Source organism: Mus caroli, unplaced genomic scaffold (genome assembly GCF_978045245.1).
Source record: "Mus caroli unplaced genomic scaffold, Mus_caroli_1 scaffold_15, whole genome shotgun sequence".
Classification (NCBI taxonomy): Eukaryota; Metazoa; Chordata; class Mammalia; order Rodentia; family Muridae; genus Mus; species Mus caroli.
In genome coordinates, this window is record NW_028227270.1 from 57,570,139 (window position 1) to 57,712,077 (window position 141,939).

The 141,939-nt window shown below is 40.9% G+C and overlaps 2 protein-coding genes and 4 pseudogenes across 2 annotated transcripts; 4 read left to right on the plus strand and 2 right to left on the minus strand.

Moving 5' to 3' along the window:
- The first annotated feature begins 6,559 nt into the window (after positions 1-6,559).
- Positions 6,560-59,818, plus strand: LOC110288073 (uncharacterized). Its single transcript, XM_085830832.1, is given in 6 exon segments — positions 6,560-6,595; positions 11,073-11,199; positions 11,564-11,624; positions 16,576-17,708; positions 55,292-55,296; positions 57,639-59,818. Coding segments are annotated over 6 exon segments (2,352 nt in total). The 3' UTR covers positions 58,629-59,818.
- LOC110288074 (calcium-binding and coiled-coil domain-containing protein 2-like) lies at positions 59,339-61,732 on the plus strand (annotated as a pseudogene).
- A 3,602-nt stretch (positions 61,733-65,334) lies between these two features.
- Positions 65,335-66,375, plus strand: LOC110288071 (uncharacterized; annotated as a pseudogene).
- Positions 66,376-96,913: 30,538 nt separating this feature from the next.
- On the minus strand, positions 96,914-97,488 carry LOC110288498 (prothymosin alpha pseudogene; annotated as a pseudogene).
- Positions 97,489-97,510: 22 nt separating this feature from the next.
- LOC147000927 (uncharacterized) lies at positions 97,511-102,259 on the plus strand. Its single transcript, XM_085830834.1, has 5 exons — positions 97,511-97,519; positions 99,423-99,549; positions 99,735-99,795; positions 101,140-101,639; positions 101,874-102,259. The coding sequence occupies exons 1-5, from the start codon at positions 97,511-97,513 to the stop codon at positions 102,257-102,259; spliced, it is 1,083 nt and encodes a 360-aa protein (XP_085686960.1).
- A 25,267-nt stretch (positions 102,260-127,526) lies between these two features.
- On the minus strand, positions 127,527-139,564 carry LOC147000928 (ATP-dependent RNA helicase DDX18 pseudogene; annotated as a pseudogene).
- Positions 139,565-141,939: the final 2,375 nt, after the last annotated feature.

Genomic DNA, 141,939 nt, shown 5'->3' on the forward strand with positions numbered 1-141,939 from the left:
GCAATTCTGTTATGAAGACAATGCTTTACTTCTAACCAAACCAGTATCACATTCCTTCTAAGATCTCCCATACATAGGAGATTATCGTTCTAAGAATAGTGATCCAAATGCACAGAATAAATATTCACTGCTATTTATTACAGATTCAATATGTATCATACATTATAGGGTGCTTAGTGAATCAAGGTCAGCTAGGGTTCTAAATGAGACTATGTCCCCTACAAAGGAAAAAATTAAATTTATATTTGTGATAGGCTAGCAGACTCCACTTTTTCTTACTTTTACTAATTAATCATAATGTTAAAATTTGATTCCAAGTTAAAAGTCCACTTTTTTAACCTAATCTTCTATAATCTTATGATTTCCACATCATAAATGATTTCTGTTGTTTGTCCTATGTTCTGGGAACTGGTATATAGTTAACTAAATTATTACCTGAAAAAAAAAATCTGGTTTTGTAATCCCTTTCTATGTAACTAGGGTTGAGTTTGTCTATATAGGGCTCTCCTGCTTTTAGTCAGGGATGAATGATATTGGGATTGAAACATGGGTGCTCAGAAAGAACATTTTGTGTTCTGAGCTTCTGGGGGATTTTTTATCCCAGGTTTTCTATTCTTGATTATGTTTCTTGTCCAAAGTATTCTACAACTCGTGGGGGTCAGGCTTGTGTTGAAGGGTCCCTGCAATTATGGAAAGAAAGTATGCTAAGAAATGAGGATGAAAACCTCATGCAGATTGTCTTTTTCAACCTGGATCAGTCTTCAGAGAGTCTAATACCAGGTAAATCATTGACAGCATACTTAAAACACAGTGCAATTTGGGAGAAGGTTTCCAGACAACGGTCAGTCCAATCAAGACAACGGTCAATCCAATCAAGCTGACTCCAGGGACACACCAGGGACTCCAGGGACACAGAGAGCATCTAGACACAAACTCTTGCAAAATACATGAGGCCATGGGGGTCGATTCTAGAGCTTAAAGGCCTATAATCCAATGTGCTCTCTGACCAATACCAAAGAGGCCTGCAGGCCATAAATTACATGTCACATATTTTGATAAGGATCGGTAAGAGTTATGAGAGGAAAAAGTCTGGGATAATCATTCTTGGGAATATGGGTGACTTCTACCTCTATACCAAAGGTAGGGAGGTCAACCACCACAAATAGCAAAATGTTCACCAGGTCAATAAAAAAAATCACTTAAGCCCTTGTATTAAATGCAGGTACTTTATGTACTTCACAAGGGAGAGGCCCCTTCCTTATTTTCCTAGTGATCTGTGGGTGATTTGAGTTCCCCAAGCCCTATGGCTTATTAAAGAGTGGAACTCTCCTTCAGCTAGGAGACCGAACCTCAGGCAGTGAGTTGCTCTTTGGTTAATCAATGCAAATGGGTCAATCTTTGAACCATATACATACAACCAATAGAAATGCAGGCAGCAAGATGTATTTATATATTTGAGATTTCATTTTCACACCTACATAACAAGGAAGAAATTGGTGGGGAAGAATTTAGCATGGAGAGGGAATAAAGTAAGGGGGTAAATCACTGAAGGATGGCCAGGCACTGGTGGCGCACGCCTTTAATCCCAGCACTTGGGAGGTAGAGGCAGGCAGATTTCTGAGTGCGAGGACAGCCTGGTCCACAGAGTGAGTTCCAGGACAGCCAGAGCTATACAGAGAAACCCTGTCTGGAAAAACCAAAAGAAAAAATAAATCATTGAAGGATAGTTGATTAAGGTTCGTAGAAAACCTACTTGGTTGTAAAATATCCAAGCTTAGGTAGAAATTGCCTTTCAGGTGCAGCTAGGTGTGTCCTGGAAAGATGTTTTTTGGTGTTTCGAAACAGGGTTTCTCTGTGTAGCTCTGGCTGTGCTGGAAATCACTTTGTAGACCAGGCTGGCCTTGAACTCAGAAATCCACCTGCCTCAGCCTCCCGAGTGCTGGGATTAAAGGCGTGTGCCACCACGCCCAGCTTGGAAAGATGTTTTTACCAAACCTCCCACCTCACGTGTCATTATTGAAAATACATATTAGAAAAACATAGGGGCTGTTGAGATGACTCAGTAGGTAAGAGCACTGACTGCTCTTCTGAAAGTCCTGAGTTCAAATCCCAGTAACCATATGGTGGCTCACAACTACCACTAATGCTATATGAAGCCCTCTTCTGGCATGTCTGAAGTCAGCTACAATGTAATTATGTATAATAATAAATAAATCGTTGGGCTGCAGCAAACACAGAATGAGCGAGCAGAGTTGAACAGAATTGATCGAAGCAAGCGGGGCCGACCAGATCAAGCAGAGGTCCTAAAACTTTAATTTGCAACAACCACATGAAGGCTTACAACCTTCTGTACAGCTACAGTGTATTCACATACATAAAATAAATAAGTAAATCTTAAAAGAAAATGTAAAAAAAGTAAAGGTTACAGAAAGTGATCTATTATGTTTTATTTCAAATATATAAATTCATTTTTAAATTAAAATTTATTATTACTAATTATTTATTATTTAGATTATTATTTATAGTAAATACAGAGATGGCTTAATTATGAACATTTGATGTTGTTACAGATGACACCGGTTGCATTCCCAGAAACCACATGGCAGTAATCCAGCTGCTGTAAATGCAATCCCAAGGAATCTAATGCCCTCTTCTGACCACTGCAGGTACTGCACACAGACAGGTACCAGCAAAACATTCACACACATGAAATAAAAATTAAGTATAAATTATGGAGTGTTCTACCTGGATGTCACAGGCTTGAGACACACAGCATTCAGGACAAGGGAAAATGCACTTCTTTCTGGTCCTACAGAGAAGCACCTGTGGCTTTTCTTTGAACCAAGTTGCTGAGTAAGAACAGCAGCCTTATTCTGAGGTTAGACTAGCGCAGCAGACATGCTAATGTAAGAATGGTAACCACAGTACTGTTAGGTTTCTTGATATTTTCTGTGTTTGTGTTCTCTCTCCTTTGTATATGTGAGAGTAGTGGCATTGATAACTCTTTTAAGTCTATCTTTTAGGTCATATATTATGGACTAGAAGATAGGTTTGCTCTGTAAACTCGACCTCCCTCAGTGACGAATATTGCAAGGTCCTGCCCCCATTTAAATTGTTCAAAGTATAACCTGGGGCCCAAGCCTAAAGGAGGCTTATTGATGACACAATAAGCCAATACTTATTAAGCCAATGAGTATTCAATTTGCACGTAGGGCACTGTTCTACAGATACATGTGCAATCTTCCCTGACATCATTACGTCAGCTCAGGAACTGAAACCCAGGCCAGTGGGTGTAGTTGCCTGTGTCAAGTTACAGGTGTCAGCAGCTAAGAGTCCACATAGAGGCAAGTTCAATAGTGTTGATTAATGCTATTCCTGATGTGAGGGTATGGGCTGCTGTTTTTAAATGTCAGTATGGTTGACTGGCCATTACTCTGGTCTGCAGAAAAGGCAATCATGAATATGGATAAAGAACTGAACTTATTGACAACTGTAGTGCACAGTAGTTCAAGAACTTCAAATTCCTGTAGCTGAACATTGTTAAATTACCTAAAGCCAAAGCAGAGGGTCACTGTGAAAGCTTTCTATCATTTGCAATATTTATAATGGGAAAGCCCTTCTTTAAGCTGGAACTTTTGAATTGACAAGAAAAGTCTTTAATCTAGGACACACCTTCTGGTGGCAGCCTACATGTATAAAGCATATGGAAGATGGTAGCTCCTTCTCTTTTTCTGCTTGCCAAATTCTGGATAGCAATATCGGACTCCTGGTATATGCTGAAGACCAGCTGAGACATACAGGCAGTACTGTATTCGTCAACTTTTCATGGGTACACACTAATTGCTTTAATAACTGAACCACATTTTGTGAACCATTCATATATATCCCCTTTCTGCATACATAGAGAGATCCGTGCTATCAGTACTGTTCATCTGGAAGACCTTTGCTAATACAGATATGCTCACTAACCTTCCCCCTGAGGAAGACGTGCTGGCTAACAATAGTGCTCCATAGTGACTGGCATCCATCTCCTGCTTTTCTCCCAGGGTTGTCTCAAGAATCATTTTGAAAGGGCAAAATAAACCCCATTTGTCTCCATTTAAGGAGCTCTTTTGTTTCCATTTGAAGACCAGTCCTGATTTCAAAAAGGTGCCAGCTTCAGGAATAAACCGTAAATCCCAAAAGTAAGTCATGACACACCAGGTCTAGGAACAGACCATAAAATCCAGAAGAAGATGGTAGAACCCCCTTCCAGAGACCAGACTGGGGTTAACCACAGAAATGGGGAACTATCTCAGAATGGTCCATCTGGACTGGGCAGCCCTACTTCATCATATGGTGAAAAGTTCATGGCATAGGAATATAGATCACTGACAACCTGTGACCCCCTAGCCCCCACCAATAAAATTTAAGATTGCCCTATCCTTCTAGAGAGTTCCAATTTTTTTTTCCCTATAAGGAAGTGTTTGTGTCTTTGTCTGGGGTTGCCATTTCAAAGAATGCTGGTTGTTTCTGCAAAATAAGTGCTTATTGTTTTTGCATACTGTCTGAATCTGGGGTCTTTCTTCAGCGATTTTTGGACCCTTACAATATATAGCAGGTGAATATTAGCTGCAGTAATCCTGACATTAGTGTAAAATCAAGAAACCAAATATCATATTTTGTGTCTTAATTTGTCTCTTTAATTGTTAATAGGCACAGAACCATTCTGCCTATGGGCGATATAGTTTACTCTGCTCCAAGGTGAATAGAGGACTGTGCAAATTATATATTTTGAGTCTACGAGGACGAAGAGAGGCAGAGGAGGGGATAAGGAAGAAGAGAAGGGGAGGGAGGAGGAGGAGGAAAAGAGGAAAGAGAAGGTGAGGCGGAGGAAGAGTAGAAAGAGGAAAGTGGAGAAGGACTAAGCTGATGAGGAGGGGGAAGATATTCGTGCTGAGTACTGCAATACAGAAAGATAGGTTATTGGAGGACAGGGAAACGCGATACTGAAATAAAAATCTTAATGATCTGGAAAAGACCAGTCTGTACTTAATTCCTGGGCCAGGAAATCATTCCGCATGTGCCTTCAGTGCTTATGTCACTCAAGATTGCCAGACCAATCAGGGCCTCCAGGAAAACCATCCAATCAGGAGAAGAGGCGGGTTCTTCCGGTGCTTTGTTTAGTGCTGCAGATTCATCTCCATTGCTGAGCAGCCTTGAGTGGTTGGTGTGACTTGCCTTGACCTTTGCTGCTGGGTGCCTTGGTGGAGTGCTGTCGAGCTATTAAGTCTCATCATGGTGAGCATGGGACCACTGCCCCTAAACAGCTGTGGTCTGAGAAGCAGGAGTCTTGGTAATGGGTCCTCCCCTGGGTTAGGTGGGAACTAGCAGCCACCTGTGAGGTTCCATGAGGTCTTAGCCACTAGATGTACTCAGTGGTGGCATCTGAATAACTTTATCATGGGTGCTCCATCTACAGAAACCATTTGGAACAAGGGCTTGCATATAGCAACATCCTTAGCAGGAAGCCATATTTGGAAAGGCCCAGTATCTCTGGTTTCTTTTGGAACTTGTGTCCTGGCCGTTTAAGATCCATTTGGAGTTAATTTTGTGGCGGTTGTATACCCCATCTTACAGGCGGCATAGCACTCCAAATTGAAGCTGTGATAAGAAGAGTAGAATCGCCGGGCGTGGTGGTTCATGCCTTTAACCTAGCAGTTGGGAGGCAGAGGCAGGCGGATTTCTGAGTTTGAGGCCAGCCTGGTCTACAGAGTGAGTTCCAGGACAGCCAGGGCTATACAGAGAAACCTTGTCTCTAAAAACAAAACAAAACAAAACAAAAAAAGAGTAGAAACGATGATGTAAAGGATTTTCAAATGCTTAGGAAACAGTAAGTCACACCTAATAGAATTTAGCTGAGGGAAGGACTGCTTCTAAAACACATTACAGGTATATGCTAATCCAATCATCTGAGAGATTAGGATACTGGGATACACATGATTGTACATCAGGATTATTGTGAAATATGGCTCCAATCATAACAAAGGAGACAATGTTGATTTACAGCCACTAGGCCCATCCCCAGATCAAAGGCAGTACTTGAACAATCTGTTCACTGGAGCATTGCAGGGTCACATCCAACACTTAGACCTGGTGCCATAAAGGATCATTTTTCTTCTTGAGAAAAGCATAGTTCTGCCACATGGGCAAGACATCTGATGAAACCATTTGAAAAGGAAAAACACTGTTGTGGTACGGACTGGCCCGCCCAAGCAAGGCTTTCCATGAAGCCTTCATGGATGGAGAATTACATAGCTCCTTCCCAAATCCAGATACATGCTTGGCAGAGCCTGTAACAGCCTGTGGTCTAGGACTCAGGAACTTTCCCTGGAGGTAGTCTGGAGGTATTTATTTAAAAACAAAAAACCAGCACTGCTTCCCTATACTAGGCATATTCTTGAGAGAGCTGCTAATGGTTTGGGGCCTGGTCCTGTGGAGAGGGAATGTCTCTGATCTTAAATTACAAGAATTCCCTCCAGCGTGAGGATGATGATACCAGTTGTAAAACACTGTAGGCATGGTCAGTAATATTGATGAGAGTACCCTGTTCACAGTGAGCAGCATTGTTTGATTAGATCCCTCTTTAGTTTGTCCCATTGTGTGGTAGTTTCTGCTGACTTCATAGAAGCCTCCCATTTCTTTCCATTTTCCCCTGTAGGTAGTATACAAACTACCTTAGCACAAGCCTTGTCTCCTGGCCAACCACCCCATCTTTTATACTTTCTACCTCCTACTTTTTCTACCTCTTGCGTTCTCTGAGGCCTTGCACTTAGGACTATATCAGTGAAGAATGACCTGCTCTTGGAGGGTATTGGTGTACTTAAGAAATTATTAGTGAAATATATTGGCTGCGTAAATCTACCAACCGCCAAGTAGCTAAACCAAGTAGTGCCTGCTCCATCCTTAAAGTGTTCACAGTATAACCTAGGGTGTAAACCTAAAAGAGACATAAGGATGACAGAGTATATGGGATGCAAATCTCTTCTGGCCTGGCTCCTCTTTGACCATTAATCAGAGCTAGATGAGTGGTATTGTTACAGAGATTTATTTTTCTTAATGTTTTGTTGTCTGATTTCCTTCCTGGGAAGACATGTTAATTCTAGAACAGCTGTTATTTTCAGCCCTTTAGAAAAATGTTTCTGACACAAACATTTTTGTGCCCTCAGGGGCACTGGCACTGATCAAAGCGTGTTGCTCCCAAGAGCAATGACCTTGATTTCCTCTTGATTAAAGTTTCTAAATTATTAAGTTAAATGGTACTAGCACAACAGAGATTTAAAGTTACCCTTTTGAGTCATGGAATGGAATGTGCATTGCAGTAACAGGGAAAGGATTTTCATGTGGAGCATGGCTTCTGCCCTCAGACCAGAAAAGGAGGAACAGTGTCCTGTGTGTAGAGCAGAGTAAATGAGAGAAGGTGATAGCTAGATCACAGACTTACTCAAGTTTGAGCCAACCAGCTTCAGGTCTCACCATTATGAAGAAGGAGCTGATAGATGCAGGGTGGGTGATTTTAAAATTTCCTAGCATGGATCAATTCATGCATGTTAGTGAAAATACACATGATTGGTGGTTGTACAATTAGGAGAGATTGGGTTGATCGAATGAATATTGAATTTCCAGTTAGGGTACTGTCTGTCCTTTGTGGTTACCTCTGGTCCTCAATGACATGATTAAGTCAGCTCAGATTTTTGGGACACAGGCCATTCATTGACTGCAGCTGTGTGTGTCATGTTACAGGACTCAGCAACTACCAATAGACATAGGGGCAAGATGAAAAAGAATTTTATTAATGCCATTGCCTCTGCCAGGGGATGGCCTCCTTTTTTTCAAAACCAATATACCTATGTCTTTATATATATATATATATATATATAACTTCTCCAAAAGACTATTTTGGCATTACATGTTAAATTTCTCTCTGTTTATTCTGCTTTGCTTGAAACTCATCCTTCATTTTCCATCTCATGTTCTTCCTTCCTGTCATGCCTTCTCCGTAATAGACTCTGTCCTTGAATCACATAAGGTGCAGTAGAAGTAATAGCTAGCTGTTCAGTGCTAAGCTGTTTTGCTTACTTAATGTTTTCATAGTTTAAAATTATTTATTTTTATTGTCAGATGGGTCTGTAGTGTACGTGTTTTTATATGGCAAGCGTGTGCTTTTGTGCTGAGCTTCGACCACATCTTGATTTTTCAAATTCTGGATGCATTATCATTCTCTTTCCCTGGATGGCACTACTCATGATGATAATACTGCTGACCCTTCTCAGTCATTGGATGGCAGGTGCTGACCTTTTTTCTCCCTGATGTGTTTGTTGTGAGTTATGTTAGGAAGACTGTGAGTCTTTTGCCTGTATGCATGAATATAAACTTCATGTGTGCCCAGTCCTCACAGTCGTCAGAAATGGCCTGAAACCTCCTGAAAGTGCAATAATGGATAGCTCTGGGTCCATGTAAATATAGGCACTTGAGCTCACTTATTTGCTGAGCTAGCAAGAGCTTTTCATGCAGTGTGTAGCCTTTAAACTACTTCCTCCTCTTCCTCTTCCTCCTTTTCCTTTTCCTCCTCCTCCTCCTCCTCCTCCTCCTCCTCCTCCTCCTCCTCCTCCTCCTCCTCCTCCTCCTCCTCCTCCTCCTCCTCCTCCTCCTCCTCCTCTTCTTCTTCTTCTTCTTCTTCTTCTTCTTCTTCTTCTTCTTCTTCTTCTTTTTTGGTTGGTTCGTTGGTTGGTTGGTTGGTTGGTTTTTCAAGACAGGGTTTCTCTGTATAGACCTGGCTGTCCTGGAACTCACTTTGTAGACCAGGCTGGCCTCAAACTCAGAAATCCACCTGGCTTTGCCTCCCAAGTGCTGGGATTAAAGGTGTGTGCCACCACCCCCAGGCAACTACCTCTTCTTAAGCTCCAGACAGGCATACTACCAGCCCAAACTCTGGTTCCCTCACTCCATGGATTAAAATCACAGACACACACACACACACACACACACACACACAAACACACAAATGTGTGGGGTTTTTTTTGTTTTTGTTTTTTGGTTTTTGGTTTTTTTTTTTTTTTTTTTTTTTTTTTTTTTTTTTTTTTTTGGTTTTTCTAGACCAGGTTTCTCTGTATAGCCCTGGTTGTCCTGGAAGTCACTTTGTAGACCAGGGTGGCCTCGAACTCAGAAATCCATCTGCCTCTGCCTCCCGAGTGGTGGGATTAAAGGTGTGTGCCACCACGCCCAGCCACACTAATGTTTTTACATTGCCTTATGGCTCAGCGGCTGGGCTTTTCCATGCTTGTCACAGCTACTGTGTTCCTTTTTTTTTTTTTTTTTAATTTATTTATTATATGTAAGTACACTGTAGCTGTCTTCAGACACTCCAGAATAGGGCATCAGATTTCATTATGGATGGTTGTGAGCCACCATGTGGTTGCTGGGATTAGAACTCTGGACCTTTGGAAGAGCAGTCGGCGCTCTTAACCACTGAGCCATCTCACCAGCCCCCCTGTGTTCCTTTTTTAATCCTTGCTCAACAGTCTAAATCTTTCATTAGCGTATTTGCTGTTACCTCCTCCTTGCTCCACATATTAAATCTGCCCTCAGCCTATGTGCCCAGGTTCTTTGTTCTTGCACAACACCCTAAATCTGCTCACAGCTTAGTTGCATTTCTAAACTACCATCTGCAAAAGTGGCCAATGTCTACTCCACTGGGGATCTCACATGGCTGGTGACTCTCTCTCCCTCCCAAGCATAGGAAATCTCCCTTTCCTGTCTCCTGGCTCTTGTTTCCTCACCTTTTTGAACCTAGAAATCCTGCCTCTTCCATCCTTCCATTGGCTGCTGGCCACTTTATTGATGGATCTAGAACCAGATGGAGAAAAGGACCTTCAGAGTTTACAGGCCAAATCCCAGTCAGAGCATCAGAACCATGCCCTACACTGCACTTCTGAGCTATCTCTACTGCCCTATGTTATTTACCTCTAATCAACATTAACATTACTAGTATTTTCTTCTGTCCAATTATAACTGTTTAAGCATATATTCCTTTTTGATAGTATCTTATTAATGTTATCGTGTGAACTGGTGCACCTCAGATTTCTGGAAGATGAATTCAGAACTAGATTGTAGGTATCACTCCATTAAGAATTTAACTAAAAACCTATGAATTCTTTTAACGTTCTGATTTGGCTGATTAACTCTGGCAAGGGACACAGGTTCTTACTATGTACCTTTGTCTGTCCTAGAACTCTTAGGATGCATCGCACTGATGTCCAACTCAATGTGATACTTCTGCCTCTGTCCCCTGACTGCAGTGTTAGCGACATAAGCTAATAGACCCAGCTTGATTTTTTTTTTAAAGATTTATTTATTTATTATATATAAGTACACTGTAGCTGTCTTCAGACACTCCAGAAGAGGGCGCCAGATCTCGTTGTGGATGGTTGTGAGCCACCATGTGGTTGCTGGGATTTGAACTCTGGACCTTCGGAAGAGCAGTCGGGTGCTCTTACCCACTGAGCCATCTCACCAGCCCCAGCTTGATTTTTATAGTTAGTAATTGTTAATGTTACTTCAATTTCTTTGATGTGTGGTAAGCACTATAGATCTTGTAGAGCTTGTCTCCTCTTTATGTCTGTAATTAACATTTCTCTAGAAAGGCTACATCCTACTTAAAGGGCTGAGAAATGACAAGGGTGAACTTCATTATTAAGTTAACTTCTAATATGACTTGGTAGTTAAAGTAGAACTAGCTGGGCAGTCGTGGCGCACACCTTTGATCCCAGCACTTGGGAGGCAGAGGCAGGCGGATTTCTGAGTTCGAGGCCAGCCTGGTCTACAGAATGAGTTCCAGGACAGCCAAGGCTACACAGAGAAACGCTATCTCGAAGGAAAAAAACAAAAAAACAAGGTAGACCTTCAGTGTCAGTAAATAAGTGGAATAAGTGGAGTAGGCCCCAGAATTGTATGAACACATTGCCTATGAAGAATAGATGCCCGATGTTGTTTCTATTGTGCTTTCTTTTGTACACGTTTATGGGATGCTCTAGAATGCAGTTACTTATGAGGACGTGCATGTGAACTTCACTCAAGAGGAGTGGGCTCTGCTGGATCCTTCTCAGAAGAAGCTCTACAAAGATGTCATGTTGGAGACCTACAGGAACCTCAGTGCTATAGGTAAGACTATGAATTCCTTTTCCTGTTTTTTGTTTGTTTGTTTTTTGTTGTTTTTGTTTTTTCGAGACAGGGTTTCTCTGTGTATCCCTGGCTGTCCAGGAACTCATTTTATAGACCAGGCTGGCCTCGAACTCAAAAATCTGCCTGCCTCTGCCTGGGATCAAAGGGGTGCGCCACCACGCCCAGTTCCCTTTCGTGTTTTAAAATTGGAAAAAACAGTTTCTTTTGATGCACTTCTGTAATTTCAATTGAGATGGACAAAGAGTTTGGTGAATAAATCATGTGTAATTCTAAGGTTCATTGAAGATACTAACTTATATTTTGCCTAATTTCCACACATACATTTCCTGTTACTCTATTTTAGGATTTAATTGGGACGACAAAACTACTGAAGAACATTGTCAAAGTTCCAGGAGACAGAGAAGGTAATTTTCTTTTTATTTATTTATTTATTTCTATTATTATTTTTGTAATAGGTATTTTCTTCATTTACATTTCAAATATTATCCCCTTTCCTAGTTTCCCCTCTGAAAATCCCTTATCCCCTCTCCCCCTCCCGTCCCCCTCCTCCCTATCCCACCCACTCCAGCTCCCTGGCCCTGGCATCCCCTACACTGGAGCATAGAGCCTTCACAGGACCAAGGGCCTCTCCTCCCATTGATGACTGACTAGGCCACCCTCTGCTACATATGCAGCTAGAGCCATGAGTCCCACCATGTGTTTTCCTTGATTGATGGTTTAGTCTCACGGAGCTCTGTGGGTACTGGTTAGTTCATATTGTTGTTCCTCCTATGGGCCTAAAAACGCCTTCAGCTCCTTGGGTACTTCCTCTAACTCTTTCATTGAGGACCCTGTGCTCTGTTCAGTGGATGGCTGTGAGCATCCACATCTGTATTTGTCAGGCACTGGAAGAGCCTCTCAGGAGTCAGCTATATCATCAGGCTCCTGTCAGCAAGCTCTTGTTGGCAACCACAATAGTGTCTGGGTTTGGTAGTTGTTTCTGGGATGGATCCCTGGGTGGAGTAGTCTCTGGATGGTCAATTCTTCAGTCCCTGATCCGTAACTCCTTCCATGAGTATTTTTTCCTCCTTCTAAGAAGGATTGAAGTATCTACACTTTGGTCTTTCTTTTTATATCCACTTATCAGTGAGTGCATTTCATGTGTGTTCTTTTGTGATTGGATTACCTCACTTAGGATGATATCCTCCAGATCTGTCCATTTGTCTAAGAATTTCATAATTTCATTGTTTTTAATAGCTGTGTATTCCATTCTGTAAATGTACCACATTTTCTCTATCCATTCCTCTGTTGGGGACATCTGGGTTCTTTTCAGCTTCTGGCTATTATAAATAAGGCCTCTATGAACACAGTGGAGTGTGTGTCCTTATTACAGGTTGGAACATCTTCTGGATATATGCCCAGGAGAGGTATTCCTGGATCTTCAGGTAGGACTATGTCCAATTTTCTGAGGAACTGCCAAATTGATTTACAGAATAGTTATACCAGTTTTCAATTCCACTAGCAATGGAGGAGTGTTCCTCTTTCTTCTCATCTTCTGTCACCTGTGTTTTTGATCTTAGCCATTCTGACTGGTGTGGGTTGGAACTTAGGGTTGTTTTGATTTGCATTTCCTTGATGATTAAGGATGTTGAACATTTTTTTTAGGTATTTCTCAGCTACTCAGTATTCCTCAGATGAGAAGTATTTGTTTAACTCTGTACCCCATTTTTGAAAAAGGATTATTTATTTTATGTATGTGAGTACACTGTAGCTGTCTTCAGACACACCAGAAGAGGGCATCAGATTCCATTACAGATGATTGTGAGCTACCATGTGGTTGCTGGGATTTGAACTCAGGACCTTTGGAAGAGCAGTCGGTGTTCTTAACCCCTGAGCCATCTTTACAGCTCTGTACCCCATTTTTTAATAGTGTTATTTGGTTTTCTGGAGTCTAACATCTTGAGTTCTTTCTATATATTGGATATTAACACTCTATCTGATTTAGGATTGGTAAAGATCTTTTCCCAGTTTGTTGGTTGCCTTTTGGTCTTATTGACTGTGTCCTTTGCTTTATAGAAGCTTTCCAATTTTATGAGGTCCCATTTGTTGATTCTTGATCTTAGAGCAGAAGCCATTCGTGTTCTGTTCAGGAATTTTTTGCCCGGTGCCCATATCTTCCAGGTTCTTCCCCACTTTTTCCTCTATAAGTTTCAGTGCGTCTGGTTTTATGTGGACTTGAGCTTTGTACAAGGAGGGAAAAAATGGATCATTTCGCATTCTTTTTTTTTTTTTTTGGTTTTTCGAGACAGGGTTTCTCTGTATAGCCCTGGCTGTCCTGGAACTCACTTTGTAGACCAGGCTGGCCTCGAACTCAGAAATCCGCCTGCCTCTGCCTCCCGAGTGCTGGGATTAAAGGCGTGCGCCACCACGCCCAGCTGTCATTTCGCATTCTTCTACATGATAACTGCCAGTTGAGCCAGCACAATTTGTTGAAAATGCTGTCTTCTTTCCACTGGATGGCTTTAGCTCCTTTGTCAAAGATCAACTGACTTTATGTGTGTGGGTTCATTTCTGGGTCTTCAATTCTATTCCATTGATCTACCTGTCTGTTGCTGTACCAGTACCATACGTTTTTACTACTATTGCTCTGTAGTACAGCTTGAGGTTGGGCATCGTGATTCCACCAGAGGTTCTTTTACTGTTGAGAATAGTTTTTGCTACCCTAGGTTTTTTGTTATTCCAGATGAATTTGCAAATTGCCCTTTCTACCTGTGTGAAGAATTGAGTTGGAATTTTGATGGGGATTGCACTGAATCTGTGACCCGTCCAGCAGGTCCAGTTATTCGAGGGTCTGGAGGGGGCCTCCTCCTAAGAACCAAATGGGGGTTAGAGAGGGGCGAGGGCCTTGTGCAAATAACGACACATCAAAGCCCCAAATGTATTGACAAAGGCCCAAGGCTTAAATGCACAAGAAAAAGAGGAAGTACAGATACTTATCAGTGGGAGGGGTAGGGCAATACAAGCAAAAGGAGAAGTACTTATGGGAGGGGGGGCAATAGAAATTCTTTCTTTTGGGAGCTACACGGGAAAGCAGGAACTTGGTGGTATCAGGGTGTGGTCAGGTCAGGATGGCTTAGGGCTGGAACATTCTCAGAATCTGTAGGGCTGGAACATTCTCGGAATCGGTGTGTCTGTGGCCCGCTTTTGACCCCCTTTTCTTCTGGGGGGGGGGAGAGGCCCAATTCAGAGATCAAGAGTTGTCTTAATAGCTCCCAACAAATCTGCAAATTGCTTTCCAACAAGATAGCAATTTTTACTATATTACTCCTGCTAATCCATGAGCATGGGAGATCTTTCCATCTTCTGAGATCCTTGATTTTTTTCTTCAGAGACTTGAAGTTCTTACTATACAAATCTTTGACTTGGTTAGTTAGAGTCATACCGAGGTATTTTATATTATTTGTGACTATTTTGAAGGGTGTTGTTTCCCTAATTTCTTTATTAGCCTGTTTATCCTTTGTGTAGGCCACTGATTTGTTAGAATTAATTTTATATCCAGCTACTTTACTCAAGTGTTTATCAGCTGAAGGAGTTCTCTGGTGGATTTTTTGGGCTCACTTATGTATACTATCATATCATCTGAAAATAGTGATATTTTCACTTCTTCCTTACCAATTTGTATCCCTTTGATCTACTTTTGTTGTCTAATTGCTATGGATAGGACTTTGAGTACTATATTGAATAGGTGAGGAGAGAATGGGCAGCCTTGTCTAGTCCCTGATTTTAGTGGAATTGCTTCAAGTTTCTCTCCATTTATTTGATGTGGCCTACTTGTTTGCTTTATATTGCTTTTATTATGTTTAGGGATTGGCCTTGCATTCCTGATCTTTCCAAGACTTTTATCATGAACGGGTGTTGGATTTTGTCAAATGCTGACTCGGCATCTAATGAGATGATAATATGGTTTTTTCTTTCAGTTTATTTATATAGTGGATTATGTTGATAGATTTCTGTATATTGAACCAACCTTGCATCCCTGGAATGAATCCTACTTGATCATGATGGATGATTGTTTTGATGTGTTCTAGGATTTTGTTTGTGAGAATTTTATTGGGTATTTTCTCATCGATATTCATATGGGAAATTGGTCTGAAGTTCTCTTTCTTTGTTGGGTCTTTGTGTGGTTTAGGTATCAGAGTAATTGTGGCTTCATAGAATGCAGAAGGTAGTTTTCATGTGCAAGCTCATACAAATATGCCTCTGAAGAAATTTTAATATGAGCTGAAGGTTTTAAAGTAAAGCAGCAGTGCAAATAAGCACAACTATAAGTGTATTGGTTATTCTTACATTCTAACAAAACCATAGTCCTCAGGGTCCTGTATCTGATTTGGTTTTGCAAGGCTTCCTTTAAGAAAGAGGACACGCAAATAGTGTCTTAGTGTATATCCTCATTTGAAACATAGCCATATTAGAGCTACACTGTACAGCTGGCAATCCATTTCTTCTCATTATGTAAAAGCCATACACATTAAAATGTAGTACATATAGGCCCAAAATCTTCTAAGAAGCAAATAGTCTATAGTAAAGATAGTGTTACTCGTATATTTGTAGTAACATTGCTAAGTTGATTGAGACGAGAAGCTTATGGGAGGTAAGAATGATGTTGTATGGTAACCTTAGTCCCTATATCACATATCTCTGAGGAACAAAATGTTATACTCAGTAAATGAAATGTTCTAACTTTTTATTTGTTAGTTGTCCTTTTATAGATGTATCATATGTCCTAATGGATACCTGCCACGTGTACTTAAGGGATATTAAGTGAAGTAGTGTACCCCTCTCTGTCTCCCAGAACAATTAGGAAACATGCATTTGCTTGCAGTTAAGGTAGACTTTTTGAATGTGATACAAGTTTCATATCATTAGTTTTCCAGCTTCATTGGCAATAATACATCAGCAACCTCATTCTGTAGAAAATTCTCTTGAGTCCTAGGAATGTGGAAATGCTTCACTTTCTCCTGATTCACAATACTATATTTGCAAATAAAGTATGATCCACAGTCTAGGAAAAATTGGAATACACTTAATGTGATAAAGGCCTGAGTTCTCCTACTTTTGTTCAAATATGGGAAAACCCTCTAATAGAAAAAGAATATATAAAGCTGAACCATGTAATACATGCTCATACCTTCTCAGGTATCCCTGAAGATGAAAACCAACCCATAATGAAGGGGTAACTGTATGAATGTAAGCAAAGTGATAAAAATCTTAAGATCTAATTCCTCTTTATATTTAGACAGTAGTACCATTAATTCATATATCTGAAATTATTCTTCAGTGTGATAAAGCTTTCAAATGTGCCAATTTTCTTCTCAGGCATGAAAGAAGTCAGAGTACAGAAAAAGTGTCTGAATATACTCAACGTGGTAAAGCCTTTGCTTTACATGCTCACAGTCATGCCCAAAGACATGAAAGGATTCATACAGAAAAGAAACCCCATGGAGTGATTCAATTTGTTGAAGCCTTTGCTCAACATAGTCTCCAACTTCGTAAAAGAGCACAAACTGGAAAGAAACTCTATGAATGGAAGCAATGTGGTAAAGCCTTTGTAGATCACAGCCATCTTAAAATGCCTGAAAGAATTCACACCGGAGAGAAACCTTATGAATGTCATCAGTGTGAAAAAGCCTTTCCAAGTCACAGTAATCTCCTACAACATAAAGGAACACATACTGGAGAGAAATGCTATGAATGTAATCTGTGTGGTAAAGCCTTTTCACAACACTATACTCTCCAGAATCATAAAAGAACACATACAGGACAGAAATCCTACAAATGTAATGAATGTGATAAAGCCTTTTCACAAATTTGTAACCTCCAGTTGCATAGACGAATTCATACTGGAGAGAAACCGTACAAATGTAATAAATGTGAGAAAACCTTTTCACAACATAATGCCCTCAAGTATCATAGAAGAATTCATAGTGGAGAGAAACCATACAAATGTAATGAATGTGATAAAATATTTAGACAAAGCAGTGATCTCCAAAAGCATAAAAGAATACATACAGGAGAAAAACCCTACAAATGTAATCAATGTGAGAAAGTCTTTTCCCAACATCATCATCTCCAAAACCATAAAAGAACACATACTGGAGAGAAACCCTTCAAATGTAATGAATGTGATAAGGCCTTTTCACAAATTGGTAACCTCCAGTCGCATAGACGAATTCATACTGGAGAGAAACCCTACAAATGTAATACATGTGAGAAAGCCTTTTCACAACATAGTCACCTCCAGTCACATAGAAGAATTCATACTGGAGAGAAACCCTACAGATGTAATAAATGTGAGAAAGCCTTTTCACAACATAGTAACCTCCAGTTGCATAGAAGAATTCATAATGGAGAGAAATCCTATAAATGTAATAAATGTGAGAAAGCCTTTTTACAACACTATAGCCTCCAAAGACATAAAGGAATACATACTGGATAGAAACCCGATGAATGTGATCTATGTGTGAAAGCCTGTGTATGTCACAGGCATCTTCAAAAGCATAAAAGAATTCGTACTGTAGGAAAAGCTTATGAATGTATACAATATGGTAAAATCTACAAGTACCCATAGTCTTCATCATCATGAACATATTTGTATTGGCAAGAAACCCTCTGAATATTATCTGTGTGGTAAAACCTATCCCAACACACTTATCTCCCAATGCATCAAGGAGCACACACTGGGGAGACAGAGGTTGGAGGTTGGGGAGGAGGACTTATGAATGTACACAATGTAAAAATCCATGCTGCAGGGAAGCCCTACAAATGTAGTTCTTCAGTTAAAACTTTGCACTTCACTGTATCTTTCTGTAAGAGGAAAGCCTTTAGCTTATACTAAATCTGTTACTTTAGCACATCAGAGTAATTTTTCAACCTCTGAGAACACATAAGTAAAGCAGTATAGGACTCTGATGGACTTGGAACAATTTTTAGCCAATCCACTTTCATTAAGTTACACAAAATTATTTATTCCTGAGAAAAACTCTAGCAAGTGTCAACTATCTGCTCAAATGTAATGATATCTTTATTTTATTTTTTTATGGGTAAATTCATAGGTTCAAAAGACCTTTCAATTTCATTGAGAAGGTAACTGGTTTAAATTTCACAGTTCATTTTAAGTCCATTAAATAACTCATTCATGTGTAAAACTATAGGTGCATATTTGTGTGTTTTCTGTTGATGTGATAAAACATTTTAAGTATTGTAGAGAAATCTCAAACCAGCCACCTTTGGCCATTTATTTTTCAGGTAAAAGACACACAGCCTTTATATTTATAATAAGCCTTAACCAGCATATGAGCTTGGCTGTTATTTATGTTCTATGCTATTATGTCTATTTCCCAGCCAATGATTTCATCCTAGAATTTGCCTTGCTTCATCTAGGCTATGCTTTGTCTGTGGCTTTGTGTGATTGCATGAATGCTGATTTCCAAGAAAATTAAGCTTTTATATAGCAGAAAATATAGGAAGATGGAAAACCCTGACCTGGTTCCAGGGAATAAACTTTTCTTAATAGCTTGGCCATGTGTCTATGCATGTAAATATTTTACAGTGTTTTATATCATCTTGATGTCAGAAAATGGAAAACACTTATATAAGAGAAAAACCCTATGTATGTTGATGATCTCATTATAGACTGTAACACCACAGTTGTTTTTCACATCAGGGAAAAAAATCCTGTTTCATTTCTTCATCATGGCCTTGAAGGAAGTAAATTATTTCCCATGTTCACTCAAGTGTTATATTAGAGATCACCAACTGTGGTTGTGGGTTTTAGTTTTAAACTTTTGGAATAGATATTGACGTTTGTTCTATGACTTTCAAATCCATTTACAGGTGTTTATTAGGGGATCCTTGAGTTCATTCTGTGACTTCACCTTTATTTCAACTTTACTTGTTGAAAGGTATTTTTCTGCTGCAATTAATTTAGTTGGATACTCATTTTCTAAGTGGTCCTTTTTTTTTTTTTTTTTTTTTTGATTTGTTTTTTTTGAGACAGGGTTTCTCTGTATAGCCTTGGCTGTCCTGCAACTCACTTTGTAGGCCAGGCTGGCCTCGAACTCAGAGATCCGCCTGCCTCTGCCTCCCGAGTGCTGCAATTAAAGGTGTGTGCCACCACGCCCGGCTTGGTCCATTCTTTAAATATGAAAATCTGTGTGATTATACATTTCCAGTAAGGTTGCTGGTAAAAGCATGGTGAGCTCTGTTTTTTTTTTTTTTGTTTTGTTTTGTTTTTTTTTTTTTTTTTGGTTTTTCAAGACAGGGTTTCTCTGTATAGCCCTGGCTGTCCTGGGACTCACTTTGTAGACCAGGCTGGCCTCGAACTCAGAAATCTGCCTGCCTCTGCCTCCCGAGTGCTGGGGTTAAAGGCGTGCGCCACCACGCCCGGCAGTGAGCTCTGTTTTGTGTTTCATTTTATTCACAAATTTCTTTTGAGATATTGTTGTTTGTTATCCAGCCTGGCTTTGTTGTCAGACTTTAGTCAGCATTTCGTTTTACCTCTTGATACTCATGTGTCAGCCTTCTGAGTACAAGTCCAGGGATAGGAGATGTATGCTCAGTGTATCCTTTTTCTTTAACATGTTTTAATAATATTAATGTTAAAGTGCTTAATAGATGGAAATAGAAAGAACAATAAAATTCCTATCATATTCCTCTATCTCATAGAAATGTAGTGTAGACTAATCAGCAATCAACTGTATATCTCACAACAGAGCTTGCTATGCATTGTGTATGTATATATTATTTGTCAGCTCATGCTTCTTCATGTCCTGTGAGCTATGCAGTTGGCACTTCATCTTGAACTACTGCTGTCTTTTAAGGAAATTATCTGCAGATGTAGGATGATGTAAATGCAGTGAGATTTTAAATCTTTTTACTTTGAGTCTGTATAGGATGTGGTGATGTGATTTTAGGTCAGTACAGATGTGTGGAGACTGGAAGACAACTTTTTGGCTTCCACTTTTGGCCATCATTATATGGAGATCAAGGTCAGGTTATCAGCCTTGCTCACCGTAGACCTTTCACATTGAACTTCTCACTAATGGTCAAAGAAATAGAGAGATTCCATCAGTAGAATACTGTTTTCTTTTCAGACTATAAACAGTAAAGCAGTGTTTTCTTTTCAGACTGTTAACAAAACAGCTTTCAGAATGACAGCATATGTGGATACAAATTTTGTTCTTGCTTGTCTTGTCTTTGAGCATGAACTTGAGCTGAATTTTGGCTGTTACTAAAAAGATTTTTTTTGAAAAAATAATCTTTTAAATGTGTGGAATAATTTCTTCCAAGAGATACATATTGATTCTAGAGCAGCTGCTTCCAGTCTAGAATGAGATGGAGAAAAGCTGCTCTTGTTGACTCTGGTGACCTTGATCCCACTGTTGCTCCTGAGGGCAATAACATGTCTTCTTGACTAACCTAGCTAAGCCCTTCAATTAGCTGGGTGTCCCACCACTCAGTTTTTCAGTTACCCATTTGAATCATGTGGTCAGCTTTGCATCACAGCAAGAGGAAAAGGATTTGGATGTGGACAATGGCTTTTAACTTCACACCAGAATCAGAGTAGTCTCTTATTGTACAATTCACAGGGAGAAATATTGTAAGCAATCAGCTGCTAGAGTCACAATTATGCAAAAGTACCGCATTGGGACATGCTGAAGGATTTTGTAATTTCCCTGCATGTATTAATAATCCACGTCATGTGCTGACCAGATTTGTATTAAATTTACCAGTAGAGGGCGCTCCTTGCAGATATGTTTTGTTCACTTTCATAGGTAATTCATCTCAGAGGAGTGAGAAACAGGCCATTGTTTTAACTGTATGTATTTATGATGTTTCCTATATGCTTGGCCCAGGGTGCGTCACTGTTGGAGCTGTGGCCTTGTAGGTGTGTCCTTTAAGATCCTTGTCCTAGCTGCCTGGGAGCCAGTATTCTGCTAGCAGTCTTCAGATGAAGATGGAGAACCCTCAGCTCCCCCTGCACCATGCTTGCCTGGACAGAGCTATGCTCCTACCTGGATGATAATTGACTGAACCTTTGAAACTGTAAGCCAGTCCCAATTAGATCTTTGCCTTATAAGAGTTGCTTTGTTCATGGTGTCTGTTCAGTAAAACCCTAACTAAGACACTGTATGTTTACATGTCTTAGAAGTTAACATTGTATTTAAGGGCAAGATTAAATAGTACCTTTTTTTTTTTTTTCTTTTTTTTTTTTTTTTTTTTTTTGGTTTTTTTGAGACAGGGTTTCTCTGTATAGCCCTGGCTGTCCTAGAACTCACTTTGTAGACCAGGCTGGCCTCCAACTCAGAAATCCTCCTGCCTCTGCTTCCCGAGTGCTGGGATTAAAGGCGTGGGCTACCACCCAGGTAAACAGTACCTTCTTAATGCCGTTCTCTCTGCGGGGGAATGGCCGTCTTTTTTTTTTTTTTTTTTTTTTAGATTTATTTATTTATTATATCTAAGTACAATGTAGTTGTCTTCAGACATTCCGGAAGAGGGCGTCAGATCTTGTACAAATGGTTGTGAGCCACATGTGGTTGCTGGGATTTGAATTAAGGACCTTCAAAAGTTCTTGTAACCCTTGAGCCATCTCTCCAGCCCTGCCTTCTCCTTTTCAAAGTTAGTATAGCTACGTAGATTTTTTTTTAACATATTTGTGTTTTTTAAAGAGTAAACAATTGATTTCACTTTTTAAAAAATTTATTTAATTACAACTTAAACCCCAGTATCAGCCCCTCTTCTCCCACCACCCTCTAGCAGCTCCTCTCCACATTCCCTTTGAGATGGAGGAACCAGTCCTGTGTATGATCCTCAACTCAACCGGCCTCTCCACCCCTCTACCCTGAACACATCATTCTCTACAAGACTAGGCACATCTTCTCACTGAGACCAGATATGACAGCCCAGTTAGGGTAATGGAATCCATAGGCAGGCATCAAATCAGAGACAGCCACCACTATAGTTGTTGGGTAATCCACATTAAAACCAATATGTACCTCTGTTACATATATGAGATTGGGCCTAGTTCCAGTTCATGCTCACAATTTGGATGGTTGTTCAGTCTCTGGGATCCATCAAGATTCCAGGGTAGTAGATTCTATTGGTCTTCCTGTGGATTCCCTATCTTCTTTGGGTCCCTCAATCTTTTCCTGAACTCAACTCTTCCATACACTTTACCAAGCTCTGTTTAATGATTGTCTGTCTCTGCATGTATTTCTGTTAGCTGTTCATTAGAGTCTCTCAGAAGTGAGGTTTGCTAGTATCCTGTCAGCTAGCATAACATGATATCATTAATAGTGTAAGGGATTGGTTCTTGTCCATGGGATGCATCTCAATTTGGGCCAGTTGTTGATTGACCACTTCTTTCTTCTTTGTGCTCTTCTCACTATTTGCCTTATAAACAGGGCAAGTTTTAGAAGGAAGTGTGTGAATAGATAGATAGATAGATAGATAGATAGATAGATAGATAGAGTAGAGAATAGAGTTTATTCAGCACAGGGGAGGGGAGTTAAGAAGGTAGTAGAGATAGAGAAGGGCAGAGAGAGAATAGAGGAGTAGAGGCTGGCCATGAGCACTGGAAAGAGGGGGAGAGGAATGGGGTGAAACGGGGAGCAGGAGGGAGAGGACAGAGCTAGAGCAAGAAGTCAAGAGTAGATAGAAAATTTTGTGGGTGAGGTGATGTCCTTATTTCTCCACTGGGAGACCTGCTTGGTTACAGGAAGTGGCCAATTCATGATCCACATCTTCCAGTCCTAGGAGTTTTAGCTAGCCTGGCATGGTGGCCCACATCATTAATCCCAGCACTCCAGAGGTAGAGGCAGGCAGATTTCTGAGTTGGAGGCCAGCCTGGTCTACAAAGTGAGTTCCAGGACAGCCAGGGCTATAGAGAGAAACCCTGTCTCGAAAAAACAAAAACAAACAAACAAAAAGGAGTTTTAGCTAGAGTCTTGCAATAGTCATCTTGTGGGCTCCCCCTGTCTGTGGTTCCTGGCAGAACCTAAACATGTCTTTTGGATCCTATACCACCACTTTGCATTATCTCCTCTGCTTTCCCTGCATCTGTACCCCACTCCCCCCACCCACAGCTTCCTTCTGAATTTCTTTTCCCACCCAGTTTGAAATCTTATGAGGACCATTCAACCAGCCTTCCTTGGGCTCTCTTAATTATTTGGGTATTTAGATCTGTGAAGTTAGTATGATTATCCTATACTTTGTCTATAATATCCACTTATAAGTCAGTGCATATCATTCATGTATTTTCAGGTCTGGGCTACCTCACCCAGGATGACATTTTCTTATTCCATCCATTTGCCTGCATGATGCCCTTGTTTTTAATGCCAGAGTGTTCTTCGCATAATGGAATGGCATGTCCTTTATCCATTCTTCAGGTCAGCGACATGAAAGTTTTATTTTGTAGTTTATATGTGTTATGAATAAACCTGCTATTAACATAGTTGAGAAAGTGTCCTGGTGGAGTGGGGGAGCATGTTTTGGGTATATGCCCAGGAGTGATATAGCTGGCTCTTGAGGTAAAACATTTCCCAGTTTTCTTGGAAGCTGACAAAATGATTTTCAAAGTGGTTCTATAAGTTTGCACATCCACCAGGATTAGATGAGTGTTTCTCTGGCTCCACATTCTTTCCAGCATGTGCATTTTTTGAGTTTTTGATGTTAGCAATTCCAGTGGGTGTAAGATGGATACTCAAAGTTTTGATTTGAATTTCCCTGATGACGAAAGACTTTGAACATTTCTTTAAGTATTCCTTGGCCACTCACAATTCCTCTGTTGAGACTTCTCTGATAAGCACTGTACCCCATACTTTAATTGGGATATTTGGGTTGTTGGTGTCTAACCTCTTGAGTTCTTTAGAAATTTGAATATTATCCCTCTGCCAGATGAAGGATTATTGAAGATTATGATCCAGTGTGTAGGCTGCTGTTTGATCCTACTGACAGTGTTCTTTGCCTTACAGAAGTTCTGCTGTTTTGTTTTTTTATTTTATGTTTTTTTTAAAGATTTATTTATTTATTTTATGTACATGAGTACACTATAGTTATCTTCAGACACACCAGAAGAAGGCATCAGGTCTTGTTACAGATGGTTGTGAGCCACCATGTGGTTGCTGGGAATTGAACTCAGGACCTCCAGAAGAGCAGTCAGTACCCTTATCCTCTGAGCCATCTCTCCAGCCCAGTTTATCTGTTTTCAATTTTCATCAGTAATTTCCTTTTTTTACTGTATTCATTTCTGTTGTTTTATTTTAAAGAATATTCTTTTTTTTTAATTAGGTATTTTCCTCAATTACATTTCCAATGCTATCCAAAAAGTCCCCAATACACTCCCTCCCCCAGTCCCCCACCCACCCACTCCCACCCCTTGGCCCTGGCATTCCCCTGTACTGGGGCATATAAAGTTGGCAAGTCCAATGGGCCTCTCTTTCCAGTGATGGCCGACTAGGCCATCTTTTGATACAAATGCAGCTAGAGTCAAGAGCTCTGGGGTACTGGTTAGTTCATAATAATGTTCCACCTATGGGGTTGCAGTTCCCTTTAGCTCCTTGGGTACTTTCTCTAGCTCTTCCATTGGGGGCCCTGTGATCCATCCAATAGCTGACTGTGAGCATCCACTTCTGTGTTTGCTAGGCCCCGGCATTGTCTCACAAGAGACAGCTATATCTGGGTCCTTTCAGCAAAATCTTGCTAGTGTATGCAATGGTGTCAGCGTTTGGAAGCTGATTATGGGATGGATCCCTGGATATGGCAGTCTTTAGATGGTCCATCCTTTCTTCACAGCTCCAAGAATATTCTTACTATGAGTCTCTGGATGGCCTGGAACTATAATTTGTTCTAGAACATCAGAGAATTCTGCCCACCTTGCCTCCAGATTACCAGCATTATAGATGGGCATGTGACAGCTAGATAAATGAGTTCTTTTAATTGGCTTAATGAACATGAGTGCCTGAGTCTATATCAGGTTAGGGTAGCTAGGACACAGACTAAGGTTCTAACTCTAGTAACAGAAGTCCACCATGAAATGTAGCCCTCCTGCCTTAAACTCCCCTGTCTTTCACATTAGGAGCTATGTTGTTTTGCTTTATCATAACATCTGTTATAAGTCACCAAAGGACTAGGGCAGATTCTGTCCTTATTCTATAGATGGTGAAACTGAGACTCAGAGTGTTAAGTCAGTACTGACTAGATAGTGCTCTTTTTTTTTTTTTTTTTTTTTTCCTGCAGATTTGGGCTGTTTGGTTGGTTGGCTGGTTGGTTGAGTTTGGTTTCTTTGTTTGTTTTTGGTTTTTTGAGACAGGGTTTCTCTGTGTAGCTCTCTGGCTGTCCTGGAACTCACTCTGTAGACCAAGCTGGCATGGAACTCAGAAATCCGTTGTTGTATTTTAAACTTTTTTATTAAATATTTTCTTCATTTATATTTAAAATGTTATCCCCAAAGTCCTCTATACCATCCCCCTACCCTGCTCCCCAATCCACCCACACCTGCTGCCTGGCCCTGGCATTCAATAATGCTCTTCTTATTCCTGCTGTGTTTCCAGAGACTCAGTTAATGAAGTGGAAGCCACCTCAGCCAGACATGGAGGCACAGGCCTGCAATCATGGTGCTTGGAAAGTGGAGATAGTAAGGGACAGTACAAAAGAGTTGATAAATTCCCTGCTTTGACAGTACCTATTATTAGCAATGAACACTGAGGTAATCAATTTTAGATGATTGATAAGTGTCCTGCTAGCCCATTTTTTTGGGTCCAACACCAGGTGTTCAAGAATCTGAATAGAAGCTGAGCAGTGGTGGTATATGCCTTTAATCCCAGCACTTGGGAGGTAGAGGCAGGTGGATTTCTGAGTTCGAGGCCACCCTGGTCTACAGAGTGAGTTCCAGGACAGCCAGGGCTACACAAAGAAACCCTGTCTCGAAAAACAAAAACAACAAAAACAAAAGAATCTACATTAAAAAATGAATTTACCAAAAAAATCAAATTACTATAATTACACTAGTTCTAACAAAAGGGTATCTAGGTACTGATTGTGATTCAGGTTTTTTTTTTGTTTTGTTTTGTTTTTGTTTTTGTTTTTTTTTAAGGATTTATTTAGCCGGGCGTGGTGGCACACGCCTTTAATCCCAGCACTTGGGAGGCAGAGGCAGGCAGATCTCTGAGTTCGAGGCCAGCCTGGTCTACAGAGTGAGTTCCAGGACAGCTGGGCTACACAGAGAAACCCTGTCTCGAAAAACCAAAAAAAAAAAAAAAAAAAAAAAAAAAAAAGGATTTATTTATTAGTATATATAAGTACACTGTAGCTGTCTTAAGACACACCAGAAGAGGGCATCAGATCTCATTATGGATGGTTGTGAACCACAATGTGGTTGCTGGGATTTGAACTCAGGACATTCAGAAGATCAGTCAGTGCTCTTAACGGCTGAGCCATCTCTCCAGCCCTTTTTTAAGTTTTAAGATGATCCTCCTGAGAGAAGAGGCCTGAGTAACACTTGGTGTGCTCTAATACAAATCCCTCCTCTCTGGAGCACATAATCATCAAGCCTTTTCCACTTTTAAAACTGTATTTTCCATTGTAATTACAGCATTCCCACCACCTCTCTTCTGTCTCCCTATTCCTCCATAAACAATTCATTGTTTTTCATCTAAGGGCTGTTTTTGCTTGAATAACAGTTACTGTTTGCATGTGACCTATTTTGCCTGCAGGACTTCCCAGCTATAAAGCAAATTGATGATTGAACTGGAATGTAGGTGTGGAATAGAATGTACACATGATGTACCCTGCTCCTTGATTGAAGAAGAAGACATGCTCTGGGAGACTGCAAGAATTTCTTCATAACTACAAAATTTGCAAACTCAGTCCATGTCTACCCCTATTGTGGCTATGCAGAGCTCAATGGGCCTGTGCTGTCTGAATCCTTTCATCTCTCATCATCCAGTAGCTGTGCTGCTATTGTCCTGAGACCCAGCTGGGTGACCCTATATAGTGATGGACTCTGGGCAGAGCTAACAATCAGTAGTGACAGTAGGAGGTACTTTGTAGGATCCTGCTGGGATTCTCCTGTGACACAGCACTAGGGAACTGTGAGGTAGACAACAAGCAATACTGTACTCAGTGTGGCAGCCACTGTTTAGGACAGGAAATTCCATGACCAGGAAGAGCAGGTAGGCTGAGCTATCAGAATCTGATCTGCTGGGACTGGGATGGATTGTGAGCTAGACTATGGTTCTGTTCATGCATGTGGTGATCTAGGCAGAGGAAAATTCTCCCACTAAGTACCCCCTAAGTAACTGAGAAAACAAAGGAGTGAAAATAAAACACAGTTCAGAATTGAACTGTGCATCTGATTCTGGCAGGGGATTGTGAGTTAGCAGATAGAATAAACTCTGATTGCTGTAGGTTATTATTATTATTTTACATATAATTCAAAATTAGTTAAAACGTTGTTTCTTTGTTATAATTGATTTATTATAACCCCTGAAACCATACATTTGATTCTTTACATCACATATTGTCATTGCTGACTGAAAGAGTAACTCAAACAACTTTGTTTTGTTCCCTTGCAGTTTGAAAGTATATATGTATACCATTAATTTTCGAGTCTATATGACAAGACACACAGAAAAGGTCTCACTTATGAAAATACCCAAGAAGATGCCAGGTGACAGCTTATATGTAACTATTTAGACCTTAGGGGTTTTGTTTGTTTGTTTGTTTGTTTTTTGGTTTTTCAAGACAGGGTTTCTCTGTGTAGCCCTGGCTGTACTGGAACTCACTCTGTAGACCAGGCTGGCCTCGAACTCAGAAGTCCACCACTGGGATTAAAGGCGTGAGCCACCACTGCCCGGCTAGACCTTAGGTTTTTGTGGAACTATATTATAGATGGTTGTGATCTGCCATGTATATGCTAGGAATGAACGCTGGTTCTCCAGTTGATGCTCTTAACAACTGAGAAAGCTCTCCTGCCCCACTAACCTAATTTCAATAAAGTAAAATATAATACCACACACAAGGTATTTGGGACAAGAGGAGCAGCTTTGAAAAGAGCTGCAAGCATGTCGTGGAGTTGGCAAAAAATGTGGCCATGTGTGCTTCAATGACAGAGTTGGAAGACTAGAGACACCTAAGTAATTTGTGCTCTAGGCAATTTCATCATTATCTCAAGAAGCTGGACAATGTACTTCATGATTTCATATTTTTCTGCTGGATTAGGTCTTGCTTTGGTCTGTTCCATCGTTGATATGCTTTGACTCTTTGTGGAATAATATTGTTTATTCTTAGCTTTGTATGTTGGAATCATAACAGTCTCATAGAAGATCATGGAAAAGAGTGGTAGGGTAAGAGGCAGGATTCACTCCCTAGATGTTGAAGCAAGATGTGGCGTTTAAATGGGAATGTCGCCCATTGTTCCTATGTTGAATACTTATTTTCCAGTACCTGAAAGTCTTTCAGAGGAGTAGGAAAAAGGTTTAGGATAATTATTGTGGGGAATTTGGGTGACATCTATCTCTATATCAAAGGTAGGGGAGGTTTGCCACTACAAAAGGCAAAAAGCTCACTCGATAAATAAAATAATCCACTTGCAGCTTTTGGATTCAATGCAGGAACTTGTATCTTCTTCACAGAGAAGAGGGCCTATGTTATTTTCATGATTTGTCAGTAATTTGTACTCCCCAAGTCCTATTGCTTATTAAAGAGTGGAACTTTCAAGTAGAATTAGCCCCAGTCAATGAGTTATCTATTTATCTAATCAATGCAACAATGGCAGTCCTTGAATCACATACACATAAGGAATAAAAATGCAGTCAGCAAGTTTTATCTTATGTATTTGAGTCTTCATAGTCACACACATGTAACAAGGAAGAAATTGGCAGGGAAGAATTTAGGAAGGAGAGGGGAGAAGTAGGGGTGTAAATTGTTGAAGGATATTTGATTATGGTTCATAGAAAACCTAATTAATTGGTAGTGAAATAGCCAAGCTTAGGAAGATATTGCCTTTTCAGATGCAGGTAGATGTGTCCTGAAAAGATATAGTTTGGGTGTGCCTCTGAAAGCAAAAGCCTCAATACAAGAGAATGCTAAAGAATGGAAATGTCAGCCGGGCGTGGTGGCTCACGCCTTTAATCCCAGCACTGGGGAGACAGAGGCAGGTGGATTTCTGAGTTCAAGGCCAGCCTGGTCTACAAAGTGAGTTCCAGGACAGCCAGGGCTATACAGAGAAACCCTGTCTTGAAAAACCAAGAAAAAAAAAAAAGAATGGAAATGTCCTGCCTAATTTTGTTGCAGAAAAGCTCCAATCCAAATATGCCCAGGCAATGACAACACAACTCAGTTAATAGCTGTGTGACTAGGCTGGGCAGATCTACTGCTACACTACCATCTTTCCCATTTTATGAGACCCCTTAGAACTTGAGGTCTCTCCAGCTATGTGCTCAGCTTTTCTTCTTCTTCCTCCTCTGAGTTGTCACCTCTAACCTCCTTCTCTTCTTCCCTCACCTTCAGCTCCACCTCTCCTTTTTCTGTCTAATCATCACCTACCCTTTATTTTACAAATTAAGGTAGGAAGCAGGTTTATAGGAAAACACCTTAGTTTCACCTCATTCCTCCTTTGCAGCCACTCCTTGGAGAACAGAATTAACATCAAATATAATTAGCTCCATAGCTATCCACAACACATTTTAAGGCAAATTACTTGGGAAGAGTCTTGAGTTCTTTGTTGGATGATTTGAGGCAAAGTCAGCTGGGATGGCATAGAAATGCTCCTTAGTAAAGGTGAAAAGTTTTAGCTCCTGTCAGACTTGACTTGGCTCCTCCCACCACTACCACCACTTGGAGCTAACCTGCTGCAGCCTGCCAAGGATGTAGTAAGGGAGATACAGCCTGGTTTTATAGCAATAAGACATTTGAGCTTTCTCCTGGTGGGCACTCTCTTTGGACTCTGTCTCTATCTCTTGGCTTAGAATAGCATTGTGGAAGCAGAGTGGTAAGAAATAGCAGGATAGAGATGAGACAGGATTTGAAGAAAGAGAGCAAAGGAGCCCTCCTGGGTGAGCTTAAGAGAAAGGTTTATCATCTATGTAAACTGGCATAGACAAAGATTTCTTAGCCACTAGCAGTTTAGTTGTACTGAAAGAACCTGGTGGGGAAACCCCCACTTAACTCCCGATTCGGTGTGCACCCAAGAATCACAAACAAACAGACCGTCTTGATGTAAAAACATGAGGTAGTTTAATGGCAGAGCTCTGGGTCGAAACATTCTTATGCAGGAGATAGCAGATTCGACCAAGAGGCTTGGAAGCTAGGGGTTTTTATAGAAAAGGGGCTGGAGCCGGGCGTGGTGGCGCACGCCTTTAATCCCAGCACTTGGGAGGCAGAGGCAGGCGGATTTCTGAGTTCGAGGCCAGCCTGGTCTACAAAGTGAGTGCCAGGACAGCCAGGGCTACACAGAGAAACCCTGTCTCGAAAAACCAAAAAAAAAAAAGAAAAGGGGCTGGGGCTGGGGGAGGAATTGGCACGGTTTCACATGATTGGTTCATTTAAACATCAGCAGACTGTACATGCAGATAACATTTAACTTAGGTCAGAAGGGCTGGAGATAGGGAGGCACCAGCCAATCGGGTCATGTCATTCTCTTTATCTTTATGGCTAAGCATCCTCAGGAATGTCTTAAGGACTGACCTGCCGGGGCATGTCCTGGACTGTTCTGCTATGTTCTCAGCCCCAGGTTTCAAAGCTCACAAACAACTCTTTGGGCTATTTGACATAAATTACATGAATCACAGGTCTTAAGTTTTATTTTCTTTCAGTAATTTCAGCCTTGTAAATAGGTATTTTGCATACAGTGAAGAAAATGAAGTTAGCTTACTAGGCTAGCATGTTTTTATCAAGCCTCCCACCTCCTTTGTCATTATTGGGAATACATATTAGAGAAATGTAAGAAGGTAAAGTTGACAAGAAGTGATGCATTATATTTTTATTTAAATTCATAAAAACGAATTTTAAATGAAAAATTAAGGAATAAACATATAGTTTAGTTATGAGCATTGCTTAGTGTTCCAGTTTACAAGGTTGCATTCCCAGAAACCACAAAGCATTAGTCCAGTTGCTGTAACTGCAATCCCAAGGTATATAATGCCCTTTTCTGACCACTGTAGGTAATACAAACAGACATGTCCCAGCAACACACTGACATACATAAAATAAAGTATAAATATGGAATCTCCTACAGAGATGTCATAGCCTTGAGACACACAGATTCAGGATGCACTTCTTCCTGGTCCTACAGAGAAGCTCCTGTGCCTTTTCTCTGAACCAAGTTGCTGAGTAAAAAAGCAGCCTTATTCTTAGGTTAGACTAGCTCAGCAAACCTGCTCACGTAAGAACGGTAACCACAGTGTGGTTGGGTGATGTTTCCTGGATATTTTATGTATTTGATTCTATGTCCATTGTATATTGGAGAGTTGTGGCATTAATACACCTTTTAAATTTATTTTTAGATCACTCATTATTGACTACAAGGTGTTTTACTCTATAAATCTCCATCTGCCTCAGTGGCTATTGTTCAAACTATAACCTGGGGCCCAAACCTAAGACATACTTATGTATAACAGCTTATTTGGAACTAAAAATTCTGTTCTAGGCTGGCTTTTCTTTGTGCATCAGTCAATAGTGAATGAGTGATATCTTCCTGAGAAAGGATGCTAATTCTACCTGTTATACCTGCAGCCTTTTAGACATTTTTTTCTGAGACAGGTTTCCTATGGTGAGCCATGTAGCTCTCATTCTACTTTGTTATCTCTCAGGGCAGTAACATTGCTATCCTATTGTTTAAACCCACTAAATTCTTAAGTTAACATATGTACCACCACTGTGTTTTAAAATTATGCATTTGAGTCATGTAATCAACTGTTTATTGAGACAATAGGAAAAGCATTTGCATGAGGGGCATAGCTTCTGCATTCTGACCAGAATAGGAAGAAGTTTATTGTGTACACTAATGGGGAAAAAGGGTGGGTAATCAGCTGCTGGAGTCACCATGATGAAAAAGTGCCTGATGCTGGCATGGAGGTAATTTTATAATTTTCAGTGTGTCTTAATTCATGTTTTGTAAATGAAAGCAGACTAGATGGGTGGGTGTATGATTTGTGATGTCAGTTAAGCCAGTGAATATTCAAATTGCCGTTAGGTTACTATTGTCCTATGAGATATGTGCAATCCTCATTGACATAATTAAGTCATCTCAGAAATTTAAAACACAGGCCTTCATTAGTTGTAATTGTGTGTGAAGTTACAGGTCTCAACAGGCAACAATCCACATAGAGGCAAGGTCAAAAGGTATTGGAAAATCCTTCAAGAAGGAAATTTCTTCTAGAAGGAAATGGACTGCTCTTTTCAAAGTCAGAACGGCTATGTGCTTTTCCAATTATATTGATGTTTGTAAAAAGTCAATTATTGGTTCCCTTTAAATACCGTACTGCTCTGATTTCTTACTTGTATCCATTCTGTGATGTTTCCCAGGCATAAGAAGTTCTTTCCATTTCCTTTACAAGTGCTGCTTAGGACAAGGTCTCCTGAAGCCCAAGCTGGCTCATGCCATGTAATTGAGAATTGCCTTGAACATCTAATCCTATCTCTAAAGCCACATGATGGGAAGACAGTCCTGCATCTCTTTTGGCTAGGCTTTGAAGGTGAAAGTTTTCCTGGTATGGCTGAACTTGACATTAGCAATGAGTAGTGAGGTCACCAATTTTCCATCTTGATTGTCACCTTGACTGGCCACCTACTCTGGGCTGCAGACCAGGCAATTAAGAATCTGGATAGAGCCGGGTGTGGTGGCGCACGCCTTTGGGAGGCAGAGGCAGGCGGATTTCTGAGTTCGAGGCCAGCCTGGTCTACAAAGTGAGTGCCAGGACAGCCAGGGCTACACAGAGAAACCCTGTCTCGAAAAACCAAAAAAAAAAAAAAATCTGGATAGAGAGCCGGGATTGGTTTTACATGCCTTTAATCCCAGCTCTCAGGAGGCAGAAGCAGGTGATTTTCTGAGTTCGAGACCAACCTGGTCTACAAAGTGAGTTCCAGGACAGTCAGGGCTATACAGAGAAACCCTGTCTGTAAAAACAAAAAACAAAAACAAACAAACTAATAAAAATATGGGAAACCCCTTCTTTAATCTGGAGGTTTTGATTGAGAAGAAAAAAATTAATCTATGCCAGAACTTCTATTGTGAGCCTACATATATAAAGGATATTGAAGATGGTAGTTCTTTCTCAATCTCTCTTTGCTACGTACTGGCTTGCAAGGCCTTTTTTTTTTTTTTTTTTTCTGGCATTAAGGCTCCATCTTTGGAATTCTCTTACATGCTGAACACCATCTGAGACATACAGGAACTACTGTTTTCTTCAACTGTTCATGGGTACAGTCATTGATTTACTTGTGGGGCCACATTCTGTGAGCCATTCTTATCTCTCCACTTTCTGCATATTTAGAGAGATCCATGCTGTGAGTTCTGTTCATCTGGAAAACCTTTACTAATACAGATATGTTTTTTCACCTTCCCACATAGGAAGACGTGCAGGCTAACAATAGTGCTCCATAGTGATTGGCATCCATCCCCTGCTTTTCTCCCAGGGTTGTCTGGAGTCTCATATGTGTAGCAATTGCTTATTAGCTGCGGTTTTCCTGATGTCAGTGTAAAATGAGAGAAGAACATTTTGGGTCCTAAAATCTCTCTTTAATTGTAAATATCCTTGGAACCTACAGGTCACTCTGCTCCAAGTTGAATAATGTACTGTGCAAGGTGTGGCTCTTGATTCCCTGGAGGAGCAGGGGGCGGAGCGAGGAGGAGGAGAACCGGCGGCGGCCTTGGAGGAGCAGGAAGGAGAAATTCCTGCTGAGTTCTGGATGACAGAAAGATAGACTATTGGAGGACAGGACCGAAACAAAGTCTTGCAGATCTGAAAAGGGTCAGCTCCTGTATAAGAAACCCGATCTGGGAAGCCCTATGCTTTGTGCCTTCAGCACACCTTAACTCTAAGGGAGGTGGTCATGTCAATCGAGAGTCGTTAGCCAATCAGGGCCTCCGGATAGGCCCGCCAATAGAAGTAGAGGCGTGTTCTTCCGTGTGCCTTATTTCCCTGCTCTCTGTTCCTCTCCGTTGCAAGCAGGCTGAAAGATTGGTCTGATGTGTTTTCATCTCTGCTGACAGGGGCCTTAGGGAATTGCCAGCGATCTACGACGTGGCGACATGGTGAGCGTGTGACCATTGCCCTTAACCGGAAGGAGCAGGGCACTAAGTAGCTGGAGTGGGGGTGATGGGATGCAGGGGACCAGCCCTGGCTGTTCTTGGTTCCTCTTGAGGCAGAGGAGGGGGAAGAGTGTCTGAGGTGACAAGACTTGGTTTTCAGAGATGTTTAGGGTTACTGTTTAGTATTAAGACGTTTGCCTATCTTAAGTCTCAGTCGCGTTGCAGCCGAAGCTGACCTGCCTGAGTTCCTCTGAGGCAAGGCTGGACGCTGCAATCTCTGGTATTTAGAGCCTCCTCTCCTGGTCTACTAAGTGAGTGCCAGGACAACCAGGGCTACACAGAGAAACCCTATCTGGAAAAACCAAAAAAAAAAAAAAAAAAAAAAAAAAAAGACAGGGGATTAAGTGAGTAGCCTTTGTTCTATCTCTACAGAAACTGGGCTGCTCTAACTTCCAGCCTGCTAGTTGAAGTCACAGGAAGAAAAGCGGGACACTTTTAAACATGACTTTAACCTTTATTTCCAAGTTCTTCTAAACAGTTTCCTATGAAAGTTCTCTAAGGAAAGGGAGTGGGTGATTACGTAAAGGAGTCATTGCTAGAGCCTTTCTCTCTTGTCCAGATGCCTCTTGTTGGTAAGCTTGGGGAAAGTTTGGAGCAATAAACTTCTCTTAAACCAGGAGAAGAGAGCCACCCTCACAGTAGGAAAGGCTTTTACACAAGCAAATTTGGATAAACATATAAATTCATACACTTTTGGGAGGTTAGTTTGATCCAATGTTGTTGAATTTCCAACTAGAGGGGACTCCTTTGCAGATGTGTCCAATCCACTTGCACAGTTACTTCAGCTCAGAGTGTTGAGAAGCTGTGTGTTAGGTTGCATCTCTCGGCTGCTAACATTGCACATAGGGGTGAGATCTAACTGTATCTTCTTATGCCGTTCTCTCTGCCAGGGAATGGCCTGCACTTTTTCAAGATCACTCTCCTTTCCTAATAACCAGACCAGCGCCAAATGACTTCTTAGCTCTCTCTTCTATAGAAGATTCTGATGCTAGGAATATTTTCTCAAAGGTGCATACATCCTGCTATCTATTATACTTTTAATATGTATGATACATTGTAGTGTGCTGAGTGAGTCAAAGTCAGCTGGGCTTCTAAATCAGACCCTGTCTCAAACACAGGAAATAATCAGAATTGTATTTGTGATAGGCTTGCAGACTCCAGTTTTTCTTTCTTTTACCAATTAATTTTTTTTTCTGGTATTTCGAGACAGGTCTGTGCAGGTCTGGCTGTCCTGGAACTCACTCTGTAGACCATGCTGGCCGTGAACTCAGAAATCTGCCTGCCTCTGCCTCCCAAGTGCTGGGTTAGTTAATTAATCTTAATGTTAAAATTCAATTCCTAGTTAAAAGTCACCTTCTTTTTTTTTTTTTTTGTGACTTGTTTTTTATTTGTAGTTTTGTGATTTCCACATCAGAAATGGATTCCAGTATTCCTGGTATGTTCTGTTAACTGTGTGATAGTGAACTAAGTTACTATCTGAAAAAGATTCCACTTTTGTAAGCACGTGCTATGTACCTAGGCCTTGAGCTTGACTATGAAAGCACTCCCCTGCTTTTTAATAAATCGATTTCTCTTTATTCAATTTACATCCTGCTCACTGCCTTCCTCCCAGTCACCTCCCCCCTCCCCCCAAACACACACAAATCTTCTCCCAGTCTCCCCTTCCCTTTTCCTCTGAGTGAATGGGCCACATTGTATTACCTAGATTTGGTAATACAATGTATTTCGTAGGACTCAGGTAGTATCTTGGTTTCACAGTATCGTCAAATTTTTATTCAGATTCTTGATTGCCTAGTGTGTGGACCCAATAAATGGGCAGTCAGACTCTTGTCGATGGTCTAAAATTGATTGCCTCACTGTTCATTCGTAATATTATGTACTGTCAAAGCAGTGAAGTTATCTACTTCCTTTTGTCCTGTCCCTATCTGGGCTGTGACTACACTACTTTCAAAGTTCCTGAACTAGAATCCTGAGCATTGAAGGTCTATACTGTGTGCCTTCAGCACACTCTAACCCTAAGGAGCATGCTTATGTCACTCAAGAATCACTGGCCAATCAGGGCATCCAGGCAGGCCAATCAGGAGAATAGGAGGGTTCTTCCCAGTACTTTGTGTCATACTGGAAGTTCTGCTCTTATGGTGAGTCTGTGACAGCTGCCTCTTACTTGAAAGAGCAAGGGATGAACATTTGAAGCTGGGGAAGCGAGCACTTCCGTTGACTGGATGGGAACCAGTGGCCAGATGCGCTGAGCCATCTCTCCAGCCCCAAGTTAAACACTTTTACAAGTTGCTTTAGATATTTTGTTTTATCACCAGCAGCTGAGATGGCACTGGTACATAGCCATAACCTTTTGCACCTGAATGAGTTATTTCATGGAAGTAAAGAGAAGTGTGAAATCCAAACAGGTTGCCTTATCAATGAAATTCATAGGTTTCTTTCCATGAGTTTGCAAATACAGAAACAATAGACAGGCACATCAGTATACTTAAGAAGACTCATGATACTTGTTAGAGTTTTTCTCAAGAAAATACAATGGTGTGGAACTTAACATAAGCGGGCTAGCTAAAGATCATACCACATTCTCTGTAGTCTTAGAGTTCCTTCAGTGTTAATTCTCTCTGGTCCTCAAAGACTTCTGTATTATGCAAAGGCTTTGACAGACTGAGTACACTCTCAAACTTTTACTTTTAAAGAGACCATGAAGTGTTGACATTTACCACAGTAAGTATATTTATAGATTTTCTTTTAATTATTTATTATAAGACATCTCTGTGTCTTTGTGATAGGGTATACATACTGGTTTCCCAGAAGATTTAACCATTAGATCTTCTTTTAGAAGGAATTATAAAAAGTTGGCAAAAAACTTCATTTTTTTGGAAATGAACTTTTCTTTACAGCTTGTCCATGTTTATAGCACTGTAAATATTTTCAAGTCTTTTTATATATTCTTAATTAATGTAAGTAAATAGGAAAGGTTTTACAAGAGAAAAATCCTATCCATGTAAATGACTTGGTAAAGACTGTAGACATCAGAGTTGTCTTCAATTTCAAGAGCAAAACATCTTGTTTCAAAAAAAAATCTTGTTTCATCTCTTCTTCATCATAGTCTTGAAGGAAGTAAATTATTTACCACATTCACTCAAGTACTTTTGGAGAGATCACCAGTAGTGGTTGTTGAAACATTGTAGCAGGTATTAAAGTTTGCTCTGTGTGTGACATTCACAGAGATTGTTTGGCTGTTCTTGTCTTCCTTCTGTGGCTCCTATTCATCTTGGAATATGCTTTCACCTGGTGATAGGTAGCTTTCTGCAGCAATGGATAGAATGGGATTCCTATCATCTAAGTGCCTCACTGTTTATACAAATATCAGGCTGTGCTTGATCATACTTGTAAAGGAAGTTTGCTTGTTGTGAGCAGTTTTGCCTTGTTTTGTTATTCATGTTTTCACAAATTACTTTGAGATGTTGTTTTGAGAGACCATATCTACTCTATCTTGGGACCATCCTCCATCTTAAAGAAAAGAAAAAAAAAGCCTGAGAACTTGACCTACAGGAGTACCCATGTCCCACCCGTGTACCAGCAAGGACCCCACTGTTTATTCTTGGCCAGAGTTCCTCCAAGCTACTTCCAAACAACAGTTAATCAAAGATAGTCTGATTGTTTCAGATGTACTTTCAGACTTGTGGTGATTGTATATGATCTTGCCTTACAGCTCCCACCTGTTGGCTTACAATATTTATTCTAATAGATATTTGTCAGACTGGACATCCTCCCTCACGCCCTCACTCGGTTCTATTGTCTTATAAAATCTTGTCCTGCTGAGATTTGGGGCCCATCCATCTTTCCTTCCTGTCCTACTGTGTCAGAGCTGGGTTGGAGGAGAGCCTAAGCCTGAGTTGTAATTAAGCGACCCTTATTCTGTTACATCAGAAATGGCTCCTTGGTGGTCTTTGGGGTTAAGGAATGCTTTCTGGCACAGGAACTCCAAGGCCACCAGGACCCAACACAGTAGGTCTCAATGCCAGTAATATCTGTGTCTATGTGCCTGTGTGGTACCACAATAATTCTGTTCTAAATAATTCTCTACTTCTGTTCTGAAGAAGCCTAAAACTTTGTATTTCATGGAAGAAATGACAAAAGGGGATGTGGAATCTCGGTGCAGCAGATGTGCTGGTTCCTCATAGCCATGGGGCCTTGAAAGATATTCCAAGGACCCCAGGGAACAGAGTGCTCCTTGTGTTACTTTCTGGAAAAGACTGAGTGGATGTGGAACCTTGCCACATGGTGTCTTGTTTATTTTTGCTCGGTGTCACTTCTCTCCACTCTGTTTTCTGTTTCTTATTAAGGGGGGACTTTGATTTTGAGGGACTGACAATGTTGAGATTAGAAGACCCACCCTCTTGACTTAACCCCTCCCCTTTTATTTCCTCCCTGGACCTCCCTATTCTTTATGGACCTGAGTTCCCAGACTGAGGAGCAACAATATGAACTAACCAGTACCCCCAGAGCTCCCTGGGACCAGTCAAAGAAAACACATGGTGGGGCTAATGGCTCTAACTGCATATGTAGCATAGGATGCTCTAGTCGGTCCTCAATGGGAGGAGAGGCTCTTGGTTCTGTGAAGGTTCTGTGCCTCAGTATAGGGGGATGCCAAGGCCCGGAAATGGGAGTGGGTGGTTTGATGAGCAGGGGGAGAAGGGATAGGGGATTTTCAGAGGGGAAACTAGGAAACGGGATAACATTTAAAATGTAAATAAAGAAAATATCTAATTTTAAAAAAAGAGGTTTTTTGTTTGTTTGTTTTGGTTTTGGTTTTTCTTTTTTTTTAATTTTTAATATTTTTTTATTACGTATTTTCCTCAATTACATTTCCAATGCTATCCCAAAAGTCCCCCATACCCCTCCCCCTCCTTCCCTACCCACCCATTCCCATTCTTTTGGCCCTGGCATTCCCCTGTATTGGGGCATATACAGTTTGCAAGTCCAATGGGCCTCTCTTTCCAGTGATGGCCGACTAGGCCATCTTTCGATACATATGCAGCTAGAGACAAGAGCTCCGGGGTACTGGTTAGTTCATCATGTTGTTCCCCCTATAGGGTTGCATATCCCTTTAACTCCTTGGGTACTTTCTCTAGCTTCTCCATTGGGAGCCCTGTGATCCATCCAATAGCTGACTATGAGCATCCACTTCTGTGTTTGCTAGGCCCCGGCATAGTCTCACAAGAGACAGCTATATCTGGGTCCTTTCAGCAAAATCTTGCTAGTGTATGCAATGGTTTCAGCATTTGGAAGCTGATTATGGGATGGATCCCTGGATATGGCAGTCTCTCGAGGTTTTGGTTTTTCGAGACAGGGTTTCTCTGTATAGCCCTGGCTGTCCTGGACTCACTTTGTAGACCAGGCTGGCCTCGAACTCAGAAATCCGCCTGCCTCTGCCTCCCGAGTGCTGGGATTAAAGGTGTGTGCCACCACGCCCGGGGAAAGAAAAGATTTTTAAAGATAATTTTTAATTGTGTAGGGTGATTTCCTTATCAAAACACATATTAATGCTAGAGCAGCTGTATTTCCAGCCTAGAAAGATGTTTTTAGAAAAGCTCTCCCACACATACTCCAGTGTCCTTGATCCCAGTTGTTGCTCCTGGGGGAATAACATATTGTTTTCTTGATTAAGCTGGCTAAATTCTTAAATGAACTGCCTGCACCACCACTCAGTTTTAAACTTACCAGTTTGAGTCATATCATCAACTTTCCACTGCAGTAGGGGGAAAGGATTTTCATGTGGAGCATGGCTTCTGCCTTCAGACCAGAGTGGGACAAGATTCTTGTGTAATTCACGGAGAAAAATAGTGCAAGCAAACAACGGTTACCATCACTGTCTTAGTCACAGTTTGTATTCCTCCACAAACATCATGACTGAGACGCAAACTGACCAGCTTCTTAGAGCACATGCCCATAAGGCCCATTTCACCTTTTAAACAATATTTTCTGACTATACTTATGGCATTTCCACCATCCATCTTCTGCCTCCAAATCCTTCCATAGATGTCTCATTGTTTATCATCTAAGAGTTCTTTTTGCTTGAACAATGGTTGCTGTTGGAATGTGACCTATGTCTGCCTGCAGGACTTTCCAACTATGAAGCGAGTTAATGGCTGAAATGGACTATTGGAGGGTAATAGAATGCACACACAAGGTACTCTGTCCCTTGATTGAATAAGAAGATGTTCTCTGGGAGATTGGAAGAATTTCTTGATAACTACAAATTTCCCAGACTAGGGCCCTGTTAGCCCCTATTGTGGAAGTACAGGGCTAGGTAGGTCTGTGCTGTCTGAGTCATTTGTTCTCTGTTCATCCAGTAGCAATGTTGCTGCTGTCCTGAGGTACAGCTGAGTGACTCTAGTTTGTGATGAATTCTGGGAAGACCTAGTTTTTAGAAGCAACATTAAGAGGTACCTTGTGGAATCCTGCTGGGATTCTCCTGTGATGAGCTGTGAGGTAGACCACCAGCAATACTATGCTGAGTGTGGCAGCCACTGTTTAGGACAGGAAATTCCATGACCAGGAAGAGCAGGTAGGCTGAGCTATCAGAATCTGATCTGCTGGGCCTGGGATGGACAGTGAGTCAGACAATGGTTTTATTCGTACATGTGGTAAACTGAGCAGAAACCCTTGGCCTCTCAGCCTTCCTGAGTTTGGATTCCTGGGGAGAGAGAGGTTCTGCAGTCCTGGCAGTGGGAAACTAGGGTGCTTATAAAATTACTATACAGTGTACACACTGAGACATTGTTTTGTGGATGTAGTGGAAAGGCAATTTTACAGAATAAATTTCTGGTTTCTCTGGTTTCTGAAGACTGCATTCCACAGACATGTTTCTGTGATAAACTTTACAAATAGTTTCAAAACTGAGAGAGGAGGTGATGGGGATCAGGCTTGGAAGAAAGATCAGTAGTAGCTGGAGGGTGAGAAATATAACAGATTAGGGTCCAGTTTGAGTCATTATTGTGGGCATTGAGAAGTCTGGGGTGTTTTAATTTTCTACACATAAAGCCTTTGGTGACACTGATGAAGTTCACATTTCACCTCTCAGTTGCCTTAGGTTCTTGGTGAAAGCTTTACTAAACTGAGGTGCTGTTTTTTGCATTTCAAATGCTGTCCCATCTGCTGATCTCCCCTCCTTGTCATAGAGACCTTTTCCATTGCTTCTTCTAGCCCCAGGTATCCTCCCCCCTTTGGTCATCAAGTCTTCCCCAGATTAGGTGCATCAGATACCACATCAGGCTACAGGTTTAGGGGCAGCCCCTGCTGCTGGGGGTGTACCAACTTTTGGGGGTTTACAGCTCAGGTGGGTGGGACACAGCATTGGATGAGGGCCTAAAGACTGATGATCTCTGGCCTTGTAACTTTCTCCAAGTGTACTGGATGCTATCAGCTAATGGCTTCTGGAGACTTGACACTCTCTTGCTCATAGTGTGGCTGAAAATGGCTGGCTTTTCCCTTTATCTCCCTGTGCATTATTTTTACTTTACAAAACTCTGTGCTTTATTAATTGCTGTATCTTCACTTTATAAGTCTCTATTGCTATTGTGTGCTTTATTAAGCCCTGAAAACTTAACTCCTTCTTAACTTTATGACTGTCCTGTGCTTCATGGCTTGCTGGGAAATCTTAACTCTTTTTTACAATCTTGTGGTAAAATCTAAATTCTTTCTTATTATTCTGTGGTACATTAAGTCATGAATAAACAATTCTTTATTAACTGTTTATGTCTGTTACATCTTACTATGGCTATAAACTTAACTCTTTATTATTTGTACATAAATATATGCTAATATCCTGGGATTAAAACATGCTGGTTAGCCTGGGGGGGATATTAAATACAAGGATTTATTTTTTTCATATTTATTTATTTATTTATTTATTTATTTATTTATTATATATAAGTACACTGTAGCTGTCTTCAGACACTCCAGAAGAGGGCATCAGATCTCGTTACGGATGGTTTTGAGCCACCATGTGGTTGCTGTGATTTGAACTCAGGACCTTTGGAACAGCAGTCGGCGCTCCTAACTGCTGAGCCATCTCACCAGCCCCAATACAAGGATTTATTGCTTGAAGCTGCTTTCTGGCCAGGAAGTTTGTTATCTCTCTTCAAGAGAGAGAGGAGAAGAAAGGAAAGGAGTCACTCACACAGACATATACACTGGGCAAAGTGGAAAATGGCTACACCCATACATTTGGATGAATGGATGGGTGGATGGGTGGGGTGTGGGGGTGTGGGGCAGATCCTTCAAGCAATTTTATTTTGAGGTTAGAATAGATCACCAGACATATTCATGTTAGAACCATAACTACAGTGCTGTTAGGTGATGTTTCCTTGATATTTTCTGTATTTGTGTTCTCAGTCCTTTATGTATGGGAGAGTTGTGGCATGGATCTATCTTTTAAAACTCTTTTCTAGATCTTACATTATTGACTAGAAGATAGTTTTGCTCTGTAAATCTCCATCAGCCTCAGTGACTAGACTTGCAAGGTCCTGTCCCCCATTAAATTGTTCAAAGTATAACCTGGGGGCTGAACCTAAAAGGACTTATTGATGACACCATATGTGGAATTCATACTGTTTCCTAGGCTGGGTCTTCTTTGGGCATCAGCCCGAGCTGAATAAGTGATCTCTCCCTGGGAAAGATGTTAATTCTACACCAGCTGTACCTCCAGACCTTAAATAATGTTTCTGAGATAAGCTTTCCTATGTTGAGTCAGGTAGCATTCATTCCACTCTGTTATTTCCCAGGACAATGACATTGTTCTCCTATTGACTAAACCAACTGTCTTAGTTTGGGTTTTACTGCTGTGAACAGACACCATGACCAAGGCAAGTCTTATTAAAAAAAAAACAACATTTAATTGGGGCTGGCTTACAGGTTCAGAGGTTCAGTCCATTATCATCAAGGTGGGAGCATGGAAGTATCCAGGCAGGCATGGTGCAGGAGGAGCTGAGAGTTCTATGTCTTCATCCAAAGGCTGCTAGTGGAAGACTGACTTCCAGGCAACTAGGGTGAGGATCTTATACCCACACCCACAGTGACACACCCATTCCAACCAGGCCACACCTATTCCAACAAGGCCACACCTTCAGATGGTGCCACTCCCTGGTCCAAGGATATACAAACCATCACACCAACTAAATACTTAAGTCTAAATCTCTACCACCACTGTGTTTTTTAAATTACTTGCTGCGTCACGTATGTAATCAACTTTTTTATTACAGTAAGAGGAACACGATTTGCACGACAGGCATGGCTTCTGCATTCACACCAGAAGAGAAGGGAGTTTATTGCGATCCCTACTGGGGAAACAGTGTAGGCAATCAGCTGCTGGAGTCGCCATTATGAACAAGACCCTATTATGTCAGGGAGGTGATTTTTAATTTTGGATCATGTATTAATCATGTTCTGTGATGAAGACAGCCTATATTGATGGGTGTTTGATTTGTGAATGTCAGTTAAGCCAATGAGTATTCAATTTGCACGTAGGGTACTGTTCTATAGATACATGTGCAATCTTCCCTGACATCATTAAGTCAGCACAGGAAATTGAAATGCAGGCCATTGCTTGTAGCTGTGTTTCTCAAGTTACCGGTGTCAGGAGCTAAAAGCTAAAAGTGTTGATTGATGCAATTCCCACTCTAAGGAAATGGGCTGCTTGTTTTAAATATTAGTATGGTTGACTGGCCATTTCTCTGGTCCGCATAAAAGGCAATCATGAATATGGATAAAGGGGGCTGGAGAGATGGCTCAGAGGTTAAGAGCACTGACTGCTCTTCCAAAGGTCCTGAGTTCAATTCCCGGCAACCACATGATGGCTCACAACCATCCGTAATGATATCTGATGCCCTCTTCTGGAGTGTCTGAAGACAGCTAAAGTGTACTTATATATAATAAATAAATTTAAAAAAAAAGAATATGGATAAAGAACTGAACTTATTGACAACTGTAGTTCACAGTAGTTCAAGAACTTCAAATTACTGTAGCTGAACATTGTTAAATTACCTAAAGCCAAAGCAGAGGGTCACTGTGAAAGCTTTCTATCATTTGCAATATTTATAATGGGAAAGCCCTTCTTTAAGCTGGAACTTTTGAATTGACAAGAAAAGTCTTTAATCTAGGACACACCTTCTGGTGGCAGCCTACATGTATAAAGCATAAGGAAGATGGTAGCTCCCTGGGGGCTAGAGAGATGGCTCAGTGGTTAAGAGCACCAACTGCTCTTCCGAAGGTCTTGAGTTCAAATCCCAGCAACCACATGGTGGCTCACAACCATCTGTAATGAGATCTGACGCCCTCTTCTGATGCATCTGAAGACAGCTATAGTGTACTTAGATATAATAATAAATCTTAAAAAAAAGAAAGGCAGAAAGAAAGAAAGAACGAACGAATTCTGGGGGAGTGAAAAATTAATAAAAAAAAAAGAAATAAGTGGATGGACTCAAGATCACATATATTTAAAAAAAAAAAAGGTAACTCCTTCCCTTTTTCTGCTTGCCACACTCTTGCTAGGAAAATCATTTTATTTTTCTGGCATTAGATGCTGCTTCCTGGTATATGTTGAAGACCAGCTGAGACATACAGGCACTACTGTATTCTTCAACTTTTCATGGGTACACACTAATTGCTTTACTAACTGAACCACATTTTCTGAACCATTCATATGTATCTACTTTCTGCATACATAGAGAGATCCATGCTATCAGTTCTGTTTGTGTGTAAAACCTTTCCTAATACAGATATGCTCACTAACCTTCCCCCTGAGGAAGACGTGCTGGCTAACAATAGTGCTCCATAGTGACTGGCATCCATCTCCTGCTTTTCTCCCAGGGTTGTCTCAAGAATCATTTTGAAAGGGTAAAATAAACCCCATTTGTCTCCATTTAAGGAGCTCTTTTGTTTCCATTTGAGGACCAGTCCTGATTTCAAAGAGGTGCCAGCTTCAGGAATAAGCTGTAAATCCCAAAAGTAAGTCATAAGACACCAGGTCTAGGAACAGACCATAAAATCCAGAAGAAGATGGTAGAATCCCTTTCCAGAGACCAGACTGGGGATATCCACAGAAATGGGGAACTATCTGAGAATGGTCCATCTGGGCTGGGCACCCCTACTTCATCATATGGTGAAAAGTTCATGGCATAGGAATGCAGATCACTGACAACCTGCCACCCCCTACACCCGCCAATGAAATTTGAGATTGCCCTATCCTTCTAAAGAGTTCCAATTGTTTCCTACAAGAAGGTGTTTGTGCCTTTGGGGTCGCCATTTCAAAGAATGCTGGTTGTTTTTGCAGAATAAGTGCTTTTTGTTTTTGCATCTATCTGAATCTGGGGTCTTTCTTCAGCGATTTTTGGACCCTTCATTATATAGCAGATGAATATTACTTGCAGTAATCTTGACATCATTGTAAAATTACGGAAACAAATATCATATTTTGGTCTTAAAATGTCTCTTTAATTGTTAATAGGCACGGAACCATTCTGCCTATGGGCCATATAGTTCACTCTGCTCCAAGGTGAATAGAGGACTGTGCAATCTATACTTTTTGAGTCTCCGAGGAGGAGGAGAGGTAGAGTAGTAAATGAAGAAGAAGAAGAAGATGAGGAGTAGGAGGAAGAACATGAGGAAAAGTGGAAAGAGAAGGAGATGAGGAGAAAGAGTAGAAAGAGGAAGGAAAGGAGGACTAGGAAGATGAGGAGGGGGGAGATATTCGTGCTGAGTGCTGTAAGACAAAGATAAGCTATTGGAAGATAGGCAGATGCGTACTGAATCAAAAATCTTGCAGATATGGAAAGGACTAGCTTTTGTACTTAATCCCTGGTCCAGGAAACCATTTGTTGTGTGTCTTCAGTGTTCATGTCACTGACGGTTGACTGGCCAATCAGGGCCTCCAGGAGTACTGTCCAATCAGGAGAAGAGGCGGGTTCTTCCAGATGCTTTGTTTACTGCTGAAGATTCATCTCCATTGTTGAGTAGCCTTGAATGGTTGGTGTACTTGCTTTGACCTTTGCTGCTGGGTGTCTTGGCTTAGTACCAGGGGGGTTATTGAGTCTCATCATGGTGAGCATGGGAACACTGCCCCTAAACGGAAGGAGCAGTGGTCTGAGAAGCAGGAGTCTTGGTAGTGAGTCCTCCCCTGGGTTAGGTGGAAACTAGCAGCCACCTGTGAGGTTCCATGAGGTCTTAGCCACTAGATGTACTGAGTGGTGGCATCTGAATAACTTTATCATGGGAGCTTTATCTGCACAAACCATTGGAACAAGGACTTGCATATAGCAACATCCTTAGCAGAAGCCAAATTTGGAGAGGCCCATTATCTCTGGTTTCTTTTGGAACTTGTGTCCTGGCCGTTTAAGATCTTTTGGAGTTAATTTTGTGGCAGTTGTAAACCCCATCCTACAGGTGGCATAGCACTCCAAATTGAAGCTGTGATAAGAAGAGTAGAATCGATGGTGTAAAGGATTTTCAAATGCCTAGGAAATAATAAGTCATACCTAGTAGAATTTAGCTGAGGGAGGGACTGCCTCTAAAACACATTACAGGTAAGTAGTATGCTAACCCAAGCATCTGAGAGATTAGGATGCCGGGATACACATGTTTGTTCATCAGGATTGTCAGGAATTAGGGCTCCAGGTCATAAGAAAGGAGACAACCCTGATTAACAAACAGCCACTAGGCCCATGTCCAGATCAAAGGTCAGTACTTGAACAATCTGCTCAATGGAACATTGCAGGGTCACAGCCAACACTTAGGCCTGGTGCCATAAAGGATCATTTTTCTTCTTGAGAAAAGCATAGTTCTGCCACATGGGCAAGACATCTGATGAAACCATTTGAAAAGGAAAAACACTGTTGTGGTAAGGACTGGCCTGCTCAAGCAAGGCTTTCCATGAGGCCTTCATGGATGGAGAATTACATAGGTCCTTCTCAAATCCAGACACATGCTTGGCAGTGCCTGTAATGGTCTGTGGTCCAGGACTCAGGAACTTTCCCTAAGGTATTGAGGTATTTATTTAAGAAGAAAAACAAAAACCAGAACTGCTTCCCTTAAACCAAGCATATGCTTGAGAGAGCTGCTAATTGTTTGGGGCTTGCTCCTGTAGAGAGGGGATGTCTGTGTCTTGAGATTCCAAGAATTCCTCCCATGTGGAGCGGATGTTATCAATTGCAAACCACTGTAGGCATGGTCAGCAATGTTGATGAGAGTACCCTGTTCACAGTGAACAGTATTGTTTGATTAGATCCCTCTTTAGTTTGTGTGGTAGTTTCTGCTGACTTCATAGAAGCCTCCCATTTCTTTCCTTTTCCTCTGTAGGTAGTATACAAGCTGCCTTAGTATAAGCCTTATCTCCTGGCCAACCACCCCAGCTTTTATACTTTCTACTTCCTAATTTTTCTACCTTTTGCATCCTCTGAAGCCTTCCACTTAGGACTATGTCAGTGAAGAATGGCCTGCTCTTGGAGGGTATTGGTGTACTTGAATAATTAGTGAAATATCTTGGCTGTATAAATCTACCAACAGTCAAGTGGCTAAACAAGTAGTCTCCATTCCGTCCTTAAAGTGTTCACAGTATAACCTAGGGTGTAAACCTAAAAGAGACATAAGGATGACAGAGTATATGGGATGCAAATGTCTTCTGGCCTGGCTCCTCTTTGACCATTAGTCAGAGCTAGATGAGTGGTATTGTTACAGAGATTTATTTTTCTTAATTAATATTTTAATTGTGTCTTGGTTAATTTCCTCCCTGGGAAGTCTTAGTATTTCTAGAACAGCTGAATTTTCAGCCCTTTAGAGGAATGTTTCTGAGACCAGCTATGGTGCCTCAGGGGCACTGGCCCTGATACCAGTGTGTTGCTCCCCAGGGCAATGACCTTGCTTTCCTCTTAATTAAAGTTTCTAAATTATTAAGTTAAAGGGAAGTAGCGCAACAAAGTTTTAAAATTACTCATTTGAGTCATGTAATGAACTGTGCATTGCAGTAAGAGGGAAAGGATTTGCAAGTAGAGCATGGCTTGTGCCCTCAAACCTGAACAGGAGGAACAGTGTACTGTATATAGAGCAGAGTAAAAGAGGGAAAATGATAGCTAGATCACAGACTAACTCAAGTTTAAGCCAACCAGCTGCATGTCTCACCATTATGAAGAAGGAGCTGATGGATGCAGGGTGGGTGATTTTAAAATTTCCTAGCATGTATCAATTCATGCATGTTAATAAAAATACACATGATTGGTGGTTGTTAATTAGGAGAGGTTGGGTTGATCCAATGAATACTGAATTTCCAGTTAGGGTACTATCCTATGTGAATGTGTGCAGTCCTCATTGACATGGTTAAGTCAGCTCAGATTTTTGAGGACAGGGCATTCATTGGCTGCAGCTTGTGTGTCAGGTTACAGGATTCAGCAACTACCAGTCCACATAGGAGCAAGATGAAAAAGTATTTTATTAATGTCATTGCCTCTGCCAGTGAATGGCCTGTTGGCCTGCTTTTTTTCCAAGTCAATACACCTATGTCTTTTTGCAATTATATATATATATATATATATATATATACATATATATATATATATATATATATATATATATATATATATATATATATATCTCACATCCCCAAAAGTCCATTGTTGGCATTACATTTTAAATTTCATTTTTTAAAGATTCACAGCCTAATTCTTTATTTGTTTCAATTCTCTAATGTTTCCTGATCACTAATATTTTCACTTTTTTCCTAATTAATTTATTTGTTTCCATTCATAGCAGTATCTTCTGTAGCTCATGCTTGACTTACTCTACTTCATTGTGAATTACTTTAAAAACTCTTGACTCTTAACTCTTGACTCTACCACCCAGCTCCTGAAAGATAGTCCTGCAACACCTTCCAGGCTGTGCCATGACTGATCAATGGGAAGGAAAAAGACCATGCATGAGTCTTTTCTGAGGTCTCTTTATCTTTTCGGGGTTAATTACAAATAAAGAAGAACTTTTGTAAGAGTTGACTTTACTGATCTCTAAGGAAATGTTTCTGTAGGCCTATCCTGAAACCTTTCAATTTACATAATTATAATGGATAAATGTTTGTCTGTATTTTACTAGGAGACTTTCACAGGAATGTTTCTTGTGCATCTACAAATAAAACCTCCAGTCACTAATTAACCACAAGGTACAGTGGGGGGTTCTTTTGTGTCCATGTAGAACAATGCCAGGAAGGTGTTAAACTAGGAAGAATGGTCTTCAGCAGTAACTTGCATTTTTTAAAACTGTGACAGTGTTAGTGTAAATAATATTCTCAAAGAAGTCCTTAAAGATAATTATGTGATAATTATCTTTTTGCTTGAAAATTCAAAAGTTGTAAAGTGTCTAATGCATAGACTCCTTATTGCAGGTTGATTTTGAAAGAATAAATTGCCAAGGGAAGGAAAACCTAAGTAAATGAACATCTCAAGGGTCGAATACACTTTGACCCAAGTCATTGCTCCAGAATTGTCATATCCACTGTGTTATCTTACAGATGAGATAGACCTTGAGATATATATATCTGACTGTGCACATCATAATTTGCTAGTTAGATTACTCTGCACTATCAAAGCTAAAAGAATCATACTTGATCACAACTCATTCAGTACATGTCATGATGAGTCCAGTGATTGACAATGTAGTATAATGTATTTATGTTAGTGCTTTAATATTTTTCTGATGTATTTTGCTAACGGTAAAATGAACTGTCTCTTAAAGATAAAATGCTGCTCATTGAAAAAAACATAAATAAAAGAATTGACCTCACTGACAACATCGGGTGGAAGAGTGGATCTCTGAAGACCTGTCCTGTCTGAGTTACTTGATCACTAAACCTCCAGTAGGGGAGATGCTAAGTTCCTGAGGCCCAGCTGTGTGGTCCAAACTAATGAGGGACATGGGCAGGCCTGGCAGTCAGCAGCACCAGAGGGAGATAACCTGCTGATACTTCTAGGATTCTCCTGAGACAAGGCCATTAATAACTCTGAGGGAGACTACAGTCCTACCATGGTGAAGGTGAGGATCAGTGACCCCAGACCAGGAAGGTCACATTGGCAGCACTATCAGAGGGCAATGGAAGATGCAGCAGTGGGGATAACCATGACTACTGTGTCTCAGATAACAGTTACTGGGGATGGTTCCCAGGCCTCTCTAACCTGTTCCTATAACTAACATCTAAATACTGAGCTTCCGGTTCCCTGGATTAATTTATTTACTTATTTATTAATTTAAATTTTTATTGCTGTTAATCTGTGAAAATCTTTTCCTTTATTGGGCGAAAAGATTCTGTGAGCTGGGCAGGCCACTCAGGAAGCATTTTGCTTGGGGTGAACTGAGTTCAGATACCAACACCCATGTGAACTACCTGCTACTCCAGATCCAAAGGATCTGACACCCTCTTCTCTGCTGTGTCACTTGCACACACATGGAATGTATTTTCTGTCACACATAAAAACATACATATGAAAATGGTGACTGACATGTGTTGAAATGTGCTAAATATCTTATAAAGCAAATCAAGCCAATTTATGTGTATAATAGGAATCATACACTGGTTTTTAATATGTTATATTGTATTTTTTTAAGGTTTTCATTTCATAAATGTGGTACACACTTAACATCTAATCATCAATCATAGGAAACAGCATGGTTTCTAAGTGATCCTAATCAGAACCCTTTTTTCTTAACATAAAAGAGTTAGGTAGCTTTAGTTATCAACCCTATTTATTCCAAACTTGAAGTGTCAGAATGCTTAATATCTTCAATGTGTTGGAAGAGCCTCCACTCCCAATCCATCAAACATTATTGTCAAAGGAGAGAACCAGAATGAACAGGATTAGTGCTGGCCACTAATTTTGTAATTTTTATTCTGATTACAATCTTGCCATTCTTATTATTTATTTATTTATTTATTTATTTATTTATTTTTGGTTTTTCGAGACAGGTTTTCTCTGTAGTCCTGGCTGTCCTGGAACTCACTTTGTAGACCAGGCTGGCCTCGAACTCAGAAATCCGCCTGCCTCTGCCTCCCAAGTGCTGGGATTTAAGGTGTACACCACCACGCCTGGCTTGTCATTCTTATTGAAGTGACCATGCTGTATTCACAGGTTTAATTTTGTGTTTTCTGTTTCCAGCGCTGCCATCTGTGATATAGGATTCCTTAACTATAATTTAATTATATTGTTGTTCCTCTAGGAAATGATAAAGCTTCACTTCTTTTTGTCTACTAATAACTTACTGTATTATAAGATACATGAGTTTTTGTTGGTTTGTTAACTTTCTATGGAAAAAAACAGTTTTAGTTTTCTCTTTTTTAACCCAAAAAGATTTGCCTCTCTCATTTCTTTGAAAATCTGTGTTTTCCAGTTCTTGCAGTAATCAGTGTTTGGATTTGTAATACTTAAGTGACTGATTAAGTTTGGGATTCTTAAATTTTTCTCATATATTATTGTCCCCATCTCCCAATTTCTTAAATTGTCAGCGTTTCAGAGCCTACAGTCATTTGAGGGAACTACAATTGAGGAGGTGCCCCAATCAGAATGACTCTTTGCTAACTTTGTGAGAGAATGTGATGATTGACAACTGACTAACTAAGGCTCTTCCACTGAGTGTGGACAAATCCCTAAGGTGGGCCTAGGCTGAATGATCCAGCTAGCTGAGCATGAGACAGTGACCAAGCAAGAAAGCAAGCCAGGAAACAATGTTTGCCCATAGTTTTTGTTTTTACTTTTGAACTTGAGTTTCTATCATAAGATTTCTACTTAATGGAATGTGGTTGGGAAGAACCAACCAAAGAAACCTGTTTGTTACTTGAGACACTGTTGTTTTTAGGATTTAATGACAACAGTTCTAACATTCAAGTTAGAAAAATAAAATGGTAAGCAAAATGTGTTTGCTTAGATGCAACTCCTTATTGAAATGGGATTTAGGTGTCTATAGAATCCATTTCCTCTTCTATTTATTTTGTTTTGCTTCAAACTCATCCTTCAGCTTTTTTCTCCTGTACTTCCTTTGGGTGATGCCTTCTTCAAAATAGACTCTGTCCTTAAATCACATAAGGTGCAGTAGAAGCAATAGCTAGCTATTTAGTGCTAAGCTGTTTTGTCTATTTAATGTTTTCATAGTTTAAAATTTTGTTTTTGTTTCTGAAGACAAAATTTCTCTTTGTGGCCCTGGCTGTCCTCTTAGTAGGCCTGAAGTGAGGCAGGATTTGAATGTAGAGATCAAATTGATTCTGGCTTGAAATGCTGGGATTAAATGTGGGCCAACATGCCTGGCTTTATTTATTTATTTATTTATATTGTCAGATGGGTCTGTAGTGTACGTGTTTTTATATGACAAGCATTTGCTTTTGGGCTGAGCTTCAACCACACCTCTATTTTCAAATGTTGTATGCATTACCATTCTCTTTCCCAGGATGGCACTACTCATAATGGTAATACTACTGACCCTTCTCAGTCATTGGATGGCAGGTGCTGACCTTCTTTCTGCCTGCTGTGTTTGTTGTGACTTATGTTAGGTAGACTGTGAGTCTTTTGTCTATGTGAATGAAGATAAACCTCATGTGTGCCCAGTCCTCACAGTAGTCAGAAGATGGCCTGAAACCTCCTGAAAGTAGAATAATGGATAGCTGTGGGCCCCTGTTAATATAGGCAATTGACCTTACTTTCTTTTAACTACCTCTTCATAAATTCTGGTCAGGCATACTACCATACAACCCACTCTGGTTCCCTTGGATCCTTGGATGAAAGTCTCCTCTCTCTCTCTCTCTCTCTCTCTCTCTCTCTCTCTCTCTCTCTCGCATTTTGAGAAAAGACAAGAAACAGATGGGTATGGGTGTGGAGGGAACTGCAGAGCCCAGGGAGAGCTCCGTAGGTGACATGGCTTTTCTGAGAATCGCATGACACATTTGTCCAGACTCTCAGGACATCCCCTAGTGATGGCGCCTGCCTACAATATAATCCCAGCCATCTGGAGGAGTGTGCAGGAGAATTCTGAGCGTAGAGATGGCTGTGCTAGACAGACAGGCTGTCTTAAGAGAACAGGGAAAAGGCTGTAAGAATGCTTTTGTCTAGCATGCCACGAAGCTTGGGGTCAAATCCTGGCAGCACATCAACTGGGTATGGTGCTCCAGGCCCATTTCTCCAGCTCCTGGGAGACACATCACGAAGACTAGGAGTTCAAGGTCATCGTGGCAGCCTAGCTAGCAAGCTCAATCTCAAGCTGGCCTTGGATGAAAGTCTCTCTCTCTCTCTCTCTCTCTCTCTCTCTCTCTCTCTCTCTCTCTCTCTCTCTCTCTCTCTCTCACACACACACACACTTATGAAAAAGTGAGCCTTATGGCTCAGTGGCTGGGCTTTTTCAGGAGTGCAGCTACTGTGTCCCTTCTTTAATCCTTGCTCAATATTCTACATCTGCCATTAGCTTATTTGCAGTTACCTTCTCCTTGCTCCACATCTTAAATCTGCGCTCATCGCAGTTGCCCAGTTTCCTTCTCCTTGTTTAATACCCTAGATCTGCTCTCAGCTTAGTTGTATTTCTAATCTCCCTTCTGGGAAAGTGGCCAATGTCCACTCCACTGAGGATTTCACATGGCTGTTGACTCTTCTTCCCTCCCAAGCATAGGAAATCTCCCTTTCCTGCCTCCTGCCTCTTCTTTCCTCACCTTTAGGAACCTGTAAATCCTGCCTCTTCCATCCTTCCATTGGCTGCTGGCCACTTTATTGGTGGTTCAAGTGCCAATTGGAGAAAAGGACCTTAAGAGTTTACAGGCCAAATCCCAGTCACAGCATCAGAACCATGCCCTACACTTCACTGCTGAGTTCTCCCTCCTGCCCTATGTTGTTTAATCAACATTAACATTGTTAATATTTTCTTCTGTCCAGTTTTAACTGTTTAAACATATATTCCTTTTTGATAGTATCTTATTAATGTTATCGTTTGAACTGGTGCACCTCAGGTTTCTGGAAGATGAATTCAGAACTGGATTGTATGTATCACTCTCTTAAGAATTTAAATAAAAGCCGGGTGTGGTGGCGCACACCTTTAATCCCAGCGCTCGGATGGCAGAGGCAGGCGGATTTCCAAGTTCGAGGCCAGCCTGGTCTACAAAGTGAGTTCCAGGACAGCCAGGGCTATACAGAGAGACCCTGTCTTGAAAAACCAAAAAAAAAAAGAATTTAAATAAAAACCTATGAATTCTTTCTAACGTTTTGGTTTGGCTGATTAACTCTGGCAAGGGACACAGGTTCTTACTATGTACCTTTGTCTGTCCTAGAACTCTTAGGATGCATCGCACTGGCATCCAACTCAATGTGATATTTCTGCCTCTGTCCCCTGACTGCAGTGTTAACGACATAAGCCAATACACCCAGCATACTGACTGATTTTTATAGTTAGTAATTGTTAATGTTAATACAATTTCTTTGATGTGTGGTAAGCACTATAGATCTTGTAGAGCTTGCCTCCTCTTTATGTCTGTAATTGACAATTCTCTAGAAAGGCTACATCCTATTCAAAGGGCTGAGAAATGACAGGGGTGAACCTCATTATTTAAGTATCCTTCTAACATGACTCGGTAGTTACAGTAGAACTTCTTTATCAGGAAATTAGTGGAGCACGCCCCAGAATTATATGAACACATTGTCTATGAAGAATACATGAAGCCAGGTGTGGTGGTGTACGCCTTTAATCCCAGCACTCAGGAGGCAGAGGCAGGTGGATTTCTGAGTTCGAGGCCAGCCTGGTCTACAAAGTTTGTTCCAGGACAGCCAGAGCTATACAGAGAAACCCTGTCTCAAAAAAAAAAAAAAAAAAAAAAAAAAAAAACATGATCAATAATGTCTCTATTGTGCTTTCTTTTGTACCTGTATATGAGATTCTACAGAATGCAGTGACTTATAAGGATGTACATGTGAACTTCACTCAGGAGGAGTGGGCTCTGCTGGATCCTTCCCAGAAGAAGCTCTACAAAGATGTCATGCTGGAGACTTACAGGAACCTCATGGCTATAGGTAAAACTGTGAATTCCCTTTCCTATTTTAAAATTGGAAGAAATGTTTGTTTGTTTGTTTGTTTGTTTTTCTTTTGATGCACTTCTATAATTCCAATTGAGATGGATGGAGAACTTGGTGAGTAAGTGATGCATGACTCTAAGGTTAACTGAAGACAGTAACTTACATTTTGCCTAATGTCCACACATACATTTTCTGTTATTCTATTTTAGGATTTAATTGGGACGACAAAAATATTGAAGAACATTGTCAAAGTTTTGGAAGACACACAAGGTAATTTTCATGTGCAAGCTCATACAAATAAGCTTCTGAACACATTTTAGCTGGACAGTGGTGGCGCACACCTTTACTCCTAGCACTTGGGAAGCAGAGGCAGGCGAATTTCTGAGTTCAAGGACAGCCTGGTCTACAGACTGAGTTCCAGGACAGCCAGGGCTACACAGAGAAACCCTGTCTCAAACCAAACCGGAAAAAAAAAAAAAAAAAAGAAAGAAAGAAATTTTAATGTGTGCTGAAAGTTTTAAAGAAAATCAACATTTTTAATAAGCACAACTATAAGTGTATTGGTGATTTTTTACATTCTAACAAAACCATGGTCCTCAATGTCCTGTATCTGATTTGTTTTTGCAAGGCTTCCTTTAAAGAAGAGGACACGGAAATAGTGTCTTAGTGTATATCATCACTTGAAACATAGCCATATTAGAGCTACAGTTCACAGTTGGTAATCAGTTTCTTCTTATTATGTAAAAGCTATACACATTTAAAGGTAGTACACATAGGTCCAATAGCTTCTAAGAAGCAAAAAGTCTATAGTAAAGCTACTGTTACTCCATACAGGGAGTGAAATGGCTAAATTAACTGAGACAAGCAGCTTATGGGAGGTAACAGCCATGTTGTAAAGTAAACTTAGTCCCTATATCACATATCTCTGAGGAGCAAAATGTTACACTCAGTGAATCCAATGTTCAAATTTTTTTAGTTGTCCTTTTATAGAGATATCATATGTCATAATGGATAGAAGCCATGTATACATAACGTATATTGAATGACCTAGTGTTCCCCTCTCTGCCTCCCAGAACAATTAGAAGACATGCATTTGCTTGCAGTTAGGATGGATTTTTGAATGTGATACAAGTTTCATATCATTGGCTTTCCAGCTTCATTGACAATACATCAGCAACCTCATTCTGTAGAAGATTCTCTTGAGTCCTAGGAATGTGGAAATGCTGCACTTTCTCCTGGTTCACTTTGCAAATATAGAATGACCCACAGCCTAGGAAAAATTGGAATACACTTAGTGTGGTAAAGGTCTGAGTTGTTCCACTTTTGTTCAAATATGGGAAAACCCTTTTATAGAAAATGAAGGGGCTGGTGAGATGGCTCAGTGGGTAAGATCACCTGACTGCTCTTCCAAAGGTCCAGAGTTCAAATCCCAGCAACCACATGGTGGCTAACAACCATCTGTAATGAAATCTGGCGCCCTCTTCTGGAGTGTCTGAAGACAGCTACAGTGTACTCACATATAATAAATAAATAAATCTTTTAAAAAAAAAGAAAAGAAAATGAATATATAAAGTTGAACCATGTAATATATGGTCATACCTTCTCAGGTATCTTTGAAAAACAACCCATAACGAAGGGGTAACATCATGAATGATAAACAGCAAAGTGATAAAAATCTTAAGATCTGATTCCTCTTAATATTTAGACAAATAGTAACATTAAATCATACAGATGAAAGTATTCATCAGTTTGGTAAAACTTTCACATGTGCCAATTTTCTTCTCAGGCATGAAAGAAGTCAGAGTACAGAGAAACCCTCTGAATATACTCAATGTGGTAAAGCCTTTGCTTTACATGCTCACAGTCATGCTCAAAGGCATGAAAGGATTCATAGAGAAAAGAAACCCCATGGAGTTATTCAATTTGTTGAAGACTTTGCTCAACATAGTCTCCAAATTCATAAAAGAGCACAAACTGGAAAGAAACTCTATGAATGGAAGCAATGTGGTAAAGCCTTTGAAGATCACAGTCATCTTAAAATGCCTGAAAGAATTCATACCGGAGAGCAACCTTATGAATGTCATCAGTGTGAAAAAGCCTTTTCAACTCACAGTAATCTCCTACAACCTAAAGGGACACATACTGGAGAGAAATGCTATGAATGTAATCTGTGTGGTAAAGCCTTTTCACAACCTAGTCGGCTTAAAAGACATGGAAGAATTCATACTGGAGAGAAACCCTACAGATGTGATCAATGTGAGAAAGCCTTTTCAGAACACTGTAATCTCCAGAAGCATAAAAGAATACATACAGGAGAGAAACCCTACAAATGTCATCAATGTGACAAAGCCTTTTCCCAACATCATAGTCTCCAAAAGCATAAAAGAATACATACAGGAGAGAAACCCTACAAATGTAATGAATGTGATAAAGTATTTAGACAAAGCAGTGATCTCCAGAAGCATAAAAGAATACATACAGGAGAAAAACCCTACAAATGTAATCATTGTGACAAAGCCTTTTCCCAACATCATAGTCTCCAAATACATAAGAGAACACATACAGGCGAGAAACCCTACAAATGTAATCAATGTGACAAAGTCTTTTCCAGGCATAGTACGCTCCAAATACATATAAGAATACATGCTGGAGAGAAACCCTTCAAATGTAATGAATGTGAGAAAGCCTTTTCACAATATAGTAACCTCCAGTCGCATAAAAGAATTCATACTGGAAAAAAACCCTACAAATGTAATGACTGTGAGAAAGCCTTTTCACAACATAGTAACCTCCAGTCGCATAGAAGAATTCATTCTGGAAAGAAGCCCTACAAATGTAATACATGTGAAAAAGCCTTTTCAAAACATAGTATACTCCATTCACATAGAAGAATTCATACTGGAGAGAAATCCTACAAATGTAATCACTGTGAGAAAGTCTTTTTAGGACCTTATGATCTTCAAAGACATAAAGGAATATATACTGGATAGAAACCCGATGAATGTGTTCTATGTGTGAAAGCCCATGTATGTCACAGGAATCTTCAAAAGCATAAAAGAATTCATACTGTAAAAGCTTATGAATGTATATAATATGGTAAAATCTACAAATATCCATAGTCTTCATCATCATGAACATATTTGTATTGGCAAGAAACCCTCTGAATATTAGCTGTGTGCTAAAACCTATCCCAACACACTTATCTCCTAATGCATCAAGGAGCACATACTGGGGAGACAGAGGTGTGGGGGGGGGGACTTATGAATGTACACAATGTGGTAAACCTTTGCATATGACAGTCATCTTTTTTTTTTTTAAAGATTTATTTATTTATTATATGTAAGTACACTGTAGCTGTCTTCAGACACTCCAGAAGAGGGCACCAGATCTCGTTACGGATGGTTGTGAGCCACCATGTGGTTGCTGGGATTTGAACTCTGGACCTTCGGAAGAGCAGTCGGGTGCTCTTACCCACTGAGCCATCTCACCAGCCCCGACAGTCATCTTTGAACATTAAAAAAAATACATAATGTATCACAGAATACAAAAAAGAACACTCTGGTGAAACCTTTGTAAATAATATGGTAAGGCCTTGGCAGGTGACATTTATCTCGTAATGTATGAAACAATACTTGTAAGAAACCTCATGAAAATAAGCAATGTAGTGAAGCTTGTGCGTGTATGAGTCATTCTGGAAATTATGAGAAAAGTCCATGCTGCAGGGAAGCCCTATAAATGTAGTCATTGTGGGAAAATTTTGCACTTCACAGTGTGGGAACGAGACATGGTGTAAGGATGTAAACTCTGAAGTTCAGCCACAGTGACATATTTTCTCCAGTAGGGGAACATTTCCTTAATCTCCCCAAATGACACTACCAACTGAGAAGGATTGATTTCTTTGCTTTTAAGCCTTTATGATTGCTTTCTGTTACATGAGCGCATTCATGATGAAGAAAAACTGGGTAAGCATTCAGGTGCCTCCACTCCTGTGCTATAGTAATGAATTCTTGTATAAGAAGAACAGCATGAGAAAATATGAGATTTGTCTGTGGCTTTGTGTGAGGATGTGCATGCTGATTTCCAAGAAAATTAAGCTGCTGTACCTTCTTATAGCAGGAAATGTAGGAAGATGTCAAACCCTGACCTGGTTCCTGGGAATAAACTTTTTTAATTGCTTGGCCATGTGTCTATTTTAATGTGTTTTATATCATCTTGATGTCAGGAAATGTAAAAAACTTATACAAGAGAAAACCTTATCTGGTTGATGATCTTGTTATAGACGATAGACATCACAGTTGTTTTTGATATCAGGAAAAAAAATCCCGTTTTTTCTTCTTTTCATCATAGCCTTGAAGGAAGTAAATTATTTCCCATGTTCACGCAAGTGTTGTAATAGAGACCTCCAATCGTAGTGGTGGTTTTTATTTTCAAACTTTTGGAATAGATATTAAAGTTTGTTCTATGACTTTCAAATCCATTTACAGATGTTTATTAGGGTGATCCTTGAGTTCATTCTGTGACTTCACCTTTATTTCAACTTTACTTGTTGAAGGGTATTTTTCTGCTGCAATGAAGTTAGTTAGATACTACTCTTCTAAGTGGTCCATTCTTTAAATATGAGGATATTGTGATTATACATTTCAGTAAGGTTGCTGGTGAAAGCTTGGTGAGCTGTTTTGTGTTTTGGGTTTTTTGTTGTTGTTGTTTTCACAAAAGAGGGAAAGATAAACCCCATTTGTCTCCTTTAAGAACCCCATTTGTCTCCATTTGGAAGACAGGGCCTGGTTTTGAAAACAGCCATAAAGCACCAGCTTCAGGAACAGGCCACAGTAACAGAAGGAAAGTCATAAGACACCAGCTCTAGGAACAGATCTTAAAATCCAGAACAAATTCATAACCCCACACCCACAGAGACCAGCCCAGGCATAACCACAAAATAGGGGGTGATATCTCATCTCAGAATGGACCATCTGCGCCCTGCTGCTGTTGCGCTGCTGCTGGCTGCTGTGCCCAGACTCCACCATAGACCAGTGCCCCATACCTACCTTGCTAGGACATGGCAACTTCTCTCAGGTCCTGTTTAACAATGTTGAGAAGTTCTATGTTCCTGGAGGAGATGTCATGTGCTATTACACCCTCACTGAAAAGTTCATCCCTCATCCCAAGGTCTGGATCTGCATCTTTAAAGTAGGATGGAGGACCACCCAGGAGTATTATACCTTCATGTGGGCTCCCTTGCAGAGAAAGACCTAAACAAGGTGTCAGCCATGCAGCAGGAAATCCAATTCAAAGCTTATTACCTTCCCAAGGATGAGGAGAGCTACCAGTTCTGCTATGTGGATGAAGATGGTTTGGTCCGGGGAACAAGTGTCCCTTTCCAGTTCTGCCCAGACCCTGATGAGGACACAATGGTTGTTATCAATAAGGAAAGGGTAGAAGAGATGGAACAGCTCAGTGAGGAGCTTTACCAAGAAAACCTGGAGCTAAAAGACAAGTACGCTGACCTCCATGAGCAGCTTCAGAGGAAGCAGATGGTACTGGAAGCCACACAGAGGATGAAAAAGACCTTAGAACAGGAAGTGGAAGAGAAGGGCTCTTGGAAGAGTGAGCTGCTCCGGCTGAAAGAATCCATACAGCAGAAGATAATGTTGGAAAAGGCCTTGGGGATCAGAGTAGAAGAGCTTCAGACCCAGCTGGCAACTCAAGAAACAGAAATGGAGGACCTTATTGTGAAAGATCAAGAAAAGACATAGCAGTTGGAACAGCTCAAGAAAGAAAACAGCCAGCTCACCCTCAGCTTAACGGAACAGAAGCAGCACTGGAAGATGCTGGAACAGACAGTGGAAATGTCGAAGGAGAAGGAAGCTGCAGCATGGAAGAAGCAACAGGGCTAAAGAACGAGAACTGTATCCTGTCAGAACAGCTCTGCAACTGCAAGATTTTGCAGAAGGAGAGACTAAAAGACCAAATCTCTGAGCTGCTGAGCAGGGAGACCTATCACCTCAAGGAGCTGCTGAGCCTGAAGTCTCTTCATCTCAAGGAGCTCCTAAGTCCAAGAACCTGCCACTCAGAGCTGCTAGCCCAAGCACTATAAGCACAGTCTTTTATAAAAACAAATGTTGTGGTATCGAAAGAAGTTTTCATTACAGGATCCCACCAGACTGGGAACAGCAGGAGCTCAAGAGTTGTATTGTCCATTTTGTATGAAGACCATCCCAGCAACCAAGAGATGGATCTCCAGGAACATGGTTCCTGTCCTTGTCCCTGCCTGAGCACTCCAGCCTGCAAGTCTGTGCTGGGCCAGATTCCTACTGGAACGTGGTTCCTACCTGAGAAGGCTGCCTAGCCAGAAATCATTAGAGGTTCACACAACTGCTGTCTGTAAAATGAAATTGAACGCAGCAGCTGTCACTTTGTCACAACCAGACTCTCAGCCAATGCCCAGGATGAAGGTACTTGCTGATTCACAGCAGCTGACTGACACTAAGTCATTGTCTTCTGAGATGCCTACCTCATTCAGTCAGGTCTTTGGTGCATTTGTGTTCAGGCCTCAATCCTAACCTTAAGGGCAGCAAGCAAGGACAGCACAAAAGTGATGAATTTCTTTATCTTCCTTGTCTGTACGGAAAATCTCAGATCTGTTTTCTGTGATCAAAGATGTACGCCATCACGCCTGGCTTTCTTAGGAAAAATGGGAGTGGGCAGGGGAAGCAAGACTTCTTTCTATCTGGAACACTTTCTGTTCCTTTCTATACATGTAGCATGGATTATGTCATATATGGAGATGTTTTAGTCTTACACTGGCTAATCTGGAATTCACTGTGTAGCCCAGGCTAGCCTGCAACTAGGCAGTCCTGCTGAGTCACCTTCCAAAGTGCTGAAACTGGTCCTGAGCCACTGCTTTAGTCTGTAGGTCTCTTAGTTGCTAATTAAGGAATTGTTAGGGGCTGGAGAGATGGCTCAGCGGGTAAGAGTATTGACTGCTCTTCTGACTGTTTAAATCCCAGCAACCACATACATGGTGGCTCACAACCATCTGTAACAGGATCTGACCCCTCTTCTACAATGTGCTTACATATAATAAATCTTTTTTCAAAAAGAATTGTTAGGAAGTATGTAGGCTGGCAGCTTTCTCCATAGCTAATTGAGTTTGGATGAATGTAAGAATGAGTCTTTATAACCTTTGATATTAAAAATAATTTCCTCTTCAAAACAACAACAACAACAATGGGCCATCTGCACTGGGCAGCCCTATTTCATCATATGGTTAGAAGTCCATGACAGAGGCATGCAGACAACTGACAACCTGTGACCCCCAGCACCCACCAATGAAATTTTTGATTACCCTAGTTTCCCTGGTTCCTGATAAAAAAGCTTTTATGCCTTTGTCTGAGGTCGCTATTTCAATGAATGATTGACCCCTGTATGATGATTGTTTCTGCACAGTAAGCCCTCTTTGCTTTAGCATACTATCTGAGTCTGGGGTCTTCCTTCAGTGATTTTTTTCAGACATGTACATTATGTAGCAGAAGAATATCAGTTACAGTTTTCCTGATGGAAGTGTGAAATCACAGTCACATATCATTTTGTGTCCTAAAATCTTCTCTTTAATTTTTGATATCCTTGGAATCATTCTGCGCATGGATCATACAATGAATAATGGATTTTTCAAGCTCTCCATCTTGATTCAAGGAGGTTTAGCATGAGAAAAGGAGGGGGAGGAGGAGGGGCAGGTAGAAAAGAGGAAGAAGAAGAACAAGAAGACCAAGAAGAATAAGAGGAGGAAAAAGGAAGAGGAGGAAGAGAAGAAATAGAACAGAAAGAAGAGGAGGAGGAAGACAAGGGGAAGGGAGAGGGGGGGGGGGGAGAAATCCCTGCTCAGTACTAGTAGACAGAAAGATGGGCTATTGAAGGATAGGCAAAAGTTATACTGAAAGACAAAACTTGCTGGGCTGAAAAAGGGTCAGCTCCTGGACTAGAATGCCAGGCCAGGAAACCTTATGCTGCTGGTGCCTTCACCACAGTCTAACCCTAAGGGAGGTGCTCATGTCACTCAAGACTCATTGGCCAATCAGGAACTCCATGAAGCCGCCCCAATCAGAAGAAGAGGAGGGTTCTTCCAGGTGCTTTGCTCCCTGCTGCACGTTCAGCTCCATTGCTGAGCAGGCTTTTGTTGTTGGTGTGTTGTGTTTTGACCTCTGCAGCAAAGTGCCTTAGGGGAGTGCCTACAGGAGCTACTAAGTCTCATCATGGTGAGCAATAACTGCTGCCCCTAACCTGAATTAGCTGTGGACTGAGAAGCAGGAGAGGAGGTGGTGGCCCTCCACTGGGCTGGGTGAAAACTAACAGCCACTTGTGATGTTCCTAATAACTTCATTATGGGATCTGGATCTGCAAAAAGCATTTGGAACAATGGCTTTTGCTGTAGAAACATCCTTGGCAGGATGCCAAAATCGAAGAGACTAAGTTTCTTGGTATCTTCTAGAATTTGTCTCTTTGCCCTTTAAGATCCATTTGTAATTAATTTTGTGAGGGTTGTAAACTGTATGTCACAAACTGGGTATCACACCAAATTTAAGCTGTGATCAGAATAGAATCTATGATGTAAAGGATTTTCCAGTGCTTAGGAAATGGTAACTCACACCTAGCAGAATTTACTAAGGGATGGACCGTCTTTAAAACCCACGGGCAGGGCATGGTGGCTCATGCCCTTAATCCCTGCACTCAGGAGGCAGAGGCAGGCGGATTTCTGAGTTGGAGGCCAGCCTGGTCTACAGAGTGAGTTCCAGGACAGCCAGGGCTACACTGAGAAACCCTGTCTCAAAAAACAAACAAAGCAAAAAACAAAAACAAACAAACAAAAAACACCCACGGGTAAGTAGCATGGTAACCAAGCATTTTAAGAGATTAGGATGCTAGGATACACATGTATGTTCATTAGAATTGTCAGGAAATATGGCTTCAGATCATAAGAAAAGAAGACGACCCTGATTAACTGCCACTAGGTCCATCTCCAGATCAAGGTCAGTATTTTAAAAATCTGCTCAAAGGAGAATAGTGGGGTCACACACAGTCAACAAAAAGGCCTGGTGTGCCATAAAGGATCATTTTTCTTCTTCTTCTTCTTCTTCTTCTTCTTCTTCTTCTTCTTCTTCTTCTTCTTCTTCTTCTTCTTCTTCTTCTTCTTCTTCTTCCTTCTTCCTTCTTCTTCCTTCTTCCTTCTTCTTCCTTCTTCCTTCTTCCTTCTTCTTCCTTCTTCCTTCTTCTTTTTGTTTTTGTTTGTTTTTGTTTTTGTTTTCCAAGACATGGTTTCTCAGTGTATCTCTGGCTGTCTTGGAACTCACTTTGTAGACCAGGCTGGCCTTGAACTCAGAAATCCACCTGCCTCTGACTCCCAAGTGCTGGGATTAAAGGTGTCCACCACCACGTCAGGCTTTGATGCCTTTTTATATTTAGACAATTAGTAACATTTAATCATGCAGATGAAAGAATTTAGCAGTGTGATAAAGCTTTCAAATGTGCCCGTTATCTTCTCAGGCATGAAAGAAGTCAGAGTGCAGAAATACTGTCTGAATATACTCAGTGTGGTAAAGCCTTTGCTTTACATGCTCACAGTCATGCCCAAAGACATGAAAGGATTCATACAGAAAAGAACCCACATGAAGTTATTCAGTGTGTTGAAGCCTTGAACCTTATATGAGTCGCCAAATACATAAAAGAACACAAACTGGACAGAAGCCCTATGAATGTAATCAATGTGGTAAAGTGTTTCAAAATCACAGTCATCTTAAAAAGCATGAAAGAATTCATACAGGAGAGAAACCCTACCAGTGTAATCAATGTGGTAAAGTTTTCTTATATCCCCAGACTCTTTACATGCACAAAAGAGTTCATAGTGGAGAGAAACCCCACAAATGTAATGAATGTGATAAAGCCTTTTCATGACACAATAGACTCCAGACACATAAAAGAATTCATTCTGAAGAGAAACCCTTCAAATGTAATGAATGTGATAAAGCCTTTGCACAACACATTCACCTTAGAAGGCATGGAAGAATTCATGCTGCAGAGAAACCGTACAAATGTAATCAATGTGGAAAAGTTTTCTTGCATCCCCAGACTCTTCACATGCATTAAAGGATTCATAATGGAGAGAAACTCTTCAAATGTATTGAATATGATAAAATCTTTTCACGACACAGTAGCCTCAAGACACATAAAAGAATTAATACTGGAGAGAAACCCTATGAATGTTGTCAATGTGGTAAAGCATTTGGGTAGCACAGTCATTTCCTATAACATAAAAAAGCACACATACTGGATGGAAATGCATTCAATATGATAAAGCCTTTTCACAACACAGTCATCTTAAAAGCCATGGAAGAACACACACAGGAAAGAAACTCTACAAATAATCAATGTGCTAAAGCTTTTACAAATCTCAATCACCATAAAAGGCATGGAAATATTTGTCCTGCAGAGCAACCCTACAAATGTAATCAATGTGATAAAGCCTTTCCACAAAACAGTATTCTACAAAACCATAAAAGAAATCATACTGGAGAGAAACCCTAAAACTGTTCGATGTGATAATCTCCAAATACATAAAAGATTCATACAGGAGTGAAATCCTACAAAAGTAATCAATGTGACAAAGCCTTTTTTCAACATAATAGTCTCCACATACATAAAATAATACATACTGGAGAGAAACCCTACAAATGTCACCAATTGTGATAAAACCATTACAAACCACAGTCATTTAAAAAAGCTTGGAAGCAGCAGGGCGTGGTGGCGCATGCCTTTAATCCCGGCACTCGGGAGGCAGAGGCAGGTAGATTTCTGGATTTCTGAGTTTGAGGCCAGCCTGGTCTACAAAGTGAGTTCCTGGACAACCAGGGCTATACAGAGAAACCCTGTCTCAAAAACAAACAAACAAAAACTTGGAAGCATTCATACTGGAGAGAAATCCTGCAGATATAATCTCTGTGACAAAGCCTTTCCCCAACATAAATTGCAAATTCATAAAAGAAGATATACTGGAGTGAAACTGTACAAATGTAATCAGTGTGAGAAAGCCTTTTCAAAACACGGTCATCTCCAAAAGCATAAAAGAATACATATTAGAAAGAAAACCTGCTGGGCAATGGGGGCTCTCGCCTTTAATCCCAGCACTTGGGAGGCAAAGGCAGGTGGATTTCTGAGTTGGAGGCCAGCCTGCTCTACAGAGTAAGTTCCAGGTCAGCCAGGGTTACACAGAGAAACCCTGTCTCGAAAAACCAAAAGAAAGAGAGAGAGAGAGAGAGAGAGAGAGAGAGAGAGAGAGAGAGAGAGAGAGAGAAAGGGGGCTGTAGAGATGGCTCAGCGGTTAAGAGCACTGACTGCTCTTCTGAAGGTCCTGAGTTCAATTCCCAGCAACCACATGGTGACTCACAACCATCTGTAATGAGATCTGACGCCCTCTTCTGGAGTGTCTGAAGACAGCTACAGTGTACTTACATATATAATAAATAAATCTAAAAAAAAAGAAAGAAAGAAAGAAAGAAAGCCTACAAACAGTTAATGTGAGAAAGCCTTTGTACAACACAATCATTTTTGAATGTATAAATGAACATACTGGAGAGAATCACTATGAATGTGATTATAGACTTAATTGTCATGAACATATTTGTATTGGCAAGAAAAGTGAATATAAGCAGTGTGGTAAGGCCTTTACCTAGTACAGTTATCTAATAATGCAGCAGGGAGCACATACTGCAGACAGAGAGACAGACAGACACAGTGAGAGAGAGAGAGAGAGACATACAGAAAGACTTTATTACACAATGTTCACAAAGTGGTGAACCTTTGCATATCACAGTCTCTTTTGAACACATAAAACAGCATATAATATATCTCAGAATACATAAAAGAACACACCTGTGAGAGAAAACCTGTATGGATAATGTGGTAAGGCCTTTGCAGGTGACATTTATCTCATAATGTATAAAATAACACAGACTTGTGAGAAACCTCATGAAAATAGCAATGTGATAAAGCTTGTGTGTGCAACAGACATTTTAAAAACATGAAAAAAAATCCATCTGCAGGGATACCCTATAAATGTAGTCAGTGTGGTAAAGTTTTGCACTATGCAGTATCTTTATGCAAACCTTTATCAGGTGATCAATCTGTTAAAGATTCCATGTCACAATAGTCTTTCAAGATCTAGAAGAACTCACAATTAAGGCAATCTATGACTCTGATGAAATTGTAATGATCTTTAGTCAACCCACATTAAGTTACACAAAATATTCGTTCTTGATAAAAAGTCTAGCAAGTGTCAACTATCTGCTCAAGTATGTTGGTGTTTCTATTTTGTTTGTACCTGCAAAGATACATGGACAAAATTCCTATGCATTTCATTGATAAGGTTACTGGTTTAGATTTTACAGTTCACTTTAATAATATGAAATAACTCATTTAGGTGTTAATTGATATTGTGTATTAGTGCCTTTTCTGTTGCTGTCATGAAATGACTAAGGTATTGTAGAAAACTGTAATCTCCATCCAGGGTGTCTACCTTACCTTTGACTATTTATTTTCCAGGTATAGATAGACACAGCAACCTTTATATTTATAATAAGCCTTAATCAGCACAAGAGATTGGCTAACTTCTATCTTCTATGCTATTAAGTCTACTTCTCAGCCAATAATTTCATCGTATACTTTGCCTTGTTTCATCTGGGCTCTTCTTAACTCCAATTAGTCATCCCAGATAGCCATTATTTTATTATTCACCTAACCTAAGTTTGCTTTTGCTCTCTCAACTTTCTTCATCTCCTTGTGGTTCTTCTCCAGCCCAAGTCCAGTATCCCTAAACCCTGTCTATGTGTCTTCTGCCCAGCTGTTGATTGTTATAATCTTTATTCACCAACTGGAAGTAACTTGAGAGCAATGTCACATAGCTTCACTGGGGTCTGTGTGTGGTCCTTTTCTTCTCTGGGGCAACCAGGTTTTAGGGTTCTGAACTTAGCATCACACTACATAGCAACAAACCAATCCTCAATGTAAAAGGAACATTTAAAAGCATTTAAATTGCCTTATGGTTTCAAAGGGGTATGGGATATGCATGAACATGCCAGGGCAACAAGTGTCATATGTGGCTGCTAAAGGATGGAGCTCAGAGCTCACATCCTCAACCTATAGCCTTAAAGAGAGTATGGGAACTAGACATGGTGTGAGAATGTAAACTCTCAAGTTCAGCCAGATTGACATATTTTCTCCCGCAGGGAAACTTCTTCTAGATCTCCCCAAAGGACATTACCAACTGAGAAGGATTTATTTCTCTGCCAACAAGCCTATAAGCTTGCTTTCTGTTACATGAGCCAATTCATGATGAAGGAAAAGTTTGTGGGTAAGCATTCAGGTGCTTCAACCCCTGGGTTATACTAATGAATGCTTATACAAGAAGAACATCATGAGGAAAATTTTGTGTGTTCAACAACTTCTTTTAATTTTAATTATGACATTTCTTTTTTTAAAAATATTTATTTATTTATTTATTATATGTAAGTACACTGTAGCTGTCTTCAGACACTCCAGAAGAGAGCATCAGATTTTGTTACGGATGGTTGTGAGCCACCATGTGGTTGCTGGGATTTGAACTCAGGACCTTTGGAAGAGCAGTCGGTGCTCTTAACCGCTGAGCCATCTCACCAGCCCCTAATTATGACATTTCTCAGTGTCGTTGTGTGACTATGTGCATGTGGATGCTGATTTCCAAGAAAATTAAACTGTTGTATCTTCTTATAGCAGGAGTTACAGGGAGATGTCAAACCCTGACTTTGTTTCTGAGAATGAGCTTTTATTAATTGCTTGGCCATATCTCCAACCATCTAAATAATTAAAGTGTTTACATCATCTTGATGTCAGGAAATAGAAAAAATTTATGCAAGAGAAAAACGCTGTCCATGTAAATGAATTGATTAGAGACTGTACATCAGAGTTGTTTTCAATTTCAAGAAAAGCATCCTGTTTCATCTCTTCCTCATCATAGCCTTGAAGGAAGTAAATTATTTCCCATGTTCAGTCAACTATTTGGGTAGAGATCACCAATTGTACTTGTGCTTTGTATTTTGAAACATTTGGAATACATATTAAAGTTTGTTGTATACATGGAAAATCCATTTACAGATGTTTATTAGGCTGTTTTTGAGTTCCTTCTGTGACTTCTGTTCATCTTTAATTCCACTTTACTCGGTGATAGGTATTTTTCTGCTGCAATGAATTGAGTCGGATCCCCATCTTCTGTTTGTTTGTTTGTTTGTTTTGTTATTAAGACAGAGTATCTCTGTGTAACCCTGGCTGTCCTGGAACTGACTCTGTAGACCAGGCTGGCCTGGAACTCAGAAATCCGCCTGCCTCTGCATTATTTTCATTGCCTTTGTTTTCTCAGTTAAATCAAACTCGGTGGGATAGTTTTCTTCGGCACAGGTCAACAGACATATGAACAGGATCATAGTCTGGCTCACAATCCTTTCCAGTCCCAGCAGATCAGATTCTGATAGCCCAGCCAACCTGTTCTACCTAGTCGTAGAAGTGACTTTCCTGGACAGTGGCTGCCACACTCAGAATAGTATTGCCAGAATAGTATTGCAGTTTTAATCCCGAGTGCTGGGATTAAAGGTGTGTTCCACCACTGCCCCCTGGATCCCCATCTTCTAAGTGGTCCATTGTTTATTAAAATATGAGGGTAATGATATCACACGTTTCCAGTAAGGCTGATGGTGAACGCTGGGCTCTTTTTTGTTTTTCATTATTTCACAAATTCCCATTGAATGTTTTTGTTTCTTATGCAGCCTGGCTTTGGTGTCAGTCATTAGCCAGGGTTACATTTTACCTCTTGATACTCATGTGTCAGGCTTCTGAGTACAAATCTAGGGATAGAAGATGTATGCTCAGTGTGTGCTGTTTTGTCAACATATTTTAATAATATTAATATTAAACTTTTAAATGAACTGTCTTCACCACCACTCAGTTTTAAAATTACCTGCTTGAGCCATATAATAAACTTCACATTGCCTTAAAAGCAGAAAGATTTGCAGGTTTATTATGGCTTCTACCTTCAGACCATAGTAGGAGGACAAGATTCTTGTGAAATTCATGGAATGAAACAGGGCAAGCAAACCATCATATCATTTTTATCATCATATCATCATTATGTACAAGTACCTGGTTGTGCCAGGGTGAGTTGTTTTGTAATTTCCCTGCATGTATAAACTCATGAATGGATGACATTAATCCATGACACTAGATAGTGATGGATTCTCGGAAGAGCTAACAATCAGTAGCAACAGTAGAAGTACCTTGTGGGATCCTCTAGGTTTCTCCTCTGATGCAACACTAGTGAGCCATGAGGTAGACCACAGGCAATACTATTCTGAGTGTGGCAGCCACTGTCCAGGAAAGTCACTTCTACAACTAGGTAGAACAGGTTGGCTGGGCTATCAGAATCTGATCTGCTGGGACTGGGAAGGATTGTGAGCCAGACTATGATCCTGTTCATAAGTCTGTTGACCTGTGCCGAAGAAAACTATCCCACCGAGTTTGATTTAACTGAGAAAACAAAGGCAATGAAAAGAAAACATAGTTCAGAATTGCACTGTGAATCTGACTGTGGTAGGGGATTGTGTGTTTGGAGACAGAATAAACTCTGGTCACTGTGGTTTAGGATTTTGACAAATAACAAATCAGTTAAAAGCTTGAGGGTTTTGTTGCAATTGATTTATTTCCCCTAAACCCTTATATACATTTGATTCTTTTTATTTATTTATTTATTTATTTATTTATTTTTGTTTGTTTGTTTGTTTTTTCGAGACAGGGTTTCTCTGTGTAGCCCTGGCTGTCCTGGCACTCACTTTGTAGACCAGGCTGGCCTCGAACTCAGAAATCCGCCTGCCTCTGCCTCCCGAGTGCTGGGATTAAAGGCGTGCGCCACCACGCCCGGCGATTCTTTTTTTTTAATTAGGTAATTTCCTCAATTCCAATTCCAATGCTATCCAAAATGTCCCCAATACACTCCCCCCCCATACATTTGATTCTTTACATCACATGTTGTCACTTGCTGACTGAAAGAGTAACTTAAACAACTTTGTTGTGTTCCTTTTAGTACAGATGTATATTTTTATATCATTATTTTTGAATCTGACAGAACACACAGAAAAGCTCTCATTTATGGAAATACCTAAGAAAATGCCAGGTAAAATGCTGATATGTAACTATTTAGACCTTAGGCTTTTGTGGACCTATAGTTATAGATCAAGGTGAGCTGCCGTGGAAATGCTAGGATGAAGCCTGGTTCTCCAGTTGGTGCTCTTAACAACTGAAAGAGCTCTCCTGCTCCACTAACCCAATTTCAATAAAGTAAAATATAATACCACACACAAGGTTTTGGGGACAAGAGGAGCAGCTTTACAAAGAGCTGCAAGCATGTCGAGGAGTTGGCATAAAAGTGAGGCTATGTGTGCTTCAGTGACAGAACTGGAAGACTAGAGAGACCTAAGTAATTTGATTCTAGGCAATTTCATCATAATCTGAAGAAGCTGAACAATGACCTTTGTGATTTCATGTTTACCTGCTGGATTAGGTCTTGCTTTGGTCTGTTCCATCTTCAATATGCTTTGACTCTTGTGGAATAATATTGGTTATTCTTTGCATTCTATGTTGGAAACATAACAGTCTCACTGAAGATCATGGTAGTGTTTGGTAGAGTAAGAGGCATTTTTCTTACTGTCATGTGTTTACATTGCCATCATGGACTCTAATCCTTTGGAAGTGTAAATCCACTTTAATGCTTTCAAGTATCCTTTGCCTTGGCCATGGTGTGTTTTATGACAGCACTTAAAGTTAACTATAGAGAACTGTTCTGCGGACTATGAGAGCACAATAAATCTCCCCCTCCAATTACAGAAACCATGAAGTTTTTTTCTAAATCTAGGTCTAGAGCAGTTAGCCTCAGTGCAGTCCCTTTGAGAGTAAGAGGCACCCCATGATAGACAAGTCTAGTCCACCTCGAAGAATGAATCTTGTTAACTTCATAATGCTTGGGGTGGGGATAAGGGGGTTTTTCAAGGGGAAAACAGGAAGGGAGATAACATTTGAAATGTTAGGAAATAAAATAACCATTTTTAAGAAAATAAGAACATAATACTTTATTGCCAACCAGCCCTACATCAAATTACTTTTTATTTCTCTCTTCTATACAGGATTATCATGCTAGGAACAGTGGTCCAAACACATAGGATAAATATATATGGCTACTTATTACAGATTCAATATGATGTGTTTATAAAAAGATAAAGATGTGTAAGATATGTTCTATGGGGGCGTGGTGAGGTATGGGGTAAGGGAAGAGCCCAAGAGGGCAAGAGAGGAACAAGTGGGAAGCAAAAGTAAGAGAGGGAGGAGGGGGCAAGCATCCCCTTTTATAGTGGGTCAGGCCTACCTGGCCATTGCCAGGTAACTGTGGGGTGGAGTGTAGACAGAATGCTAACACTCCCCAAGTGTTAATAAGTCCTGTTGCGCCTGGAGGTGGTGGTGCACACCTTTAATCCCAGCACTTGGGAGGCAGAGGCAGGCAGATTTCTGAGTTTGAGGCCAGCCTGGTCCACAGAGAAAACCTGTCTCGAAAAACCAAAAACAAACAAGCAAACAAGCAAATAAACAAAATCCTGTTGCTTATTAAAGAGTGGAACTCTCCCTCCACTAGGAGAGTTAGCCTCAGGCATTGAGTTCCCTATTTGGCTAATTAATGCAGCATGGTCAGTCCTTGAACCATATACACACATCTAATAAAATTGCTGTCAGCATGAGGACAGAGCTCTCCTGGTGGGCACTCTCTTTGGACTCTAACTCTTGGCTTAGAATAGCATCCTGGAAGCAGAGGAGTGAGACATAGCAGGACAGAGATGGAACTGGATCTGAGGAAAGAGTGGTGGTGCACTCCTTTAATCCAGGACGTCCAGGATGAGACACAGAAACCCTGTCTTGAAAAACAAAAACAAAACCAAAACAATGCTGTCAGCAAGTTTTATTTATGTATTTGACTCCTTTTTCTTCTTCTTTATTTTGGTTGTCCTGGATCTCACTCTAGAACTAGCTGGCCTCAAACTCAGAAATCTGCCTGCCTCTGCCTCCCAAGTGCTGGAATTAAAGGCATGTGCAACCACTGCCCGGGATGTATGTGAGTCTTAATAGTCACCCGTACATAACAAGGAAGAAATTGGCCTTGAAGAATTTAGGATGGAGGGGGAGAATTAAGGGGGTAAATTGTTGAAGGATATTTGATTAATGGTAGCAAAATATCCAAGCTTAGGGAGATATTGTAATTTCAGATGCACCTAGATGTGTCCTGAAAAGATGCCGTTTGGGGGTGGCTCTGAAAGCCAAAGCCTTAATAGAAGAGAATGCTAAAGGATGGAAAGTTCTTGCCTATTTTCTGGCAAATTGCTTGGGAGGGGTCTTGTGGTCTTTGCTGGATGACTTGAGGAAAAGTCAGCTGGATGCTTTGAGGTGCTCTTCAGTTAAGTTTAAAACTTTTCAGTTGAGTTCGATACAGTCTTGGCTTGGATCCTCCCACCACCACCACCACCACTACCATCACCACCATGAATCGACCTGCCAAGTGTGTATGTAGTGAGGGAGATAGAACCTTCTTTTACTGCAATTAGACATTTGAGCTTTCTCCTGGTGGGCACTCTCTTTGGACTCTATCTCTACCTCTTGGCTTAGAATAGCATCCTGGAAGCAAAGGAGTAAGACATAGTAGGACAGAGATGGAACTGGATTTGAGGAAAGAGCAATGGAGCTCACATGGGTTTCGATAAGCTCAAGAGAAAGGTCGACTAGCTAGGTAAAGGGGCATAGACAGAAGGAGATGTCTGAGCATCTAGCATGTAAGTTGTACATTCAAGTTTGCATATAGTTAAGGAAAAGAAGTTAGCTCACTAGGCTAGCATTTCTTTTTCTTTTTCTTTTGTTTCTTTCTTTTTTTTTTTTTTTCCGAAAACTCCCACCTCATTTGTCATTATTGGGATCATATATTTAGAAAACTGTGAAAAGGTAAACGTTACAGAAACTGATATATTTTAATTCAAATGTATATGAATTAATTTTAATGAAAATATAGTAAATACAGTAATGGCTTAGTTATGAGCATTGGATAATGTTAGAGATGACACAGGTTGCATTCCCAGAAACCATGTGGCATTAAACCAGCTGCTGTAACTACAATCCCTAAGGGATCTATTGCCCTCTTCTGACCACTGCAAGTACTGCATACAATTACCAGCTAAACTCTCATATACATAAAATAAAATAAAAATAAAATATAAAAAAAATGAAGTCGGGGGCTGAAGGGATGGCTCAGCGGTTAAGAGCGCCGACTGCTCTTCCAAAGGTCCTGAGTTCAAATCCCAGCAACCACATGGTGGCTAGCAACCATCCGTAACAAAAAATCTGATGCCCTCTTCTGGAGTGTCTGAAAACAGCTGTGTGCTTACATATAATAAATAAATAAATATTTAAAAAAAAAATGAAGTCTTCGACAAAGATGTCCCAGCCCCCCAGACAGAGAGCATTCAGGATGAGTAAAATGCACTTCAGTTCAAATTACTATAGTTAATTACCTAAAACTGAAACAGGCATGCACCATGAGGGCTTTTTATTATTTGCAATATTTAACATGGGAAAAACCCTTCCTTATTCTGGAGTTTTTGAGTAGACTGAATACACTTTAATCTAGGACACAGCTTCTGGGAGCAGCCTACATATTTAAAGGTTATTGAAGATAGTAATTCTTTTTCCTATTTACATACTCTGCCAAGAGAAATCACTTTATTTCCTAGCATTAGAGGTTCTTTCTCTTGAATTATGATATATGCTGAAGACTAGTGAGACATTCAGGGACTATTGTATTCTTCAACTTTCCATTGGTACACAGTCTTTGTTTTCCTAGTTGAACAACATTCTGTGAGCCATTCTTACCTATCCACTTTCTGCATACATAGATCCATGCTCTGAGTTCTGTTCATCTGGAAGACCTTTGCTAATACAGATATGCTCACTAACCTTGCCCCTGAGGAAGACGTGCTGGCTAACAATAGTGCTCCATAGTGACTGGCATCCATCTCCTGCTTTTCTCCCAGGGTTGTCTGGAGAATCATATTGAAAGGGCAAAATAAACCCCATTTGTCTCCATTTAAGGAGCTCTTTTGTTTCCATTTGAGGACCAGTCCTGATTTCAAAAAGGTACCAGTTTTAGGAATAAACTGTAAATCCCCAAACTAAATCATAAGTCACCAGGTATAGGAAAAGACCACAAAATTCAGAAGAAAATGGTAGAATCCCCTTCCAGAGACCAGACTGAGGATAACCACAGAAATGGGGAACTATCTGAGAATGGTCCATCTGGGCTGGGCAGCCCTGTTTCATCATATGGTGAAAAGTTCATGGCATAGGAATGCAGATCACTGACAACCTGTGACCCCCTAGCCCCTACCAATGAAAATTTAGACTATCCTATCATTCTAGAGGGTTCCACCTGTTTCCTATAAGGAGGTCCTCGTACCTTTGTCTGGGGTCGCCATTTCAAAGAACGCTGGTTGTTTCTCCAAAATAAGTGCTTTTTCTTTTTGCATATTATCTGATCTGGGGTCTTCAGTGATTTTTGGACCCTTTCAATATGTAGTAGGTGAGTATTAGCTGCAGTATTCCTGAGATCAGGGTAAAATCACGGAAACAAATGTCACATTTTGTATCTTAAAATCATTCCGAAATTGGTGATATGCATGGAACCATTCGGCCTGTGGTTCATACCATTCACTCTGCTCCAAGATGAATAATGAACTGTGCAAGCTACCCACCTCGATTCTAGGAGGAGAGTCTGAGAGACGAAAAGGAGGGAGAAGAAAAGGAGGAAGAGGAGAGGGATGAGGAGGGGTGGGGGAACATTAGGAAGAAGAAGAGGTGGAGGAGGAACAGTAGGGTGAGGAGGAGGAGGAGAAGGATGAGGATGAGGAGGAGCTCTAGGAAGAGGGAAGGAGGAGGATTAGGAAATGGAGGGAGAAGATATTCATGCTGAGTGCTGGTAGACAGAAAGCTGGGCTATTGGAGGACAGGCATACCCAGGACTGAAACAAAGATCTTGCAAATCTGAAAAGTGTCAAGTTCTGGTCTGAATTTCTGGGGCAGGAAGCCCTAAGAGGTAGGCTTCCCAGCACAGTCTATCCCTATGGCCAGGGTTCTTGTCACTCAAGATTCACTGGCCAATTAGCGCCTCCAGGAAACCGTCCAATCAGATGAAGAGGAGGACTCATTGTTCAGGTGCTTTGTTCCCTGTTGCAGGTTCAATAGCTTTGCGAAGCATGCTTCTATGGTTGTTGTGACGTGCTTTGAACTCTGACGCTGGGTGCCTCCACAGACTGCAGGCGAGCTACTAACTCTCATGATGGTGAGCATGGGACCACGGCCCCTAACCTGAAGGAGCAGTGGTCAGAGAAACAGGAGTCCTCATAGAGGTCCCTCCTCTGGGTTGGATTGAAACTAGAAGCCATCTATGAGGTTCCATGAGGCCTTAGACACCATATGTACTCAGTGTGGCATCTGAATAAGTTCATTATGGGAGCTTCATCTGCACAAAGCATTTGGAGCAAGGGCTTACCATGTAGAAACATCTTTAGCAAGATGCCAAATTTGGAGAGGCCGAGATTCTCTGATATCTTAAAGAATTGTGCCCTGGCCGCCATTTAAGATCCATTTGGAGTTAATTTTGTGGCAGTTGTAAACCCCATCTCACGAACTCCAAATGTATGCTGTGATAAGAAGCTTAGAGTAGAGTCGCTGATGTAAAAGACTTTCCCATGAAAAGAAAATGTGAAGAAACATTTAGTTGAGGGAGGGACTGCCTCCTAAACACCCACAGAGAAGTAGTATGGTAACCAGGCATCTGAGAGACTAGGATGCTGGGATACACAGGGTTGTTCATCAGGATTGTGGGGAAATATGGCTCCAGGTCATAACAAAGGAGACAATCCTGATTAACAAATAGGCCCTTTCCCAGGTCACAGACCAGCCCTTTAACAAGCTGTTCAATGAAGTATTGCAGGCTCACAACCAACACTAAGGCCTGGTGTGCCATAAAGGACCATTTTTCTTCTTGATAAAGCATAGTTCTGCCACATGGTCAAGACATCTGTGGCAAGGCACAGATGTCAAGACATCTCTTAGAGCCTGTGTGACCTCTGACCAGGCACTTTTGGCTTTCATAGTCTCTGTTGAGAAGTCTGGTATAATTCTGATAGGTCTCCCTTTGTGTGTTACTTGGCCCTTCTGTTGCTTGGCCCATCTGTTGCTAAGGACCATTTGGAAAGGAAAAACACTGTTGTGGTGAGGACTGTCCTGATCAAGCAAGGCTATCCCTGAGGCCTTCATAGATGGAGAATGACATAGTTTCTTCTCAAACTCAGCAACGTTCTTGGTTGGGCCTGTAACAGCCTGGGGCCTAGGCCTTGGGATCCTTCCCTAAGGCCATGAGGTATTGACAAAGAAACATAGAAAAAGAGCTCCTTCTCTAAAACCGGGCATATTCTTGGAGGAGCTGGTAACGGTCTGGGGCCAGAGCCTGTGGAGAGGGGTGGTTTCTTATCCTGAGGATCTAATAGTTCCTACCACATAGGGCTGATGATGTCAATCACAGACCACCGTAGGTATGCGCAGTGATATTGATGATATTACTTGTGTTCTCCTTGAGCAGCAGTGCTTGATTAGATTCTTCCTTTGTCCCATTGTATGCTAGTTTCCGCTGACTGCATGGAAGTCTCCCATATCTTTCCATTTCCCTGTAGGTAGTATACAGGCTGCCATTCTTTTTTTTTTTTTTTTTAAAGATTTATTTATTTATATGTAAGGACACTGTAGCTGTCTTCAGACACTCCAGAAGAGGGAGTCTGATCTCATTACGGATGGTTGTGAGCCACCATGTGGTTGCTGGGATTTGAACTCCGGACCTTCGGAAGAGCAGTCAGTTGCTCTTACCCATTGAGCCATTTCACCAGCCCCAGGCTGCCATTCTTAAGAAGCTTCCTTAGCAGAGCCTTAGCAACTTGCTCCCCCCGACCCCCAGCTTCTATACTTTCTACCTCCTACTTTTCCTATCTTTGGCCTTGTCTGAGACTTTCCACTTAGGACTCTGCCAGTGCAGACTGACCTGATGCTTCAGGGTATTGGTGTACTTAAGAAATGAGTCTGGAATATCCTGCTATGTTAATCTCCCGTCTGCCTAAGTGGCTGGCCAGATCCCCAGTGGTGTTCAGTCCATTGTTAAATTGTTCACATTATAACCTGGGGCGAGAACCTAAAGAAGAGTTAAGGATAGCAACACGTGGAGAATAATGGAAAATCTCTCTAGGTTGGCTCCTCTTTTAGCTTTAACTAAAGCTAGATACTTGGTATTTTCAGAGATTCTTCTTCTTTTTTTATTATTTTTTTCTTCCTTTTTACACTCCATATTTTATTCCCCTTCTGATCCACCCCCAGACTGTTCCACATCCTATACCTCCTTCCTATCCCCTTGTCTCCCCTAGGATGTCCTCCCACCCCCCACCAAAGCTCTAAACTTCCTGGGGCCTCAGTCTCTTGAGGGTTTTGTGCATCTTCTCTGAGTGAAACCAGACCCAGCAGCCTCATGCCTTGGTGATCTGATAGGATGTACCGGATTATTTCAATCTTCTTGTATCTGTGGAGGCCTGCTTTAAGACGAATTATATGGTCGATTGTGGAGAAGGTACCATGAAGCACTGAGAAGATGGTGTATTCTTTTGTTTTAGGTAAAATGTTCTGTAAATATCAGTGAAATCTGTTGGGTTCATAACCTCTGTTACTTTCACTGTGTCTCTGTTTAGTTTCTGTTTCAATGACTTGTCCATTGGTGAGAGTGGGATGTTGAATTCTCCCACTATTATCTGAGATAGAGTCTGTCTTTGCTATTGAGGTATGCTTCTTGTATGCAACAAAATGTTAGATCTTGTGTACAAATCCAGTCTGTTAGCGTATGTCTTTTTATAGGTGAGTTGAGTTCATTAATATTGAGAGATATTAAAGACAGATGACTGTTGGTTCCTGTTATATTTGTTTTTGTAGGTGGCTTTATGGGCTTGTGGTTCTTTCCTTTTGGCTTTGTTGTGAGTGGCTTAATATCCTGTGTTTTCTTTGGTGTGGGTACCTTCCTTGTGTAGGAGTTTTCCTTCTAGGATCCTTTGTAGGGCTGGATTGGTAGATAGATACTGTTTTAATTTGGTTTTGTCCTGGAATATTTTAATTTCTCCAATCTATGTTGATTGAGCATTTTGGTGAGTATAATAGCCTGGACTGGCATTTGTGTTCTCTTAGAGCCTGCGTGACCTCTGACCAGGCACTTTTGGCTTTCATAGTCTCTGTTGAGAAGTCTGGTATAATTCTGATAGGTCTCCCTTTGTGTGTTACTTGGCCCTTTTTCCTTGTAGCTTTTAATAGTCTTTCTTTGTTCCCCTGGCTGTCCTGGAACTCACTCTGTAGACTAGGCTGGCCTCGAACTCAGAAATCTGCCTGCCTCTGCCTCCCAAGTGCTGGGATTAAAGGCATGTGCCACCACTGCCTGGCTTCTTGGATGTTTTGATTAGGAGATTTTATGTTTTGAATTTTCTTTCACTGTTGTGTCAACCTCTTCAACAGTATCTTCTACATCTGAGATTCTCTTTTCTATCTCCTGTATTTTCTTGTTTGTTGATGACACTTACATATGTAATGCGTGACCTCTTTCCTAGGTTTTCCATTCCCAGGTTTGTATTTTCTTTATTGTTTCTACTTCCAATTTTAGGTCTTGGAGTGCTTTCTGCAATTCCGTTATCTGTTTGATTATGTTTTCCTGTATTTCTTTAAGGGATTTATTGTTTCCTTTTTAAGGGCTTTTACCCGTTTACCTGTGTTTTCCTGAATTTCTTTCAGTGAGTTATTTGTATCCTCATAAAAGAAATCGATTATCTTCATGATATAGGATTTTAGGTCAGCTTCATGATTTTCAGGTGTGTTGGTATATTCAGGGCTTGTCATGGTGGGAGAACTGGGTTCTGATTATGCTCACCTACATTGACTTCTGTACCTTATGGTCTTGCACTTGACTCTCCCATCTGTTTAATCCCTGTTGTCTCTCTGTAGTCTGCCTCTTTTGTTCCTGGGTCACTTCAGGTCTCCTGGTAGGTCTAGTTCTAGCAGACCTCCTGTGAGGTCTTCCAACTGGGGGGTGGGGGTTAGGTTCAGAAGGGCAGAGAAGCTCCTGATCTGTTGCCCTGGCTGCAGTAGATCTCCAGGGAGGACATCAGACTTTTGGGTCTTCAGAGGAGCAGTCAAAGTGTTGTCCTATGGGAAGCTGTTCTCCAGGGGGGGCCTGTGGACTGTGGTTTCATTTTCCCTGTGTGCAGCAGAAATCAGGGGAGGCTTTCAATCTGTTTGGTCAGTTGCCCTGCATGCTACAGAGCCCCCAGGAGGTCTTCAGACTGTGGTGTTGGTTGTCCAGTTGCCCTGTGTACAGAGGAACCCCTGGGATGCCTTCAAATTGTGTTGTCTTCAAGGGAGTACACAAGCTGGTGATCAGTTGCCCAATTGTCCTGTGCACAGCAGATCTCCTGGGAGGTTTCTGGCTGTGGTGTCAGAGGCTTAAGTGAAGCAATCTCCTGGGATGCCTCAGGATATGGTGTCTTCAGGAGAGCAGACTAGCTAGCAGTCAGTCTGTCCAGGCAGAAATCACCAGGCGAAGGGGAGATTTTTTTTCTTAATTAATCTTTGAATTGTGTGTTGAGTGTTTCCCTCCCTGGGAAGGCATACTATTTCTCTAACAGCTGGATTTTCAGCCTTTCTGGCATATTTTTCTGACAGGACATATATTGCTTCACAGGGCCCTGATCCCAGTCTGTTGTTTCCCAGGGCAATGGCCTTGCTTTCCTCTTGATTAAAGTTTCTGAATTCTTAAGTTAAAGGGTAGTCCCACAACAGAGTTTTAATATTACGCATTTGGCTCCGTGAATGAACTGTGCATTGCAGTAACAGGGAAAGGATTTGCATGAAGCATTGCTTCTGCCATCAGAACAGAACAGGTGGAACAGTATCCAGTGTACAGTGCAGAGTGAAACAGAGTAAGCAATAGCTAGATCTCAGACTAACTCAAGTTTAAGGCACTCAGCTGAGGGCTCACCAATATGAAGGACCTGAGTTGCACAGGTTGGGTGATCTTGTGATTTCCTAGCCTATGTTAATTTGTACATTTAAATATAAACACACAAGACTGATGGGTTTACAATTTGAAATATTTAGGTTGATCCAATGAATACTGAATTTCCAATTAGGGTACTGTCCTATGTGAATGTGAGTAATGCTCATTGACATGGTTAAGTCAGCTCATATTTTTGAGACACAAGCCAGTCATTAGGTGCAGCTGTGTGTGTCAGGTTTCAGGACTCAGCAACTACCAGTCCACACAGGGGCAAGATCAAAAAGTATTTTATTAATGCCATTGGGAATGGCCTGTTCTTTGTAGGTGCCAGTATACCTGTGTGTTATATATCTTCCTCCAAAGCCCATTTTTGGCATTAATTTATAAATTTCATTTTTTAAAGAACCACACGCTGACTTGTTTGAATTCTCCAACATTTCCCAATCAAATATTTTCAATTTTTTCCTAATTGTTTTGCTTATTTGTCTGTATTTATAGCAGTATCTTCTGTAGCTCAGACTTGACTTATCCTGTATAATTGAGAATTACTTTGGAAACTCAATCTTGACTCTGCCACACAGTTCCTGAACAATAGACCAGAAACACATTTCCGGTTGTGCCATGGCTGGTCAGTCAATGAAAATGAAAAAAGACCATACGTGAATGTTTTCTAAGGTCTCTGTCCTTTTGGGGGTAATTACAAATAAAGAGGAACCTTCTTAAGAATTGACTTCATTGACTTGTATGGAAGGGTGGATCTGGATAGCCCTGTCCTGTCTTAGTTCCTTGATCAGTAAACCTCCAGTAGGGGAGATGCTAAGTTCCTGAGGCCCAGGTAGGTGGTGCAAGCTAATGAGGGACACCAGTGGGAGATAGCATTCAGGTTCTTCTAGGATTCTCCTCAGCCACATGCCTTGGAGCTCTGAGGAAGATCACAATCCTACCATGGAGAAGGTAAGGACAACTGACCCCAGACCAGGAAGAGCACATTGGTAGAGCTATCAGAGTCCAATCTGCTGGAACTAGGATGGACTGTGAGCCACACTGTTCTGTTCATACGTGTGTTGATCTGGATAGAGGCACATGACTTTCTTTCCTCCTTGAGAGTGAATTCCTTGGGGAGGGGGAGGCTCTGCAGTTGTCACCATTGGATGCTGTGGTGCTGATACCATCACTGTCCACTGTGCACACAGAGGCTTTTGGTATGCAGTTCGAGGACAGGTAGGGAAACTTGAGATCTGGTTTGTAGAAGTTCTAAATGTTCTATTCCACACTTCGGTTTCATTGGATACATTTTACAAATAGTTTAGGAACTGGTAGAATGGAGGTGCTGATCATCTGTGAGCCTTACTTCATTAGAATCCTTTTAACTTTCAACTCCTACCAGTCCCAATGGCATGATTCAGGCAAATTCAGTTCCATGGTACAAAGAGAGTTTCTGTGATACAGAGGTGTTTGATGTGTTCATTGTGTTGAGCTGTCAATAGGGCAGATTCTGCATTTTGTTTCATAAGTCATGTGACAGGAAACAGACATTAAATTATTCTTCAACTTTGTTTTTTGTGTGGGCATCAGAGGGTCTGGGTTTGACTGAAACCACAACAGCCTATGAGGAGTTATAAAGCCATAGCCCACCTTTCTCATCACTTCCATTTTCAGAGGGAGCTCTAGAGAATGGGGCCTCTCTATATGGAAGAAACATCAGAAGTAGGTGGAGGGGCAAAAATATAACAACTTAGGGGTCACTTTGAGTTATTTTTCCTGTGAGTTTTGAGTTTGTTTTTCTTTTAAGCAATTACAATCACAGTTAACATCATTGAAACTCTAATTTTTCCTGGCTGAGATTCCTCACATCTTTTGATGAAGACTTGAATATATTTGGGCATTTTATTCTTGGCGTGTTCTCTACACACAGCATGTATGTATAAGGGCAGTGGAAGACTCAGCAGTAGGGATAACCATGATTATTGGGTCTCAGATAACAGTTACTAGGGATGGTCCATGTGCCTGCACCCTGGCCCTATAACTCACATCTAAACACTGAGCTTCAGGTTCTCTACACTAATTCATTCACTTCTTTATTAATTTAAATTTTTGTTGTTATTAATCTATGTAAGTCTTTTCTTTTATTTCAAGAAAAGACTCTGTGACCTGGGCAGGTCACTCAGGAAGCATTTTGCTTGGGGTGACCTGAGTTCAGATACCACCACCCATGTTTACTACCTGCAACTCCAGATCCAGGGAGTCTGACACCCTCTTCTCTGGTGTCACCCTCTTCTCTCCCACATACATGGAAAACATCCTCTCTCCCATGAAATCATACACATGAACATAGTGACAGACATGACTTCAAAGGTGCTATTATCTTACAATGCAAGGTAAGCAAATCAAGCAAGTTTATGTGTATTATAGAAATCATAGAGTGTTTTAATCTGGGGTTTTGTATATTTTTAAAGATTCCATTTCATAAATGTAGTACACACTTAATATCTAATCATCAATCATAGGAAAAAACGTGAATTCTATGTGATCCTAATAGATGTCCTTTTTTTTGTAATATAATAAATGAGATATTTTTAGTAAGGAACCCTACTTCTTCCAAATTGAAAATATCAGAATGCTTAATCTCTTCAGTTTTTTGGATTAGCGTCCATTCCCAATCCATCTCACATTATTGTCAAAGGAGATAACCAGAATGAACAGGAAGAGGGCTGAGCCCTGAGTTTGTAATTTTCATTCTGATTATAATCTTGCAGTTCTTATTTAAATGACCATGTTAGATTCACAGGCCTGTCTGTGTTTCCTTTTCTCTGTGCTACCATCTATGTTGTATGATTCATTTATTAAAATCTAATTATACTCTTGTTTCTCTAGGAAATAATAAACCTTCATCTCTTTTTTTTTCTTCTGATAATTTACTATCAGTTCCTTGAGTTTTTGTTGGTTTGGGAACTTTCTGTGGAGAAACAGTGCTAGCTTTCTCTTCTTTTTTTTTTTTAAAGATTCATTTATTTATTATATGTAAGTACAGTGTAGCTGTCTTCAGACACTCCAGAGGAGGGCATCAGATTTTGTTACAGGTGATTGTGAGCAACCATGTGGTTGCTCGGATTTGAACTCGGGACCTTTGGAAGAACAGTTGGCGCTCTTAACCACTGAGCCATCTCGCAAGCACCTAGCTTTCTCTTCTTGACTTGAAAAGGTTGCCTCTCATCCTCTCTTGGAAAATCTGTGTTTTCCAGTCCTTGCAGTCATCAGTGTTTGGATTTTTAATCCTTCAGTGACTGATTTGGTATGGGGGTTCTTAATTTTTTTTCATATATTATTGTCTCTGTCTCCTAATTTGTTTAAATTGTCAGTATTTCAGAGCCTACAGTCATTTGAGAGAACTACAATTGAGGCAGTACACAGTCAGAATGGTTGTTTGCTAACTTGCTGAGAGATTGTGGTATTGACTCTTGACTAGTGAAGGCTCATCCACTGAGTGTGGAAAAATCGCTAAGTGAGTAATAGTCCTGGCGTGGATGAGTGAGAGCAAGCAAGAGAGCAGCCAGGAAACAATGTTTGCTCATGATTTTTGCTTTTATATTTGAAGTTGAGTTTCTATCATAAGATTCCCAAATAATGGAATGAGGAATTTTGTTGTTGTTGTTGTTGTTGTTTTAATTGGATATTTTGTGTATTTAAAATACATAAAACATTTCAAATGAGATACCCTTTCCCCATTTCCCCTCTGGAACCCCCTTTTCCCATACTCCCTCCTCCTGCTTCTATGAGGATACTGCCCCTCCTACACACCCACTCCCATCTCACTGCTCTGGCATTCCACTACACTGAGGCATGGAGCCTTCATAGGACCAAGGGCTTCTTCTCCTCCTATTGATGCCAAACAGTTCCATCCTCTGCTCCAGATAGGGCTGGAGCCATGGGTCCCAACATGTGTGCTCTTTGTTTGGTGGTTTAGTTCCTAGGAGCTCTGAGGTATCTGGTTGGTTGATATTGTTGTTCTTCCTATGGGGTTGCAAACCCCTTCAGCTGTTTCAGTTCTTTCTCTAACTCCGCCATTGTGGTCCATGTACTTAGTCCAGTGGTTGGCTGTGATCATCTGCCTCTTTATTTGTCAGAATCTGGCAGTGCCTCTAAGGAGACAGGTATAATAGGCTCCTGTCAGCAAGCATTTCTTAGTATGTACAGTAGTGTCTGGGTTTGGTGTCTGTATAGGGGCTGGATTCCCAAGTGGGGCAGTCTTTTATGGTGTCTGTATAGGGGGTGGATTCCCAAGTGAGGCAGTCTCTGGATGGTCTTTCCCTCAGACTCTGCTCCATACTTTGTCCCATTCGTTCCTTTGGACAGGAGCTATTCTGGGTTAGGAATTTGAAGATGAGTGGTTGGCCCCAGCCTCCAAATGGGGGCCTTGCCTAACCTCTGGATATGGTCTCTAATGATTCTCCCCTCCTTTGTTGGGCATTTCAACTACTCTCCTCCCTGTTAGGTCCTGGGAGCCTTTTGCTTTCATAGCATCTTGGACTTGCTGGTAGCCACCCCCAGTTCACCTTTCCCATTGCTACACACCTGTGTTCAAATTCCTGACCCTCTATAAATCATCCCTCTCTCCTTCCATACTTGGTCCTGTCCCCTTTTTCCTCCCTTCCACTCCTCACTTCTTGCCAAGTCACTCCACACTTTCCCTCCCATGAGTATTTTCTTCCCTCTGCTAAGAAGGACTGAAGCATCCACATTTTGGTCTTCCTTCTTCTTGCCCTTCATATGGTCTGTTAATTGTATCTTGAGTATTCTGAGCTTTTGAGCTAATATCTACTTATCAGTGAGTGCATACCATGTGTGTCCTTTTTGACTGGTTACCTCATTCTGGATGATATTGTCTATTTCCATCAATTTTCCTAAGAATTTCATGAAGTCATTGTTTTTAATAGCTGAGTAGTACTCCATTGTGTAAATGTACCACATTTTCTGTATCCAATCCTATGTTGAAGAACATCTGAGTTCTTTGCAGCTTCTGGCTATTATAAATAAGGCTGCTATGAACATAATGGAACATGTGTCCTTGTTATTTGTTGGAGCATCTTTTGGGTATATGCACAGAAGTGGTATAGCTGGGTTCTCAGGTAATGCTATGTCCAATTTTCTGAAGAAACTCAAGACTGATTTCCAGAGTGGTTGTACCAGCTTGCAATCCCACCAACAATGGAGGAGTATTCCTCTTTTGCCAAATCCTTACCAACATCTGCTGTCCCTTGAAATTTTGATCTTAGCCATTCTGACTGGTGTGAGGTGGAATCTCAGAGTTGTTTTGATTTGCATTTCCATGATGACTAAGGATGTTGACTATTTCTTTAGGTGCTTCTCACCCACTGAATATTCCTCAGTTGAGAATTCTTTGTTTAGCTCTGGACCCTATTTAAAATAGGGTTATTTGGTTCTCTGGCATCTAACTTCTTAAGTTCTTTATATATATAAGCCCTCTAGCAGATGTAGGATTGGTAAAGGTCTTTTCCCAATCTGTTGGTTGCCATTTTGTCCTATTGGCTATGTCCTTTGCCCTACAGAAGCTTTGCAATTTTCTGAGGTGGCATTTGTCAATTCTTTTTTTTTTTTTTTTTTTTTTTTTTTTTTGGTTTTTCGAGACAGGGTTTCTCTGTATAGCCCTGGCTGTCCTGGAACTCACTTTGTAGACCAGGCTGGCCTCGAACTCAGAAATCCGCCTACCTCTGCCTCCCGAGTGCTGGGATTAAAGGCGTGCGCCACCACGCCCGGCTGAGACAGGAATTTTCTGTGTAGCTCTGGCTGTCCTGAGGCTCACTTCTTAGATTAGGCTGGCCTCAAACTCTGAAATTTGCCTGCCTCTGCCACCCAAGTGCTGAGATTAAAGGCATGAGCCACCATTCCTGGCTCCTACTGCATTGTTAAAGGCATAGGCCAGTAGACCTAATATGCTTATTGATTTTTATATGTAGTAATTGTTAATATTAATACAATTTCTTTGGTGCGTGCCAAACACTATTGTTCTTGTAGAGCTTTTCTCTTTATATATGTAATTGATATTTTTTTTAAAAGGCTACATACTACACAAAGGTCTGAGAAATGACAGGGGTGACAGGGCTAGAGAGATGCCTCAGAGCTTAAGAACACTGATTGTTCTTGCAGAGGTCCTGAGTTTAATTCCCAGCAAGCACATGTGGGCTCACAACCACCTGTAATAGGGATTCGATGCCCTCATCTTGGGTGTCTGAAGATAGCATCATTGTACTCACATATGTAAAATACATACCTCTTAAAAAAAAAAAGAAATGACAGGGGCTAACCTTATTATTAAGTTTCCTTCTGATATGACTTGGTAGTCATATCAGAAGGATGTGCTGGTTACTCATAGCCATGGGGCCTTGAGAGATATTCCAAGGACCCCAGGGAACAGAGTGCTCCTGGTGTTAATTTCTAGAAAAGACTGAGTGGATGTGGAACCTCGCCATATGGTGTCTTGTTTATTTTTGCTCTCTGTCACTTCTGTCCACTCTGTTTTCTGTTTCTTGTTAAGGGGGGACTTCTATTTTGAGGGACTGACAATGTTGAGATTAGAAAACCCACCCTCTTGACTTAACTTCCCTCCTGAACCTCCCCTATTTTTTATGGGGCTGAGAGTTCCAGGCTGAGGAACAACAATATGAACTAACCAGTACCCCCAGAGCTCCCTAGGACTGAATAACCAGTCAAAGGAAACACATGGTGAGGCTCATGGCTCCAGTTGCAAATGTAGAATAGCATGGCCTTGTCAGTCATCAGTGGGAGGAGAGGTGCTTAGTTCTGGGAAGGTTCTGTACCCTAGTATAGGGGGATGCCAAGGTCAGGGAGTGGGAGGGGGTGGGTTGATGAGCAGTGGGAAAAGGAATAGGGGATTTTCAGAGGGGAAACTAGAAAAGGGGATAACAATGGAAATGTAAATAAAGAAAATATCTAATTAAAAAAGACTTTTAAAGATAATTATTGTGTAGAGTGATTTCCTTATCAAAACACATATTAATGCTAGAGCAGCTGTATTTCCAGCCTAGAAAGATGTTTTTAGAAAAGCTCTCCCACACATACTCCAGTGTCTTTGATCCCAGTTGTTGCTCCTGTGGGCAGTAAAATTTTGTTTTCTTGATTAAGCTAGCTAAATTTTTAAATGAACTGCCTGCACTACCACTAAGTTTAAAACTTACCGGTTTGAGTTATATCATAAAACTTTCCACTGCAGTAAGGGGGAAAGGATTTGCATGTGGAGCATGGCTTCTGCCTTCAGACCAGAGTGGGACAAGATTCTTGTGTAATTCACGGAGAGAAATAGTGCAAGCAAACAATTGTTAGCATCACTGACTTAGTCACAGTTTGTATTCCTCAACAAACATCATGACTGAGACTCACACTGGCCAGCTTCTTAGAGCACATGCCTATAAGGCCCATTTTACCTTTTAAACAATATTTTCTGACTATACTCATGGCATTTCCACCATTCATCTTCTGCCTCCAAATCCTTCCATAGGCGACTCGTTGTTTATCATCTAAGAGCTCTTTTAGCTTGAACAATGGTTAATGTTTGAATGTGACCTATGTCTGCCTGCAGGACATTCCAACTATGAAGTGAGTTAAAGGCTGAAATGGACTATTGGAGGGTAATAGAATGCACACACAAGGTACTCTGTCCCTTGATTGAATAAGAAGATGTTTTCTGGGAGACTGGAAGAATCTCTTGATAACTCCAAATTTCCCAGACTAGGGCCCTGTCTGCCCCTATTGTGGAAGTACAGGGCTAGGTAGGTCTGTGCTGTCTGAGTCATTTGTTCTCTGTTCATGCAGTAGCCATGTTGCTTCTGTCCTGAGGTAAAGCTGAGTGACTCTAGGTTATGATGAATTCTGGGGAGACCTAGTCATTAGAAGCAACATTAAGAGGTACCTTGTGGAATACTGCTGGGATTCTCCTGTGATGCAGCACGAGTAGTCTGTCAGGTAGACCACTAGCAATACTGTGCTGAGTTTGGCAGCCACTGTTTAAGACGGGAAATTCCATGACCAGGAAGAGCAGGTAGGCTGAGCTATCAGAATCTGATTTGCTGGGACTGGGATGGACTGTGGGTCAGACAATGGTTCTATTCGTACATGTGGTGAACTGAGCAGAAACCCTTGGCCTGTCAGCCTTCCTGAGTTTGGATTTCTTGGGGAGAGAGAGGTTCTGTAGTCCTGTCAGTGGGAAACTGTGGTGCTTACAAAATTACTGTGCATTGTACTCACTGAGACATTGTTTTGTGGATGTAGTGGAAAGATAATTTTACAGAATAAATTTCTGGTTTCTAGGGTTTCTGAACATGGCATTCCACAGACATGTTTGTGTGATAAATTTTACAAATAGTTTCAAAACTGAGGGAGGAGGTGATGGGGATCAGGCTTGGAAGAAAGATCAGTAGTAGCTAGAGGGTGAGAAATATAACAGATTAGGGTCCAGTTTGAGTCATTATTGTGGGCATTGAGAAGTCTGTGTTGTTTTGATTTTCTACACATAAAGCCTTTGGTAACACTGATCAAGTTCACTTTTTACCTCTCAGAGTTGCCTTAGGTTCTTGGTGAAAGCTTTACTAAACTGAGGTGCTGTTTTTTGCATTTCAAATGCTGTCCCATCTGCTGATCTCCCCTCCTTGTCATAGAGACCTTTTCCATTGCTTCTCCCGGCCCCAGGTATCTTCCCACCTTTGCTCATCAAGTCTTCCCCAGATTAGGTGCATCAGATACCACATCAGGCTACAGGTTTAGGGACAGCCCCTGCTGCTGGGGGCGTACCAGCTTTTGGGGGTTTACAGCTCAGGTGGGTGGGACACAGCATTGGATGAGGGCCAAAAGACTGATGATCTCTGGCCTTGTAACTTTCTCCAATTGTACTGGATGCTATCAGCTAATGGCTTCTAGAGACTTGACACTCTCTTGCTCATAGTGTGGCTGAAAATGGCTGGCTTCTTTTCTCTTTATCTCACTGTGCATTATTTTTACTTTATGAAACTCTGTTTTATTAATTGCTGTATCTTCACGTTATAACTCTCTTTTACTATTGTGTGCTTTATTAAGCCCTGAAAACTTAACTCCTCTTAACTTTATCACAGTTCTATGCTTCATGCTGTGCTGGGGAATCTTACCTCTTTATTACAATCTTGTGGTTAAAATCTAAATTCTTTCTCATTATTTTGTGGTACATTAAGTCCTGGAGAAACAATTCTTTATTAACTCTTTATGTCTGTTATGTCCTACTTTTGCTATCAACTTAACTCTATTATTTATACATAAGTAAACACTAACATCAGGGGATTAGAACATGCTGGTTAGCCTGGGGAGTATTAAATACAATGATTTCTTGCTAGAAGCTACTTTCTGGCCAGGAAGTTTGTTAACTTTCTTCAAGAGAATGAGGAGAGGAAAGGAAAGGAGTCACTCACACAGAAACATATACAGTGGGCAAAGTGGAAAATGGCTACTCACATACATTTGGATGAATTGATGGATGGATAGATGGATGGATGGGTGGGTGGGGCAGATCCTTCAAACAGTCTTATTCTGAGGTTAGAGAAGGTCAGCAGACATGTTCATGTTAGAACTGTAACCACAGTGCTGTTAGGTGATGTTTCCTTGATATTTACTGTATGTGTGTTCTCTGTCCTTTATGTATGGGAGAGTTGTGGCATGGATCTATCTTTTAAAACTCTTTTCTAAGCCGGGCAGTGGTGGCACACGCCTTTAATTTCAGCACTTGGTAGACAGAGGCAGGCAGATTTCTGAATTCAAGGCTAGAATTTGAGTTCCAGGACAGCCAGGGCTATACAGAGAAACCCTGTCTTGAAAATACAAAAGAAAACAAAATAAAATACCGAAAAACAACAACAACAACAACAAAACCTCTTTTCTAGATCTTACATTATGGACTAGAAGATAGTTTTGCTCTGTAAATCTCCATCAGCCTCAGTGACTTGCAAGGTCCTGTGCCCCAGTAAATTATTCAAACTGTAACCTGGGGGCTGAACCGAAAAGGACTTATTGATGACATCATATGTGGAATTCATACTGTTTCCTAGGCTAGATCTTATTTGGGCCTCAACCAGAGGTGAATAAGTGATCTCTCCTTGGGAAAGATGTTAATTCCACACCAGCTGTACCTCCAGGCCTTAAATAATGTTTCTGAGACAAGCTTTCCTATGTTGAGTCAGGTAGCATTCATTCCACTCTGTTATTTCCCAGGACAATGACATTGTTCTCCTATTGACTAAACCAACTAAATACTTAAGTCTAAATCACTACCACCACTGTGTTTTTAAATTACTTGCTGAGTCATGTATGTAATCAACTTTTTTATTACAGTAAGAGGAACAGGATTTGCCTGATGGGCATGGCTTCTGCATTCACTTCAGAAGATAAGGGAGATTATTGCGATTCCTACTGGGGAAACAGTGTAGGCAATCAGCTGCTGGAGTTGCCATTATGAACAAGACCTGATTATGGCAGGGAGGTGATTTTTAATTGTGGATCATGTATTAATCACGTTCTGTGATGAAGACAGCCTATATTGATGGGTGTTTGATTTGTGAATGTCAGTTAAGCCAATGAGTATTCAATTTGCACGTAGGGCACTGTTCTATAGATACATGTGCAACCTTCCCTGACATCATTACGTCAGCTCAGGAACTGAAACCCAGGCCAGTGGGTGTAGTTGCGTGTGTCAAGATACAGGTGTCAGCAGCTACGAGTCCACATAGAGGCCAGTTCAATAGTGTTCATTAATGCTATTCCTGATGGGAGGGTATGGGCAGCTCGTTTTGAATGTGAGCATATCTATGCAGTTTTTCAATTATATTTAAGTTTGAAAAAAGTCAATTATTTAGTGGCAGATGGATTTCTGAGTTCAAGGCCAGCCTGGTCTAAAGAGTGAGCTCCAGGACAGCTGAGACTATACAGAGAAACCCTGTCTTGACAAACCAAAAACCAAAAAACAAAAAACAAAACAAATAAAAGAAAATCATTCTTGGTTCCCTTTTCAATGTAATTTCTGTCAATTCAGCACTGCTCTGAGCTCTTACTATTTGAAATCCTGTGGTGTTTCCCAGGTATAAGAATTTATTTTCATTTTTTACAAGGTCAGTTTAGGACCATGTCTCTTGATGCCCAGGCGGCTCATGCTATGTAATTGATAACTGCTATGCACATCTGGTTCTGTCCCTCAGACCACATGATGGGAAGACAGTGCTGCATCTCTTCTAGGCTAGGCTTTGAAGGGGAAAGTTTTCCTGGTTTGGCAGTACTTGACCTTAGCAATGAGAAGTGAGGTAATCAATTTGACCTGGTCGATAATCACCTTGACTGGCTGCAGAAAAGACAGTCATGAATCTGGATAAAGAACTGAACTTATTGTCAACTGTAATTGACACTACTTCAAGTAGTTCACATTACTGTATTAAAACAAGTTGAGTAACCTAAAACTGAAACAGGTGGGCATTGTGAAAGTGTTTTTTATTATTTGCAACATTTAACATGGAGAACCCTTCCTTTTTTGTGTGTGTGGTTTTTGTTTTGTTTTTGTTTTTCTTGACAGGGTTTCTCTGTATAGCTCTGGCTGTTCTGGAACTCACTTTGTACACCTGCCTGGCCTGGAACGCCAAAATCCGCCTGCCTCTGCCTCCCGGGAGTGCAGGGATTAAAGGCTTGCACCACCATGCTCAGCTACGGAGAGCCCTTTTTTATTCTGGAGCTTTGGAATTGACAAAAATACTCTTTAGTCTAGGCTACAGTTTCTGGCGGCAGCCTACGTTTATAAAGGATATTGAAGATGCTCGCTCCTTTTCTTTTTTGCTGGCCATAATCTGGCAAGAGAGATCATTTGATTTTTCTTGCATTAGAGGTTCCATCTTTGGAATTATGGTATATGCTGAAAAGCAGTTGAGACATACAGGCTCTACTTGTATCCTTCAACTTTCCATTGGTATGCAGTTATTGGTTTCCTAGTTGGACTACATTCTGTGAGCCATTCTTATATACCACTTTCTACATACATAGAGAGATCTACACTATCAGTTCTGTTCAAGTGGAAAACCTTTACTAATACAGATATGTTTTTTTGGCTTTTTCTCTACACACAGCAGGTATTTATAAGGGCAGTAGAAGACTCAGCAGTAGGGATAGCCATGATTATTGGGTCTCAGATAACAGTTACTAGGGATGGTCCACGTGCCTCTACCCTGATCCTATAACTGACATCTAAACACTGAGCTTCAGGTTCTCTGCACTAATTTATTCACTTCTTTGTTAATTTAAATTTTTGTTGTTATTAATCTATGTAAGTCTTTTATTGTGAGAAAAGCCTCTGTGACCTGGGCAGGTCACTTAGGAAGCATTTTGCTTGGGGTGATCTGAGTTTAGATACCACCACCCATGTTTACTACCTGCAACTCCAGATCCAGGGGGTCTGACACCCTCTTCTCTGGTGTGCCACTCGCACATACATGGAAAACTTCCTCTCGTGCATGAAATCATACACATGAACATAGGGACAGACATGACCTCAAAGGTGCTAATATCTTATAATGCAAGGTAAGCAAATCAAGCAAGTTTATGTGTATAATAGAAATCATACAGTGTTTTTTAATCTGGTATTTTGTATCTTTTTAAAGTTTCCATTTCATAAATGTAGTACACACTTTTATAATTTTATAATATCAGAATGCTTAATCTCTTCAGTTTTTTGGATTAGCCTCCATTCCCAATCCATCTCACATATTGTCAAAGCAGACAATAGGAATGAACAGGAAGAGTGCCGGCCACTGAGTTTGTAATTTTCATTCGGATTATTATCTTACAGTTCTTATTTAAATGACCATGTTAGATGCAGGCTTGTTTATGTTTCCTTTTTCCAGTGCTTCCATCTATGTTGTATGATTCATTAATTATAATCTAACTATACTGTTGTTTCTCTAGGAACTAATAAATCTTCACCTCTTTTCTTCTTCTTCTGTTAATTTACTATCAGTTCCTTGAGTTTTTTCTGGTTTGGGGACTTTCTGTGGAGAAACAGTGTTAGCTTTCTCTTCTTGACCTGAAAAGGTTGCCTCTACTCCTTTCTTGGAGAAACTGTGTTTTCCAGTCCTTGCAGTCATCAATGTTTGGATTTTTAATCCTTCAGTGACTGATTTGGTATGGGGGTTCTTAAATTATTTTCATATATTATTGTCTCTGTCTCCTAATTTTCTTAATTTGTCAGCATTTCAGAGCCTACAATCATTTGAGAGAACTACAGTTGAGGCGGTACACAGTCAGAATGGTTGTTTGCTAACTTGGTGAGAGATTGTGGCATTGACCCTTGACTAGTGAAGGCTCATCCACTGAGTGTGGAAGAATCACTAAGTGAGTAGGCCTGGCCTGGATGAGCAAGAGAGCAAGCCAGGAAACAATGTTTGCTCATGGTGTTTGCTTTTATATTTCAAGTTGGTTTTCTATCATAAGATTCCCAAATAATGAAAGGATGTTTTTGGTTTTTTTAATTGGATATTTTGTGTATTTCAAATACATAAAACATTGAAAATGTTATACCCTTTCCCCATTTTCTCTTTGGAACCCCCCTTTCCTATAACCCCTCCTCCTTCCTCTATGAGGATTCTCCCTTTGCCACCTACCTTCTTCCATCTCACCGCTCTGGCATTCCATTACACTAGGGCATGGAGCCTTCACAGGACCAATGGCTTCTCCTCCTATTGATGCCAGACAGTTCCATCCTCTGCTACATAGCTGTGGGCCCCTGTAAATAGAGGGAACTGAGCTCACTCATTTGTAGGACCAGCAAGAGCTCTTCATGTAGCACCTAGCTTTTTTACTACCCCTTCTTAAGCTCTGGAAATGCTGGACAGTGGTGATGTATGCTTTTAATTGTCACATTTGGGAGACAGAAGCAGGCGAATTTGTGAGTTTGAGGCAGCTGGGCTATAGAGTGAGTTCCAGACAGCTAGGTCTATACAGAGAAACCCTATCTCGGAAACAAAACACAACAAAACAAAAAGATCTGGATGAAAGTCTTACGCATGCTCTTGCACACACACCCACACACAGGTACATACATACATACATACATACATACATACATACATACATACATACATACATTAATATTTTTACCTTGCCTTGTGGCTCAGTGTCTTGCCTTTTCCAGCCTCCCACAACTAGTGTGTCCTTTCCTTTAATCCTTGCTCAACCCTCTCAATCTGCCCTCACCTTTGATGCCCACTTACCTTTTCCTTGCACAACACCCTAATTCTGCTGTCAACTTAGTTGTATTTTGAACCTCCCACCTGGGGAAGTGGCCAATGATCACTCCATTGGGGATCGAACATGGTTGGTGACTCTCCCACCTTTTTTTTTTAATTCCGGTTTATTGTTGGACATTGTTTCACACATATATCAAACAGATCGATCAAATAAATAAATAAATAAATAAATAAATAAATAAATAAACAAACAAACAGCAACTTCATAGACAAAAAGAAAAGGAAAAAAAAATAAAACTTTTTTCTTTGGCCTTTTTAACCATCTCATACAAACCAACTACTTATACTACAGCTAGGTACATACCTAAAAGTTACTGGAATGCTCCGAATAAGATTTGTTGTTGTTGTTTTTGCTTTTTTTACAAGGTTTTTTTTTTAGTTTTGTTTTTTCTCCTTTGCGATTATAATGAACATGGTCAAACCACAAGTGAGGTCTGCAGTAGGACAGAAAACGCTCTGAAGGCTGGTTTTTTGTTGTTTTGTTTTTTCTCCTTTGCGATTATAATGAACATGGTCAAACCACAAGTGAGGTCTGCAGTAGGACAGAAAACGCTCTGAAGGCTGGTTTGGTCACCCGTTATCATTAAAAATGGCTGACAATATGTACAAAAATATAAAATGTAAATAAAAAATACAAACAAATTTTCCTTTTAAAGTATTTTTAAGAAAAAAGGCAGGGCCTGGGAAGTTCTGTTTTTTTTTTTTTTTTCCTCCCATGTTGCCAATTCATGTTGTAGTTTTGGTGGGGTGGTGGAGAGCGCATGCCACCTGTGGTTGGCACTGCCAGCTATGGGTGGGCGGGGCCTGCTTTTCTACTCGAAGGTGACCACGTTTAAGTTCTGAGACGGGAAGTGGAGGGTGAATAGGTCACGGTGCGTAAGGTTACTTTTCCTTTTGCGGTCTAGTCTTCTCCTCGGTCTTCTGCTTCTTGGTGTCGACATCGTCATCCTCACCATCCTCAGCTTCCGGCTTTCCCACAGGAGCCTCAGCTTCCTCATCGTCATCTCCATCCTCTTCCTCACCGTCACCTTCTTCCTCCTCCTCCTCTTCCTCCCCACCGTCTTCCTCTTCTTCATCTACCTCATTGCCAGCCTCCTGCTCCCCATTTTCCTCGTTTTGAACGTTCTCATTGGCAGGTGCATCTCTTCCATTTTCTGCCTCCTCCAAAACTTCCTTCCTCTCCTTCAAGTACTTAGTGGTGATCTCAGAGCTGGTGTCCACTGCCACGTCTGACATGGTGGGGCACGCCAGTGGTCCGATGCCGCGAGTGAGGGAATTAAAGGAGTTCGAGGGCTCTGGCGAGAAAGCTGCCGGAGTCCACACTGGAGGATGTGGTTGGCAGAGAATGTGGCTGCAGTGAGCGCAGAGCAGGACCCCAGAACAATATAAAGATGGCTCTTTGGAGCAGCCAGTGTGGGGGCTGTTGACTGTCTTTTCCTCTAAAGCATGGTAGATCTCCCTTTCCTGCCCCATGCCTCTCTTTCATCTCCTTCGGGAATCTGGCAGTCCTTCCACCCATCCATTGACTGCTGTCAACCATACTGATTGATCAAAAGCCAGGTAAAGACAAGGACCTTCAGAGTTTATAGGCAGAGTCCCAGTCTTAGCATTAGAACCATGCCCTAAACTTCACTGCTGAGCTATCTCTCATACCATATGTTGTTTACCTATAATAAACATTAATGTTGCCAATATTTTCTTATGTCCAGGGGGAACTATTAAATCATATATTCCCTTTTGGTAGTATCTTATTACTGTTATAGTGTGAACTGGTGTACCTCAGGTTCTGGAAGTTGAATACCGAAGTGTATTGTATGTATCACTTTTAAAAGAGTTTAAGTAAAGGGCTGGAGAGATGGCTCAGCAGGTAAGAGCACTGACTGCTCTTCCAAAGATCCTGAGTTTAATTCCCAGGAACCACATGGTGGTTCACAACCATCTGTATTGGGATCTGATGCCCTCTTCTGATGTGTCTGAAGAAAGCCACAGTGCCATATACATAAAATAAATAAAATCTTTTTTTTTTAAATAAGAACTTAAATAAAAGCACATAAGTTCATTCTATGTTTCTGGTTTGGTTGGTTAATTATGGCAGGAGATACAGGGTCTTCCTATGTATCTTTGGCTGTCCTGGAACTCATTGTATACATCACATTTACATCCTACTCAATGTCTTCTCCCTATGTCTCCTGACTGCATTGGTTTGGTTTGGTTTGGTTTGGTTTGGTTTGGTTTGGTTTGGTTTGGTTTGGTTTGGTTTGGTTTGGTTTTTCATGACAGGATTTTCTGTATAGCCCTGGCTGTCCTGGAACTCACTCTGTAGACCAGGCTTGCCTCGAACTCAGAAATGTGCCTGCTTCTGCCACTGTGCCAGCATGCCTGGCTCTGACTACATTGTTAAAGTCATAAGCCAGTAGACCCAGCATGTTTATTGATTTTTATATGTAGTAATTGTCAATATTAATACAATTTCTTTGGTGTGTGCCAAACACTATTGTTCTTGTAGAGCTTTTCTCTTTATATATGTAATTGACATTTTTAAAAAAGGCTACATCCTATTCAAGGGCTGAGAAATGACAGGGATGACAGGGCTTGAGAGATTCTTCAGAGCTTAAGAACACTGATTGTTCTTTCAGAGGACCTGAGTTTAATTCCCAGCAACCACCTCGTGGCTCACAACCACCAGTAATAGGCATCTGATGCCCTCATCTTGGGTGTCTGAAGACAGCAACAGTGTACTCACATATGTGAAATACATAACTTTTTTTTTTTAAAGATTTATTTATTTATTATATGTAAGTACACTGTAGCTGTCTTCAGACACTCCAGAAGAGGGCGCCAGATCTCGTTACGGATGGTTGTGAGCCACCATGTGGTTGCTGGGATTTGAACTCTGGACCTTCGGAAGAGCAGTCGGGTGCTCTTACCCACTGAGCCATCTCACCAGCCCGAAATACATAACTTTTAATAAAAGAAAAAAAGAAATGACAGGGGCGAACCTTATTATTAAGTTTCCTTCTGATATGACTTGGTAGTTACAGTAGAACTTGGGTGTGAGTAAATAAGTGGGACAGGCCCCAGAATTATATGAACACATTGCCTATGAAGAATAGATGCCCGATGTTGTTTCTATTGTGCTTTCTTTTGTACACGTTTATGGGATGCTCTAGAATGCAGTGACTTATGAGGACGTGCATGTGAACTTCACTCAAGAGGAGTGGGTTTTGCTGGATTTTTCTCAGAAGAAGCTCTACAAAGATGTCATGCTGGAAACCTACAGAAACATCAATGCTATAGGTAAATTTGTGAATTCCCTTTCCTGATTTAAAATTCAGGAAAACAATTTTTCTTTTGATGCACTTCTGTAGTTTCAATAAAAATGAAGGAAGGATTTGGTGAATAAATCATGCATGACTATAAGGTTCACTGAAGATAGTAACTTACATTTTGCTAAATTTTAAGGCATACATTTTCTGTTTTAGGCTTTAGTTGGGAAGCCCAAAATATTGAAGAACATTGTCAAAGTTCTGGAAGACATAGAAGGTAATTTTCATGTGCAAGCTCATACAAATCTGCCTCTAAAGATATGTTAATGTGTGCTGAAAATTGATAAGAAAAGGAGCAGGGTAAATTAGCACAGCTTTAAGTGTATTGATGATTGTTACATTCCAACAAAACCATCGCCTTTAATTTCTTATTATTTTGCAATGCTTTTAAGGATAGGGAAACAATGCCTTAGTGTATATCCTCATTTGAAACATAGCCCTATTAGTGCTGCACAGTACAACTGCCAGTCTGTTTCTGCTTACTTTGGAAAAGCTACACAAATTAAATAGTTGATAAATGTATGTCCAAAAGCTTCTAAGAAGCAAATAGTCTATATGTAAGCTGGTTGTACTCATTTATTAGCAGTGTTGGTGCTAAGTTTAGTTAGAAGGGCAGCATTTGGGAGGTGAGTAGGAGGTTTTGCAGTAACCTTAATCCATATTTCACATGTCTATGAGAACAATGAGTCAAACCTTGTGAATGCAAACTTCAACATTTTATGTATTGGACATCTTTTCATAAGTATTTAATATTTTATACTGTATACACACCATGTATACCAAACAGACATTCCAAAAAATATGTCTGTCTGTCTCTCTCTCTCTTTCCCTCGCTTTCCTAAAAGTATTAGAAGATATATAGTGGGTTGCAGTTATAGAGTAGACTTTTTGAACATAATACACGTTAACAGTTAATTATATTTCCAAGTTTGTTGGCAATTCATCAGCAACCTCATTCTGGACAAAATTCTCTTGAGACCTAGGGATGTGGAAATGCTCCTATTTTTCCTGGTTCACTTTGCAAATATACTATAAGCCACAGTACAGTAAAATATGGAATACACTTAGTGTGTTAAAGCTCTGAATTCCTCCACTTTTCTTCATGTCTGGGAACAACCTTATATAGAAAAAGAATACGTAAAACTGAGCCATGTTATCAATGTTCATACCCTCTCAGGTGTCTCTGACCATGAGAAACAACCCATAATGAAGGGGAACAGCATGAATGTAAGCAAAGGGATAAAAGGTCTGATGGCTCTTTACATTTAGACAAATAGTAACATTAAATCCTAGAGATGAAAGTATTCTGAGACTTCAGAGATGGCTCAACAGTTAAGAGCACCAACTGCCCTTCTGAAGGTCCTGAGTTCAAATCTCAGCAACCACATGGTAGCACACAACCATCCCTAATGAGATCTGACTCCCTCTTCTGGAGTGTCAGAAGACAGGACAGCTATAGTGCACTTACATATAGTAAGTAAACAAACAAACAAACAGAAAAACAAGAAGAAAGTATTCATCCATGTGGTAAAGCTCTCACATGTGCCAATTCTCTTTTCAGGTGTGAAAGGAGTCAGAGTGCAGAGAAACCCTCTGAATATACTCAACCTGGTAAAGCCTTTGCTTTACATGCTCACAGTCATGCCCATAGGCATGAAAGGATTCATACAGAAAAGATCCCCTCTGAAGTTATTCACTGTGTCGAAGACTTTTTACCTTACACAAGTCTCCAAGTACAGAAAAGAACACAAACTGGACAAAAACCCTATGAATGTCATCAATGTGATAAAGGATTTGCAATGCCCAGTCTTCTTAAAAACCATGAAAGAATTCATACTGGAGAGAAACCCTACAAATGTAATGAATGTGATAAAGCCTTTTCCAGTAAACAGAGTCTCCAAATACATATAAGGATACATACTGGAGAAAAACCCTGCAAATGTAATGAATGTGATAAAGCCTTTTCACAACACAGTACTCTTCAAACTCATAGAAGAACACATACTGGAGAGAAACCCTTCAAATGTAATCAATGTGATAAAGCCTTTTCTGTTAAACATAGTCTCCAAGTACATATAAGGATACATACTGGAGAGAAACCCTACAAATGTAAAGAATGTGACAAAGACTTTTCAGAGAAAGGTAGTCTCCAAATACATATAAGGATACATACTGGAGAAAAACCCTACAAATGTAATCAATGTGATAAAGCCTTTTCCCATAAACAGAGTTTCAAAGACCATATAAGGATACATACTGGAGAAAAACCCTACAAATGTAATCTTTGTGATAAAGTCTTTTCACGACACTTTCAACTCCAAAATCATATAAGAACACATACTGGAGAGAAGCCTTACAAATGTAATGAATGTGATAAAGGCTTTTCACAACTCAGTACTCTTCAAACTCATAGAAGAACACATACTGGAGAGAAACCCTACAAATGTAATCAATGTGACAAAGCCTTTTCAGAGAAAGGTAGTCTCCAATCACATATAAGGATACATACTGGAGAAAAACCCTACAAATGTAATCAATGTGATAAAGCCTTTTCCCATAAACATAATCTCAAAGTCCATATAAGGATACATACTGGAGAAAAACCCTACAAATGTAATCAATGTAATAAAGCCTTTTCCCACAAACAGAATCTCCAAATACATATAAGGATACATACCTGAGAGAAACCCTACAAATGTAATGAATGTGATAAAACCTTTTCCCAATAAGGTCATCTCCAAATTCATAGAAGAATAAATACGTGAGAGAAACCCTTCAAATGTAATGAATGTGAAAAAGCCTTTTCCCACCATTATAATCTACAAATTCATAAGAGAAGACATACTAGAGAGAAACCTTACAAGTGTATTCAGTGTGTGTAAGTCTTTTCAAAGCATGGTTATCTTCAAAAGAATAAAAGAATCCACAGTGGAGAAAAAAAACTACGAAGGAAATGGATGTGAGCAACCTTTTTACAATGCCATCATTTCTGAATGTGTAAGTGAACATACTGAAGAGAAAGACTGAATGTGATCATAGTCTTAATCATCATGAACACATTTGTAGGGGCCAGAATCCTGAGTATAAGCAATGTGGAAAAATCTATGCCAGGCAGTTATCTCCTAATGCAGCAAGGAGCACATACTGGAGAGATAGAGAGAGACTATAAATATACACAATGTGGTAAACCTTTGCATATCACAGTTATCTTTTTTTTTTTTTTTTTTTTTTTGGTTTTTCGAGACAGGGTTTCTCTGTATAGCCCTAGCTGTCCTGGAACTCACTTTGTAGACCAGGCTGGCCTCGAACTCAGAAATCCACCTGCCTCTGCCTCCTGATTGCTGGGATTAAAGGTGTGAGCCACCACACCCGGCTCACAGTTATCCTTGAATACATAAAAGAGCAGATAGTATATCTTAGGATACATGAAAGAAGACACTGGAGAGAGAAACTGTGTGTAATGTGGTAAGGTCTTTGCAGTTGACATTAACATTGATCTCATAATGTATAAGTTAGCACAGACTTGTAAGAAACCCCATAAAAATAAGGAATGTGGTAAAGCTTGTGTGTGGACCAGTTGTTTTTTCTTGAGAAAAATCCATGCTGCACAGTAACCCTGTAAGTGAATCCACTGTGGAAACATTTTGTACGTCACAGTATCTGTATGCAAGAGTAAAACCTTTAGCATGTACTGGGTCTGTGAAAGTTTGCATGTCACAATAATCTTTTAGGACTTTAAAGAACTCAAAAATAAGGCAATCTGTGACTCTGATGGACATGGTTCCATCTTGGGCCAATCCAGTTACATTAATTTACACAACATTATTCATTCTTGAGAAAACCTTTAGCAAATGTCAACTATCTGCTCAAGTATGATGATGTCTCTATTTTATTCATACCTGGAAACTTATAGGGAAAAAAGCCCTATGAGGTCCATTGATAAGGTAACTGGTTTAGAATTCACAGTTCACTTTAAGTCCACGAAATAACTCATTCAGGTGTGAAACACTGTTGGTGAGTATTAGTGTCTTTTCTGTTGTTGTGATAAACTGTCTAAGGTATTGTAGAAAACTGCAGTCCCAAACCAGGGTTTCCACCCCAGCTTTGGCCATTTCTTTTCCAGGTAAAACACACACAACTTTTATATTTGTAATAAACCTTAGTCAACACCCAATATTGGCTGATATCGATCCTCTATGCTATCTTGTCTATTTCCCAACCAGTAATTTTGTCATATAATTTTTTTTTTCTTTCAAGTGATTTTATTCCGTTACCCCGTGGTAGGAAAACTCATCAGGACAAAATTATCAGCACAAACACATATAACCACACTTACCCATGCAGCCCTGTATGGAAATATCACAGCCAGAACCAAGGCCTTGCACAGGCACCCCGACCCCCGCAGGTCCTGTCAGAGAACACTGTCCCTTCATCACTTCCTCATTGCTTAAGTCCATGTCACAATAGAGCAAAGCCACAAAACCAGAGAGAGGTAGCCACTTTAAAGCAAAACCAAAAATATTTGATATCCAGTTTCAAAATACCACTGTCTCCTTCTCTAAGATCCTGCTAGGAGGCCCGGGCTGGGAAAGCTGGGACGCGTGGCTTAGATGTGGCATGTCACTCAGGTCCAGGTTATCTCAGCAAAGGCTCAGCATAAGGCAGCCAGCTGCTCAATTGACTGGCGGGTAGTCTTTGCAGTCTCTTCAAACTCTTTTTGCTTGTTGTTGGTCTCCTTAGCCCGCTCTGGGGTGCAGGCGCAGTCCTCCAGGAAGGGCCAGTTCTTGAAGGTGGCGATACGGTAGTTCTTGAGGTACAGTTGCCAGGTCGGGGGCAGCGCCGGAGCCCCCATGATGGCGTCACCACAACCTCCGCCAAGACGACTTGTCATATAATTTTGCCTTATTTCATTGGTGTTATGCTTAACTCCACTTAGTCACCCCACATGGCCATTATCGTATTATTGACCTAACCTAAGGCTGCTTTTTCTTTGTCTGCTTTCTTCTCCTTGTGGTTCTCCTCTGACCCCAAGTCCAGTATCCCTAATCCCTGTCTATGTCTCTTCTGCCCAGCTACTGTCCAGCTGTTGATTGTTGTCATCTTTAATAACCAATCAGAAGAAACTTGAGAGCAAGGTCGCACACCTTCGCTTGGGTCTGTGTGCAGATCTTGTCTTCTAAGGATCAATCATTATTTAGTTTCCTGCTTTTAACATTACAGTACATAGCAAGAGATGAAACCCCAACATGAAGGCAATTTTTAGAAGCATTTAAATTTCATTAAAGTTCCAAAGGGACATAGGATCACCATGATATTGTCAGGGCAACAAGTGTCATTTGTGGCAGCTAAAGGAGGAGCTCAGAGCTCACGTCCTCAGCCTATAGCCTTAAAGAGAGTGTTAGAGCCGGGTGTGGTGTCATTCACCTTTAATCCCAGCACTTGGGAGGCAGAGGCAGGCAAATTTCTGAGTTCGAGGCCAGCCTGGTCTACAGAGTGAGTTCCAGCACAGCCAGGGCTACACAGAGAAACCTTGTCTTCAAAGAACCACAAAAAAAAAAAAAAAAAAAAAAAAAAAAAAGCCAGAGAGAGTGTGTGTGTGTGTTAGGACTAGACATGATTTGAGGAAGTAAACTCTGAAATTCAACCTCAGTGACATATTTTCTCCAGCAGGCAGATATTTCCTATATCTCCTCACATGACACTACTAACTGAGAAGTATTGATTTCTCTGCCATCAATCCTCTATGCTTGCTTTCTGTTACATAAGCCAACTCATGATGAAGAAAAACTCTGGATAGGCCTTAGATGCCACAACCCCTCGGTTATAGTAGTCAATGTTTATACAAGAATAACAAGCCGGGCGTGGTGGCGCACGCCTTTGATCCCAGCACTCAGGTGGCAGAGGCAGGTGGATTTCTGAGTTCGAGGCCAGCCTGGTCTACAAAGTGAGTTCCAGGACAGCCGGGGCTACACAGAGAAACCCTGTCTCGAAAAAAAAAAAAAAGAATAACATCATGAGTGAAATTTTCTTTGCTGACCAACTTCCTTTAATTTTATTTATGGGGTTTGTCTGCATCTTCAGGTGAGTATGTGCATGTCTATGAAGATTTCCAAGATTATTAAGTTGTTGTATCTTCTTTTGGCAAAAGATACACGAAGATGTCCGAACCTGACTTTATCGCTGGGAATGAAATTTTCTTAATTACTTGGCCATGTCTCTAGCCATCTAAATAATTAAAGTGTTTTATATCATCATGATGTCAGGAAATAGAAAAAAATCTTATACAAGAGAAAAACCCTATGCATGTTGATGACCTTGTTATAGCTGTAACATCACAGATGTTTTCCATATCAGGGACAACATCCTGTTTCTTCTCTTCCTCACTTTGTAGACCAGGCTGGCCTCAAAGTCAGAAATCCGCCTGCCTCTGTCTCCCGAGTGCTGGGATCAAAGGCGTGAACCACCACGCCCGGCTCAGGGTGCATTTCTTTCTTAAGTTAGGGAAATTTTCTTCTATGCCTTTGTTGATAGTTCTCTGGGCCTTTGAGCTTTGAGTTGAGAGATTTGATCTCTCTCTCTCTCTCTCTCTCTCTCTCTCTCTCTCTCTCTCTCTCTCCCTCTCTCCTTTTTTCCCTCTCTCCTTCTCTCCCTCTCTCCCTCTCCTTTTCTAGTTCTCGTGACCTGACATTATTTACTCCAGAAAGCCAACATTTCCTAAAACGTCCCAAAAGATACCACCAACTAAGAAGGATTAATGTCTCTAACTTTCAGCCCACATGTTTGTACTATGTTACATGAACCAATTCATGATGAAGAAAAACTCTTGTCAGTAGGCCTTCAGATACCTCAACTCCTGGATAATAGGAATGAATGCTTGTAAAAGAAGAACATTCATGAGGACAAAATTATGTGTTCAAGAACTTTGAATTTTGGCTTTGAGATGTGTGAGTGTCTCTGTGAGAGGAAGTGCATGCTGAGTTCCAAGAAGATTAAAGCACTGGCTCTTCTTTAGCAGGAACTAGAGGACGTTGTCAAAACCGGAATTTGTCCTCAAAACTGTCCTTTACTGCTTCTCTATGTCTATAGCACTGTATTTATTTTCAAGTCTTTTTATACCATGTTAATATCGGTAAAGGGGATAAAACGTATACAAGAGAAAAAGCTTATCCATGTAATGTCTTTGGAAAACTGTAGACATCACAGTTGTTTTCAATTTCAAGAACAGGACATCTTGTTTCAACTCTTCTTTATCCCGAGCTTTTGTCCCCACCGGTAAGAACACACTCGGGACAACCTGAATCTTCTGCGGCAAAAGCTTTATTGCTTCTTCATGAGGTAAGACCCCAACCCCAGAAAATGGAGTCGCTTATATAGCCCTAAGCCCTGGCTTTCAGCACCTGATATGGCGTGTCAGCTCCTGATTTGTTGCTCGCCCATCACCCCACTATTAAGCCCGAGATGGGCAGTGACTAGGAGTGAGTTCACTCTCGCACGTACAAGGCTTGTTTACAAGTTAGGCACAGTGGAGGCCAGCGCCATCTTATAATGGAGATTTCTCGCGGCACGGCTCTCCACACTTCTTCATCATAGCCTTGAAGGAAGGAAATTATTTACCATGATCACTCAAGTATTTTTAGAGATCTCCAGTTATGGTTGTTGATTATATTTTGAAACATTTGTACTAGATATTAATGTTGCTCTGTGTGTGACAAGTCCATCAAGGAAGTTTCTTCAGCAGTTCCTGTAGTCCTTCTCTGGCTACTCTTCATCTTGGAATATGCTTTTACTTGGTGATAAGTACTTTTCTGCTGCAACGTATACAATGAGATTCCCATCATCATCATCTAAGTGCCTCACTGTTTATATAAATATCAGACTGTGTCTGATCATACTTTTCAAGTAAGGATGCCTGGGAAAGTGTTGTGGGCTGGCTGGCAGGGTTTTCTTGTACATTTTTTTTTAAAACAAATTCCTTTGAGTTGTTGCTTGTTGCTTGTTATGTGGTCTGGCTTGGAGGTCTGCTATTAGACAGGGCTACATTTTAACTCTTCATTCTCATGTGACAACCTTTTGAGGACAAGTCCAAGAGTAGAAGATGTACCCACAATGTGCTCTGTTTTGTCAACAATTTTTAATAATATTAATGTTAAAATGCTTAATACATGGGACTATGATAAACACTTGTGTGTGTATCCAAAGCATAATTTTCAACTGTCTCTCATACATGTAATAAAGTAGGATAATTAACAATCAAATGTGTATCTCATAATATAGCTTTCTGTGCTATGGATATATATGTATTATTTGATGACCCATAATTCTTCATGCCTGCATTAAGTATCCTTTTTGTACTTCATCTTCAAGTACAGCTTTCAGTGGAAACTATGTACAGATGCTACATTATGTAAGAACAATGAGATTTCATTTTTTGTGATGTATGTTTGTGTGTGTGTCTCTGTGTCTCAGTGTCTATGTGTATGTGTGTAATATGCTGGTGGGTTTTTAGGCCACCACATATATTTGGAAAATGGAAGAGAACTTTGTAGGGTCTACATTTGACCATCATGACCTTGATCAAGGTCAGATTGCTAGTTTTGCATACCACAAATGTTTTATACTAAGCCTTCTTGCTGATCCTCAAATAAGATTAGATAAAAGATTCCATCAGTAAAATATTTTTTTCTTTTCAACATACAAACATATTGTTATCAGAGGATAATAAATCTTATTTGCCAATGAAAAGTATATACTGTTGTTTCCTTTTTCTGCGATGTGTTAGTTTATTCTTGGAGTAAACACTTCTTTTTTTTAATTAATTAATTTATTATTATATGTAAGTACACTGTGGCTCTTTACACATGCACCAGAAGAGGGCGTCAGATCTCATCACGGGTGGTTGTGAGCCACCATGAGGTTGCTGGGAATTGAATTCAGAACATTTAGAGGAGGAGTCATAACACCCAGAGGAAGCACTTCTTCATAACACTTTTCTCAGAATCACAAATGAGTGGCAGAGAATTGTTTTAATGGGTAAAGTCGGTTGAAGCTATGCCTGGAAACCTGAGTTTAATCTCTTAGAAACTCTCATATTACTTGTACAAATTTTTCTTGTGTTTCTACAGTTAGACTCTGGCCTATGCATGCTCACACCCCAGCACTTACATAAATACAATTTAAGCCCAAATAAGGGACACTCAGAGCTAATGGCTCCTTGGGGTTTATCTGTAGACCTCACCTAGTAGACGAAGATAACAGATACCTGTAAGGTCTTCTCTCACTGCAAGCTACACACCATGGCACAGGTGTATATTCACAAACACTGTACCATTGTATGGTGAAATTAGCAAAGCAATGATAATCACTAAATTATTGGGAACATACAAAATGATTCACAGTTGAAATTATTGTTATTATCCGATTTCATATGAGACCGCAAGGACACATGTCAGTTAATGTAATTTTGGTGTCCTGTAAGGAGAGAAAAGGAACATGCAAGCCTGAAGATTGATTTGTCTGAATAGAATCATATTCTGCTTTCTTGATGTACTTAGGAGCCCTGAGTGGTGGTGACTCTGAATGACATCAAGTTCTTTGTTTTTTGTTTTGTTTTTCGTTTTTGTTTTGTTTTGTTTTGGTCTGAGGAACCTGAACCTCAAACAGAAGTCACTGTAAAGCTACATACATGAGGCATTTACAAAAGAGCCATGGATTAGGGATGAACAACGTAGAGTCCAGTGCTTGGGGTGTACCTGAGAACCAGCTGTCTCCTATTTGTACTCTCTGTATCCACTCAGCTGTGGTTCTTCAGCCCCACCAGGTCTTCCACTCTTTTTTTTTTTTTTCTTGCCAGCTACCTGTAGCTGTCAGTGACAACACCCTGCAGGTCCCATTTGGCACTCTTCCAAAGCTCCTTGCTCCTCATTCCTCACTGTGTCATTCCTGCCACATGCCATCATGGTAGGAATTGTATATTCTAAAGAAATATACATATCTAAAGAGACATTCATACCACTCCTTTTGACTAATGTCAAGTGAAACAGTGCATCCCATTCAATTAGAATTTCCCTGGGATCACAGCTGGAAAAAGACTGATTCCTCCAGATGAGAACTTCTCTGCTGAATAAACATTTAGCCATTATCTGAATACTATAATGGAGATAATGGAGCTGAAAATCAGGAATACATTTACAGACAGGAAAATAGTCAGTCTATGGATTGAGCAGATTACTAAGTTGTGCACATAAAAACATGGTAGGTCCCCAAGGATGGCTTAGTTACCTTATATCTTCATCAGTGTTCCAAATTAGGCACACTAAATAAATACGTGAACATATTTTCAATTTTCATTAATATTTTCTTGTGTTCTTTCAGTTATTATTGTTTTATTTTAAAGAATTATCTGACTATTAATTTCAGGCTCACCTGGAATCTAGTATGTGGAATAGGTTGTGTGGAGACATCAGAGATCAGGCAGTGGTCCTAACTCAAGTAACAGAAGAAGGCTCCTATCAAATGCAGCCCTCCTGCCTCACTGTCTTCCAAACACAATCAGTATTGTTTTTGCTTTTTCACAGCATCTGTTAACTCTCACCAAAGAACTAGGGCAGAGTTCATTCCTTTTTCTATAAGTGGTGAAAACCAGGCTCACAGAGCTAAGTCGTATCTGATTATACTTCAGTGTAACTGTTCATCTTATTCATCCTGTAACTGTAATGACCAGCTACTTGAAGTGGAAGCCAACTAAACCAGGCATAGTGATAACAGGCCTGTATACATGGTGCTTAGATAGCACTGTTAAAATTTCAAGATGAGAAGGTTTAGTGGGGTATGGTGGGAGACCCAGAGAGCCAAGAGAGCCTGTGAGTGATTGGCTCAGGCCAATATGGATAGTTTTCCCTGCAGCTGCAGAACTGCAGGGCCACGACACCTGTAACTTTTAGCACACGTATTCACCATGCCAAGTGCTCTATTGTTGATAATGTTTCCTGTCCTAGATAGCCTAGGTTACTTCAGGGTCAGAATGTACTGTGAGTGGGAAGGTTATCCTCAGGCAGTGATGAGCTCCCTACTGTCATTTTCAATGGAAATGTTCATCCCTGAAATATACACACAAGCAACAGAAATGGATACTGCCAGAGTCCAGCATGGCCTTGGTAGGGACAGCAAGACATGGTTCCTGTTCCTAGGACAGGACCAGAAGGCATGGGCCACTTGGAGTCAATGAATGCTGGGGAGGTAAGGCTTGTTTGTATTATATTGTACATGTTCTCACGTGCCTCCTTGAGGAGTCTCCTCCCTGTTAATGTTAATGACTCCAAGATAATCAGAGACAGAATTAGGCTGGAAAGAAAAGATGTGGCTAACATCCATCAAAATGATAAATGATGAATCAAGAAAGACCTAAGGCTGTTAAAAAGAACTTTAAAGTCATGAGTTTAAAAATATATCATTTCTGAACTACCCAAAAATATAAAAATGCTATATAAATTGAATAAGGGTCTTCACAGATCTAAAGGAACATAGGCAGATATACTATGAACCAGCTTATCAGAAAGATTCAAAGACAGGCAAATGCAAATGCAGGCAGATTCCTGAGTTTAAAGTCAGCCTGCAACAGAGAGAATTTAGGTCCTGGTGTGGTCAGAATGGAAATCTCAGGACAAGGTCTCACCTAGGTCTCACCCAGCTAAAATTTATGCTCTGAAGACAGACTTCTGAATTCTTTTGCAGTGCTAAAAAGAAAAAAAAAAAAGTGCTTGTTGTCAAGGTTCTGGTGATACTGGATGCTGATTCATAGGATAATGAAAAGCAACCCTACAATAAAGAATTAAATTGATGTGTAAATTAAAACCTTGGCTTTTGGTCTGCTTTAGATCGACTAGCAAAAAGCTGCAGCACTTCCTTTTTAGATTTTTTTTTTTCCTTTAGCAAGACCTGAGCAGTCTGCCGTCTGGACATATCTCGAAAACCTAAACAGTTCTTGAAAAAAGAATTTTCGGTGGGAATTTCTGATATTGTTTGGAAAATCTATGGAGAGAAAACACAACTCTTTTTAGAAATTTTCTAGCTCTTTTAAATTCTTTCAAAAGCAGATATCTAGAGAACATTTCACATTGAGACAAAAGAAGATGCCTATTTCTCAGCACCTCACAGAAAATTCTCCAAAATTAATCATATAATTGGAGACAAAATTCTCAACAGAAGAATCTAGAATATCTGAGAAACACTTAAAGAAATGTTGAAACTCCTTACTCATCAGGAAAATGCAAATCAAAACAACCCTGAGATTCCTCCTAAACAGTCAGAATGGCTAAGGTCAAAAACTCAAGTAAGAGCACGTGCTTCCCAGGGCTGGTGAGATGGCTCAGTGGGTAAGAGCACCCGACTGCTCTTCCGAAGGTCCAGAGTTCAAATCCCAGCAACCACATGGTGGCTCACAACCATCCATAATGAGATCTGACTCCCTCTTCTGGAGTGTCTGAAGACAGCTACAGTGTACTTACATATAATAAATAAATCTTAAAAAAAAAAAAAAAAAAAAAAGAGCACATGCTCCCAAGGGTGTGGAGAAAGGGACCACTCCTCCACTCCTGGTGGGATTGTAAAACTGTATAACAACTCTGAAAGTCAATCCAGCCATCCTCAGAAAATTGGAAGTAGTTGTACACACAGGTACTCTGTCCCTTGATTGAATAAGAAAATGTGCTCTGGGATTCTTTCTTTTCTTTTCTTTTTTTTTTTTTTTTTAAGATTTATTTATATATGTGAGTACACTGTCTTCAGACACACCAGAAGAGTGCATCAGATCCCATTACAGATGGCTGTGAGCCACCATGTGGTTGCTCTGGAAGAGCAGTTAGTGCTCTTAACCACTGAGCCATCTCTCCAGCCCCAAGAATTTCTTTCTTTCTTTTTTTTTTAAATTTTTTTATTTTTTTTAATTAATTAATTAATTTATTTATTGGTTTTTTGAGACAGGGTTTCTCTGTATGGCCCTGGCTGTCCTGGAACTCACTCTGTAGACCAGGCTGGCCTCGAACTCAGAAATCCGCCTGCCTCTGCCTCCCGATTGCTGGGATTAAAGGCGTGCGCCACCACGCCCGGCCTTTTTAAAAAAGATTTATTTATTATTATATGTAAGTACACTGTAGCTGTTTTTAGACACACCGGAGGAGGGCATCAGATCTCATTGTGAGTGGTTGTGAGCCACCATGTGGTTTATGGGATTTGAACTCAGGACCTTCAGAAGAGCAGTCAGTGCTCTTACCCTGTGAGCCATCTCTCCAGCCCCCAAGAATTTCTTGATAACTACAAATTTCCGGAACTAAGGCCTTGTGTGGCCCTATTGTGGAAGCAGAGAGCTGGGCAGGCCTGTGCTGTCTGAGTCATTTGATCTCTTCTGGTCCAGTAGGAGTGCTGCCACAGTTTTGAGGCCCAGCAGGATGACACTAGATCGTGATGAACTCTGGGTAGACGTAGCCACTAGAAGCAACAGTAGGAAGTACCTTGTGTCTTCCTTCTGGGATTCAACTCTGATGTAGCACTAGGGAGCTGTGAGGTAGACCATAAGCTGAGTGTCGCAGCTCCTGTCCAGGAAGGTCACTTTCAGGACTAGACAGAGTAGGTTGTCTAAACTATCAGAATCTGACCTGTTGGGACTGGGATGGATTGTGAGCAGACTATGGTTCTGTTCATACATGTATGTGGTGACCTGGACCGAGGCCCTTGGCCTGTGAGCCTTCCTGAGTTTGAATTTGCTGGGGGGGTGGGGGTGGGGGAGAAAAGTTCTGCAGTCCTGGCAGTGGAAAGCTGTGGTTCTTACAAAATGACTATCCAGTTTACACACCAAGACACTGCTTTGTAGATGTAGGGGAAAGACAATTTTAGAAAAGGAATTTCTGGTTCTGAACATTGCATTCCAAAGATAATTTTGTGTGACAAATTTTACAAATAATTTAGAAATTGATTGACAGGATGAGATGGGGTCTACTTGAAAGAAAGATGAGTACTTGCTGGACGGTAAGAAATATACCAAATTAGGGTCTATTTTGAGTTATTATTGTGGGTGTTGGGAATTCTTTGTATTTTAATAACTAACTATTTTAAATTGATCATTCTATTAGTTTACATCTCAAATGTTATCACCCTTCCTGGTTACCCCTCCACCACCATCACATTCCAAATCCTTCTCCCCCCTCACTTTGCCTCTATGAAGGTGCTCTCCCACCAATACACCCATTCCTGCCCCATACCACACCATCAGCCCCCTATGCTGGAGCATTAAACCTCCACAGGACCAAGTCCCTCCCCTCCCATTGATGGCAGACAAGGCCCATCTTCTGCTACATATGTATCTGGAGCCTTGGTACACTCCTTGGCTGGTGGTCAAGTCCCTGGGAGCTCTGAGTGGTCATCTCAGCCTACATTGTTCTTCCTATAGGTTTGCAATCCCACTCTGCTCTTCCAGTCCTCCCCCTAAGTTCCCCCAACCAGGGTCCAGAGCTCGGTGTGATGTTTTGCTGGGAGCATCCACATGTGCTCTCATCAGGTACTGGCAGAACCTCCCAGGAAGAGCCACACCAGGTTACTGTCTGCAAGAACCTCTTGGCTACAGCAACAGTGTCCAGAGTCGGTGTTTGGTGTCTGCAGAGGGAATGAATGCACAGTTGGAGTGGTCCCAGGATGGCCAAGCTTCAGTCTCTACTCCAATATTTGTCCCTGTCTTTCCTTTGGACAGAGACATTTCTGGGTTAAAAACTTTGAAATAGGTGGGTGGCTCCATCCTTAGACTGGAGGCCATGCCAATCTACTGGAGGTGGTCGCTACAGGTTCTATCCCTCCTTTGCTCTCATTTCAGCTAACGTCATCCCTGTTGGGGCTAAAGTTATCCCCATTGTGTCCTGGGGGCCTTTTGCTTCCCTGGCTTCTGGGATTCTCCAGTGGCTACCCCAGTTCCTCATCCCTCACTGGTACATAATATTATTTGATTTCCTGATCCTCTGTAATTCTCTCCTGTCCCCTCCAATACCTCATCCTGCCCTCTCCCCTTTCCTTCCCCCTCATCTCTACCTCCCAGGTTCCTATTTCTTCTACCTATTTCAACCATCTTGTTCCCTTTTCTATGCAGGACTGAAGCATCCACACCCTTGTTTTCCATTCCCCTTAGTACCATATGGTCTGTGTGTAAAAAACGGGTTAAGAGCTAAACAAAGAATTCTCAACTGTGTGATCTAGAATGGCCAAGAAGCACCTAAAGAAGTGTTCAAATTCTTTGGTCATCAGGGAAATGCAAAGCAAAACAACTCTGAGATTCTACCTTACAACAATCACAATGGGTAAGTTCAAAAACTCAGGTGACAGTAGATGCTGGCAAGGATGTGGAGAAAGAGGAATATTGCTCCCTATCTGGTAGGACTGCAAGCTGGTACAACCATTTTGGTAATCAATCTGTCAATTCCTGAGAAAATTAGATATACTACTACTTGAAGACCAGCTATCTCACTTCTGGGCATACCCAGAACATGCTCCAACATATAACAAGGACACATGCTCCACCATGTTTTTTTTTTTTAATTAATTTTTATTAGGTATTTTCCTCATTTACATTTCCAATGCTATCCCAAAAGTCCCAAATACACTCCCCCCCACCCCCGACTCCCCTACCCATCCACTCCCACTTTTTGGCCCTGGCGTTCCCCTGTACTGGGGCATATAAAGTTTGCAAGTCCAATGGGCCTCTCTTTCCAGTGATGGCCGACTAGGCCATCTTTTGATACATATGCAGCTAGAGTCAAGAGCTCTGGGGTATTGGTTAGTTCATAATGTTGTTCCACCTATAGTGTTGCAGTTCCCTTTAGCTCCTTGGGTACTTTCTCTAGCTCCTCCATTGGGGGCCCTGTGATCCATCCAATAGCTGACTGTGGGCATCCACTTCTGTGTTTGCTAGGCCCCGGCATTGTCTCACAAGAGACAGCTATCTCTGGGTCCTTTCAGCAAAATCTTGCTAGTGTATGCAATGGTGTCAGCATTTGGAAGCTGATTATGGGATGGATCCCTGGATATGGCAGTCTTTAGATGGTCCATCCTTTCATCACAGCTCCAAACTTTATCTCTGTAACTCTTTCCATGGGTGTTTTGTTCCCAATTCTAAGAAGGGGCTCCACCATGTTTTTAGCAAACTTGTATATAATGACCAGAAGCTGCAAAGAACCCAGATGTCCCTCAAAAGGGGATTGACTAAAGAAAATGTGGTACATTTACACAATGGAGTACTACTCAACTATTAAAAACAATGACTTCATGATATTCACAGGCAAATGGATATAAATAGTATCATAAGTGAGGTAACCCAGACACAAAAGAACACACACTCTATACACTCTCTGATAAGTGGATATTAGCCCAAAAGCTCAGAATAGTCTATTAATTTTCAACACATAAAGCCATAGGTAACATTGGTTAAGTTCACAGCTTGCCTTGTAGAGGTTCCTTAAGTTTTGGTGAAAGCTTTTCTTTTCTTTTCTTTTTTCTTTCTTTCTTTCTTTCTTTCTTTCTTTCTTTCTTTCTTTCTTTTTTTTTTTTTTTTTTTTTTTTTGAGACAGGGTTTTCTGTATAGCCCTGGCTGTCCTTGAACTCACTTTGTAGACCAGGTTGGCCTTGAACTCAGAAATCAGCTTGCCTCTGCCTCCGCAGTGCTGGGATCAAAGGCATGTGCCACCACACCTGGCTGGTGAAAGCTTTTCTAAAGTTAGGTTTTTGGTTTTGGTTCTTTTTTGTTTGGTTTGGTTAGGTCCTTTTTTTGTTTGTTTGTTTGGTTTTTTTTTTTTTTTTTTTTTTTTTTTTTGCATTTCATAGGCTGTCCCTTCTGCTGTTTCCCCCCTAGCTTCTTCCTGCCTTAGATACCTTTCCCATTGCTTCTCCTGGCCCTAGGTATCAAGTCTTCCCCAGATTAGGTGCATCACATATCACAGTAAGGCTACAGGTTTAGGGACAGCATCTTCTGCTGGGGGCATAACTGGCTTTTGAGGGGTTACAGCTCAGGCGGGTGGGTCACAGGGTTGGACGAGGCCCAAAAGCCTGATGATCACTGGCCTTGCAACTTTCTCCAATTGTACTGGATGCTGTCAGCTAATGTCTTCTAGAAACCTAACACTCTCTTGGCTTGATTCTTTTCTCCTTATCTTGCTGTGTGTTATTGTTATTTTATAAAACTCTGGGCTTTTTTCAATGCTGTATCTTTATTTTATAACTCTCTCTTCTATGCTTTATTAAGCCCTGACAACTTAACTCCTTATTAACTCCTTATTACAGTTCTGTGCGAAAATCTAAATTCTTTCTTACTGTTTGTGGTTCATAAAGTACTGGAGAAAAAACTCTTACTGTTCTGTGCTAAAAACTTAACTCTTGGGCTGGAGAGATGGCACTGACTGCTCTTCCAAAGGTCCTGAGTTCATATCCCAGCAACCACGTGGTGGCTCACAGCCATCTATAGTGAGATCTGGTGCCCTCTTCTGGGGTGTCTCAAGACAGCTACAGTGAACTTACATATAATAAGTGAATAAATCTTCAACAACAACAAAAAATTAACTCTTTATTACTTGTGCATAAATACGTGCTAATATCTGGGGATTAAAACATGCTGTTTCTCGTAAGGGTATTAAGTAAAAGAATTTATTGCTAGAAGGTTCTTGCTGGCCTGGGAGCTTGTTAACACTTTTAAACAGAGAGATAGGAAAAGAGTCACTCCCAGGCACAGATACACTAGGTGAAGTTGAAAATTGACCCGTCCAGCAGGTCCAGTTATTCGAGGGGACCTCCTCCTAAAAACCAAATGGGGGGCAGAGAGAGACGAGGGCCTTGTACGAATAACGACACGGAAACCGTTCTGGAATGTATCAAGGCCCTGAATCTATTGAAAAAGGTCTAAGGCTTAAATGCACAAGCAAAAGGGGAAGTACAGATACTTATCAGTGGGAGGGGTAGGGCAATACAAGCAAAAGGAGAAGTACTTATGGGAGGGGGGCAATAGAAATTCTTTCTTAGCCGGGCGTGGTGGCGCACGCCTTTAATCCCAGCACTCAGGAGGCAGAGGCAGGCGGATTTCTGAGTTCGAGGCCAGCCTGGTCTACAAAGTGAGTGCCAGGACAGCCAGGGCTACACAGAGAAACCCTGTCTCGAAAAAACCAAAAAAAAAAAAAATAAATAAATAAAAGAAATTCTTTCTTTTGGCAGCTACACGGGGAAGCAGGAACTTGGTGGTATCAGGGTGTGGTCAGGACATCGGCGATGGCTTAGGGCTGGAACATTCTCAGAATCGGTAGGGCTGGAACATCCTCAGAATCCGTGTGTAGGTGGCCCGCTTTGACCCCTTTTTCTTCTCGGGGGGAGAGGCCCAATTCAGAGATCAAGAGTTGTCTTAATAGCTCCCAACAGAAAATGGCGGTATTCATACATTTTAATGAATGGATGGATGGACAGATGGGGCAGAACACCCAAGTTACCAACTTTATTATTTTTTCTCTACTTTTTATACCTTCATAAACTAAAGTGACCCATCCAGCAGGTCCAGTTATTCGAGGGTCACGAGGGGACCTCCTCCTAAGAACCAAATGGGGGGTAGAGAGAGACGAGGGCCTTGTACGAATAACGACACGGAAACCGTTCTGGAATGTATCAAAGCCCCAATCTATTGAAAAAGGTCTAAGGCTTAAATGCACAAGCAAAAGGGGAAGTACAGATACTTATCAGTGGGAGGGGTAGGATAATACAAGCAAAAGGAGAAGTACTTATGGGAGGGGGGCAATAGAAATTCTTTTGGCAGCTACACGGGGAAGCAGGAACTTGGTGGTATCAGGGTGTGGTCAGGACGTCAGGGATGGCTTAGGGCTGGAACATTCTCGGAATCGGTGTGTCAGTGGCCCGCTTTTGACCCCCTTTTCTTCTCGGGGGGGAGAGGCCCAATTCAGAGATCAAGAGTTGTCTTAATAGCTCCCAACATCTCCCCCGTTTTAATATTTTTATAAAGGCATATTGTATAATAAATTTGTAGCCACATTTTATCGATCGCTTAAACGTCTCTTTGCTCACCGGGTGATTCTCTTAAAACCAGGAAGGACACAAGGACAAGTCATCTAATTAATGGTCCCGGTCTGTTGGGTACAACCTGGGCCAGCCAAGGGATTTAGGAACGAAGCAAGCTCCGTGGGTAGAGGTAGAGTTCTGATCCCCAGTGTGCAATGTTGGGGACATGTAAAGGATTGACTCTTAGGCCCACAGACTTCTACCCAGAGTAACCCTGACCTGCTCCCGTGCCGTTTTTTCCTGGGGGAAGGACCCTAGGGCACTCAACCTTCATGCAATCAGACATGCCTCTCAGAGACTGTCTAACAGCTTCCAGACTAATCTCTGTGCAGTACTTAGTCTTACAACTCTCACGGGCGATGGCTTCAAGTTCCAATTTTTCGATGTGTCTAGCCTAGGATGACTGTTTAGTTTGCAATGTGGCGAGAATGTATATTACCATGTCGGAAGCACAGACTACAGCAATCTATAAATGATTTGTGGCATGAGACTGATGGCCGAATTTAGGGGGAGGGGAATGATCTTACTTAAGAATTTTATGGAAATTGAGTCTCTCTCCCCGAGAAGAGGGTGATGAAGCGGTATGCACGTCTGCCTCTTCTCCAGGAACCTGTTTGTTATCGCTGACGTCCAGCCGATGGTAATGAACTGAAACAAATGCGCTTGAAAGAGATGAATCAATTTGAGATTTAACAAATTGGGTCAATTTTTGAAATGCCCAAGGACCGAAGGAAATCAATAGTAGGAGTCTCAATAGGGGCCCCACAAGGGAGGACAACAAGGTTGAGAGCCAGGGGGAGGTTGAAAACCAGTTTTGATAGTCCACCTTTTCTCTAGGCCATTGTAAATACATGTGCATGGGTGTAACTCAGCTATAGTTCTATTTACTCTGGTTCCTCTTTAGGTCTTAAACTTCCTTAACAAAATGGGCAGTACATAGCTACTGATCTAAAGCTATGGTAGATACCTTTTTAAAGTTTGCATTCCCAGATTTTTAAACCAAGGATCATTTCCTAACTCTAATAGGCAGCAAAACATAAGCAGGTCTCTTACAAAAACATAACAGTAGATTCCTTATCTAAATTAGGATCTACACAATTAGTTAATTGACAAGAATTACAATGAATATAAAAAGACTTGCCAAGATTGGCGATCTTAACTCTTAAAATTATCTAACAATAAGCATATAGGTAAGATACACAAACTTTCATAGCTATAAGGAGCTGGCCTGAATGGCAAAAAACAGTGTCTCTGACGAAAGCATCTTGTACATTTTCTGTACCAGTCTTTTTGCTTCATGAGTCAGCTTTTTAAGTTGTTTTTGTTTTAAGTTGGCACCAGGTTGGTACTCCTTGCTGCAGCCCATGGTGGAGATAGGAAGTTTCTTTATCTGTTTGTAAGTGGCTGCTCTCCGATTTTTCCTCTTTTGTGCACTCAACACAGCTTTCTGGTCACCACTGTCAGGGCACTCACAGGTCACAGGTCAGCCTGTCACATTGGAAGCTAGCATGCTCTTGTAGCATTCTGTGGAAGAAACAGAAACATTCCCTCTTCCCCCCATATTAAGTATCTGAACAGGATCATGGCATGTGCCAGTAAGTGGATCCTTTTTATCTGCCCTAGACACTATTATATCCAGTTTTTCCAAAAACAAAAATGTGATCCAAATAATGTGCACAGGGATATAATTCCCCTCTTTCTTTGTTTTTAAAGAAGGTATAGTTTTTAAAGTTTTACAATATCTTGTATTTGAGAATTATAAAATATATCTCAGTAACATGTGTAACATTAAATTGTTGACAAAACATTTCTTGGAGGTTTTGAAAATAAAAATTTTGAAGCAAATTTGTACCACAATTTTCCAGTATAACTAAAACTCTAAATATTAAAAATATTGTCTCTGAATCTTATGGAGCAACAATTATTCCCCAGAACTTTAAACTTTCCTTTAGAGGCATTGGCTAATAGAATACTTTTTACTTAGGAAACAATATATACTGAAAGATTTAAACTTTGTTTTTTGTATTGAAGCAGACAATAAAAAATTTTACATACTGTAAAGCTATGTTAGCCATACCTACAGGCAAAATTATCTAGTGATCACCAGTTCATTAAAAGCAAAACTCTTCGAATTTAAGCATTATTTTAAACATCTGAATAGATCTGTAACAAAGCTAAAAAAAAATTCTTTTGAACACAGGGGAAACTTTCTCAGGCACTGTTTGCAAGATAAAAGGTTACAAGCTTTTTGGGGGCTGCCTTGAGCCCTGCATTAACTCAAACGTAAAATATTTTTTAATCTGAGCATTTTGGCCTTCCTGTAATAAGGACCGAGTTTAGAGGAACAATTTAACTGTCTGTGCCTCTAATTTTTGATACTCTTTCTTAAAGATGATTACTCTTATAATTATCTTAATTACAATATATGGGTGAGTTAAAGATCTTAAATTTGAAATCAAACTGTAAGCTGCAGTCAATGGAACACTGGCAATTTTAACTATAATTTTTAAGTTTTTGTTGTAATATTAGAATATATCTATAACTTTTGGAAAGCAAGACCCAATTTTAAACAATTTATTCTCCTTAAAATCAATACTAGAAACATCACTATCGTGTTACGAAGTTTGGCTGTCAGTTCATGAGTGCAAATTTTAATGTTCTATTAAAGAGACATTGTTTTAAAATCTTATCTCTATAAGTCTACTTTCTAGGATAAGGATTACATAAAATTTTATCTCAATTTAGGAGTATCTTTAGAGGTTTAGTTTTCTGGGCTGGTTTATGCCAGGTGCTTTTGTTTGAAAATGACTCTAGCCCTGAGTTACTGCTTAAGCTAACTTTGTAACCAGTGTTATATCTTTTTAATCATACCCAAATATTTATAAGCCAATTCTCTATGACCAAGATATGCAGATTATATTTATACCTTTAAGACCAGTCAAGAACCAAATGGAGTGGCTACACCAATCTTATAAATTTAGATCAATCAAAGAATTTTACTTTTTATAGCTATACTTATAAGATAAAAAAAAAACACTTTGTCATTTGTTAAACACAATAATCACAAAATTACAGGGAATTTTTTAGGAAAAAACAACTATCAGCTTATTTGCCTTAGAACTAAGAGGTTGTAGATTCCTTTTTTTAAAAAACAAGTTTTTTAGCAGGACCTCCCTTGCTGTTCTTGGATTTTTGGCTAAAGGGAGGGGCCTCTCAGCCTCAGTTGTGCAAACTGAGAGTGATTTAACAGGTAAAGTTTTAACCATTTTTTTTTTAAACATGAAACATAAAACAGCCAGTCATTCAGACAACGAAACAATCATTCAGACAACGAAACAGAAAACATACATGAATTGACACGTGATTGGTGCACCAACCATAGACAATAGAAAGAGGGTAGAGAATTTCTCCTGTAGGGGCCAGAGAGAATAAAACAGGGCGTCCCCCGATTTCTCTCTGTCCCTGGGAGAGTTTCTAAAATCTATTTTTTTATCTCTTCCTTTTTTCTCTTGCTTGTAAGAGGCAGCTTGTCAAACCAAGATTAAAATCCAAAATTTTCTAACAATTTCTGGCAAGCATCCAAAACTTCTAATTTATTTAATCTGAGGGCAATTTTTTGAGAAAACACACAATCTCTATACACTAAATGTCTTAAATAGCCTAAAAGTTTATCATGCTAAATCTTTTTTGAAGCCATTATCAGTCTTCACTTAGTCAAATATTTTATAGCCATCTGCAAGAACGCTCTCTATTTTTTGCAACCAACAAAAACACCATTGACAAAATGAAATATATGTTTTAGGAAATGATTTTTTATCTTTTAATAAAACCTAATCTATGAATTTTGACACAATGTGGGATTGGGGAGTTGTAAATAAGATAACAGTAAGAATTGAGCTATATTTTGACCTTTATGAAGTCTCTTTAAAACCCATTTTTATTTACTCTAAACGTATTATTGCAAATCTCTAGCAAGGGCCTTGGCGGAAGCATGTCTGGGCCCAACACACAACTTCTTACCCCAGAGTTCTGTCAAGGTAAGCTGAACTGACTTGAAGGGAAGCTGCCTAGTATCTGAAAGCGGGGTAAAATTTTCAAATAAGGCTATGTCCTCATAAAAGGGCTGGGAAGCAGAAAAGCACATCCAACAATCTTCAAATTCTGATGCATTATCTCTTTGTGTCTTATCCAACGAGGCTAAAGCAGAAGCATTCAATATAGACCACAGTAAATCAGTGGAAGAGGGGGGCCTCCCCGCAGGAAGAGTGGGCTGAAACAGGGTCATAGCACGCCCTAGGGCAGGAACAGGGTGGCGGGTACCTGCAAGTCCTATGGATGCTTTATGATTGTTAGGGGTGGTTTTAAGAAGCTGAACCTTAAATGTCAGGCCATTGTCATAGTTATCTTGATACAATCTTAGGCCCCAGGTGAGAGGGCTAGAACTTTCCTAAGCCTCTAAATTCCTCCCTTTAACAGTAAATTTTATGATCAGTGGATTACACCATCTCTTAGTGGGCTGTAAGGGCCAGGCTGCAGGCCAATGTGTTGAGGAAATTACTGTCGCATCTGTCCCGGTATCCAGGAGCTCTTGAAACTGTTTGTCCTCTAGAAACAAAGTCAGCATGGGCCGTGAATCAGTTATTTTCTGTACCCAGTAGACTTCTGAGGATCCCGGGGAGGATGTTCTTCACTCTTCTTTCATATAAGGGAAATGGCTGAATAGTGGGAGTGGTAAGGCTTGGGCTATGTGCTCTCTAGCCCTAAGGGTAAGTGTCCCTGCATGGCAGAGACTAACCACTGTAGGAATCACCATTAGGCCTTGTAAAAGTCTGGACACTCGGCCGATGATGAGAAAGTCTTTTGGGGAGGGGGTCCAAATTTACCTGTGTTAACTGCTGTTAGTTGAGGCATATAATGATCAGGTGTGCCCCAGGCGGCATCTGCACCCAATGTGAAGACACAGATGTCTACTAACTCGGGCCAATGGGGCTCGGCACCAATCTTGGAGCTGGAGTTAGAGCAGCCCTAATAGCCAGGTTAATAGGCTTAGAAACTTGTTGAGAAAACACATCTACCTTATTACAGAGCTTGATCATACCATTTAAATCTAAACTCTTGGTTTTACCTCTTAGGGCAGCCCTACATGTCGAATTTGCGTTTTTAAGAGCAAGTTGTCAGACTAACAGACCCTCACTTTCTTCAGGTCCTAAAATTCTCTCAGCTGCTTCCTGCAATCTGGCAATGCACTGCGCATAGGACTCTTGGGGCCCTTGTATAATCTTGGTTAGGGGCATAGTTAGCGCCCCTGCTGCAGGGACAGCGCACCAAGCTCTTAGGGCCGCTTGTGCCATCTGGGCGAGGACACCAGGGGAGAGCCCTAATTGTTTTATGTCTGTAGCGAAATTGCCTTTACCACAGATTTTATCAGCAGTCTAGGAGGCTGTCTTTCACAAACTCTGACTTTCAAGTTAAATATTGGCCTCTAGTGAGGACAGACTGAACAACTTTATTCTATTCATTGGGTATCAAGTAGCCTTCTCTTGCTAAACCTTCTAATATAAATACTGTGTGCAGGCAGGTTAGTTTCACTTTTGTGAGATGGCGATCTTTTCTAAAAAATCTTTAGTAAGGGCTAGGAGGCGAGCACCTTTTCCGCCCTCTTCGACCTGTTTAAGGAGATCTCTGATGATTCCCCAATTGTTAAAAAGGACTCAGGGACATCTTCTCCTTGTTTTATCAAAGCATTAATATCTTTGCCTACTTTATTCTAAGTACCATTCAATACCAGCCATGGACATCTCTCGTCCACAAAACAAAAACATTTTATTAAATCCTTTTTCTTTTCTTTTTTTTTTTTTTTAAACTCTTATCCCTCTCTCCTTAAGAGAACCCTTCATCTCTTCACCTAAATTCCCTATGGTTGATGGGACAACAACTGAATGCCTAGGCTTACCTCCCGACGAAGTGGCGGGGGACTGTCCCACTGTCTCACTGTCTGCGCGGTACCTCTTTAATCCATTGTCCGAAGGGCGGTCGTACCTCGTGCCCCACGTTGGGCGCCACTTGACCCATCCAGCAGGTCCAGTTATTCGAGGGTCACGAGGGGACCTCCTCCTAAGAACCAAATGGGGGGTAGAGAGAGACGAGGGCCTTGTACGAATAACGACACGGAAACCGTTCTGGAATGTATCAAAGCCCCAATCTATTGAAAAAGGTCTAAGGCTTAAATGCACAAGCAAAAGGGGAAGTACAGATACTTATCAGTGGGAGGGGTAGGATAATACAAGCAAAAGGAGAAGTACTTATGGGAGGGGGGCAATAGAAATTCTTTTGGCAGCTACACGGGGAAGCAGGAACTTGGTGGTATCAGGGTGTGGTCAGGACGTCAGGGATGGCTTAGGGCTGGAACATTCTCGGAATCGGTGTGTCAGTGGCCCGCTTTTGACCCCCTTTTCTTCTCGGGGGGGAGAGGCCCAATTCAGAGATCAAGAGTTGTCTTAATAGCTCCCAACACTAAAGTTCCTTAAAAGATTGCCTCATATATAAAATGTTACAAAAAGGAGAGTTTCAGCTGGGCATGGTGGCACATGCCTTTAATCCCAGCACTTGGGAGGCAGAGGCAGGCAGATTTCTGAGTTCGAGGCCAGCCTGGTCTACAGAGTGTGTTCCAGGACACAGGATAGCCAGGGCTATACAGAGAAACCCTCTCTCAACAAACCAAAAACAAACAAACAAACAAACAAACAAAAAAGGAGAGTTTCAGAAAGCTATGCTCATTGTATTTCCTATTTGAAAGACTTTACTTAGTTTTAGTAGGAATGGGCACAGCCTATAACAAAAAAATTCTTCCCTAGATTATTTTAATCAAATCAAGAACTCCATAAAATCATTAATTGTTCTAAAAGCATTAATTCATCAAAGTTCATTTTCATGTGGATCTGAAGGAAATTTACCCAATAAGATTTGCTGATGCCTATGAATCATTAAACTAAGTAATAGTGATAAAAATGCATATCATCTGCCAGAAACCATCCTGGTGTGAAGTGTCTTGTGACCTTTCTTCTAAGAGCTCACCCATCTTATGCGACGCAAAACGAGGTGGGCTGCATATAGGAAGGACTCCTGCTTGACTTTGCCTTTCCTAGATGGCTCCTGACATTCAGATCCATTTGTTGGGGAGCCTAGAGGGAGAGTAAACCGCACTTCTGCTACATATGTACCAGGCACCTCCTTGTAGCCCATATGTGCATGTCTTAGTGTGCCAAAGGCGTGTGCCACCATTGCCCTGCAAGCTGGAACTTTTGAATTGACAAAAAAAGTCTTTAATCTAGGACACAGCTTCTGGTGGCAGTGTACATATATAAAGCATATGGAAGATGGTAGCTCCTTTTCTTTTTCTACTTGCCACATTCTAGCTAGCAAGATCATTATATTTTTCTGGCATTAGAGGCTGCTTCTTTGGACTCCTGGTATATGCTGAAGACCAGCTGAGACATAAAGGCACTACTGTAGTCTTCAACTTTTCATGGGTACAAATTAATTGCTTCACTAACTGAACCACGTTTTGTGAACCATTCATATATATCTCCTTTCTGTATACATAGAGAGATCCATGCTATAAGTTCTGTTTGTGTGTAAAACATTTGCTAATACAGATATGCTCACTAACCTTCCCCCTGAGGAATACATGTTGGCTAACAATAGTGCTCCATAGTGATTAGCATCCATCTCCTGCTTTTCTCCCAGGGTTGTCTGGAGAATCATATTGAAAGGGCAAAATAAACCCCATTTGTCTCCATTTAAGGAGCTCTTTTGTTTCCATTTGAGGACCAGTCCTGATTTCAAAAAGGTGCCAGCTACAGGAATAAGCTGTAAATCCCAAAAGCAAGTCATAAGACACCAGGTCTAAGAACAGACCATAAAATCCAGAAGAAGATGGTAGAACCCCCTTCCAGAGACCAGACTGGGGATAACCACAGAAATGGGGAACTATCTCAGAATGGTCCATCTGGGCTAGGCAGGCCTATTTCATCATATGGTGAAAAGTTCATGACATAGGAATGCAGATCACTGACAACCTGTGACCCCCGAGCCCCTACAAATAAAATTTAAGACTGCCCTATCTTTCTAGAGAGTTCCATTTTTTTCCTATAAGCAAGTGTTCATGCTTTTGTCTAGGGTTGCCATTTCAAAGAATGCTGGTTGTTTCTGCAAAACAAGTGCTTTTTTTTTTTTTTTTTCATACTATCTGAATCTGGGGTCTTACTTCAGCGATTTTTGGACCCTTACAGTACATAGCAGTTGAATATTAGCTGCAGTAATCCTGACAGTGTAAAATCACGATAACAAATATCATATTATGTGTCTTAAATTGTCTCTTTAATTGTTAATAGGCATGGAACCATTCTGCCTATGGGTCATATAGTTTACTCTGCTCCAAGGTGAACAGTGGACTGTGCAAATTATACATCTTGAGTCTAGGAGGAAGAGGAGAGGCAGAGAGGGGATAAGGAAAAGAGCAGGACTAGGAGGAGGATGGGGAGGAGTAGGAAAAGAAGAAGGAGATGAGGAGGAGTAGAAACAGAAAGGGGAGGAGGAGGAGGACTAAGATGATTATGAGGAGGAGGAAGATATTCGTGCTGAGTACTGCAATACAGAAAGATAAACTATTGTAGGACAGGGAAACGCCATACTGAAACAAAAGTCTTGCGGATCTGGAAAAGACCAGCTTCTGTACTTAATTCCTGGGCCAGGAAAGCATTAGGCCTGGGCCTTCAGTGCTCATGTCACTCAAGATTGCCTGCCAATCAGGGCCTGCCAGAAAACCATCCAATCAGGAGAAGAGGCGGGTTTTCCCGGGTGATTTGTTTAGTGCTGCAGATTCATCTCCATTGTGGAGCAGCCTTGAATGGTTGGTGTGACTTCCTTTGACCTTTGCTGCTGGGTGCCTTGACGGAGTGCCTGCGAGCTATTGAGTCTCATCATGGCATGGTGAGCATGGGAACACTGCCCCTAAACGGAAGGAGCAGTGGTCTGAGAAGCAGGAGTCTTGGTAGTGGGTCCTCCCCTGGGTTAGGTGGAAACTAGCAGCCACCTGTGAGGTTCCATGAGGTCTTAGCCACTAGATGTACTGAGTGGTGGCATCTGAATAACTTCGTCATGGGAGCTTTATCTGCACAAACCATTGGAACAAGGACTTGCATATAGCAACATCCTTAGTGGATGCCAAATTTGGAGAGGCCCATTATCTCTTGTGTCCTGGCTGTTTAACATCCACTTGGAATTAATTTTGTGGTGGTTGTAAATCCCATCGTTCGGGCTGCGTAGCACTCCAAATTGAAGCCGTGATAAGAAGAGTAGAATCGATGATGTACAGGATTTTCTCTCTTTCTTGAGACAGGGTTTCTCTGTGTAGCTCTGGCTATCCTGGAACTCATTCTGGAGACCAGGCTGGTCACGAACTCATAATCTGCCTGCCTCTGCCTCCGGAGTGCTGGGATTAAAGGCGTGCGCCACCATGCCCTGCGTAAAGGATTTTCAAATGCCTAGGAAATAATAAGTCATACCTAGTAGAATTTAGCAGAGGTAGGGACTGCCTCTAAAATACTTTACAGGTAAGTAGTATGCTAACCCAAGCATCCGAGAGATTAGGATGCTGGGATACACATGTTTGTTCATCAGGATTGTCAGGAATCCAGAGCTCCAGGTCATATGAAAGGAGACAACCCGGATTAAAAACAGCCACATTAACAAACAGCCACTAGGCCTATCCCCAGATCAAAGGTGAGTACTTGAACAATCTGCTCAGTGGAGCATTGCAGGGTCACAGCCAACACTTAGGCCTGGTGTGCCGTAAAGGATCAGTTTTCTTCTTGAGAAAAGCATAGTTTTGCTACATGGGCAAGACATCTGATGAAACCATTTGAAAAGGAAAAACACTGTTGTGGTACGGACTGGCCCGCCCAAGCAAGGCTTTCCATGAGGCCTTCATGGATGGAGAATTACATAGCTCCTTCCCAAATCCAGATACATGCTTGGCAGAGCCTGTAACAGCCTGTGGTCTAGGACTCAGGAACTTTCCCTAAGGTCGTGAGCTATTTATTTAAGAACAAAAACAAAGCTGGGCATGGTGGCCTACGCCTTTAATCTCAGCACTTGGGAGGCAGAGGCAGGCAGATTTCTGAGTTCGAGGCCAGCCAGGTCTACAAAGTGAGTTCCAGGACAGCCCGGGCTATACAGAGAAACCCTGTCTCGGAAAACAAACAAACAAACACACCTAAAAAAACAAAAACCAGAACTGCTTCCCTTTAACTAGGCATATGCTTGAGAGAGCTGCTAATGGTTTGGGGCTTGGTCCTGTGGAGAGGGGATGTCTCTGCTCTTGAGATTCCAAGAATTCCTCCCACTCCCATGTGGGGCTGATGATATCAGTTGCAAACCACTGTAGGCATGGTTAGTAATGTTGAAGAGAGTATCCTGTTCTCAGAGAGCAGCATTGTTTGATTAGATCCCTCTTTAGTTTGTCCCATTGTGTGGTAGTTTCTGCTGACTTCATAGAAGCCTCCCATTTCTTTCTATTTTCACCTGTAGGTAGTATACAAGCTGCCTTAGTATAAGTCTTATCTCCTGGCCAACCAGGAGATATATACTTTCTACCTCCTACTTTTTGTACCTTTTCCCTCGTCTGAGGCCTTCCACTTAGGACTATGTCAGTGAAGAATGGCCTGCTCTTTGAGGGTATTGGTGTCTGAAGAAATTATTAGTGAAATATATTGGCAGTGTAAATCTACCAACCACCAAGTGGCTAAACCAAGTAGTGCCTGCTCTATCCTTAAAGTGTTCACAGTTGCCAGGTGTGGTGGCACACGCCTTTAATCCCAGCACTGGGGAGGCAGAGGCAGGTGGATATCTGAGTTTGAGGCCAGCCTGGACTATAGATTGAGTTCCAGGACAGCCAGCACTATACAGAGAGACCCTGTCTGCAAAAACCAAAACAAAAAAATAAAAAACAAACAAACAAACAAACAAAAAAAACAAAAAACAAACCAAAAAAAGTGTTCACAGTATAACGTAGGGTGTAAACCTAAAAGAGACATAAGGATGACAGAGTATATGGGATACAAAATCTCTTCTGGCCTGGCTCCTCTTTGACCATTAATCAGAGCTAGATGAGTGGTATTGTTACAGAGATTTATTTTTCTTAATGTTTTGTTGTCTGATTTCTTCCCTGGGAAGACATGTTAATTCTAGAACAGCTGTATTTTCAGCTCTTTAGAAAAATGTTTCTGACACAAACATTTTTGTGCCCTCAGGGGAAATGGCACTGATAGAAGCCTGCTGCTCCCCAGGGCAATGATCTTGATTTCCTCTTGATTAAAGTTTCTAAATTATTAAGTTAAATGGTATTAGGACAACAGAGATTTAAAGTTACGCTTTTGAGTCAAGGAATGAAATGTGCATTGCAGTAACAGGGAAAGGATTTTCATGTGGAGCATGGCTTCTGCCCTCAGACCAGAAAAGGAGGAACATGTCCTGTGTGTAGAGCAGAGTAAAAGAGAGAAGGTGATAGCTAGATCACAGACTAACTCAAGTTTGAGCCAACCAGCTGCAGGTCTCACCATTATGAAGAAGGAGCTGATGGATGCAGGGTGGGTGATTTTAAAATTTCCTAGCATGTATCAATTCATGCATATTAGTGAAAATACACATGATTGGTGGTTGTAAGATTAGGAGAGATTGGGTTGATCCAGTGAATATTGAATTTCCAGTTAGGGTACTGTCTGTCCTTTGTGGATATCTCTGGTCCTCAATGACATGGTTAAGTCAGCTCAGATTTTTGAGACACAAGCCATTCATTGACTGCAGCTGTGTGTGTCAGGTTACAGGACTCAGCAACTACCAATTGACATAAGGGCAAGATCAAAAAGTATTTCATTAATGCCATTGCCTCTGCCAGGAGATGGCCTGCTCTTTTTCAAAAACAATATACCTATGTCTTTTTGGAGATATATATATATCTTTCCAAAAAGTTCATTTTTGTCAGTACATGTTAAATTTCATTTTTTAAAGATTCTCAGCCTAATCCTTTATTTGTTTCAATTCTCCAATGTTTCTTTTTTATTTTTTAAAGATTTATTTATTTTATGTATATGAGTACACACTTTAGTTGTACAGATGGTTGTGAGCCTTCATGTGATTGTTGGGAATTGAACTTAGGACCTCTGCTTGCTCTGACCAATCCCACTTGCTCTGGCCAAAGATTTATTTATTAGTATAAGTTCACTGTAGCTGTCTTCAAACGCACCAAAAGAGGGTATCAGATCTCACTATGGGTGGTTGTGAGCCACCATGTGGTTGCTGGGATTTGAACTCAGTACCTTTAGAAGAGCAGTTGGTGCTCTTACCCACTGAACCATCTCACCAGTCCCCTCTCCAATGTTTCTTGATTACTAATATTTTTACTTTTCCCCAATTACTTTATTTATCTCTATTCATAGCAGTATCTTCTGTATCACATGCGTGACTTATCCTATTTAATTGAGAATTACTTTGAACAGTCCATCTTGACTCTGCCACACAGTTCCTGGAAGACAGTCCTGCAACACCTTCCAGGATATGCTATGATTGGTCAATGGGAAGGAAACAGAGCAGTGCAGGACTGTTTACTGAGGTCTCTGTGCTTAATTACAAATAAAGAAGAACTTTTGTAAGAATGGACTGCACTGTTCTCTAAGGAAATATAGGCCTATCCAGAAAGCTCTCATATAAATAGTTATAATTGACAAATGGTTCTCTGTATTTTTTCATATTTTTAAATTTTTTATTTATTTATTTTATGTATATGAGTACACATATGTATATGTGGTTGTTAGGTATTAAATTTAGGACCAAGACTCATTTGGTCCTATTTTTGGGTTCAACACCAGGCATTCAAGAATCTGCATAAAAAAATTGAATTTACTGAAAAATCTAATTACCGTAGTTTCACTAGTCCTACCAAAGATAGTATCTAGGTACTGATTGTGGTTGTGGCTAATAAGACAGGTTTGGTTTTTTTTGTTTTTTTTTTCAAGTTTTAAGATGATCCTCCTGAGAGACTAGGCCTGAGTAATACTTGGTGTGCTCTAATACACTTCCCTCCTCTCTGGAGAACATAAACACCAAGCCTTTTCCACTTTTTTTTTTTTTTTATGTTTATTGGCTATCTGTATTTCTTTGGTCTGTTCATTTCTTTTTTTTTTTTTTTTTTTTAGGTTTTTCGAGACAGGGTTTCTCTGTGTAGCCCTGGCTGTCCTGGCACTCACTTTGTAGACCAGGCTGGCCTTGAACTAAGAAATTCGCCTGCCTCTGCCTCCCGAGTGCTGGGATTAAAGGCGTGCGCCACCACGCCCGGCTACAAGCAACACTATTAAGGACAGTAAATTCCATGACTATGAAGAGCAGGTTGACTGACCTATCACAATCTGATCTGCTGGGACTGGGATGGATTGTGAGCTAGACTATGGTTCTGGTCATACATGTGGTGACCTGGGCAGAGGAAAGCTTTCCCACTAAGTACCTCCCCTAAGTAACTGAGAAAACAAAAGGAGTGAAAATAAAACATGGTTCAGAACAGAACTGTGCATCTGACCCTGGGAGGGAATTGTGAGTTAGTACATAGAATAAATTCTGATTGCTGTAGGTTAAGAATTTTGACACATAGCACCTCAAAATTAGTTAAAACTTTGTGTTTTTGTTTTTGTAGTTGATTTTTTCTGCGGAAACTTAAAGACCAGGAAAAACCCAAACCCCCTAGCAAACAGAGTAGAGGCAAGATGTAGGTTAGCCAGTTCAGTGACTCTGTTCCAGGACAGATAATTACACAAGCTGCTTCAGTGACCTTGTTTCAAGAACTGGCAGACCACAAAAGTTAGATTAAAACTTGAACAATCTTGAGAAGCAGGGAGTTTCCCCTTGTGATTTTTTCACTGGTATTTTTGGTATTTTCCAATAAAACCCTCCCTACCCACTTGGGTTGTGGTTTTTTTTTTTTTTTTCCTCTAAATACCTCTTCTCCAACCCCTGCGTGGGATTCGAGGAGTCAGCCCCAGTACACTGGTTCCTGTCAATAAACCTCATGTGATTGCAGCAAGGACAGTCTCTCCTGAGTTCTTGGGGGGATCGCTTCCCCTCTTCAGGAATCTTTCAAAACCATACATTTGATTCTTTACATCACATGTTGTCATTGCTGACTGAAAGAGTAACTCAAACATGCTTTGTTCCCTTGTAGTATAGAAGTATATATTTATACCATTAACTTTTGAGCTATGGGCATATGACAGGACCCACAGAAAAGCTCTCATTTATGGAAATACCCAAGAAAATGCCAGGTGACAGCTCATATGTAACTATTTAGACCTTAGGATTTTGGGGAACTATAGTTATAGATCAAGGTGAGCTGCCATGGACATGCTAGGAATGAAGGCTGGTTCTCCAGTTGGTACTCTTAACAACTAAAAGATCTCTCCAGCCCTACTAACCCACATTCAATAAAGTAAAATATAATACCATACACAAGGTATTTTGGACAAGAGGAGCAGCTTTGAAAAGAGCTGCAAGCACATAGTGGAGTTGGCCTAAAAGTGAGACTATGTGTGCTTCAGAGGCAGAGGTGGAAGACTAGACATGCCTAAGTATATTGTAGTCAGGCAATTTCATTATCTCAAGAAGCTGAAAAATAAGCTTCATGATTTTATATTTTTCTGCTGGATTTGGTGTTGCTTTGGTCTATTCCATCGTTGATACGCTTTGATTCTTTGTGGAATAATATTGTTTATTCTTAGCATTGTATGTTGGAAACATAACACTCTCATTGATGGTCATGGAAGAGTGTGGTTGGGTAAGAGACACAATTCATTCTCTAGGCATTGAAGCAAGATGTGGCGTTTAAATGGGAATGTTGCCCTTTGCTCCTATGTTGCATACTTATTTTCCAGTACCTGGAAGTCTTTCAGAGGAGTAAGGGAAAAGTATAGGATGATCATTGTGGGGAATTTGGGTGACAGCTACCTCTATATCTAAGGTGGGAGAGGTTTGCCACCATAAAAAATAAAAAGCTCACTTTCAGCTTTTGGATTAAAGGTAGGTACTTTATCTGCTTCACAGAGAAGAGGGCCTATCTTATTTTCATCATGATCTGCCATTTGTGCTCCCCAAGTCCTATTGCTTATCAAAGAGTGGAACTCTTAAGTAGGAGAATTAGCCCCAGGCAATGAGTTCCCTATTTGGCTAATCAATGCAAGTCAGTCAGTCCTTGAATCATATAAACATAACCAATAAAAATGCAGTCAGCAAGTTTTATTTATGTATTTGAGTCTTCATAGTCACACATATATGTCACAAGGAAGAAACTGGCAGGGAAGAATTTAGGACGGAGAAGGGAGAAGTAAGGGGATAAATGGTTGAAGGATATTTGAATATGGTTCATAGAAAACCTAATTGGTATTGAAATATCCAAGCTTAGGAAGATACTGCCTTTTCAGATGCAGCTAGATGTGTCTTGGAAAGGTGTATTTTGGGTGTGCCTCTGAAAGCCAAAGCCTCAATACAAGAGAATGCTAAGGAATGGAAAGTGCCTGCCCATTTTGAGGCAAATTACTTGGGAGAGGTCTTGAGGTCTTTTTTCAGTGACTTGGGGCAAAATCAGCTTGGATGGCATTGAGGTGCTCTTCTGTAAAGGTGAAGTTTCAGCTCCCTACAGACTTGACCGGGGTCCTCCCACCACTACCTTCCCCTGGAGCTGACCTGCTGCAGCCTGCCAAGGATGTAGTCAGGGAGATACAGCCTGGTTTTATAGCAATAAGACATTTGAGCTTTCTCCTGGTGGGCACTCTCTTTGGACTCTGTCTCTATAGCTTGACTTAGAATAGCATTGTGGAAGCAGAGTGGTAAGAAATAGCAGGGCACAGATGAGGCAGGATTTGAAGAAAAGATCAAAGGAGCCCTCCTGACCTGTGGTGAGCTCAAGAGAAATGTAGACTATGTAAACGGGCATAGAGAAAGAGATTTCTGAGCATCTAGCAGTTTAGTTGTACATTCAAGCTTGTAAGTAGGCATTTTGCATACAGTTAAGAAAATGAAGTTAGTTCACTAGGCTAGCATGTTTTTACCAAACCTTCCACCTCATTTGACATTATTGGGAATATATATTAGAAATATGTAAAAAGGTAAAGGTTACATGAAGTATTGTATTATGTTCTAATTTAAATGCATAAAAATTTATTTTACAAGAAAAATATAATAAATACAGATATAGTTATGAGCATTGGATGTTGTTCCAGGTGATGCAGGTTGCATTCTAAAAAACCTCATGGCTGTAATTCAATTGCTGTATCTGCAATTCAGGGGATATAATGCCCTCTTCTGACCACTGTAGGTAATGCACACAGACATGTTCCAGCAATAGACTCACATAAGTAAAATGAAAATAATGCATATAATATGTAATTTTCTACAGAGATCTCACAGCCTTGAGACACACAGCATTCCGGATGCACTTCTTTTGGTCCTACAGAGAATCACCTGTGGCTTTCCTCTGAACCAAGTTGCTGAATAAGAAAAGCAGCCTTATTCTGAGGTTAGACTAGCTCAGCAAACCTGCTCACTTAATAACGGTAACCACAGTGCTGTTAGGTGATGTTTCCTTGATATTTTCTGTTTGTATTCTCTGTCCATTGTATATGGAGAGTTGTGGCATTGATATATCTTTTAAATTTAATTTTAGATCATACATTATTGACATGAAGGTTGTTTGACTCTGTAAATCTCCATCTGCCTCTGTGACTATTGTTCAAACTATAAGCTGTGGCCCAAACCTAAGAGAGACTTAGGTATAACAGCATATTTGGAACTAAAAATTCTGTTCTAGGCTGGCTCTTCTTTGGGCATCAGTCAAAGATGAATGAGTGATCATTTCCTATGAAAGGATGCTAATTCTACCTGTTATACCTCCAGCCTTTTAGAAATTCTTTCTGAGACAAGGTTTCCTATGGTGAGTCATGTAGCTCTCATTCCACTCTGTTATCTGTCAGGGCAGTAACATTGCTATCCTATTGTTTAAACCAACTAAATTCTTTTTTTGTTTGTTTGTTTTATGGAAGTATTTAAAAATAAAATAAAATATTATCATCATAGTAAAGACAAAAAGATCCTAAAGGTGATAAAGTTCCTTTTTAAAGGGTACTGGGGAGGGGGGAGTTGGGCAAAGTCAGTCCATGCGAAAGGTAGATTGACTCAGTGTGAGAACTGCCTGCGGTCTGCTGGCTTCTTTTTTTTTTTATTATTATTAGGTATTTTCCTCATTTACATTTCCAATGCTATCCAAAAAGTCCCCAATACACTCCCCCCTCCCACACTCCCCTACCCACCCACTCCCACACCTTGGCCCTGGCATTCCCCTGTACTGGGGCATATAAAGTTTGCAAGTCCTATGGGCCTCTCTTTCCAGTGATGACATACTAGGCCATCTTTTGATACAAATGCAGCTAGAGTCAAGAGCTCTGGGGTATTGGTTAGTTCATAATGTTGTTCCCCCTATAGGGTTGCAGTTCCCTTTAGCTCCTTGGGTACTTTCTCTAGCTTCTCCATTGGGGGCCCTGTGATCCATCCAATAGCTCACTGTGAGCATCCACTTCTGTGTTTGCTAGGCCCCGGCAATGTCTCACAAGAGACAGCTATATCTGGGTCTTTTCAGCAAAATCTTGCTAGTGTATGCAATGGTGTCAGTGTTTGGAAGCTGATTATGGGATGGATCCCTGGATATGGCAGTCTTTAGATGGTCCATCCTTTCTTCACAGCTCCAAACTTTATCTCTGTAACTCTTTCCATGGGTGTTTTGTTCCCAATTCTAAGAAGGGGCACAGTGTCCACACTTTGGTCTTCCTTCTTTTTGAGTTTCATGCGGTTAACAAATTGTATCTTATATCTTGGGTATCCTAAGTTTTTGGGCTAATATCCACTTATCAGTGAGTACATATTGTGTGATTTCCTTTGTGATTGTGTTACCTCACTCAGGATGATGCCCTCCAGGTACATCCATTTGCCTAGGAATTTCATAAATTCATTCCTTTTTTTTTTTTAAGATTTATTTATTTATTATATGTAAGTACACTGTAGCTGTCTTCAGATGCACCAGAAGAGGGCATCAGATCTCATTACAGATGGTTGTGAGCCACCATGTGGTTGCTGGGATTTGAACTTTGGACCTTCGGAAGAGCAGTCAGGTGCTCTTACCCACTGAGCCATCTCAGCAGCCCCCAAATTCATTCCTTTTAATAGCTGAGTAGTACTCCATTGTGTAAATGTTCCACATTTTCTGTATCCATTCCTCTGTTGAGGGGCATCTGGGTTCTTTCCAGCTTCTGGCTATTATAAATAAGGCTGCTATGAACATAGTGGAGCATGTGTCCTTCTTACCGGTTTGAACATCTTCTGGATATATGCCCAAGAGAGGTATTGCTGGATCCTCTGGTAGTATTATGTCCAATTTTCTGAGGAACCACCAAACTGATTTCCAGAGTGGTTGTACAAGCTTGCAATCCCACCAACAATGAAGGAGTGTTCCTTTTTCTCCACATCCTCGCCAGCATCTGCTGTCACCTGAATTTTTGATCTTAGCCATTCTGACTGGTGTGAGGTGGAATCTCAGGGTTGTTTTGATTTGCATTTCCCTGATGATTAAGGATGTTGAACATTTTTTCAGGTGCTTCTCTGCCATTCAGTATTCCTCAGGTGAGAATTCTTTGTTCAGTTCTGAGCCCCATTTTTTAATGGGGCTATTTGATTTTCTGGAGTCCACCTTCTTGAGTTCTTTATATATATTGGATATTAGTCCCCTATCTGATTTAGGATAGGTAAAGATCCTTTCCCAATCTGTAGGTGGTCTTTTTGTCTTATTGACGGTGTCCTGGTCTGCTGGCTTCTTACTGATGTGTTTAAAGATCTTGGACTTCTCCACTTTCTTTGTTTTCTGGTTGCAGAATCCACTACCACCGCCTCTCTTCTTAAGCTTGCCATCATGGTTGCTTACATTCAGATCAACAAAAGGAGGGACCTTAAAACCAAAGACAGAGCAACCTGAGGCAAATTTAAGTTGTTGACATTAAAGATCTGCTTGAGAGAGTGAGAATCATATGCTTGTATGTAGGATTTGTATGCTTCCTGGGCAGACTTGTGGAGAAAGTAGTTCTTTTCGATCAGTTTTTCCAGTTGAGACTGGATATCAGAAATTTAGACCAGGAGAAGTCAAACTGATTCAATGGAACCTTGGACTGTTTCAAGTAAGGAAGGAAACCCAACTCTTCAGGGCGCAGGTTGAGCAAGGCGTGCCTTCTTCCATTCAGGCCCCTGTCTGTTCTACCGACACGATGGATGTATTCCTTGGGGTCATCGGGAGGGTCGTACTGAACAATCCAGTCCACTTCAGGGATGTCCAGTCCTCTGGCTGCCACATCAGTACACAGCAGTATTCCTGAATCCGCATTGCAGAACTGGAAGAACGTGGTTGTTCGCTTATTTTGCTTTTGCTTTCCATGGATGGCCAAGACGGGAAGGTCAATGTAGTTCAACAGCTCATAGTGGTATTTAGCAGACATACAAGATGAAAAGAAGACCATCACTTTCTTCTTCCAGTTCTTCTTAAGGAATGTGAAAAGCAGAAGGAACCTCTTCTCAGAGGGACAAACAACATAGCCCTGCTCAAGGCCATCCACTGTGGCAACCTCTTTGTCGTCATAAACACCCACGTACAAAGGCTCCTTTTTCAGAGAAATTCTTGCCAAGTCTTCAACTTTTCGAGTTTGTGTGGTAGAAAAGAGCATGGTTTGCCTACATGTTGGCAAAAGGTTAATAATTTGCTTTAATTCTTCTTCAAACCCAACATCCAAGATACGGTCAGCCTCATCAATAACCAGACACTGCAGGTTCTTGTACATAAATCCTGGCGTGCTCTGCATGTGGTCCAGGAGCCGGCCGGGCGTGGCCACGATGATGTTGATCCCATTGAGGAGCTTCTGCACTTCAGCAGACATGTTGCTGCTGCCCATGATCAACCCATAAGTGTGAACGTGGTGCGTCATCAGCTCCTTGAGAACACCAAAGGTCTGCATGGCCAGTTCTCTGGTAGGAGAGAGAATCAGGACTCCTGTTCCATTCCTGGGCATGAACTTTAACTTGACAATGAGCTCGATCACAGGGATGAGGAAAGCGAGGGTTTTGCCACTGTCGGTTTTCGCAGCTGCCAGAAGATCCCTGCCTTCCAGAAGTGGCCTGATACTTTTATGCTGGATCTCCGTCATGCACTTGAAGCCCGTTTCTTCTATGGCCTTCAGGGTGTTCTCATTGACGAGGTTAGACAAGGAAGCAAATGAAGTGTCCTCAAAAGCACCTGTCAGTCCTAGGGGCAGGCTGGGCACCTCGCTGTCATCTGCCCTTTCCACATCATCTTCCGGTTCCTCACAGGCCTCAGCACTTTCTTCAGTTTTCGCTTTTTTTGTATCGGGCCCGGCATCATTTGCCATTTTCCTCTTTTTCTTCTTTTTCTTTTTTACCTCTGAATCAGGAGGCGGTGTTGGTGCTGCTTCTCCGTTGGCCAAAGTCATAAGTTTCTGAGGTGACTTTTTAAGTTTGGTATTTTCCACGGTCTCCTCAGGCATGCCTCCACTTTGTGCTTCTGCTGCGCCCACAGGCACAGAACGTTTCAGGGCCTTTTTCACTTTTCCACCTTTTCCTGTTTCTTTAGGCACATCTCCATTTTGAGGCTGTGACAGGCTTGTGTCTGATGCTTCTTGCAGCTTCAGGTTCTGCTGCTGCAGCTTGGCGTTCCGCTTCTAGATCTTCTTGCGCAGGAGTTTCATCTGCAACTGTGACATCCTGCTGGCCGCCCTCTTTTTTTCTTTTAATATGTTTATTTATTATACACTGTAGTTGTCTTCAGACACACCACAAGAGGGCGTCAGATCTCATTACCGATGGTTGTGAGCCACCATGTGGTTGCTAGGATTTGAACTCAGGACCTTTGGAAGAGCAGTCAGTGCTCTTAACCGCTGAGCCATCTCACCAGCCCCCACAACTAAATTCTTTTTTTTTTTTTTTTAAGATTTATTTATTTATTATATGTAAGTACACTGTAGCTGTCTTCAGACACTCCAGAAGAGGGCGCCAGGTCTCGTTGCGGATGGTTGTGAGCCACCATGTGGTTGCTGGGATTTGAACTCTGGACCTTTGGAGGAGCAGTCGGGTGCTCTTACCCACTGAGCCATCTCACCAGCCCACAATCTGAACAAGGTGGAGGGATAACTGCCCCGAAGTGCTCTGAAGGTGAGTCCAAGATCCCTCCTCCATTCTTCTGCATGGAGGCCTCCCTTTCCCCTTCCTCTCCACTTCAACACCATCTCCAGGAGGCCCTTTTCCTGAAGTTGCCAGGAAGTCTGGGCCCTTTCTTCCCAAAGTGTGCCACCAGGGGAGCCTCAGGACGTAACCCTGGGCAGCCATCCAGACTTCAGGGGCCCTGGATATAGGATGGGATGGAGAGGCTGGGCCAAGCAGGACATGGACCCTGCCTTATCCATCATAGCCCACTGTGAACTGGGCTGGGGGCGGGGGGGAATCCAACCTGGACATATCCCTCACCACGCCCCTATTTCCTTCCAATGGAATGTAACGCGATCTCTATTTAATAAAGGAAGGCTTTGTTGGTAGGGGAAAAAAAAAACAACTAAATTCTTAAGTTAACATCTGTACCACCACTGTGTTTTAAAATTATGCATTTGAGTCATGTAATCAACTGTTTATTGAGTCAATAGGAAATGGATTTGCATGAGGGGCATAGCTTCTGCATTCTGACCAGAATAGGAAGTAGTTTATTGTGTACACTAATGGGGGAAACAGGGTGGGTAATCAGCTGCTGGAGTTGCCCTAATGAAAAGTGCCTGATGCTGGCATGGAGGTAATTTTATAATTTTCAGTGTGTCTTAATTCATGTTGGGTAAATGAAAGCAGACTAAATTGGTGGGTTTATGATTTGTGATGTCAGTTAAGCCAGTGAATACTCAAATTTCAGTTAGGTTACTACTGTCCTATGAGATATGTGCAATCCTCATTGACACAATTAAGTCAGCTCACAAATCTAAAACACAGGACTTCACTGGCTGTAGTTGTGTGTGTCAAGTTACAGGTCTCAGCAGACAACAATCCACATAGAGGCAAGGTCAAACAGTATTTGAAAGATGGTATTCCTTCTACCAGGCAATGGACTATTCTTTTACAAAGTCAGAATGGCTATGTGTCCTTTCAATAATATTTATGTTTATAAAAAGTCAATTATTGGTTCCCTTTAAATGCAGCACTGCTCTGAACTCTTACTTGTATCCATTCTGTGATGTTTCCCAGGCACAAGAATTTCTTTCCATTTCTTTTACAAGTGCTGCTTAGGACAAGGTCTCCTGAAGCCCAGGCTGGCTCATGCCATGTAATTGAGACTTGCCTTGAACATCTAATCCTGTCTCTAAAGCCACATGATGGGAAGACAGTCCTGCATGTCTTCTAGGCTAGGCTTTGAAGGTGAAAGTTTTCCTTGTATGGCTGTACTTGACATTAGCAATGAGTAGTGAGGTCACCAATTTTCAATCTTGATAGTCACCTTGACTGGCCATTACTCTGGTCTGCAGACCAGGAAATTAATAATCTGGATAAAGGGGCTGGTGAGATGGCTCAGTGGGTAAGAACACTGACTGCTCTTCCCAAGGTCCTGAGTTCAAATCCCAGCAACCACATGGTGGCTCACAACTATCCATAATGAGATCTGGAGTGTCTGAAGTCAGCTACAGTGTAATTATGTATAATAATAAGAAATAAATCTTTGGGCCAGAGCAAGCAGGGACTAAGTGAGTGGGGCTGACCAGTGTGAAGCAGAGGTCTGAAAAATTCAATTCTCCACAGCCACATGAAGGCTCACAACCATCTGTACAGCTACAGTGTACTCATACATAAAAAATAAATATATAAATCTAAAAAGAAAGACTCAGGATAAAAACTGAACTTCCTGCCAACTGTTGTTGCCACCAATGCAATTATTTCAAATGACTGTAGTTACAGGAGTTCAGTTACTTAAAACCAAACAGATGGGCACTGTGAGGGTTTTTATTATTTTCACCATTTAACATGGGAAAACCCTTCTTTAATCTGGAGCTTTTGGTTGACAAGAAAAAAATCAATCTAGGCCAGAACTTCTGCTGTGAGCCTACAT

Coding starts and splice junctions, on each gene's coding strand:
- LOC147000927 (XM_085830834.1), top strand. Junction 99,550..99,734: donor CAGAAACATCAATGCTATAG/GTAAATTTGTGA, acceptor TTTCTGTTTTAG/GCTTTAGTTGGGAAGCCCAA. Junction 99,796..101,139: donor AGTTCTGGAAGACATAGAAG/GTAATTTTCATG, acceptor TTCTCTTTTCAG/GTGTGAAAGGAGTCAGAGTG.